The 144,179-nt window shown below is 42.0% G+C and overlaps 1 long non-coding RNA gene, 1 other non-coding gene, 1 pseudogene and 1 gene segment (V, D, J or C); 3 read left to right on the top strand and 1 right to left on the bottom strand.

Moving 5' to 3' along the window:
• Positions 1-47,856: 47,856 nt before the first annotated feature.
• LOC148776158 (immunoglobulin kappa light chain-like) lies at positions 47,857-116,147 on the top strand. The segment is given in 4 exon segments: positions 47,857-47,929; positions 48,330-48,639; positions 111,801-111,838; positions 115,621-116,147. Coding segments are annotated over 4 exon segments (744 nt in total).
• On the top strand, positions 75,424-75,531 carry LOC148776160 (U6 spliceosomal RNA). The gene has a single exon (XR_016038706.1). It is a non-coding gene; the product is annotated as a U6 spliceosomal RNA (small nuclear RNA).
• Positions 100,030-101,256, top strand: LOC148776159 (testis-specific Y-encoded-like protein 5; annotated as a pseudogene).
• A 2,756-nt stretch (positions 116,148-118,903) lies between the features above and the next one.
• On the bottom strand, positions 118,904-135,479 carry LOC148776157 (uncharacterized). Of its 2 annotated transcripts, none has more exons than XR_016038691.1 (3): positions 134,511-135,479; positions 127,582-127,810; positions 118,904-120,327 (listed from the first exon to the last, which is right to left on the bottom strand). It is a non-coding gene; the product is annotated as an uncharacterized LOC148776157 (long non-coding RNA). The 2 variants fall into 2 exon arrangements; XR_016038690.1 differs by lacking the exon at positions 118,904-120,327 and adding an exon at positions 123,647-124,665.
• Positions 135,480-144,179: the final 8,700 nt, after the last annotated feature.

Below are 144,179 nucleotides of genomic sequence, written 5' to 3'. Positions count from 1 at the left end.
CAGATACCATTGGAGAAATTATGTTGACACAGTCTCCAGCCTCCCTGTCTTTGACTCCAGGGGAAATAGCCTCCTCACCTGCAGGGCCACTCAGAGTATTGGCAGCTACTTAGACTGGTACCAGCAGAAGCCTGGGCAGGCCCCCAAACTCTTCATCTATGCTCCCTCCAGCAGGGCCTCTGGCATCCCAGCCCGGTTCAGTGACAGCTGGGTCAGGGACAGACTTTACTCTCACCGTCAGCAGCCTGGAGCCTGAAGATGCTGCAGTTCATTCCTAGTACCAGCATAATATCGGGAATCCAGTGATTCAACATGATACAAAAACCTCTGCGAGCCCTTCCAGTGTTTATTTGACATACCAGCTGCTTCCCTTATAAGCAGCTGCTGTGGTGACTGCTCAGTTTTCACATCTCTACTTCTATTTGGAAATCCTTAAGTTCTGAATAGTTACTTATTGACAAGGTTTGGACTCAGATTCCTTGATTTTTCTTCAGACAAGATGCACAACCTGAGCCAGGTACAACGTCATCAAGAACAGCTATAAGATCAGACCCTCACGAGTGGATGCTTCTCAAATCCCTGGCATGTGCAGAGGGCAGAAACCACAGGTGAGAACAAAGAATGGAAAGGGAGAGGTAAAACCAGCATAACTCACAAGTAAGACTGTGTGAAGAGAAAATTCAAAATAAGCTACAGAGAAACTGTTGCAATTATTAAAAGAATTAGGAAATCAAAAGTATTCAAAGTCTGTGGTAGTGGTTTAGTTGCTAACTTGTGTCCAGTTCTTGTGACCCTATGAACTGTAACCCACCAGGTAGATTCTTTACCACCGAGCTGGAGAAGCCCCATATTCAAAGTCAGTCCACAAAAATAAATTTAATTTCTATATAACTGGTACAAATTCTGAAAAATTATGATAAAACACTTCACTTACAGTGGTGGATATTCACTGAGTATTTAAAGAAATATACTGAAAGTTCCAGAATATTATTCAAAGAAAATATAAGTAAATGGAATACCAGAAAATATTCAAGGATTGAAAGTCACAGTATTTTCAAGATGCCAATTATTTGCAACTTGATATATTTGTTAAATATAATCCAAAACAAAATTCCAACTATTTTTTAAACAGACAGTTTTAAGCTGAGTCTAAATTTTATGTGGAAATATCAAGGGCTCAGAACAACTCTGTAAAGTTAAAGAAGAACTCAATTAAAGACTTTCATTTCTGGATACTGGGGGTATAGTAAAGGTGGGAGTTCATGCCAATTGTCCAGTGGAACAGAAGAGAGTATTTGGAGAGAGACCAGTGCATATGTTGAAAGTTTCTAGTGAGAAAAGTGAACTTGCAAAGTGGAGTAGAATGAGCCTCTTTTCAAGAGGCAGAACCTAGTAAATCATACACAAGTGGCCAAAATGGATACAAAAAGGTGTTGAACATCAGTAATCATCGGAGAACTACAAATGAGAATCACAAACATTACCACCAAATATTCAGTAGGATGACTAAGATTGAAAAGATTAACAACACTAAGTAGAGTGAAGGGAATGAAGCAACTAGAATGCTTGCACATTGTGTTTGGGAATACAGGGTGACAAAAGAATTCGGAGAACTGACTGTGAACATAGACATCCCCTGCGGTTCAACCTTTCCACTTAGAAGCATATACAGGTGTGTCCTGAAAGAAATGCACAATGATACCCATAGCATTATTTGTGATAGTCCAAACTTTGTGTGGATCACAACAAACTGGAAAATTCTTAAAGAGATGGGAATATCAGACCACCTGACCTGCCTCCTGAGAAATCTGTATGTAGGTCAAGAAGCAACAGTTAGAACTGGACCTGGAACAACAGACTGGTTCCAAATTGGGAAAGGAGTACATCAAGGCTGTATATTGTCACCCTGCTTATTTAACTTATATGCAGAGTACATCATGAAAAATGCTGGGCTGGATGAAGAATAAGCTATAATCAAGATTGCTGGGAGAAATATCAATAACCTCAGATATGCAGATGACACCACCCTTATGGCAGAAAGTGAAGAATTAAAGAGCCTCTTAATGAAAATAGAAGAGGACAGTGGAAAAGTTGGCTTAAAACTTAACATTCAGAAAACTAAGATCGTGGCATCTGGTCCCATCATGGGGAAATAATGGAAACAATGAGAGATTTTATTTTCGGGGGGCCTCCAAAATCACTGCAGATGGTGACTGCAGCCCTTACATTAAAAGACGCTTGCTCCTTGGAAGAAAAGCTATGACCCACCTAGACAGCATATTAAAAAGCAGAGACATTACTTTGCCAATAAAAGTCCATCTAGTCAAAGCTATGGCTTTTCAAGTAGCCGAGTATGGATGTGAGAGTTGGACTATAAAGAGAGCTGAGGAGTACTGGAGAACAAGATGGTGGAGGAGTAGGTGGACATGGAGTACATCACTCTTCACGGATACATCAGGAATACACCTTCAGACACAGAAGTGCATGCAGAACACCAGCCAAGAGTGGACAGGAGTACCTGACCAGTGGAAAAGAATATATAGAATCATGCAAAATTTGGTAGGATGAAGGAACTAGGGAAAGAAACAGGAGTGTTGGTAGGACTGGACCTGCCCTCAGTGGGTGGGGGAACTGGAGCAGCGGGGCAATTGTCTGAGTCAGAGAAGAAGCAATGAAGGCCGAGGTGAAACAGCTGATCTGTGGCAGCCTAAATGGGATGAGAATCAGACAGTCCTTGCCACAGCCATACATACCCCGGACAGGAACACTGGTCTCCTGGAAGGCACAGTGGCTGGGAGCTGGAGTTTAGGGATTGTGGAGCAATCCCAGGGCAAGGGCTGCTGTTGACTGCAGAGAGACCGATCGAGGGGATGTGAGGGGGGAGACTGTGGTGGGAAATGCCTGTGGAGGAAAGCCGGGTAGCCAAGGAAGCAAGGCGATAGTGCTGAGTTATGTGTAGCGGGGTGGAGCCATCGCCATATTCTCTCTCCCCAAATGCCAGTGTCTGCAGCTGAACAATAGAGAGACTGGCCCGTCAAACACCTGACGCACTGAACTACAGAGTAGGACCCCACCCAGGGTGCCCCTTTAAGTGCCTGCTGCACTGATCTGAAGAATAGGACCCCAGCCAGGGAAGCCCCTCTATGTGCCTGGAGCACCTAACAACAGAGAAGGACCCCAGGCAAGGGAGCCCTCTAGGTGCCTGAACAGGTGGAGTTACGGAGAAAGAATGGGCAAAGAGGCTTTCTGATCACCAGCTACAAGAGGTTCAAAAAAATATTCTGATAAGGCCATAACTCCTGCGGCAGAGGCATCTATGTTCCTGCACACTTGGCGCCGCCAGGGTCCCCATAAGCCAAGCAGCTGCACCACCTTCAGTCTCTGACTGGGGCAGAGCTGCCACAGGTTAAAATAAAAGGTCTTCCCTCTATGCACAGAGGGTTGCTTCAGTCGTGTCTGACTCTTTTTGACCCTGTAGATTGTGGCCTGCCAGGCTTCTCTGTCAGAGAGGGAGTTCTGCAGGCAAGAATACTGGAGCATATTGGCCATTACTTGTTGTCATACCCTTCTGCTGCTGCTGCTAAGTCACTTCAGTCGTGTCCGACTCTGTGTGACCCCATAGACGGAAGCCCACCAGTCTCCCCCATCCCTGGGATTCTCCAGGCAAGAACACTGGAGTGGGTTGCCATTTCCTTCTCCAATGTGTGAAAGTGAAAAGTGAAAGTGAAGTCGCTCAGTCGTGTCCGACCCTTAACGACCCCACAGACTGCAGCCTACCAGGCTCCTCCATCCATGGGATTTTCTAGGCAAGAGTACTGGAGTGGCTTGCCATTGCCTTCTCCGGTCATACCCTTCTAGAGCACTGTATTTCCTGCTGCCCTAGCCGCCAACACCCCTGAGTACCTAGTGCTGCCAGAACCCCTGTGATCCAAGCATCTGCACCACCTCCACACCTGGCCCTCACAGAGTCAAACCCAAGCCCTTCAGGGCAGCCTCAGGAGCTAAACCCCAGTGGACTGCTCACATGTAGAGGTGGAAATAAAGCCACAACTGAAACTCAGGGGCAGTTTGGCTAAGGAAGAAGACCCAAAATCCTCCCACCAGCTGTAGAAGCTGTAGATTAAATCCACATGATCAACTAAGCAGACTGTGTCTATGGAATATATAAAAGGCCATTGAGAGCTCCCACAAAAGAAAACGCACTAGTTCTGATAGCTGTGGACATTGGAGGCAAGAACACACAGGAACAGGACCAGATTAGAATCTGAGCTGCCCTCACAGCAGGTCCAGAGATCAGCACAGTGTTGGAGGGCATCCTAGGGAGGTAAGGTGGAGTATGACTGCCTGAAAGGGAAAGGACTCTGACAGCAGTGACCCAAAAAAAACATTTATTATTCCTATTTTTTAAATTGTTCTGTAGATTCTTTTGGATTTTTTTTCTTTTTCTTTCCTTTTTTCCCCCCTCTGTTGTACTTGTCGATTTTATTGGCACTAAGAAATCCAATTAAGCTTTTGAGCTTTTTTTTTCTCAGTCACATTTTTTATTGTTGTCATAAACCTCTGCCTCTATGTTGGGCTTTTGCAGTTCTGTGGAGTTTTCCTCTTTTTTTTCTCTCTTTTTCTAATTTTTAATCTTTTAAACCTATTATTTTTTTTCCTTTTATTCCTTTGTTTGCTTTTCCTACTCTTCTTTTCCCCTTGCAGTTAATCTTTCACATATATAAATCTTTATCTACCTCTATTTAACTTTGTATATCCTTTTTTCTTTTCTTTCTCTCCTTTCCTCTCAACATCATTGTTAGTTTTATCTTTATTGCTTTATTCCTCAATTGGCACCTTTCTTTAGTTTTGTTTTCCAGTTTGTGCTTTAGTTTTGCTCTGGTAGACATAATTTTTGGCTTCCTTTGTTCGCCAGGTCAATGTATTGTACTTTGTTTTTGTTGGATTGTTTTGATTTTTGCTTGTGGGTGTACATGTATATGTGAATATTCAGTCACACTTTCTATTGTTTTTATAAACCTCTGCCTCTACGTTGGGCTTTTGCAGTTCTGTAGAGTTTTCCTTTTTTCTTCTTCTGGTTTTTTTTCTCTTTTTTTAATTTTAATTTTTTAAACCTATTATAATTTTCCTACATTTATTCCTTTGTTTGTTTTTCCTACTGTTCTTTTCCCCTTGCAGTTAATCTTTAATGTACATGAATCTTCTTAATCTACCTCTATTTAACTCTGCATATCTATTCTTTCTTTCTTTTCTTTCTTTCCTTTCCTCTCCTCCCAACATATTTGTTAGTTTTGTTTTCATTTCTTTATTCCCCATTTGGCACCTTGCTTTAGTTTTTTGGTTTGTGCTTAAGTTAATTTTGTTCTTAACTGGTAAAAATAATTTTTTATTTCTTTTCTTCACTGGGTCAATCTACTGTACTTTAGTTTTGTTGGACTGTTTTCACTTTGCTCATGAGTGTATATGTATATGTGTATATTCCATTATTTTAATTATTATTTGCCTGATTTTGTAATTGCCATTTGTCTGGGGTTCATCTTTGATTTCTTGTTTTTGAATATTCGTTTTAATCTCACTTAATGCCACAACAAACCACTTGTGGTGTTATCTGCATATCTGAGGTTATTGATATTTCTCCCAGCAATCTTGATTCCAGCTTGTGCTTTATCCAGTCCAACATTTCTCCTGATGTACTCTCAGTTCAGTTCAGTTCAGTTCAGTCGCTCATTCGTGACCGACTCTTTGCGACCCCATGAATCACAGCACACCAGACCTCCCTGTCCATCACCAACTCCCGGAGTTCACTCAAACCCACCTCCATCCCTCCCAGTTATGTTGCTCTCTGAGATTCCAAAACTCACCACAGACCCGCCAGTGAGAAGGTTTCCTGGTGTTTGGAAACTTCTCCTTTTTCATGACTCCCTCCCCTGGACAGGTCTCTGTCCCTAACTCTTTTGTCTTTCTTTTTATCTTTTATCTTTTGTCCTACCTACTTTCGAAGAGAATGGGCTGCCTTTTAGGTGCCTGGTGTCCTCCGCCAGCATTCAGAAGCTGTTTTGTGAAATTTGCTCAACATTCAAATAATATTTCGATGAATTTGTGGGGGAGTAGTCTCCCCATCCTATTCCTCTGCCATCTTAGGACCGCCACCCCCACCCCCCACCTTAAAGATTTTGAGGCTGAGAGGATGGAAATACATATTGTGACTCCTCTCTCCTCCTCTTATTCGCTCTCTAAACATCTCTGCTTTCTTTTATCTCTGCAAGTCTTTAACACAGACATATTTTCCCACATGTTTCTCGTTATCTCTTCATTTTTTTAAATATATATTCTAAGTTTAGTGAACTCCCAACACTAGAATTGTAATCACCAACACCACAAATTTAGCTTGTGCATGCATGCTCAGTCACTCTAATACTGTCAGACTGTTTTTGACACTATGGACTGTAACCCACCAGGCTTCCCTGTTCATGGGATTCTCTAGGCACAAATACTAGAATGGGTTGCCACGCCCTCCTCCAGGGGGTCTTTCCAACCCAGGGATTGAACTTGAGTCTCCTGCATTGCAGGCAGTTTTTTTATCTACTGAGCCACCAGAGAAGCACAGAAATTTAGTTTATATCAAGACAAATGATTGTACGCAATCTTTTTTTTTTTAGAGAGTATTTATTTATTTAGTTTATTTATTTTAATTGGAGGCTAATTACTTTACAATATTGTATTGGTTTTGCCATACATTGACATGAATCTGCCCTGGGGTGTATATAGTAATGGAAATACCTATTTGAACCGGTTTCAACATAAACCAGGCCAGTCTCCACAGCGACTGATCTGTCAGGTTTCCAACCGTGACACTGGGGTCTCAGACAGGTTCACTGGCAGTGGGTCAGGGACAGATTTCACACTGACAATCAGCAGAGTGCAGGCTGAGGATGCTGGAGTCTATTACTGTTTCCAGCATACATATGATCCTCCCACAGTGATACAGCCCTGAACACAAACCTCCTTCCCTGGGTGGCTCAGCTGCTCAAAGTGCAGCTTTTCTGGGGAACTGACAGCAGATGCTCTGAGTCTATGTAAGAGGAAGACGGTGGAGATCCTAGAGGAATAGGTTACAGTGAGGGCTCTGGGTCATGAGTGTCTTGTCTGCATCTCAGACACCACGTGTTTGGCAGGATTAAATGGTGCTCTGAATACATGTCTATTGTTATCTATGACTTTCTTCACAAAGTAAGTTCCTTGATCCAATGTCCTCTCTTGTGGGCAAACCACAGTGTCTGTGACTCTGTAGATGGTAATACTGTCTGAGGCTAGAAGAGCAGGGAAGGGTAAGCTCTACACAGATTACAACTAATCCCAGGAATGATGCATCACAACTCCTCAAGGAGGAAGTGACATGGAGACAAAGTACCACCATGTAGCTGCTGGTATTGATCCCTAAAGCTGAGAACACTGATCGGTGACAGTTTCGGATCTGAACTGATAGGGGTGGCAGACATGATGGACGTGGTGGGGGGTGGAGGTGGTGTACATAGTGGACGTGGGCTCATGTTGTTGGATGTTTGCACAGCCTCTTTCCATGTCACCTGGACCTCTGTATTCATGGACATGGAGAGCAAATACTGTGGTAGTTACGACACATTCTGGGGCCAGTGTCTGAGCTGCCTGAGATGTAAGAACTCATCTGTTCAGAGATGTAAGAACCTTTCAGTGCTTGGTTATTAGGTGTAAGGTCTGTGGTCGCTGCTCTGTAGAACGCTGATTTAACATGAGTTACAATTACATCATGCCCACGTCCTTGGGTTTATCTACATTCCTTTTCTGCTAATCTCTGATCTGCCAATCTTCTCTTTGATTAACCAGCTACCCAGAAATTGCTGTGAACTCTTATCTTGGGCCACTTCTCTGTCCAGTTTAAGATGATATCTATGTGCACTGTTGAAATACCTGCTAGCTTAACATTTTGTTTCACACCTGCCATTAATTGGGCTGTACTGTGGAAATTATTCATCTTTACTCAAACCAACACATGATGTCAACTTAGCCATGGAGAAAGCCTGGAGACTTCTCACTTTGTTTTCCCGTGTGGAATTAGCTGGTTCACCACTCCAATAAAGCCCAAATATAAGGTGATATGAGAACCTGACATACCTGTCCATGGAGATGAAGTACACCTGCTGAATTTGCTTCTACCCAATCCTATAAGAGTCACCTTCAGCCTAAGATAGATTACCACTGAGACCCATCCATACTGAGAATCTGTTGGATCTGAAATTCAAAGGTTATAACAGACAGTCCAATCACATAGCTGTGCATTGTTTTATAGACTAGTGTATAGAGGGACAGTCTGACATTCTGGTAGCTAATTTTTTATCAGTGCTAGTTTTGTTTGTTTGTTTGTTTTTGATCACAGCATGGTTTTTCACTGTAACCCTAGAAATCTCTGATGTGACTTTATATCAGCAATTTTCAGACTGTGCACACAGCATCGTTGCACACAGATGCAGCCTCACCACGTGATGTGGTCCAAGTGGTGGAGACACTCACAGTGTTGCCTGAGCCTTATGCAGAGTCCTCTCCTGCCCTGCACCCACCTGATGAGCAGCACTCACAACAGCAGATGGATGGGATGGAGTGATGTACTCAGTGGGGTCATGTGTTGTCTCAACACTCCACAGAAGCATCGAAAATACTGTACTTCACTGTTAGTGGTCCTAGGAACAAGATACACCTTCTTGATCTCTAAAAGTGAGAGAGTCAATTCCTAGGCAGGTTGATAAGAAGTCTGGGGGTCCCCAAGGAGAGGGGGGTCTGGAATTCTCAAGGAGGAGGAAACGACAAACTTTTTTTCCTCTGCATTCCTTAGGATTATATAACAATAATGTATCCTGCTTGAGGACAGTTTCTGGAAAAAACCTTCTGGCTAATCCTGTAATCTTAAAATGTAAATTACGGGAGTGGGTCTAGTAAGGTCTTTACAACTTCCAGACATTCTTCTCATTCACTGTAATAACTAATTAAAAATATATAACTCCATTGCTAACACTAGTAACAGGGTACCCTTTCTGCCCCCTTCTGATGTCTCTGTCAGAGGCTTTCTCTATCTCTTTTATACTTTAATAAAACTTTATTACACAAAAGCTCTGAGCGATCAAGCCTCCTCTCTGGCCCCAGATTGAATTCTTCTCCTCTGGAGGCCAAGAATCCCGGCATCTTTTGTGGTTTAGCAACAAACTTTCAAAAGGATAAGTCAGCATGCCTTAGACTTGTGGACCCCCAACATAGTAATGTGGCAGGCTCATGAATTTTGGAAAGACTTGCATTCAACCTTATGGAAGACATATTTTTGCAAGTCAACCTGAGTCTTAGCAATTTCTTGCTGGTCAGGTCTACTTAATGTATTGTTCAATAAGGCTTGTAGAGTGGAATTCAGTGTAGAATGTCCAGATCATCAAGGTTTCCTCAGCCTACACTGTGACAGAGACAAAGACAGTTAACACCATGTTGGGCCTGTACTGGAGATGTGATCAATTTCGGGTGCATCATAGGTGAATACAACTATACCAGGGTGTCTTCACTCTGCTGCTTTGCCATGTATGCAACCCAGTAAGCACAAAACTCTTTCAAGGTATTATGTCACAAACTGCCACTAGATGGCAGACAAACACCACAATAAACAGATGTCCTAGGATAGATGTAGGAAATACTGAGAAAGTTAACAGTGATACTGTCCCAGTTTCAACATGAAGCCCTCAAGGCTTGAATGGGTTCAGGTGTGACCTGGGGAAGAGCTGCAGCTATGCTGAGTGGTGCAGAAACCCTCCGTGTGTCCTGTGCACTGTGGCTATAAGGGTGACGTTGGCCCTACCCCGCTGAGATGATTGTGTCCTCAGGGCCCATCTCTACCTTCTTCTAAGCAGGATCAATCTCAGGAGACCATATTTCCAGAGTTGCTGAAGCTGACCTTGTTGGCTAAAGATTTGAAACTGGACTTCATGGACATCCTCAGGTACCGTTTGATCACAACCCACTTGTAAAGGTAACTTTGGAATCTGTCCTTCCTATCTAATTTCAATCCACAGTGAAGCTAAAAATGTAGCAGAAACTCTGGCCACAGCCATAGCAGCCTCCCTCTTCTGCTCAGTCCCCACTTCTGCCCTGCTGTGCATGGAGCCTGCATGTGCTTGGTACATGAGTAAATGTGTGAAACCTTCCTAAATCCTAAGCTCTGGACTTTTCTAATCATTTGAACTTAAAATTTTGAAGTTTTCATTCTTTGAACTTGGATCAATATAAATGGGTAGCAAGTTGAAAATAATATATTTCACCCCAAAGCCATCAAACCACAGGAAATGTTAAGGAATCATCGTTTAAAATAAATCAGGTTTTAAAACTGGATAAACATAACAATTGTAGGCCTCAGATTGTCTAAGTCAGCACAATTACGGCATGAAAGTTCATAATTTCATAAAATTTTCCAAAGGTTTAAATTGAAATCATTAAAACCCCTTAACCTGAAGCATAAATTAAATCTGTAAATAATCTTTATGATGAAACTTTGAATATCATTTTGTTCAGTAATGGGAGCAGAAGAAATAAAGGATGAGAGAACACACATGCACTCAACCCTCACATTGACACACTCAAACACAGTCTCTCAACTATTATCAACAAATAGAAAACTGGTGAATTTGGTAACATAAATGGTCTACATGTTGTATTAACATACATTTCAAAATCCCTTCCATATTCTACATTATAAGATTTTCATCATCTGTAGAGACCAAGTACTGCTTTCATGGAAATTTTAGAGAACAATTCCTAGGGAATAAAAGGTACCAAACTCTATCAAGTAATGCTTTCTGATCTAACAGTGGTCTATGTAACAACTGATCCCCGAGTCCTCAAGGACACAGAAAACACAAAAACCTCTGTGAGCAGACTGGCTTCCCACTGTGTGTTGTAGACACAGCGTCTCTGTCTTTGCAGCCACAACAGGAGGGTTTGGGGACTCCCTGGTCTTGTGACACTGATGGCAGAGGTGGTTTCATCTTCATCCACCATTTCCTCCTGCCTGTCCTCTCTGCAGCTCACAGCACCTCCAGGGGATGTGACCTCGGTCTTCATCCTACTTTGGAGAGCACTGATCTTTCTGGATTTGGGCTGATCCTGGCTTTTGAGTTCGTCCTGGTCAGACTCCAACCCCAGGGACATTCTTTCTAACTGGAGAAAGAATCAGTGACTGTTGGTGAGATAACCAGGACTGGCGTCTCTGGATATATGAATGGCTTCCTCAGCTCCTTCCAACTCAACACCCTGCTCTGGTCCAGCAGTGGCTCCACCCCCAGGATGGACACCCACCACTTTTGCTGCAACATCCCATCCTGGGCTCCTGTCATGCCTGTGTCCATGCCCTGTCCACACTGTGTGGCTCCAGTCTCGGGTGCAAGGCTTCCATCATCACCGTCCTCCGAGGTTGTCTTCCTCCCACTTCTTGAGCCCCATCACCCTGCACCTGCCCTGAGAACTGCCAGCTCTTAGGACACGGGGGTGGGGGAAACATGCAGAGCTGGAAACAAATGGATTCAGAGACATAAAATCAGTCATTGGTAGGGAGAGGACCATAGCTTCTGAAGGGAGTAGCTTGGGTTAAAGCGAAAGAAAGACATGAACAGTCATGGAGGTTAGGACACACAGAGCATGGATATGTATACAGGCGTGCGGAATTAGAACATAACTGAAAACTGTCAAGTGTGGAGGGACTAAGTCCCTGCCTTGGTGGCCTTGGAGGACATGTTGGGACATAGCAGTCAGTATGGAGGTCACAGTGCTTAGCTGGGATGACAGGGAGCAATGGAGATGCTTAGAATCTGGGCACTTACTGACCAATCATGGCCCACGCATTTTACTGTTCTTCTACCGCATTGCCTCTCTGACTGGTGGTGATGACAATTTCTCCCACCAAGAATATCGGGGAATCCAGCAAGAGGAAGCTGCTGTGGCTCCAATAATATCCACTGCCATCAAATAAAAGTAGCCTGTTTAATTCCTTTGAGTGTCATACCTGATCCAGACCCTGTCTTAGAAGGAGAGAGACCAAGAAAGCACATCATGGATCTTGAAGAAATCAAAAGAACCCTATACTCACAGGACAGTGGACTGACTGTGTCCTGTGATCCCCAGGGGGAAGTAGTTCTCTGAGGCAAGTGCGTGCTGCCCTGTGGGACCCAGACCCGGGCACTCCCAGCCCCTGAGCTGTTACCAAGATCAGCCAGCCCGGCAGCCTCGTCCAGCCCTGCCACTTCCTGCTGATTTACATGTTCCCAGAGCACAGCCCACTGCCCTGGACACTTCCTCATAGTCTGATCACAGCCTGGGCAGGAGTCCGCGTCCAGGTCAGGATGCAGAGTGAACATGAGGGCCCCCGGGCAGCTCCTTGGTCTCCTGCTGCTCTGGCTCCCAGGAAAGGAGGGAGAACACTGGGGGTTTGTTCAGTCCAGTGTGGTCAGTACCTCCTGGCCCTTCAGGGAAGTCCTCTTATAACTTGATTAATCCTGTGGAGATATGTTTTTGTGTTTCCAGTCTCAGCTGCCAGGTGTGACCTCCAGATGATTCAGTCTCTATCCTCCCTGTCTGCATCTCTAGGAGACAGAGTTTCCATCACTTGTCAGGCCAGTCAGAGCGTTAGAAATAATTTACAGTGGTATCAAGAGAAACCAGGGAAAGCTCCTAAGTTCCTCATCTATGACACAACTAGTGTGTACACAGGGGTCCCACCCCGGTTCAGTGGCAGTGGATCTGGGACAGATTACACCTTCACCAGCAGCAAGCAGCCTGGAGGCTGATGATTTTGCAGCTTATTACTGTAAACAGGATTACAGTAGACCCCCCACAGTATCACACACCCGAACACAAACCAACCAGGGGAGCAGATGGGTGAGGCTGGGCTGCCCTAGCTCCTCTAGGTACCTTCGTCTGCTCAGAGCATTTCTCAAATGCAGCCACATGTGCAAGTTACTGATTTATGAAAAATAGTCCTATATAATCTATATGCAGATGCATATGTACCTATTTGCTATATTGATGTTTGGCACATATTATATATCATGAATTGAAGTCCAACAGCAGTTCTGTGACTCCCTCAGACACACATACAGGCATTATACGCATTTACAAAAAATAGTCCTGTAACATAAATAAACTGAGAGGAATCTGATTATATGCCATCCTAACATTAGTGTGTAGGACTAAATATAGTACTTGCTCCATCTAAGGGAATTTTCTTTTTATTCCTTGTATCTAAAACTCCCACCAAATTGATATGTTGTCTTTAAAATATTTCTAAGTCTGTAGAAATCCAGAGGGCATGAGTGGAAACAAGTTTTCTAATGTTAAAAGTTAAATATTTGCATCCTGTGAAATTCACATTCTTGGTATGTTGACAACTATCCCTTGAATTCCAAGTAGATTTTTGTTTCATATGAGGCACAATCTTGTTGATAACTTCATCAAACAGGTCATAGAATTTGTGATTTACAGAGATAATGACAAGTAAGAAACCTACCCATAAAGAAACACAATAGAATCAAAGATGTCTCCTCTTTTATTTATACACTGGATCTTAGCTAAAAGGCCAACAGGCGATTCCTCTTTATATTTATAATATAATAAAATATTTGGTGCTATTACCTGGAATAATAGATTTCTAAATATTCTAATAAACAGCTTCAGACTTCACATAAGGCTGTAAGGATTCCAGAATAGACAGCCAGTCTGTGGGGAGAAAGTATTCCTAATTGACTAGGATAAGTATTCCTAGTGAGAGCATTTATTTTTTATTCATGTATTTATTTTTAATATCTGACTCATTCTCTGATTGATCAGGCCTTGCTCTAGAAGGATAAATATGCAAATTTCTGGAAGCACTGAAAGATGGGACAGCTAGTACTTCAAAGTGCATTTGGACTTTGGGGATCCCTGGCTTCTGGCCAAAAGTGACTAAGTAGATGAGAAGTTCACTCCTGTGAGGCCAATGCTTCCTTAAGGCAGAAAATCTCTGCTCTCACTTACTGATTCAGGCTGTGTATTTTTATTGTAAGATGGTCACTAAATATTTCATTCATTCCTTGTGTATTTTCTATTCTGAACTTTCCATTTGTGTTAACCAGAGAGGAAAAGAAGTAGTTGCTGAGAATTTAGTTGGTTCAGATATCAGTATATGTGATTTAATTTGATGTGTTTTTTTTCCAGAGTGTCTTGAATATCTTTTCCAAAATTATAGGAATTTTTTTTTACTTTAAGTGTGAAGTGTTAGTTGCTCAGTCGTGTCTGATTCTGTGCGACCCCATGGACTGAAAGCCCACCAGCTTCCTCTGTTCGTGCAATTCACCAGGCAAGAATACTGGAGTGGGTCCCATTTCCTTCTCCAGCGGAACACGTGGGCTCAGGGATCAAATCCACATCTCCCACATCTCCACACTGGCAAGCGGTTTCTTTACTACTAGTGCCACCTGGGAAGCCTCTTTTCCTTGGTTTATTGATCCTTACTGAAGGAAAATAAAAGTAACTATGCTAAAGCCTGTTATAAGAATTAAATAAATGAATACACACAAAACACTGTATGACTAATTACGTTTATAAGTGAAAGTGAAACATGAGTGAAAGTGCTAGTCGCTCATTTGTGTCTGATTCTTTGCAACCCCTTGGACTGTAACCTGCCCGGCCCCTCCGTCCATGGAATTCTCCAGGCTCTCACTCAGTAAATACTTGTTATCATTGTCAATTTGCTTCATCTTGTAATTATGTAGATACAATCTTTCCCATTATATTTTTATTTCAGATCATTCCATAGATTGTCACTATCTTCTGAAACTCCCACTTTGTCAAGTGTTGAAATAGCTTATTTCCTACAACCTAAAAAGAAGTGTACACATTTGGAAAAAGAAATATACATATATTTGTTGTGAGGTTTAGTTGGTCAGTCGTGTCTGACTCTTTGTGACATCATGAACTAAAGCCTGCCAGTCTCCTCTATCCAAGGGATTTCCCAGATAAGAATACTGGAGTGTGTTGTCATTCCCTTCTCCAGAGGATCTTCCCCTTAGCAGGGATCAAACCCATGCCTCCTACACTGACACTGGCAGGTGGAGTCTTTACATAGACATCAAAGGGGTTTCAGGTAAGAAGGAGTTTGATCCCATTTTTAATATTTGTCCATCAACACCTCTCAGTCGATTCTCCTGTTTTCCATTTTGCCCCATATTGTGCAACGGCCACAGGGAAACTCAAAACTCACAAACCCAGGTCCATACAAGGTCCCTCCTTAGCCCAATAAAAGCCCAAAGTTCTGCCTCTCTCCATCCATCCTGGTCCTGCTTGTGCCCACCTTACTCCACCTGGAATTTCCTTCTGTCAGTGATAATCTTTTTCTCAAAAAATCTAGATGTGGGGACTGTCCGGAAGCTCAAGGTAATTCTTAATAATCAATTATATCTCATTTCCAGGGATTGACAGCATACTAGTAAAGAGAGAATGTACTGAAAAGCTAAGAAATAGTGACGCCTAGGGACCTGAGCCTAATTCAACCCTCTTTAATGTCCCTTAAACACAGTGCTGTCTCAGTAACAGCTGCTCACAAACTGAACACCTCAAAGAAAGGAGAAGGTAGAGGCCTCAAAGTCAAACACAGCTTTCAACAGTGTCTCTGACTTTGATTCCCTGGAGGAAGCAGCTGCTCAGCTGAGCCCACAGGGGAGGGGTGTGTTTAGGAACATACATGTACAGTTCCCATTGAAGGTTCTGTGCACAGAAGTCACGTTCAGGGTCCCCAGTCTCCACACTGGGCACATTTTTCTCAGCGATAAAATTAGTCTCCAAGGACCACAGAAAAGGTTGGATCCTGATTAGCACAAAGCCTTCAGGTGGAATGGGGGAAGGGCCACACCTGGGAGAGACAGTGAATCCGGAGGAGCAAGGGCTCACCAGGCTGAGGGCCAGCCTCAAAGTCATGCCTCCCGGATTGGATGAAAGTGATCAACAACTAGCATTTTGCCAGAATCAAAAGTAAATCATTTCTGAGTGACAAAAATCATTCCAGGGTCTAAAATCATCTCTAACATTTTTAGGGAAATTATGTCTGTTAATCTACATTCACATGAAGTGTATATGCTACAGCCTCACTTTTATTAAAACACTGAGGCATATATTATCAAGGGGAAAAGTACTCAGTTTGAGAGAAGGCAATCAACACAGGTAGAATAAAATGGACATCGAGACAGAGCCAAAGGATCTGTAGCTGTGAGGGAAATTACTTTTGTATATTAAGTGATAAGATGTAGAATATTTTCATGAAGCCGCAAACTTTTAAAAATAACCAAGAAGAATTAGGTACCTACATCAACAAGACACTTGACCAAACTTCTTCCAGTGCTTGGCTGCTTTGGGTCCAGTCAGTGGTAGATACTCTGCAAAATGTTGACATCACACCAGGTTATAATTGTATCATGCCCACATCCTTAGGGTTAGCTACATCCTAATGATATTTCAGTCATTGTTCAGGTTACATATACTTCAAACTATATAAAATTTTTTGTGGAATTACATATAGGTAAAAAAAAAAAGCCTACCTGAATAAGGCACATTCATTTTTTTCCTTCATAACTACTCTTCCATATTTGCATTCACGCTAAGTTCTCTTCTTCCCCAGTTCCTCCTGGGGCTGCTGTGCTGACTCCATCCCCTCCCTCTGGTCTGTGGTCATGGAAGCAGGCATCTCCATCTCCTCCAAGGCCATCTCATCTCATCCATAGTAATGGACACACCTGCCCTCCCTCCTTCCAGAACAAACCACACACTCTCCTCACCCACTGACATAGGAGGTCCCCCAGGCTCCTGGGGTCCCATCCTGGCTCAGTGGCCATGGGTCTGGGACAGATTTCACACTCACACTCACCAGTGTGGAGATTGGGGACCCTGAACGTGACTTCTGTGCACAGAACCTTCAATGGGAACTATACATGTACGTTCCTAAACACACCCCTCCCCTGTGGGCTCAGCTGAGCAGCTGCTTCCCCCAGGGAATCAGGGTCACAGCAGCTGCTCCTCTCAATGCAGGACAAGCTGGGGGAGGAGGAAACGGTGGGAAGCCCTGGAAGGAGGTGGGAACAGCCTCAGGTCCAGAGTCCAGGAGTCTCTATCATGAACTCACCAGGGTCTGGACCCTTGGTTGAGATGATCACAGACAGCTCCATGCTGACTCTCCCTTGGCTCTCAGCATCACTGACCCTGGAGGACTGGCCACCTGCCCTCCAGGCCCCAGGAGCACAAGCCCGTCCCACCATGATTTCAGCACTAGACTCGAAGACATTTGTTCATAGACAGGGCCGGGGCCCCAGAGAGGGACTGGTCTGTGGTTCTGAGTAAACTCTTTCCCTGAGTCTCTCTGGTGGAATTCCGAGTCTGGAGAATCTTAATCATCCTGATGTATACTTTCTTAAAATCTGGAAATTATCCTCATATTAGAAACAAATACCATGATGAAATTTAAATTTCATGTGGGTATCATGTAGTCACAGCTTCTAAGTTTGTTAACTAAATCTGCTTCTGAATTTCCTGGCTTTGAATCATGCTCATGCCTTCTATGTGCTCCACGCATCTCAGCTCCTGCTTCTGTCCAAGACTGCCATGACCTCAGGTTTCCCTGCACGTAGACATCTTCTCCCCTAACTCAGAATGCCCGTGTCCTTGGTTGGAGTAGTCAGTGGTTTTCAAAGTGTAAAAGTGTGGCATCTGTAGACTGTGACATAGTTTATATTTTTATCCAGATAGTGATATACGTCAACCTTCACGTGTTATATACTTAATATATCTGCCCGTTCTTCCTGTATGTTTTTTAATATCACAATTAAATTGAAAAAGAACAAATCCAGAGTTTAAAGCAAATATTTTGAAAAGAACGAAAATCAGCACATATTCAGAGAAACTCAGCATTCTTAAGTAGAAGTGTAATATGATGTACAGATGTGAGAGTTGGATCGTAAAGAAGGCTTAGCGCCAAAGAACTGATGCTTTTGAACTGTGGTTCTGGAGAAGACTCTTGAGAGTCCCTTGGACAGCAAGAAGATGTAACCAGATCAATGCTAAAGGAAATCAACCCTGAATATTCACTGGAAGGATTGATGCTGAAGCTACAATACGTTGGCCACCTGACTGGAAGAGCTGACTCATTGGAAAAGATCTTGATGCTGGGAAAGATTGAGGACAAGAGGAAAAGGCAGCGACAGATGATTGGATGGTATCATTGGCTCAGTGACATGAGTTTGAGCAGACTCTCGGAGATAGTGAAGGACAGGGAATCCCAGCTTGCTGCAGTTCATATGGTTGCAAAGAGTCAGACACCATTTAGCAACTCAACTACAACAACATGAATTCAGAAGTTCTAAGAAACTAGAGAATAGGGAGGGTAAATGCAAAGACACATTTAACTGTGCCATTTACTCTTAAAAATTGTGAACTGCATCCATATTGAGGTTGAAGGTCTTTCTTCCACACAGAGACACTTTTTCTCCCTTTGCTCTCGTGAGTCTCCCATCACTTCTGGGCTCTGTCCATGCTACTGCTCCCACCAGGGGATTTGCATGTGGTTCCCCAGGGAGGACCTTCCCTTGAAAGTTTGAGATAAAAGCTCAGCTCTGGTCTCACTCTGACTTATCAGGACTCCTCCGTTCACACTTCTGAACATGAGGTTCCCTGCTCAGCTCCTGGGGCTCCTCCTGCTCTGGGTCCCAGGTAAGGGACAAGGAGAGGGGATGAGGAAGAGGTTGGGGAGTGAGCTCTGGGGTGGCATTGCTCTCCATGTGTCTTTGCCCACATGTTAGATGCACACCTCACCCTCTAAAGGGCATGTGATATTCAGTAATATGAGAATGGGGATAAATACAGAGGAAACAAGTAGGTGTGGCTGGCAAACACTGTGAGATACAAAGTGTGGGCAAGTGTGCATGACTCCTAGAAATCTCTTTTTCCATTGTGAATCTTGGATTATTTTGAAACTAGAAATTTTGGATATTAATCAGAATTAAAAAGAAATAATAATTTAGCCTGGAGTAAAATGGGAAATTCTGAAAATAACTTCTCAATTTTGCCTGAAATCTTGTACTTTTCTCTAATTCTTTTAGGATCCAACGGGGCTATTGTGCTGACCCAAACTCCACACTCCCTGTCTGTCATCCCTGAAGAGACAGCCTCCATTTCCTGCAGAGCCAGTCAGAGCCTCAAAGATAGTTATGGAGATAATCTTTTGAACTGGTATGTGCAGAAGCCCGGCCAGTCTCCACAGCTCCTAATCTATGGAGCTTCTTACCGGGCCTCTGGAGTCTCAGACAGGTTCACTGGCAGTGGGTCAGGGACAGAGTTCACCCTCAAAATCAGCAGGGTGGAGGCTGAGGATGCTGGAGTCTATTATTGCCAGCAAAGTAAAGAAATTCCTCCCACAGTGATTCAGCCCTGAACATAAACCCCTGTCTCCTGGTGGCCCAGCTGCTCATATGCGTTGACTGTGTGGTGAGCAGGTGGGCAGAGTCTCTGAGTCTGTGTAGGAGGAAGATGCTGGAGAACCAGGGGAACAGAATGTGTCTGAGGGCTCAGGAAGGTGAAGTCTCTCTGCTCAACTTCAGACAACACAGGTTAAGGCCATGTGTGTTCTTCAGTGACAGCACCAGCAGGAGAACGGAGGGTCTAAGTGCCCTCTGAGCCAACAGACCTGGGGAGGGAGAAGTGAGTGAGAGCTCCTCCTACTTTCCCCTCGTGCACAGTGACGTGCAGAATCAATACAGTTAGTATATCAGGGAGACAATGAGGAGATTTGTAGCAGAATAGGTGGTGGGATTTTTAGGAAGATAAAATGTCATAATATTAAAAGATAGTTTTTTTCCACTTTCTGCACTTTCTGAATCTCCTTTTTCCTACATATCTCCCTATTTCTTCATCATGTGTCAGATCACAGTCTCTACAAGCAGTCCCCAGACAGAATTAGTGGGGAAAATTTAGTGAAAATTTCGAGTTATGAATGTTCAATTTTTTTTTGAAATGATAGCAAGTACAACATCCTAATGCTAAAATTCATGGTCTCAATTAATGTTCAGAGAAAAAAAAATATGAGTATTAGAATTCCTTAACCTGGGTTTAAATTTTTTTTTTAAATAACATAAACTGGAAGGGGTAGGGTATAGAATTTACACCAAAGAACACTGGAAGGATACAGAATAATATGTCAAGTTCTTTTCCTCAAAAGTTAAGAATTTTAAGCTGTGGGAATACTGCAGGAATGGAAACGTGAATGGAATCGAGTCGACACACACAACTGAGCATACTGCTCTTTGGCTTCTATTCAGTGGGATTAAAAATGGTGGTGCTTTTGAGGACTGATAAGAAGAACCCAGAGGGAAAACCCAGTATGTTCCTTATGGAATCGCAAGGAGGAAGGGCCATCTGCCTGTTTTCCTGGGTTGTGAATGCTGCTGCTAAGTCGCTTTAGTCATGTCCAACTCTGTTCAACCCTGTGGACTGTAGCCTTCCAGGCTCCTCTGTCCGTGGGATTCTCCAGGCAAGAATACTGGAGTGGTTTCCATGCCCTCCTCCAGGAGATCTTCCCAACCCAGGGATCAAAACCATGACTCTTACGTCTCCTGCATTGGCAGGCAGGTTTGTTACCAGTAGTGCCACCTGGGAAGCCCCTGTTGTGTCTCGGCCACTGCACGTCACAGGAAATGAGTGTGTGGCCAGGGATTGAGATCCTCCATCACCAAGGGCTCAGTGATGTTCCTGTGCAGAGACCCAAGGTCATGTCACCGAGTCACTGTCACCTTAACTCAGCCAAGCAGTCTCCAGACATACTTGCTCCTGAAGGTGGTCCAGCAGAGGGCATGTGATTGGGTTGGGGAGGTGCTACCATCAGTGACAGGGAATGTCCAAAGGGTGCAAAACCTGGCAGATGCCAAGGAGATGGAGACCAACTTCCAGCATTCAGACAAGTATTAAGGATGCACATAGCAGCCATGAGTAAAGAAAAAGAAAAAGTCTGAATAAGTAGGAGGTTTCTATTTTCTGACCCAGCAGCCCTAGCCGGCCTGCTGACTCAGATTTCAGGACTCCTCTCTCATGGAAGTTACCTTATGAGGCCTTAAACCTCAGGTGGATTTATGGTTTCCAGCTGGGTTGGTGCACTTGACCCAAGTCAGAGCTTCTGTCCACATGAAATTTTGGAAAACAATATAAGAGCAAAATGTGGGGTAAACATTGGCTCAACAAGAAAGGAATGTTTTTTACTTTGTTATTTCAAGTCATCTACTTCTTATACTTTCCATTTTCCCCTGATATTATACAAATATGAATTTTCCCCTTTACATTTTCTTTATTGGTAACTTTTTCAGTGGCTAGATTTCCAGCATTCGTGGAGATTTTGGAGAAGGGAATGGCATCCCACTCTAGTACTCTTGCCTGGAAAATCCCATGGATGGAGGAGCCTGGTGGGCTACAGTCCATGGGGTCATGAAGAGTTGGACACAACTGAGTGACTTCACTTTCACTTTTCACTTTCATGCATTGGAAAAGGAAATGGCAACCCACTCCAGTATTCTTGCCTGGAGAATCCCAGGGACAGAGGAGCCTGGTGGGCTGCCGACTATGGGGTCGCACAGAGTCAGACATGACTGAAGCGACTTAGCATCAGCAGCAGCATGGAGATTTACGTCACATTTTTATCAGGATCACTTTATCAGGAGCTTAGAAACTTGGTGGTACATTGTCATAAAAACAAAAAATTCAAACAATAAATAAATACTTTGGGTTCACATGAATGTTCATTTCCTAAAAGTGCATCTAACTCTTGTTTCTAGTGATAGATGTATAGAATGTGAATACTTCAAATAGATCCCATTTTTAGAAATGCTGTAAAAATACTTCTGAGTTTATCACAGGCATGCTAGTCACATTCTTTGACATTGCGTGGATTGCATTAAATAATTTCAAATCCACCTGGACTACATAATACTGTTTCTGGTTAAGGGGATAAAACTTATTAGAGGTCATTCCTTTCCAGATAATGGATTTCATAGCAAGTGCAATTAAAACTGGATTCTTGGTTATAATAGAAATTTTAAAAAACGGTAAACATACAGAGTTTGTAACACATGCAGAGAACTGCTGGACTTCAGGAGGTATTTCTACACATATTCACAGTTCAGTTCAGTTCAGTTCAGTTGCTCAGTCATGTCCGACTCTCCGCGACCCCATGAATCACAGCACGCCAGGCCTCCCTGTCCATCACCAACTCCCGGAGTACACTCAAACTCATGTCCACAGAGCCGGTGATGCCATCCAGCCATCTCATTCTCTGTCGTCCCCGTCTCCTCCTGCCCCCAACCTTTCCCAGCATCAGAGTCTTTTCCAGTGAGTCAACTCGTCGCATGAGGTGGCCAAAGTATTGCAGTTTCAGCTTTAGCATCAGTCCCTCCAATGAACACCCAGGATTGATCTCTTTTAGAATGGACTGGTTGGATCTCCTTGCAGTATAAGGAACTCTCAAGAGTCTTCTCCAACACCACAGTTCAAAAGCATCGATTTTTCGGTGATCAGCTTTCTTCACAGTCCAACTCTCACATCCGTACATGACCACGGGAAAAACCATAGCCTTGACTAGACGGACCTTGGTTGGCAAAGTAATGTCTCTGCTTTTTAATATACTATCAAGGTTGGTCATAACTTTCCTTCCAAGGAGCAAGCGTCTTTTAATTTCATGGCTGCAATCAGCATCTGCAGTGATTTTGGAGCCCAAAAAAATAAAGTCTGACACTATAGGAACAGTTTTATACCAATTCAGTTGACTTCTTGCTACCATGATCAATGAGGAGCCTGGAGATGCTGGACATTTTTCTCTGAGCAGGAAACTCACTGGACCCTGAATGGTGTATAAAGATCCAAACACAAACTTACCGTCGAGACTCAGCTTCTCACGGTGGCAGAAGCAGCTGCAGTGCCCAGAGGATGAGCTGACACCAGGATGGGCTCTAGTGAAAATGGCCTTGGAGCCTCAAGAAAGAGACCATGAGCACCTCGGTCACAGTCCTTTTTTTGTAAACAGAGATCAGGGCATCACGAGGACAGCCTCCCACAGCTTCTTCAAGCAGCTCACACCCCACAGTCCCTCCAGGGAAGGGCTGCCATGTCCCCCCTGGAGCACCCACTAGGTTCCCTGATGTGTTTCCTGTTGCTCAGCAGGCTGATCTCTGAGTATCGGTTATGTCCAGATGGCTGATATCTTTGATCAGGTCTCTGTGTCCACACTGGCCTGGAGGCAGGGCTGCTCTCACCGCAGGCTGAACCTACTGCACAGCCCTCTGAAATCTGGCAGATTCCATGTCACCTGGTCCATGAGCCAGACCAGCCCTCCTACGTGTGGACTATGTAGTGTCCAGAAGTCATAGAGGCTGCCAGATAATTCCTTTAAGAAAAAGACACACATTCAGCACCCTGAAAGTGATGCACATCCCAGTCTTGTTTATGGGACCCTTGATAGCTCTCTTACCATTGGGAGGAAACTTTTTGTGCAATTTGGTATCAAGTGTTCTTGTCCAGAAATATAATCTGGGCAGTACGTCCAGCCAAGGGAGATCATCAACTACACAAAGACCAGAAAATCACCAAGCAGCCCTAAAAGATTCCCAACTCACTGCAGACAACTTTGTTCTGACACAATTTCTGAACTGGTGCTCCAGTTAGGAGGGTTTAAATTGGAATTATCATTGTGTGTATCTACTGTCACCTGGTCCTTGTATCAGAAGCACACCAGGAGGCAGTCAAGTCCATTTTCTGATACACGTTGCATGTTTTGTTCCTAAGTTTCTCTTTATTTGCCTATCACCTTGAATATTTTGATGCTGCGAGGCTGGAAATTCACTTTATGCCTCCTCTCTCTTTCTCTTGTGCTCTCTCTAAATCTGCTTTCTTTTATTTCTGCAATTCTTTAACATAGACATATTTTCTCACCTGCTTCTCATTCTCTCTTTTTTCTATACGTTCTAAGTGTCATGAACTCCCAACACTAGAAGTGTAGCGACCAACACTAGTAGTTTAGCTTGTGCATGAGTGCTCGGTTGCCTCAGTCATGTCCGACTCTTGTGATCCTATGGGCTGTAGCCCACCAGACTCCTCTGTCCATGGGATTCATGTTACCATGCCTTCCTCCACGATCTTCCTGACCCAGGGATCAATCCTGAGTCTCCTGCATTGAAGCTGGTTTCTTTACTGACTGAGCCACCAGGGATGCCCAAAAGTTTAGTTTATACCAAGACAAATGATTTGACTGAATCTTGAAACATTATTGTCTCTTTCAAAGAGGTTTTGTATGTTTAGGTTGATTGTGACCAGCAATTATTTGGTATATTTTTGTAACAGAATAAACAAATTGTCCTCCTTATAAAATAATCAATTATTTTGGTGCAATTACCTGAAATAATAGATTTCTTTTTTTTTTTCCATTTTATTTATTTATTTTTTTTTCCATTTTATTTATTTATTTTTTTCCAATTTTATTTATTTATTTTTTTCAAGTTGAACAGACTAAATTTCTTTAAACAAACTTACTTATACCCCAGAGTCCTTTAAAAACTTAATAGCATTTATACATTGAAGGTATTTTATTTTCTTGTAATTAGCACTTCAAATGCAACAAGCATTTGAAGCAACAAGCATTTGACCCAACAAGTAAAACTTTCTACAGTTCATAACTTTTATAAATAAAATAAATTAAATGTACAGTGAATAAGTTCTCTGAAATATTTCAATATTTCTGCAGGTTTAGTAACATCGTAAAATACATTTCAACTAAAATTCACAAATCTAAAAACCTGTTAGGCATTTTTAGGCGTTTTAAGATGGAAATGAAGACCAATGTTACATCGTAATATGCCAATTACAAATAGTACTTCAAATAGCAAATACTACAGTTTGTCCCAAACTTTAAAAACTATTCATGAACTCAACACTGAACTATTGATGGCTATGAGAATTGTTTCCTAGCCTTTTTGAAAATTTCAACCCATTTACGTTTAAGGTAATTATTGATAAGTACGATCCCGTAGCCATTTTCTTTATTGCTTTGGGTTCAAGTTTATACACTCTTTCTGTGTTTCCTGTCTATAGAAGATCCTTTAGCATTTGTTGGAGAGCTGGTTTGGTGATGCTGAATTCCCTCAGCTTTTGCTTGTCTGTAAAACTTTTGATTTCTCCTTCATATTTGAATGAGATCCTTGCTGGGTATAGTAATCTGGGCTGTAGGGTATTTTCTTTCATCACTTTAAGTATGTCTTGCCACTCCCTTCTGGCCTGAAGAGTTTCTGTTGAAAGATCAGCTGTTATCCTTATGGGAATCCCCTTATGCGTTATTTGCTGCTTTTCCCTTGCTGCTTTTAATATTTGTTCTTTGTGTTTGATCTTTGTTAATTTGATTAATATGTGTCTTGGAGTATTTCGCCTTGGGTTTATCCTTTTGGGGACTCTCTGGGTTTCTTGGACTTGGGTGATTATTTCTTTCCCTATTTTAGGGAAGTTTTCAACTATTATCTCCTCAAGTATTCTCTCATGGTCTTTCTTTTTGTCTTCTTCTTCTGGGACTCCTATGATTCGAATGTTGGAGCGTTTAACATTGTCCCAGAGGTCTCTAATATTGTCCTCATTTCTTTTAATTCGTTTTTCTTTTTTCCTCTCTGTTTCATTTATTTCTACAATTCTATCTTCGAGTTCGCTTATCCTGTCTTCTGCCTCTGTTATTCTACTGTTTGTTCCCTCCAGAGTGTTTCTGATCTCATCTATTGCATTATTCATTGTATATTGACTCTTTTTTATTTCTTCTAAGTCCTTATTAAATCTTTCTTCCATCTTCTCAATCCTTTTCTCCAGGTTATTTATCTGTAACTCCATTTTGCTTTCAAGATTTTGAATCATTTTCACCATCAAAATTTGAAATTCTTTATCAGGTAAATTCCCTATATCTTCTTCTTTTGTTTGTGTTAGTGGGCAATTATCTTGTTCCTTTACTTGCTGGGTATTTCTCTGCCTCTTCATCTTGCTTATATTGCTTTGCTTGGGGTGGCCTTTCCCTCTTCTTGCAGTTTGTGGAGTTCTCTTTATTACGTAGTTTCTTCGCTGTGTGTGGGGTTGGACGGGTGATTTGTCCGGGTTCCCTGGTTAGGGAAGCATGTGTCGGTGTTCTGGTGGGTGGAGCTGGATTTCTTCTCTCTCCTTTAGAAGACAATGGGCTGCTTTTCTGGGAGCCTGATGTCCTCTGCCAGTATTCAGAAGTTGTTTTGTGGACTTTACTGCGCGTTCAAATGTTCTTTTGATGAATTTGTGGGGGAGAAAGTGGTCTTGCCATCTTATCCCTCCGCCATCTTGTTCCTTCCTCCCCAGAACACTGGATTCTTATATTCCACTTGGTCGTGGAGTATCTCTTCCCAGCTGCTCCAGCAAGGCGCAGCCGCTGTACCTTACCTTGGACGAGGGGTATCTCCTCAAGGCCGCGCCTCCTGCTTTGAATGTAGATCAGCTCCTCTCGGCCCTCCGGTGCCCAAGCAGCCACCGCCTCCTGAACGTGGTACAGCTCCTCTCGGCCACCACCCTAACCCTGGGCGCGGGGTAGCTCATCTCAGCCACGATTCTGCACGTGGTCTGTTGCGCCGGAGCCGGGCGTCTCCCGCGTCTGCGCCTGCGCCGCTGGAGCCGGGCGTCTCAATAGATTTCTATATGTTCTAATAACTGGTTTTATAATTCACATAGGCTGTAAGGATGCCAGAACAGAGAGGCAACCTGTGGGATCATGATGTTTCTGATTGACTAGGATAAGGGTATGGAATGTGAATAACATCTGCACGAGGAAGTTTCCAGCAATTTATCGTAGACTATCAGTTCAGTTCAGTTCAGTCGCTCAGTCGTGTCTGACTCTTCACGACCCCATGAATCACAGCACGCCAGGCCTCCCTGTCCATCACCAACTCCTGGAGTTCACTCAAACTCATGTCCATCGAGTTGGCGATGCCATCCATAGTTCTTCCTTAATCTTATACCTTCTTATTTCCTCCAGGGAGTGCAAATGTTATCCTATTTAATATTCAATGTATGCACTTATTTTTAATATCTGATTCTTATTCTCTCCTTGGTCTGGTAACTGTTTTAAAGAAGCCAACATGCAAATTTCTGAAAGCACCAAAAGATGGGGTCAGCTAATGCTTCAGAGAGCGTCTGGACTTCAGTCCTGGTCTTGGTCAAAGTGACTAGGTAGATGTAACTTCACGGCAGAGAAAAACCACTCTCACTTACTCGTGAAGGCAATGTATTTTTATTTTAAGATGAGGAATGGCCACAACATACTTTATTCATCCCTTGTGTCTTTCCTGTTCAGAACCTTTCATTTGAGTTAATGGGAGATGAAAAGAAATGGTTACAGAGAATTCAGTTGATTTTAGATATCAGTTAAAGTGATTTAACTTGATTTTCTTCCCTACAATATCTTGAAAATCCCTTCTATATAAGGATTTGTAAACTCCTGAAATCCTGAATAGGCTAAAAAAAGCATAAATTTGAGAATTCTTAGCTTATCAGTTCAGTTCAGTTCAGTCGCTCAGTCGTGTCCGACTCTTTGCGACCCCATGAATCACAGCACGCCAGGCCTCCCTGTCCATCACCAACTCCTGGAGTTCACTCAAACTCATGTCCATCGAGTCAGTGATGCCATCCAGCCATCTCATTCTCTGTCGTCCCCATCTCCTCCCACCCCCAATCCCTCCCAGCATCAGAGTCTTTTCCAGTGAGTCAACTCGTCGCATGAGGTGGCCAAAGTATTGGAGTTTCAGCTTTAGCATCAGTCCTTCCAAAGAATACCCAGGATTGATCTCCTTTAGAATGGGCTGATTGGATCTCCTTGCAGTCTAAGGGACTCTCAAGAGTCTTCTCCAGCACCACAGTTCAAAAGCATCAATTCTTCGACGATCAACTTTCTTCACAATCCAACTCTCACATCCATACATGACCACGGGAAAAACCATAGCCTTGACTAGATGGACCTTGGTTGGCAAAGTAATGTCTTTGCTTTTTAATATGCTATCTAGGTTGGTCATAACTTTCCTTCCAAGGAGTAAGCGTCTTTTAATTTCCTGGCTGCAATCAGCATCTGCAGTGATTTTGGATCCCAAAAATATAAAGTCTGACACTGTTTCCCCATCTATTTCCCATGAAGTGATGGGACCAAATGCCATGATCTTCGTTTTCTGAATGTTGAGCTTCAAGCCAACCTTTTCACTCTCCTCTTTCACTTTCATCAAGAGGCCTTTGAGTTCCTCTTCACTTTCTGCCATAAGGGTGGTGTCATCTGCATATCTGAGGTTATTGATATTTCTCCCGGCAATCTTAGCGTATAGTTTCCTTTTTTTCAGGTACACCTGCTTATCTGGATGAAAAATTGGAGAAAATTATTTCCTTTGCAATCTTGGTATACCATACAAATTCTCATTCAAAGGCAGCTTCAACTAAAACTTAAGGGACTAGAATCTGTGATTTGTTGCCTAAAATCTTCCAGTGTTCTCCACTCCCCATTTCTCAAGTGAACTAGACATTCTTAGAGGTCAAAGAAGAAAAACACATGTATACAGTGGAAAAATATTAAACATTCAGAGAATCTGTGCCTTTTTAGGAGACTATATTTTGAATTCAACGGTGAGTTTTGAGTGAAGATCCCAGAGGACATGAAGAGCTTATATGGCAGAGAAAGCTTGGGCGGGCAATGTAATGGAATTATTGTCTTACTTTGTCCAGTTCGTCTATGGGTGAGTGGGATACAGCGCATAGTGTAACTTTTACAGATAAAGGCTCCATCTCCAGCACACGATTTCCTCACTCATCCTATTAATCAGTTGTGCAGATCTACAGGATTTTTTACTTATTTTAAGAGAAAGGAAACAAAAATGAGTCAAACATTTAGATACCAATTCTATGACCATGAAAAGTAAGGTCTTAATGATGCAAAACAGATGGGCATGGCATCAAACCTGCTTCACCTGTGTTTTGAGAAAGCTTATACAGTCAGAGGATAAATACATTCACATAGACTTTTCTTTGCTTCCTAGAAACTAAAATGCTTTTCCAAAGACTGTGGGTGACAATTTGCTTTCAAATTTGAAAGGCAACCAGCTCCCTGGACATCACAGATGCCTTGGACACGTGATCTAGCCCAGCCCATCTGCAGCAGGGAGCACCCTCTGCTGGGTGGACTGCTCTGAACTGTTCCTCAATGACAACCTCTCACCTGTTCACATTAAGGGATCTGGGTTTGGATTCAGAAGGTGAATAGGCTGTGTGTCTCTCACCTTGCCCATGGCAGCATGGGTTTGTCTGAGAGGGTGGCCAGGTCTGCAGAAAACCCTGCACAGAGGGTGTCACAATGTTACAGTCTCCATTCCACAGAAAATGACAGCAGGAAAACAAGCTCAAACACCAAAAGGACAGTCTCCAAGGTCATGCATATCACACACTGGCTTCTAGTTTTAAGGGACTGAAACTAATAGAATCTGACAACAGAGACAAAAGAACAATGAACCTGCCTGCCTAAGGCCTTCCTCATCTAGTTGACTACAGTCAAGATTGGAGGCTCACAGAGGTCTGCCCCTCACCTGGAACTCGTGGAGGTTATACATTCTACCCTGAAAAACTCTCCTTATTGCTGGGTGGTGTGATGTGACTAGTGTGGGCTGCTATTTAGTTTTGTTTACAGGCCTCAGCCTCACATACGTTAGGCAGAGTGTTTTTTAGAATGAGAAATCTTACACTTTCTGTCTAAAGTAGGAGAGGAATATTTTAAAGACTTTTTTCCTGACAGAGAATCAATTTTTCAGAGATTTTACATTTCTGTAGATTTTAGGATAGTTGACTATGAGATAAGACAAGCATTAATAGAGACCTTTAAAAGTTTTCTAGTAATTTCACAAAAGAGACAAATTCTCTCTGAAATTCATCCATCTTAAAGAATATTTTGTAAAAGGAGTTTCTGAAAACTTGATTTGTCATAAAAGAAAACTGTAAGGTCGGACCCTGGTGGCCTTCTTGGCTTCCCCTTCCCAGTGGCTATCTTGGCTCCTTCTTCCCCTCTCCATCCCCCACAGGTGGGAAAAAGTCCCGCCAAACCACTGAGGAATTTCTGACGTAATAACACTCTGCGGAGATCTATCCCCCCCTTCCTGACCTCCAGAGTGACCAACCCGGTCTAGCTGACCACTCACAACCTCACATTCCCGAGCTTTACCTTATCTTAGGCCTGTCCAGGTTATATGATACCACTTCCTGCCCCGAAGGCATAAAAATCGCACCCTGCCTTTGTTCGGGGCAGAACTCCTCGTGGCCATTCTTGCGGTCAGTGGGTTCTGCCCGGGAGCGCACTGCCAATAAAGCCTGTTACTTTCCCTTGGTGTCTGGGTTATTTCCTTACAGCTTGAGACGCCCGTTTCCACGACCTTACAAAAACACCACAGAATTCTCACTTTAATTCTTTTTCCCACAATTTATGTTTCAATTCTCAGGACTGGATTTATTTGTTTCTTAAGACTTCTATAAGAAAGTACTAGAGATTGATGGGCTAAAACAGCAGAAGGGTATTCTGTCAGGATTGAAGACCTGAGAAGTGAAACCAGGTGTTGTCCAGGCCAGGTCAGCTACCCTCTGAGGTGAAGGCACTCCTCAACTTTTTTCCCTTTCTGAGCCCCAGGTTTTCCTTAACCATTGGCCCCATGAGTCCAGTCACTGCATCTGTCTTCACATGGTCTCTTCCCTAAATCTCTGTCTTTGTGTCCTTTCTCCTCTCCTTAGAAGGCCACTTATATTAAAGGCCCACCATAGCACAGTATGACCACATCATGATCACCAAATTATATCAACACTGACTGTTTTCTAAATAATGTCACATTCAGAGGTCCTGGAGTCTAAAACGTCACTATAATTTTTAGGGGAACAGAATTCAACCAGTAATAGTACATAAAAGCAATTCTTACTTTAATAGATGTTAAAGGATTCATATAAAACTAGCATTAATATTTCTAATAGCTTCTTCACTTTGTTTCGTATTTGTTTGCTTTTCTTTCAGATGCTTATCTTTTGACTTCGTTCACTGCATCATTAATTAGAGGGCTGGAATTTTCAGAACAGCAGCCTGCCACCTTCTAGAAACCCCTATTTGTCTTGGTAGCTTCAGAAAGCAGGAAGAAAATCCAGGGTAATTTTTTTAAAAAAGACAAGATCAAAGAAAGCAAAAACTTAAAGAAGTATAAATAAATAAAAGGGTGAGTTATACTTTGATGAACTACAGAACATATAAAATTCTTTATCTACCTCTACACCATGGTTTTTTGTTTTGTTTTGTTTTTGATTGAATGAGATTATTACCATAAAGTTCAGAGTTGAAAGGCAAACATCATTTTTGCTCAGTTATCTTTTCAACGTTTTTCAAAATTTTATTCTTGAGTATTTCCCAGAGACTATAAAGACCAAATATTATTATGGAATCTTGCAGGATATTGTATTTGTTCATTTGTCTTGATTAGTTTAGTCTGATTTTGGATTTAAATTGCCCAAAGTCTAAGAAAGCAAAGTCTATTTTTATAATTTCCAAGATTCTGTTCTCGGGACAAAAGGAATTTGACATTGTCATTATTTCTCAGGAACCGTTCAATTCACCATGACCTGCATCAGGCTGACCCATGAGAATAGTCCTGTAGTTTTCCTATTTAATAAATGCTGGTGTGACAGACTGACCCCCTGAGCACAGTTCCATAGGAACTGGACTTAAATAAAAGCCCAGAAAGGTGACTGATAGACACAGGCCACCCTGAAACATTCAAATAAAGAATCCAGTCATTGCTCTTCTCACAAACACCATCTCCTTTTGAAATGCAGGCTAATGACTGTGGCTTCCAACATATAGGCAGTGAAAGCCTTAGCTTTTCACATAGAACTGACAAGAACCAGGAAATCCTGAGAAAACTGGTTCTACTTGATGAGAAAGAATTAACATAGGAAGAGTTCTCTTTAAGCACCACTGGGAAAAAAGAAAACACAGTCATACATTTTTCATGTTGTCCCATCATCTCAAGTGAACTTTTTCCTCAAGAACTTCTTTGACTATATATATACATACACACATAAATATATGTGGCTTCCTGGTCGGGAAGATCCCCTGAAGAAGGAAATGGCATCCCACTCCAGTATTCTTGCATGGAAAATCCCATGGACAGAGGAGCCTGGTGGGTGTGCAGTCCTCAGTGTTACAAAGAGTTTGATACATCTCAGCAACTAAAGAAAAACAGCAACATGTATACATATAGATATATCGAGAGATAGACAGAAAGGCAGAGACAGACAGACAGAAACAGAGACAAAGACAGACTCAGAATCGTGATAGCAGATGCACTAGGTTGAAGCAACCGGGTTTTTGATATTTCATTTATTTCATTTTACATAAAATTCTTACACATTTTTCCTTATCTTGAACTGAACTGTCAACTTTCTGCACAAGCTATATGATTTTTCCCCTGTCAATTTCTTTTTTTTTTTTCTTTTTGGTGTTTTATTTATTTATTTTTTTTTTAATTTTTTTTATTTCTAAAAAAGAATTTTATTAAAAAAGCACAAATGCAAAGAAATGAACAGAGGAAAATTTCCCCTGTCAATTTCTTTTGACTTAAGTGTCTTTGAAATTTAATTCACTAGGTGCCAGGAAGAGACCAGTTCTAACACCTGATATCAACATTCTTAAACAGGTAACCTGAGACCTGCAGTTATTGGACAGATCTTGAACCAGCTCACCTCCACACTGTTGTTTGGAGAAATTTCTGACGGTCAGTACTAGCTGTTCTGTTATCTAGATCATCTGAGAAGAAAAGCAAGATGGTGGTCCCCTTCCAGATATTGACCCTGGACACACTTGTCTACATGTCAGGGTCTTCAGTGCTTTCTCAGAGCCCCAGGCCATGTACACTGTGTCCTCACAGTCAATCTGCACTTTCTCAGTGAGATTCTTCTTCCCACTGTTCCAAGCAGTATAAACTTTAGCTAATGGTACTCATCTAAACACACAAGAGCTTTATTTCACTTTGATTGAGCTTGACCCCTCCCACCCTCCCCCTGGTTCTGTCTACACCGCTGCCCCTACCAGGGGATTTGCATGTTGTTCCCCAGGGAGGAGCTTCCCTTGCAAGTCTGAGATAAAAGCTCAGCTCTGACCTTACTCTGACTTATCAGGACTCCTCAGTTCAAACTTCTGAACATGAGGTTCCCTGCTCAGCTGCTGGGGCTCCTCCTGCTCTGGGTCCCAGGTAAGGACCGAGAGGGATGAGAGGATGGGGGCCTGAGTCCTAGGGGCAGCTCAGCTCTCCATGTGTGTTCTGTCTGCGTGTTCGATGTGTATGGCTTGTCATGCAGATGAACATGGGATGTTTAGATCTGAGAGAGTGAGGAAAGTTCCAGAAGGAAGAGGGACCTGTACTCTGGTCAGGACTGTGACAGAGGAAGTAGAGATGATGTAGGGGATGTTTAGTGGCTACTTTACACTTCATGGATGGCAGGTTCATTATAGCGATTGTACATTTTTGTTGTATGGATGAAAAGTATTGATAATGAAAGTAAAACAAAGTAGTATTTTAGCTAACATAAATAAGAAATTGGAAATGATAATTAGAGCTCATAATATTTGTATGTATCTTGAAAATTTTCTGTCATTTCTTTAGGATCCAGTGGGGATGTTGTGCTGACCCAGACTCCCCTCTCCCTGTCTGTCATCCCTGGAGAGACGGTCTCCATCTCCTGCAAGTCTACTCAGAGTCTGAAATATAGTGATGGAAAAACCTATTTGCGTTGGTTTCAACATAAACCAGGCCAGTCTCCACGGCAATTGATCTATCAGATTTCCAACCGTTACTCTGGGGTCCCAGACAGGTTCACTGGCAGTGGGTCAGAGACAGATTTCACACTGACAATCAGCAGTGTGCAGGCTGAGGATGCTGGAGTCTATTACTGTTATCAAGATTCATATGCTCCTCCCACAGTGATACAGCCCTGAACACAAACCTCCCTGCCTGTGTGGCTCAGCTGCTCAAAGTGCAGTTTCTCTGGGGAACTGACAGCGGATGCTCTGAGTCTGTATAAGAGGTGGCAGTCTCAGGGGAAGAGTTTGCACTGAGGTCTCCAGATCATGAGTGTCTTAGCTATTCTTCAGGTACCACATGTTAAGATCCCATGAGCTGCACAGTCTGGTCCTGCAGAAGCAGCAGGGACTGTAGGGGTCCTGTGTCCTATAGCGGCCAGTTCTGTGAAAGGGGGGCTGAGTGAAAGGTCAGGTATTTCTTCTCACCCAGGTTACCATTGTCTCACTGGGGTGATATGGAGGAAAGCTCAGGGAAAGGAACATAACAACGTTATTTACTCCCATCTGAGACAAAAAGGATGGGACCATGCATTCTTGTTCAGAATTTGACTTGTATTTAATAGTTGTATATATTTGGAGATTTATTTAACCTTTTTCCCTTGGTTTGCACACATGATAAGTCACTTCAGTTGTATCTGACTCTTTGTGACACCATGGACTGTAGACTGCCACGCTCCTCTGTCCATGGGACTTCCCAGGCAAGAATACTGGAGTAGGTTGCCATTTCCCTCTCCAGGGAATCTTCTACCCAGGGATTGAACCCACATCTCTTATATCTCCCTATTGGCAGGAGGGTTCTTTACCACTAACGTCATCAGTAAAGCGCTTTTCCCTTAGTTTATTGATCAGTAATGAAGGAAAATAAAAGATTTTATTTTCTTTAGCAATAAAAATGCTAAAACTTATTATAAGAATTAAATAAATGAATACATACAAAATAGTTATCATATGACTGGTAAAGTTTGTAAGTGAAAATGAAAAGTGAGTGGCAGTATGAGTCGCTCAGTCATGGCTTTGCAATCCTATGGACTGTAGCCTGCCCAGGTCCTCTGTCCATGGAATTCTCCAGGTTTTCACTCAGTAAATACTTATTGCCATTGTCAGTTTGCTTCATCTTGTACTTAGAGAGATACAGTCTTTTGCACAGTATCTTTATTTCAAATCATTCCTTAGATTCTCTTTATCTTTGGTAACTCCAACTTTGTTAAGTGGTAGAGTATCATATTTTCTATAACCTACCAAGAAGTGCGTAAATTGTGGAAAAAAGGAATATATGTATTTGTTGTGTTTAGTTGCTCACTTGTGTGACACCATGGGCTACAACCCACCAGACTCTGTCCGTGGGATTTCCAAGGCAAGAATACTGGAGCAGGTTGCCATTCCCTTCTCAGAGGATCTTCCTGACCAAGGGATTGAACCTGGTCTCCTGCATTGGCAATGGCAAGCGGAGTGTTTATACAGACATCAGAGGGGCTCCAGGTAATAAGGAGTCTGACTCCATTGTTAATATGGGATCAGTGACACCTCTCAGCCTGTTCTCCGCATCCACTTTGCCCTGTATCTGTCCAACAACCACAGGGGCACTCAAAACTTACAAACCCAAGTCCACACAAGGTGACTTTACCAAGTCCCTCCGCAACCCTATTAAAAGCCCAAACTTCCGCCTCCTTCAACCCAGCCCACTAGTGCCGACCTTACTCTACCTGGAATTTGCTTATGTAAGTGATAATCTTTCTCTCAAATTATATAGGTATGGGGACTGTCTGGAGACTCAAGAAAATTCTTAATAATTAATTCTATCTTATGTACAGGGAGTGCAAAGAGAGGATGTACTTGAAAAGTTGAGAAGTAGTTAAGCCTAGGGAAGTGAGCCCTATTCCTCTTTAATGACACTTAAACACATTTGCTATCTCACTAAGGGATCCTCAAAGCTAAAAAATTTTTAAGGAAAAAAAAAAGAAATGGTGGAGGCCTCAAAGCCAAGCACAGCTTTCAGTAATATCCTTGGTTAGAGATAAAAATAAGGCTCCAAGGGCACCAGAGAAGGTTGGATCCTGATTAGAACAAAGCCTTCAGGTAGAATGGGGGAAGGGCCACACCTGGGGGAGGAGATGAACCGGGAGGAGCAAGGAATCACCAGGCTGAGGGCCAACCTCAAAGTCATGTCTCCCTGATTGGATGAAAGTGATCAACAGCTAGCATTTTGCCAGAATTAAAAGTAAATCATTTCTGAGTGACACAAATCATTCCAGGGTCTAAAATCATCCCTAACATTTTTAGGGTAAGTATGTATGTTAATCTACATAAACATTAAGTGTCTACATTACAGTCTCACTTTTATTAAAATACGGAGGCACACATTATCAAGAGGGAAAAATAGTTTCAGGGAAGGCAATGAACACAGGTGGAATATAATGGACATCAAGACAGAGCCAGAGGATTCGTAACTATGAGGGGAATTACTCATTATATGCTTATCATATATGTGACAGGATGTAGAATATTTTCATGAAACCAGAAACTTTTAAAAATGACCAGGAAGAATTAAGTACCTACATTAACAAGAGACTTGATTGAGCTTCTTCCAGTGCTTTGTTGTTTGGGGTCTAGTCATCAGTATACACTCTGCAAAATGTTCAGATCACACCAGGTTATACTTACATCATGCCCATGTCCTTAGGCTTATGTACATCCTAACTGGAAAAGACTCTGATGGTGGGAAAGATTGGGGGTGGGAGGAGACAGGGACGACAGAGAATGAGATGGCTGGATGGCATCACCGACTCTGTGGACATGAGTTTGAGTGTACTCCGGGAGTTGGTGATGGACAGGGAGGCCTGGCGTGCTGTGATTCATGGGGTCGCGGAGAGTCGGACACAACTGAGCAACTGAACTGAACTGAACTGAAGGATATTTTAGTTGTTGCTTAGGTTATAGGTACTTAAAACTAGAGAAAATTTATACACAGAACTACATTCATGTTAAAAAAAAAACACCATTTTTTTTCCTTCATAACTACTCTTCCATGGTTGCACTCACACTAAGTTCCTTTCTTTCCCAGTTTCCCGTGGGGCTGCTGTGCTGACTCCATCTCCTCCCTCTGGCCTGTGGCCATGGAGGGAGCGTCTCCATCTCCTGAAGGCCATCTCATCTCATCCACAGTAATGGACACACCTGCCCGCCATGCTTCCGGCACAAACCACACACTCTCCTCAACCACTGATCATAGGGGTTCCCCAGGCTCCTGGGGTCCCAGCCTGGCTCAGTGGCCATGGGTCTGGGGCAGATTTCACACTCACTCTCAGCAGGGTGGGGCCCCTGCATGTGACTTCCGTGCACAGAGCCCTCACTGGGACCCGCACCTGCCGCGGCCCTGAACATACCGCTCCCTCATGGGCTCAGCCCCTGTGCTCAGCTGAGAAGCTGCTTCCCCCAGGGAATTGGGGTCAGAGCAGCTGCTCCTCTCAGTGGAGAACAAACTGGGGGAGGAGGAAATGGTGGGGAGCCCTGGAGGGAGGTTGGAACATCCTCAGGTCCAGAGCCCAGGAGTCCCTGTCATGAACTCCGCAGGGTCTGGACTGCTGGCTGAGATGCTCACAGACGGCTGCATTCTGACTCTGCCTCAGCTCTCAGCATCACTGACTGTGAAGGACCGACCACCTGCTCTCCAGTCCCGTGGAGCACAGACCTTCCCCACACTGATTCATCTGCCAGACTCAGACACTTGCTCATAGACAGGGTTGGGGCCCCAGGGAGTGACTGGTCAGTGATTCTGAGAAAACTGTCTTTCCCTCAGTTTCTCTGGCAGAAAATCCTAATCTGGAGAATCTTAATCATCCTGATGTATATTCTCTTAAAATCTGGAAATTATCCTCATATTAGAGATAGAATACCGTGATGAAATTTGAACTTCATGTGAGTCTCATGTAGTCACAGCTTCTAAGTTTGTTCAACTAAATCTGGTCTAGAATTTCCTGGCTTTGAATCATACTCATGCCTTTCCTCTGCTTCATGCATCTCAGCTCCTGCTTCTGTCCGAGACTACCATGACCTCAGGTTTCCCTGAAGGTAGACATCTTCTCCCCTAACTCTCAGAATGTCCATGTTCTTGGTTGGAGTAGTTAGTGGTTTTCAAAGTGCAAGAGTCAGGCATCTGTAGGGTATGGTGTATTTTATATTTTTATCCAAATAGTGATATATGTAAACCTTCATGTGTTGTATACTTAACATATTTGCCTGTTCTTCCTGTATGTTTTTTAATATCACAGTTAAAATGAAAAAGAACAAATCCAGAGTCTTTAAACAAATATTTAAATAAGAACAAAAATCAGCACATAGAGAGGGAAACTCAGCATTCTTAAATAGAAGTGCAATATGATGCACGAATATGAGAGTTGGATCATAAAGAAGGCTGAGTGCCAAAGAATTCACACTTTTGAACTGTGGTGCTGGAGAAGACTCTTGAGAGTCCCTCGGACAGCAAGGAGATCAAACCAGTCAATCTTAAGGGAAATCAACCCTGAGTATTCATTGGAAGGATTGGTGCTGACGTTTAAGCTCTAGTACCTCGGCCACCTGATGCAAAGAGTCAGCTCATTGGGAAAGGACCTGATGCTGGGAAAGATTGAGGGCAGGAGGAGAAGGAGTTGACAGATGGTTGGATGGCATCATTGACTCAATGGACGTGAGTCTAAACAAGCTCCAGGAGATTGTGAAGAACAGAGAAGCCCAGCTTGTTGCAGTTCATGGGGCTGCAGATTCAGACACCATTTAGTAACTGAACGACAGCAACATGAATTCAAAAGTTCTAAGAAATCAGAGAACTGGGAGGGAAAATGGAAGGACACATTTAACTGTGTGCTTTTTACCCTTAAAAAGCATGAATTTGATCTGTATTGAAGTTGAAGGCCTTCCTTCCATACAGAAACATTTTCTCTTCCTTTGCTCACATGAGTCTCCCCTCCCCCTGGCTCTGTCCACACTGCTGCCCCCACCAGGGAATTTGTATGTTGTTCCCCAGGGAGGACCTTCCCTTGCAAGTCTGAGATAAAAGCTCAGCTCCGGTCTTGCTCTGACTTACCAGGACTCCTCAGTTCACACTTCTGAACTTGAGGTTCCCTGCTCAGCTCCTGGAGCTCCTCCTGCTCTGGGTCCCAGGTAAGGACAGAGGGGGATGAGAAGGAGGATGCAGAGAGTGGTGAGCTCTGGGGCAGCACTGCTTTTCACGTGTCTTTGTCCCCGTGTTAGATGCACACCTCTCCCTCTGTAAAGGGCATGTGATATTTAGTGATATGAGAATGATAATAAGTACAGAGGAAATAAGTAGGTGTTCTCTGTTAAATACTGTGAGATACAAAGTGTGGGCAAGTCTGCATGACTCCTAGAGACATTTTACACTGTGAATCTGGATTATTTTGAAACTGGAAATTCTGAGTATTAATCAGGATTAAGAAAATAACTTAGCCTGAAATAAGCAAGAGAAAAATTCAGAAAATGCCTCTTCAAATTTGTCTGAAATATTGTGCTTTTCTCTATTTTAGGATTCACTGGGGCTATGCAGATCCAGACTCTATGCTCCCTGTCTGTCATCCCTGGAGAGACGGCCTCCATCTCCTGCAGAGCCAGTCAGAGCGTTCAAAATAGATATGGATACAACTTTTTGCACTGGTATGTGCAGAAGCCCAGCCAGTCTCCACAGCTCCTGATTTATAGGGCTTCTAACTGGGAGTCTGGGGTCCCAGGCAGGTTCAGAAGCGGTGGGTCCAGTTCCGATTTCATCCTCATAATCAGCAGGGTGGAGGCTGAGGATGCTGGAGTTTACTACTGCCAGCAGAGTGTACAAGCACCTCCCACAGTGGTACAACCCCAAACAAACCTCTCTCTCCTGGTGGCCCAGTTGCTCACATGTGTTCATGGAGGGCATGAGACTCTGAGTCTGTGTAGGAGGAAGATGCTGGGGAATAGAATGTGTCTGAAGGCTCAGGAAGGTGATGAAATGTCTCTGCTCAACTTCAGACAACACAGGTTAAGGCCCCAAGGTGTTTTTGAGTGACAGCACCAGCAGGAGAATGGAGAGTCTAAGTGCCCTCTGAGCAAACAGACTTGAGGAAGGGGAGGTGAGTGAGAGCTCATCCTACTTCCCCCCCTTGTGTACAGTGACATGTAGAATCAATACAGTCAGTATATCAGGGGACAAGTGAGGCAAATTTATAGCAAAACAAGTTCAATACCTGTTAGCAGTTCACACTTTTTAATATATTATTCAGTTCAGTTCAGTTGCTCAGTCGTGTCCAACTCTTTGCAACCCCATGGATTGCAGCATGCCAGGCTTCCTGTCCATAACCAACTCCTGGAGTTTGCTCAAACCCATGTACATCAATTTGTTGATGCCATCTAACCATCTCATCCTCTGTCGTCCCCTTCTGTTCCTGCCTTCAATCTTTCCCGGCATCAGGGTGTTTTCCAAGGAGTCAGTTCTTCACATCAGGTGTCCAAAGGATTGAAGTTTCAGCTTCAGCGTCAGTCCTTCCAATGAACACTCAGGATTGATCTCCTTTAGGATGGACTGGTTGGATCTCCTTGCTGCCCAAAGGACTCTCAAGAATCTTCTCCAACACCACAGTTCAAAGGCACCAGTTCTTCGGGGTTCAGCTTTCTTTATAGTCCAACTCTCACATCCATACATGACTGCTGGAAAAACCATAGCTTTGACTAGACAGACCTTTGTTGGCTTATATTATTAGCATATTATATATTAGTATATTATTAAGATAATAAAATTCCTTAAGGATCAGAAATAGATTTTTCCCACTTTCCTCACTTTCTACTCCTCCTTTTTACTCCATGTCTTCCTACTCCTTCACCATGTGCCTGATCACGGTCTATGCAACCTGGCCTCAGGGGCAGTTGGTGGGAAATTAGTAAAAACTTTTGGGTTATGCATGTCCAAATACTTGTAAGTTTATGGCAGATACAACATCCTAATGCTAAAATTCCTTGATGTTTCTCAATTCAGTTCAGTTCAGTCGCTCAGTCGTGTCCGACTCTTTGCGACCCCATGGACTGTAGCACACCAGGCCTCCCTGTCCATCACCAACTCTTGGAGTTTACCTAAACTCAAGTCCATTGAGTCAGTGATGCCATTCAACCATCTTATCCTCTATCATCCCCTTCTCCTCCCACCTTCAATCTTTCCCAGCATCAGGGTCTCTTCAAATGAGTCGGCTCTTCACATCAGGTGGCCAAAGTATTTGAATTTCAGCTTCAACATCAGTCCTTCCAGGGAACACTCAGGATTGATCTCCTTTAGGATGGACTGGTTGGATCTCCTTGCTGTCCAAGGGACTCTCAAGAGTCTTCTCCAGCACCACAGTTAAAAGGCACCAATTCTTCGGCACTCAGCTTTCTTTATAGTCCAGCTCTCACATCCATACATGACTACTGAAAAAACCATAGCCTTGACTAGACAGACCTTTGTTTTTGTTTTTTTCTCAATTACCTATCACAAAAAGGAATAAGGTGTCTTCAAAAGTTGGTACTTAAAAACTAAAAATAAATAAACTGGATTATATAGGTGTAGAATTTATTCTGTAGAACCCTGGAAGAATACAGAATGATATGAGAGGTTTCATTTTGTTTATTTTTTGAAAAGGAAGAATGTTATAGTGTGGGAAGGCTGCAGGAATGGAAACATGAAGGAAACACAGTTGGACACATTCTGCTCTTTGTCTTCTGTTCGGTGGAATTCAAAAATGTGGTGGGGTTGAGAACTGAAAATAGGAACCCAGAAAGAAGATCCAGTGTGTTCCTTATGGAATCACAGAGAGGAAGAAATGTGGGCCTGGGTTTCTTCGTGATGTCTAGGCCACTGTTAGTGTCAGAGGAAATGAGCGTGTGGAGTAGGCTTGAGGTCTGTCATCATCAAGGGCTCAGTGATGTCCCTGTGCAGAAACCTGAGCTTATGCCCAACAGTCACTGTCAAACTGCTTCAGAGGAGGAAAGTCTCTAAAACCTATTTGCTCCTGGAGACAGTTCAGCAGAGGCCGTGTGGTTGGGTTGGGAGATGCTACAGGCACCTGTAGGCCTGAGCAGAAAGACCTGAAGGGTGCAGAACAGCAGATGCAGAGGAGATGGAGACCAATGGGGAGGATTCCTGGTTTTTGGTCCAACATCCCCTCCCCTGACTGCTGACTCAGATCTCAGAATGTCCCCTTTAGGAAACTGCCCTTATGTTAGAAGTAGCCTTTTGGGTCCATAGCCCTCAGATGGATTCTCTCTTTCCAGCTGCATTCCTCTGTTAGAGTCAAATCAGGACCTCTGTCCACACGCCATTTTGGAAAATAATATAGAAGGTTTGCTTGGTAAATATCACCTCAAACCTGAAAGCTTTGATTTTTCATGTCATCTAGTTCTCATATTTTCCACTCTTTTCTGATGTTCTGAAAATATGAATATTCACTCACCCCTTTATTATGTTGTACCTTCTGCAGTGGTTGGCTTACCAGACCATCCAGTGTTCTCCCTAGCAATGGTGATTCACCTTTTGTATTATTTCACATCTCATATTTTTAACCAAAATACAGTTTGGAGATTATAAGCCTGGTATAGTATTATTATGAAAACAAAGGAATTCAAACAGTAAATAAATGCAAAGTTTTCACATGAATCTTCATATCCTGAAAATAAATCTGATTCACGTTTTCTGTGCTGTGTTGTGCTTAGTTGCTCTGTCACGTCCAACTCTTTTCGACTCCATGGACTATATAGCACGCAAAGCTCCTCTGTCCATGGAATTCTCCAGGCAAGAATACTGGAGTGGGTTGCCATGCCCTTCTCCAGGGGATCTTCCCAGCCCAGAGATCGAAACCAGGCTCCTGGATTGCAGGTGAATTCTTTACTGTCTGACCACCAGGGAAGCCCAAGAATACTGGAGTGGGTAGCCTATCCCTTCTCCAGGGGATTTTCCCAACCCAGGAATCAAACCAGGGTCTCCTGCATTTCAGGCAGATTCTTTAACAGCTTAGCTACCAAGGAAGTTCTCACATTTTCTAGCGATTCTTGTATAGAAACTGAATACTTCAAATAGATCCCAGTTTTTAAATGCTCTAAAATATTTCCCAAATAATACTGGACATGCTAGTTACATATTCTGACAGTGCATGATTGACATAAACTAATTCCAAATTCCCCTGAACAATATAATCCTGTTGCTGGTTAAAGGAATAAAACTTATTAAAGATGATTTCCTTTCCAGCTTGAGATTACATAGCAAGTGCTATTAAAATTGTATTTTATCTAGAAATAAGTGTTTTTATATTCATGGATTTGTAACACATACAAAGAAACACAAGTATTCAGGACAACTATTTCACCACATGTTCAAGGAGGGGACGCATTTCTATTCAACAGTCTATTGATTTCTCATTAGAATCAGCAGTGAGGAGCCTGGACACACTGCATGCATGTCTGTGAACAGGACTCTCCCTGGGCTCCGCAGAATGTAAGGATCCAAACATAATCTTCCCAATGAGGCTCAGCCGCAGGGCAACAGGAGTAGCTGCAGTGAGCAGAGGACAGGCGGACACCAGGCTGGGCTGAGGCAGATATGAGTGTAGGGCCTTAGAAGGAGGCCACATGGAGGCCTCAGTCACAGTCACTGGGTCCTCTTCTGTGTAAACAGGGTTCAGGGCTCCCCCAGGACAGCCTCCCAGAACCTCCATCCTCCTCCCCACTAAGGGAGCTCATGCCCCACCGTGCCTCTAGGGAATGGCTGCCATGTTTCCCCTGGAGCATCCACTAGGCTCCCTGTTGTATTTTGATGTCAGGTGGGTTTCAAATCATTTAACTATTGTTCCTCGGTGTTCTAAGTGTCAACAGATCCAGATGATTGATGTCTTCAATCAAGTCTTCTGTGTTTTCCTGAAGAGCTGCTGGCACTGCAGGCTGCAGAGAGCAATTTGCTTTTCTGATCCCACTCAGATCTGGACGGTTCCATGTCACCTGCTCCAGGAGCCAGACCAGCCCTCTTCCATGTGGATTATGCTGTGTCCAGAACCAGAGAAGCTGTGTGTGGCAATTATTTTCATTAAGAGAAAGACAAACATTCAACACCCTGAAAGAGACTGTGCATCTGCCTCCTGCTTAGGGAGCAATCTGAGAATTCTCTAACCACTGCAGGAAATTTTTTCCTGCAATACCAGTAGTGTTGTGCCTGGAAGTGTCATTTGGACAGCACCTCAGCTAAGGGAAATCAGCCACCAGACCACAACCAGAATGCCACCAGGCAGCCCAGAAAGAGTTCCCAAGTCATTTCTCTTGACTTTGTTTTGACACAACTTCTGAACTAGCACTTGAGTGGGAAAATTCTATCTGTATTTGTACCTATTTTCACCTGGTCCTTATGTCAAAACATGCTAGGGACAGTCAAGTCAAAGTCCTAAGACACATACATGTCTATCCTGTTGCAAGTTTGGTCTTACGCTTGTATTTGCCTCACCCCTTGAAGATCTTGATGTGAGGAGGATGGTGGTTCATATTATGCCTCTTCTCTCCGTCTCTCTCTAACCTCACTGTGTTCTCTGTTTTCTCTGCAAATGTTGACAGAGACACATTTTGCAACAGGTTTTTCATCCTGTCTTTTTTTTTCCTAGATGGTCTGAGTGTAGTAAACTCTGGTTATGACCAACACTAGACGTTTCGATTATACAAATACAAATGATTTTACTCACTCTTGAAACATTATTATTCAATTCCAAACAAAATGATGCTGCCTGTTTAGGGGTATAAACAGGGTTGTTGTGACCCCCAGTTTTTTGCTTTATTTTCTGTAATAGAATCAAAGGTTTCTTATCTTTGTATTTATACACTTTATTGTAACCAAAAGGGTGAGACCCAATTCCTCTTTATATTTATAAAGTAATAAACTATTTTGGTGTGATTCCCTTGAATAAAGGATTTTCAACATTCTAACTATCAGCTTCACATTTAACATAAGGCTATTAGAATTCCAGGAGAAGAGCCAATCTGTGGGATTGAAAATGTTCCTAATTGACCAGGATGTGTGTTTGTAATGGGAGCATTTTATTTTCTTTTTCATTCATGTACTTATTTTTCATATCTGACCATTATTCTCTGATTGATCAGGTCACTGCTTTAGAAGAGTCAATATGCAAATTTCTGGAAGCACAGAAATATGGGGGCAGTTTTGATGCTCCAAAGAGTATTTGGACTTTGAGTGAACCGTGGCTTCTGGTCAAAAGTGACTAAGTAATGTGAAATTTACTCCTGTGAGCCCAATGCTTCCTAAAGGCAGAAAATCACCATTCTCACTTACTGATGCAGGCAGTGTATTTTCATTATATGAGGAATGGCCACTAAATACTTTATTCATCCCTGTGTCTTTCCTACTCTAAACTTTCCATTTGTGTTAACAGGAAAGGAAAAGTGGTTACAGAGAATTTAACTGCTTTCAGGTGTCAGTTTACATCATTTGCTTTGATGTTGTTCTTTCCACAGGTTCTTAAATATCCCTTTTTCAAAACTATAAGAATTTCCCTTAACTTCTTTCAGTTCAGTCAGTTCAGTTCAGTCGCTCAGTCGTGTCCGACTCTCCGCGACCCCATGAATCACAGCACGCCAGGCCTCCCTGTCCATCACCAACTCCCGGAGTTCACTCAAACTCATGTTCACAGAGTCGGTGATGCCGTCCAGCCATCTCATTCTCCGTCGTCCCCTTCTCCTCCCGCCCCCAACCTTTCCCAGCATCAGAGTCTTTACCAGTGAGTCAACTCATCGCATGAGGTGGCCAAAGTATTGCAGTTTCAGCTTTAGCATCAGTCCCTCCAATGAACACCCGGGATTGATCTCCTTTAAAAAGGACTGGACTACATGGTTAAATAAAGCTCTGGAATTCTCAGCACAGCAGCGTCCTGTGTTTAGCCAATACTAGAAATCCCCATTGTCTTGGTATCTTCAGAGTCGGATATAAGACCCAGAATCATTCTGAAAAAGACCAAGCTTAAAGAAATGGAATAAAATTAAAGCATAACTAATAGTGTGACTAGTGAAATATGGAGCATATGTCATTCTGCAAATATCACCACGATTTTCTCAACAGATGAGATGAGTCCAGAAAGTTCAGAGTTTAAAGATGAACATCATTTTTGGTCAGTTATTGTTTCAACATTTTCAAAATTTTATTCTTGAATATTTCCAAGAGAGTATGCAGACCAAGCATTATTGTGGAATCTTTATAGTATTGTATTAGTTAATTTGTCTTCAAGGTCAATTAAGCCTGTCTTTGGCTTTAAATTCTCCTGGAGAAGGGCATGGCAACCTATTCCAGTTTTCTTGCCTGGGAAATCCCATGGACAGAGGAACCTGGTGGGCTAGAGTCCATAGCGTTTTCATAGAGTTGGACAAGACTGAAGTAACTTAGCATGCATGCCTTGAGTTTAAATTACCCAATTTTAAAAAGACAGCAAAGTCTCCTTTTACAATTTTCAAGATTCTGTTTCTAGGACAAAAAGAATTTTATATTGGCACTATTTTTCTGGAACTGTTCAATTCAACATGACCTGCGTCAGGCTGACACGGGACAATGGTCTTCTTGTTTGCCTACCTAAGGAAGCTGCTGTGACAGACCGTCCCTCCGAGCACTAGTGGCCCAGAATCCTGTTCCATGGGGACCATTCATAATACAAGCCAAGGAATGTGTCAGTGATAGACACAGGCCACCTGAGACATTCAAATAAAGGATCCAGCCATTGCCGTTCTCACAAATTCTCACAAACAGCATCTCCTTTGGAAATATAGACTCATGGCTGTAGCTTCCAACACACAGGTATTGAGAGTCTTAGGTCCTCACACAGAGCTGAGGGAACCAGGAAATCCTACAGCACCTGATTCTGCCCGAGTCCATAGAGGAAAAGTGTTTCTAAGCACCACTCAGACAAAAAACACAAAGTCATACTTTTTTCATACTGTCCACCATCTCAAGTGAATATTTTTCTCAAAACCTCCTTTGACTAACCTGCTTTATATAAATATATAGAGAGACAGACAGACAGACAGAAACAGAGAGACAAGAGACAAGAGACAGAGTCACAGACACAAAGACAGACAGATAGAATTATGGTAGAACACGCACCAGGTTGAGAAAACCGAGTTTCGGGTATTTCACATCACTGATTTAGGCATAAAAGTCTTATCAAATTTTTATTGTCTTCAACTGAACTATTAACTCTCTGAACAACATATATATTATTTTTTTCCTTGGCAATTTCTTTTGACTTAAGTATTCTTTGAAAGGTAATTCATTTGCTGCCAGGATCAATTCTAACACTTGATTCTAATATTCTTAAACAGGTAGCTTGGGAACTTCAATTATCTGACAGTTCTTGAAGCAGCTCAACTTCATGATATTCTTTGGAGGGAATTCTGAGGGTCAGTACTAGTGGGGAAGGAGTTGTCCTCTTATCTAGATCAGCTGGGAAGAATCAGAGTGAGATGGACATTCCCCCCCAGATACTAACCCTGAACACATGTGTCCACAAGTAGGGTCCCCTTTGCTTTCTTAGAGTCCTGGCCCATGTGCCCTGGGTTCTTGCAAACAATCTGCACTTTCACAGTGAGATTCTTTGTCCCACTGCTCCAAGCAGTATAGACTGTAGCCATCTAAACACAGAAGACCTTTATTTCACTTTGCTTAAAGTTGACCCCTCCCACCCTCTTCCTGGCTCTGTCCACGCCCCAACCAGGGGATTTGCATGTGGTTCCCCAGGGAGGACCTTCCCTTGCAAGTCTGAGATAAAAGCTCAGCTCTGGTCTTGCTCTGACTTATCAGGATGCCTCAGTTCACATTTCTGAACATGAGGTTCCCTGCTCAGCTCCTGGGGCTCCTCCTGCTCTGGGTCCCAGGTAAGGGCGGAGGGGGATGAGAAGGAGGATGGAGGGTGAGCTCTGGGGGCAGCACTGCTCTCCACATGTGCTCTGTTAGATGTGTATGACTTGTCGTGCAGATGGGCATGGGACACTTAGATCTATGAGAGTAAGGAATGTGCCAGAAGGAAGAAGGTCCTGTGCTCTGGTCAGGACTGTGACAGGGGAAGTGGGGATGATGTAGGGGATGTTTAGAGGTCTCTTTACACTTCGCAGATATCAAGTTCATTATTGTGATGTACAATTTTGCTGTATGATCACGGATAATGAGAGTAATACAAAGCAGTATTGATATTTTAGCTGAAATAAATCAGAAAATGGAAACAATAAAAATGGGTGCTAACATTTGTAGCTTCCTAATTCTCTGTCATTCCTTTAGGATCCAGTGGGGACGTTGTGCTGACCCAGACTCCACTCTCCCTGTCTGTCATCCCTGGAGAGACGGCCTCCATCTCCTGCAAGTCTAGTCAGAGCCTGGTAAACAGTGATGGAAAAACCTATTTGAGTTGGATTCAACATAAACCAGACCAATCACCACAGGGTCTGATCTATCAGGTTTCCAACCGTTACTCTGGGGTCCCAGACAGGTTCACTGGCAGTGGGTCAGGGACAGATTTCACACTGACAATCAGCAGTGTGCAGGCTGAAGATGCTGGAGTCTATTACTGTTACCAAGGTACAGAAGAGCCTCCCACAGTGATACAGCCCTGAACACAAACCTCCCTGCCTGGGTGGCTCAGCTGCTCAAAGTGCAGCTTCTCTGGGGAACTGACAGCAGATGCTCTGAGTCTGTGTTAGAGGAAGATGGTGGAGATCTCGGGGGAAGAGTTTGCAGTCAGGGCTCTGGACCATGAGTGTCTTGTCTGCCCCTCAGGTACCATGTCTTAAGGCTCCATCAGTGGCAGAGCCTGGTCCTGGCAGAAGCAGCAGGGACTGTAGGGGGTTCTGTGTCCTGTAACAGCCAGTTCTGTGAAAGGGAGGCTAGTAAAAAGTCAGCCTCCTCCGCCCTGCCTTGTCTACATTTGTCAATTAAATGCATCCAGTCTAATAACCGTAGGCAATTTTGGAAAATAATACAGAATAAAGTTAACTTAATTATTAAGTTAACTAGACGTGGAACAACAGACTGGTTCCAAATAGGAAAAGGAGTACGTCAAGGTTGTATATTGTCACCCTGTTTATTTAACTTATATGCAGAGTACATCGTACATCATGAGAAACGCTGGGCTGGAAGAAGCACAAGCTGGAATCAAGATTGCCGGGAGAAATATCAATAACCTCAAATATGCAGATGACACCACCCTTATGGCAGAAAGTGAAGAGGAACTCAAAAGCCTCTTGATGAAAGTGAAAGAGGAGATTGAAAAGTTTGGCTTGAAGCTCAACATTCAGAAAACGAAGATCATGGCATCTGGTCCCATCACTTCATGGGAAATAGATGGGGAAACAGTGGAAACAGTATCAGACTTTATTTTGGGGGGATCAAAATCACTGAAGATGCTGATTACAGCCATGAAATTAAAAGACGCTTACTCCTTGGAAGGAAAGTTAAGATCCAACCTAGATAGCATATTAAAAAGCAGAGACATTACTTTGCCAACCAAGGTCCGTCTAGTCAAGGCTATGGTTTTTCCCATGGTCATGTATGGATGTGATAGTTGGACTGTGAAGAAAGCTGATCGCCGAAGAATTGATGCTTTTGAACTGTGGTGCTAGAGAAGACTCCTGAGAGTCCCTTGGACTGCAAGGAGGTCCAACCAGTCCATTCTAAAGGAGATCAATCCTGGGTGTTCATTGGAAGGACTTATGCTAAAGCTGAAACTCCAATACTTTGGCCACCTCATGCGATGAGTTGACTCACTGGAAAAGACTCTGATGCTGGGAGGGATTGGGGGTGGGAGGAGACGGGGATGACAGAGAATGAGATGGCTGGATGGCATCACCGACTCGATGGACATGAGTTTGAGTGAACTCCAGGAGTTGGTGATGGACAGGGAGGCCTGGCGTGCTGTGATTCATGGGGTTGCAAAGAGTCGGACACGACTGAGCGAATGAACTGAACTGAACTGAACTGAATTATTAAGTCAGTCATACAGAATAAAGTTAATAATACAGAATAATTTCCAGTTAGACTAACATTAGTCTAACTGGAAAAGGATCTTTAAAGTTTGCAATTTTCTGTCATCTAATGTCTATTTTTTCCACTGTTGTTGTATAGAAAGTGAATAATGTTCTAAAAATATTTCTGAATTAATAATTGGCCAGCTAGTTACATGTCATGACATGCTATGGTCAAAGGAAAATAATTCCAGATTGCTAGGACAATATAATACTTTCTGGTTAAAGAAATAAACATATTAGACATGATTTTCTATTTTAGCACAATGGGTTCCATAGCAATTGCAATTAAAATTGTATACTTAATTAGTGTGTATGCATGCTAAGTTGCTTCAGTCATGTACAACCCTGTTGACTGTAGCCTGCCAGGCTCCTCTGGCCATGGGATTCTCCAGGCAAGAATACTGGAGTGGGTTGCTATGCCCTCCTCCAGAGGTTCTTCCTGACCCAGGGATCGAACTCCCACCTCCTGCATCTCCTGCATTGGCAGGCTGGTTCTTTACCACTAGCACCATCTGAGAAGCCCATACTTAACTAGAAAGTCCCTCAAAATCATCCATATACAAGGCTTCTAACACGTACAAAAACAAATGGCAAATTTCAGTGTGTATTTCTGTACATATTCACCATGGAGACACACATCCATCCCAAATTCTCTTGATGCTCTACTACAATCACCAGTGTGGAAACTGGAGACAACACACATACTTCTGCGAGCAGGCCGCTCATGGGACCCTGCACAGCATAATGGCCCCAAACATAAGCTTTCCAGAGGCTCAACCCTCAGGGTGGCAGGAGCAGCTGTGGTGCCCGGAGGACAATCTGTCACCAGGCTGGGCTCAGGTGGAAATGACTGTGGAGCCTGAGGAAGACACCACAGTCATGGTGGCCTATGCCTGAGCACCTCTTCTGTGTAAACAGGGGTCAAGGCATCACTAGAACAGCCTCCTGAGCTCCATCTTTCTCCCCATAAGGGTGCTCACACTCTATTCCCTCCAAGCAACGGCTGCCATGTCTCCCAGGAGCATCTACTAGGTTCTCTACTGACCTCATGGCTGCACAGAATTTCAGTCATGTCACTGGGAGGACATCCTAGTCTGGTTATGACATCACCACTGCCACTGAATCCCTTCAAGGCAAGCGCTTCATGACTTTACCAGCAGATCATCACTCTCACCAACCAGCTGGAGAGTAAAGAGTTGCCTGCGCTACAGTGGTTTTTGGCCTCTGAACAGCTCAAAGCTCACATATATAAGGAACCATAATAACATTGTCTAAACATCCTCTTTGACTTTCCTCACCACTGAAGTCACTCTGAGTAATTACTCAAAATGCTTATCCACTCTCAAAATTTTCTCTTGTGAAACTAGTAATGTGCACTTTTTGCTGCTTTTTAAATTAATTTTTATTGGAGTATAGTTGATTTACAATGTTGTGTTAGTTTCTGCCATACAGCAAAATGAATAAGTTACACATACATATATCTACTCTTTTTGATTCTTTTCCCATATAGGTCATTACAGAGTAATGAGTAGAGTTCCCTGTGCTATACAGTGGGTTCTTATTATTAATAGTTATCTACTTTATAAATGGGTTCTATCCCTGGGTTGGGAAGATCCCTTGGAGGAAGGTATGGCCACCCACTTCAGTATTCTTGCCTGGAGAATCCCCATGGACAGAGGAGCCTGGCAGGCCTACAGTCCACACGGTTGCAAAGAGTCAGACACAACTGAAGCAGCTGAACTTGCACTTTGTATACATTAGTGTGTATATGTTAACCCCAGTCTCCCAGTTTATCCCTCCTCCCCTTCCCGCCTTGGTACTCATAATATTATTTTCTACATCTGTGACTCTGTTTCTGTTCTGGAGGTTCATTTGTACCATTTTTTAAGATTCTACATGTAAGCAACATCATATGATATTTGTCTTTTGCTGTCTGACTTGCAAAAAGCTTTTACACAGCAAAGGAAACCATAAACAAAATGAAAAGCCAGCCCTCAGAATGGGAGAAAACATTTGCAAATGAAACAATCAACAAGGGATTAATCTGCAAAATGTACAGAGGGCTCATGCAGCTCAATATCAAAAAACAAATAAACAACCCAGACCAAAAAAATGGGCGGGAGATCTGAAGCCAGAAATATGCATTTTCTCACCCTGAGATGATTCTAGTCCTACAAGCTGCACCTGTGTCACTGTACCTGCGTTACAGTCTACATGGCCATGTCCCTCTTCATGAAAGACCCTTGTATTTTACTGTAACTTTTAAAAAATTTTACTAATACTTCAAAAAAAAAAAAATTTTACTAGTACTTCAGAGTGGTAGCTAAGGTGATTGATTGCAATTCATCTTTACTACACAAGTTTATTGCTATGTATTCAGCTTTCTTTCCTCCCACAAGTTTTGATACACAATATTTTTTTCAATTCACAATGAGCTCTACTTTTCTCTTTGGATTCTTCTTTGACTCTAGCTTTTTTTTTAAAGCAGTTTCTTATTTATTTTCCAAATACTTGAAGATTTTTCTGATTGCTTTCTGTTACTGACTTTGAATATTATTTCCTTGGTTTGTAGACTATACTTTATATAATTAGAATTCATTTAATTTTATTGACAGTCTTGTGACCCACATATGACCTATCTCAGCAATTGTTTAGAAAGAAATATATATTTTACTCTTGTTCACCCATGTGTTCTCTGAGTGTCAATTATGTCCTGATGGCTGATGTCTCTGATCAGCTCTCTGTGTCCTCACCGGCCCAGGAGGCAGGGCTGCTTGCACCACAGGCTAAACCTACTGCAGAGCCCTTTGCTTTTCTGGCCCCTCTGAAATCTGGCAGATTCCATGTCCCCTGGTCCATGAGTCAGACCTGTGTTCATAGATGTGGAATGTGTTGTTTTTAGTACTCAATGATGCTGGCAAGCAATTCCTTTGTTTAAAGAAAAACACACACATTAAACTCTGAAGGAAATACTACCCCCACCCTGTTTATGGGGTACACCTGAGAGCTCCCTTATCAGTGGGGGAAAAGACTTCATGTGATTTGATGCCAATGGAGGAGCCTGGTAGGCTGCAGTCCGTGGGGTCGCTAAGGGTCGGACACGACTGAGCGACTTCACTTTCACTTTTCACTTTCACTCATTGGAGAAGGAAATGGCAACCCACTCCAGTGTTCTTGCCTGGAGAATCCCAGGAACGGGGGAGCCTGGTGGGCTTCCGTCTATGGGGTCACACAGAGTCGGACACGACTGAAGTGACTTAGCAGCAGCAGCAGTAGAACAGAGTGCCTCCAAATATAGTCTGGAATGTACTTCCAGAGGAAATCAGCCACCAGACCACCACCAGAATGTCACCAGGCAGCCCAGAAAGAGTTCCCAGATTATTTTCAGATGACTTTGTTTATTTTGAGACAATTTCTGGGCTTGTGTTCTAGTTAGGAGGGTTTGACATTGGAAATTATAATTTCTGTACACATATTAATATTTTACTTATTAATACTTTCACCTGGTCATTATGTCAAAGCACACTCGGGGGCAGTCAAGTCAAAATTTTAATATACATCTTTCTCCTATTGCTGTTGCTGCTGCTGAGTCACTTCAGTCATGTCCGACTCTGTGCGACCCCATAGACGGAAGCCCACCAGGCTCCCCTGTCCGTGGGATTCTCCAGGCAAGAACACTGGAGTGGGTTGCCATTTTCTTCTCCAATGTGAAAGTGAAAAGTGAAAGTGAAGTCACTCAGTCGTGTCCAACCCTTAGCGACCCCACAGACTGCAGCCTACCAGGCTCCTCCTTCCATGGGATTTTTCAGGCAAGAGTACTAGTTCCTGTCCAAAGACTGTTGTATTTGTCTATCACGTTGTAGTGTGTGCTAAGTTGCTTCAGTCCTGTCTGACTCTTTGCAGCACTATGAACTGTAGCCCACCAGGCTCCTCTATCCATGGGATTCTCCAGTAAGAATATTGGGGTGGATAGTCGTGACCTCCTCCAGGGGATCTTTCCCACCCAGTGATTGAAGCCACATCTCCTGCACTGGCAAGTGGGTTCTTTACCACTAGCACCACCTGGGAAGCCCCTATCACATTGTAGATTTAATGCTAAAAGGGTGATTATTCAAATTACACTTCCCCTCCCTCCTGTCTTTCTCTGTCTCTCTCTCTCTGCAAATGTTAACATTGAAACAAATTTTGTTAAAAAGATTTTTCATTATTTCTTTTTTTATTTCTATATGATTTCAGTGTAGACTGAACTATCATTAAGACCAACACTACAAGTTTAGTTGGAAATAAAGGTAAATTACTTTACTGAATCTGGAAACTTCTGCAGTAAGCCACAAACTGCAACTGTTGCTCTTGCCTGTAGGGTAACCAAAATTGTTATTGACTTGCAAATATTTGCTTTAATTTTTTCCACATAATCAATCCATTTCTCCTCTTCATTTTGCTTTAAATAAATCATTTGGGTGCAATTAGGTTTTCTGGGATAAAGATTAATTAGTCCATTCTCACAACTGGTTTCAAACTGTGTCCAGTGCTTTTAGAATTTCAGAATGTGAGAGCATCAATCTCTGGGTTGAAGATGTTGCCAATTAACTAGAAAAAGAATATGAAGTATGAGGAGGGTATGTCTGAGGAAGTTTTTAATAAGTTATCATAGCCTATAGATCTTTGTTAAGGTTTAGTTCTTCCTGTGACTGTTCGAGGGAGTTCAGAATTTACTTTTTTTTTTTTTAAATTTCTAGTTCTTATTCTCTGCATGTCCTAATAGGTTCTTTAGAAGAATGTACATGAAAATCTCTGGAAGCACTGAAAGCTGAGCATTCTTGATACTTCAAAGAGCATTTAACTTTGGGTGATCCATGGTTCCTGGTCAAAGAAACTAAGCAGATATGAAATTCACTCCTGTAAGCCTGCTGCTCCTCTAAGGCAGAAAACCACCACTTTCACTTACTGACACAGAAGATGTATACTTACTTCAAGGAAAGAAATGACCACTAACTATTTCATTCAATCCTTGTTTCTATGGTTCTGAACTTTCAATTTGTGTAACTGGAGATAAAAATCGTTAAAGATCATTATGGCTGATTTAAAAAATCAGCATAAGTGATTTAATAATCTTGTTTTTTCCAGTGGGTCTTAATTGTTTTTCCTAAAAATCTATATTACAATTTTGTAGATTTCTGAAGCTCTGGAAGATAAAATAAAAAGAACTGATCCTAAGATTCTCAGCTTTTGTCCCAGTTTATCTTCAATTGAGTACCTTACATAGGTTTAATAAACAAAAATGAAGACAAATCATTACTAACAAATGTTTCCTATAAGAAATTTAAGAAGAAATACTCATTTTGATGCTGGGCAGAAATGAACACAATATTGTAAAACAATTATTCTTTCATTAAAAATAAATAAATTTAATTATAAAAAAATAAATTTAGGAAGAAATCCTTCATAATCATAGGAAATGACAGTTGATGGCAACTCAAATATACAGGGATAAATAAAGGTGTCAAAAATAGAAAAGAAACAAAAACAAAGTTATAAACAGCAATAATAAACCGTTTACTTCTTCTGTGAAGTCTAAATCCAGGAAAAAAGCAATTGTAATAGATTTCAGGGTAACAGTTACCTGTGCTGAACTACCAGGAACAGTTATTTATTGACTTGGAAGGTGAATAAAGGGATATGTCTTAAGAGTTTGAAATATTCTCTACTATCATGCAGATAGTGAATATTCATAAAAACTGTATTCAGTTGCACGTTTAAGACTACTTTCTTCCACTCTGTGTGTGTTTTATCTCAATTACAACTTTAGAAAACCAAAGCTAGACTCAAACAAATATGAAAAAAAGCTTAAGTTGAGTATATTTATGAAAACTCATTGAAGAGAAGAATAAAAGCTGCCTGGGAAAGAGCTAAAGAAGGAGAAATCTGGTAGAGGAAACAGAAGGAAACGTTTAAACCTGTGCCTTCTCTCCGCTTGGACAGCATATAAATGTTAACTCTATTTAGGTACAAACAGAAAATATTTTGTTACTTCACTGACGTGAGAGGCCAACTCTTTCCCTTGGGCTCTGTCCACACCACTGTCCCAACCTGGAGATTTGCATGTTGCTCCCCAGGGAGGCCCTTCCCTTGCAAGTCTGAGATAAAAGCTCAGCTCTGGTCTCGCTCTGACTTATCAGGACTCCTCAGTTCACACTTCCGAACATGAGGTTCCCTGCTCAGCTCCTGGGGCTCCTCCTACTCTGGGTCCCAGGTAAGGGCAGAGGGGGATGAGAAGGAGGATGTTGGTGTGAGGGAGGGTGAGCTCCGGGGCAGCACTGCTCTTCATGGATCTTTGTCCACATGTTAGATGGAAACCCTCTGCAAAGGTCAGTGATGTTTTTTTTCATGAGAGAATGAGGATGGATATAGAGGGAACAACATGTGCTCTGGTGAAAACTGTGACATAGCAAGTGTGGGCAAATGGGCATGAGCCCTAGAGAGCACTTTTTACATTGTGAAGCTCTGATACATTTTGAAATGGGATATTTTGGGTATTAGCCTAAAGGAAACAACAAACAGAAAATTCTGTGTATGACTGTGAAGTGTGTCTTAAATCTTATCCTTTTCTCTGATTATTTTAGGATCCAGTGGAGACATTGTGCTGGCCCAGACTCCACTCTCCCTGTCTGTCATCCCTGGAGAGACGGCGTCCATCTCCTGCAAGTCACGTCAGAGCCTCCTGCATAGTGATGGAAAAACCTATTTGAACTGGTTTCAACATAAACCAGGCCAGTTTCCACAGCAACTGATCTATCAGGCTTCCAACCGTGATACTGCGGTCCCAGACAGGTTCACTGGCAGTGGGTCAGGGACAGATTTCACACTGACAATCAGCAGTGTGCAGGCTGAAGATGCTGGAGTCTATTACTGTTTTCAAGATTCATATGCTCCTCCCACAGTGATACAGCTCTGAACACAAACCTCCCTGCCTGGGTGGCTCAGCTGCTCAAAGTGCAGCTTCTCTGGGGAACTGACAGCAGATTCTTTGAGTCTGCATAAGAGGAAGATGGTGGAGATCTCAGGGAATAGTTTTCAGTGAGGGCTCTGGACCACAAGAGCCTTGGCTACACTTTAGGTACCACATGTTAAGTCTCCATCTGAGCAACAGTGTTGGCGTGGCAGAAGCAGCAAGAGAGCAGAGTGCGTCCCAAGTTTTTCCTGTAGTTTTCTTAGCTTTGTTGTTCCTTTGTGGATATTCACAGGTCATGACAGTTTTTGTTTAATCTCTGTGATATGCACAGAACGTGAGTTCAGATTTACAGCTTTTAAACTGGTTTCTTTGTTTCTTTTGGACTGTCCCAGTCTTAGGGGAATCATTTGCTTGGTATCCAAGGACTGTGAGCATGCATGTGAAAATCTGAGGGAACATGACCAGAGGGACCACTATGATTATTATAAGCAGAATAATTGACAATATCTATTCCATAGTGTACTTTGAAGTCCTGGCCTCCAAGACCCTAAGCAATAAACATCAAATATTAAAAAAAAAAAAAAAGACCTTGCTGAAAAAGTCAACTTTTTAGATCACTTTACATAACCAAGTTTCAATTTCCCTAGAAGAGTTAAGCTAGTCACAGCAGGTGGTATTGGCCACAGCACAGGCATCTCCTTGCTCAGTTAAAAGAGAATCAGGTTATTGCTCAGTCGCTGGTTGTGTTCAGTTCCTTGAGACCGCATGGACTGCAGCACGCCAGGCTTCTCTGTCCTTCACTATCTCCTGGAGTTTGCTTGAGTTCATCTCCATTGAGTCAGTGTGATGCTATCTAACCATATCTTCTGCCACCCATCGAAACCTGATACTTTCAACTGTGGTGCTGGAGAAGACTCTTGAGAGTCCCTTGGACAGCAAGGAGATCAAATCAGTCAATCTTAAAGAAAATCAACTCTGAATATTCATTGGAAGAACTGATGCTGAAGCTCCAATACTTTGGCTATGGCTACCTGATGTGAAGAGCTGACACGTTGGAAAAGACCCCGATGTTGGGAAGGATTGAAGGCAAAAGGAGAAGAGGGTGGCAAAAGCGAATCGAGGACAATCCTATGATTAAAATCAACTCTAGCCAGAGAGTCTAAGGAATTTTGTTGGCAGCTATTGCCTTAGCAGTAGATTCTGCAATATTCCCAAGAGTTAAGAATAGGTCGTTGGGCTTCCCTGGTAGCTCAGTGGTAAAGAATCTGCCTGTCAACGCAGGAGAAACAGGATCAATTTCTGATCCAGGAAGATCCCACATGCCATGGAGCAGCAATGCCCGTGTGCCACAACTATTGGACCTGTGCTTTAGAGTCCACGAGCCACAATTACTGAAGCCCATGAACCTTAGCATCCATGCTCTGCAACAAGAAAAGCCACTGCAATAAGAAGTCCACACACCACAACTAGAGAGTAGCCCATGCTTGCCATGACTAAAGAAATGCCTGCACAGCAATGAAGACCGAGCACAGTCAAAAAAAAAAAAAAATACATAAATAAATATTTTTAAAAGATAGGTTCCTGATCATAGCCTCTTGTATTTGTTCCTAACCAGGGCAGTAAGAATCTGTCAAAGGAAGCTGTTTTGAGTCAAAAGCACTTCTTGGTAAGTCCTTCTTATATCAACAATGTAAATTCAGGGGTGTTGACCATTGAGAAGTCTCTGTCTGGGTGCAGTTGGGACACAGTTATGTAACCTAAGAATCATTGCCTGGTTGTGATCTAGGTATTCATAAGTTCAAGGAGAATGATAAATGTCAAAGAAAACAATGAATCCTGTTGGGTCACAAACTACTTCCAACAAAGTGGCACTGTTCATGAATTCTAGTTTAGCACCATGGACAGATCAAAGCTTTTAATGATAGATTGAGCAGTCCAAAAACTACCTTTTCAAAGGACTGTAGTATACTGATGTTGTCATTATCTTTCCAGTACAATGCTAGAGCAAAAAAAGAAAAGAAGGATGTGTTTCATGTTTCGATAAAGTAGCAAATCTTGACCTAGTATCTGGGCAGAAGGAGTCTGTATCAATATCAGCTACTTCTCTTCCTCATCAATTTGATTTGAAAGCCTCCATGGACGGAGGAGCCTGGTAGGCTGCAGTCCATGGGGTCACTATGAGTCAGACATGACTGAGCGACTTCACTTTCACTTTTCACTTTCACACATTGGAGAAGGAAATGGCAACCCACTCCAGAGTTCTTGCCTGGAGAATCCCAGGGACAGGGGAGCCTGGTGGGCTGCCGTCTGTGGGGTCGCACACAGTCAGACACGACTGAAGCGACTTAGCAGCAGCAGCAGCAGTATCTGTAATGGAGAAGGCAATGGCACCCCACTCCAGTACTCTTTCCTGGAAAATCCCATGGACAGAGGACCCTGATGGGCTGCAGTTCATGGGGTTGCAACTGAGCGACTTCACTATTACTTTTCACATTCATGCATTAGAGAAGGAGATGGCAACCGACGCCAGTCTTCTTGCCTGGAGAATCCCAGGGACAGCGGAGCCTGTTGGGCTGCTGTCTATGGGGTTGCACAGAGTCAGACATGACTGAAGTGACTTAGCAGCAGCAGCAGTATCTGTAAGGACCAGAGGTCAGGAAGAGCCTTCTTTAGCTGTGAGATGTGCACTCAAGATTCAAGTCCCTGAATTTCAGTGAGGAAAATTTGGTATAGTCTTCCCTGGTGGTACTGTGGTAAAGAATCTGCCTGCCAATGAAGGAGATGCAGGAGACACAAGGGACGTGGGTTCGATTCCTGAGTCTGAAAGATCCCCTGGAGGGTGGCATAGCAAATCTTGCCTGGGAAATCTAATTGACAGAGGAGCCTGTCAGGCTACAGACCATGGGGTGACAAAGAGTCAGACGCAACTAAGCACACAGACACACACCCAAAGGACACTCATAAAGTTTAAACAGTACAGGTTCATCGCCTTTTGTAAAACCAGGAAGCAAAGTGGAAACCAAAGACACGATTCCCAAACTTCAGACACTTTGTTCCATGTGTACTTCAGACAATTTGAATCTTTCAGTAAATGTAGGCTTACACTACCACAAAAATGCAGGATGTGCTTGTTTCAGGAAAGATAAATAAGGGTCCTCATCATGGAAGAGGTACCACCCGGTTCCTGTGACATCACTAACCAGAGTAAAGTTGAGAGCTAGTAAGAACTGAGAATTTAAAGACCGCTTTCCCAGTGCACCATCACCCTGTCCTCCCAGCACCTCCCAAGGAAACTGAGGGATGCCAGTGAAACTTAAGAGAGAAGCTGTGCCCCGTGAATTATGACTGAGACAGGAGAACAAAAGTGCAGGGTAAATGCAGACTAACTGAATCCTGTGCTTCAAACCTGATGACTTGACAGCTACTCCATTGTGAGCAGAGAGGCTTGAACAGCAAATGACTGTGTGGCCTCCACAGCTTTTGGATCCCAGATTTGGTGGGGAAATTGCAGTACTTAGACAATTAACATCTAACTGAAAACTACACATTACAATCTTAAGTGACCACATTCTTGGATAGCACCTGGCAACCGACTGTATTTGTTGCAACCATCTGAGAGAAAACATGTTTGAAAATTGCAAGAAAGAAACACACATTGCCCTAGACACGATGTGTTCAAATAAAAGGAAAGTACCACAGGGTTGTCGCTCCATAAATGGCCACAAGAAGGCGCACATGAACCGCAATGATCACAAGAAGGCTGGGTGTGTATATAATGCTGCTATTTAGTTGCTAAGTTGTGTAGGACTCTATTGCAAACCCATGCGCTGTAGCCTACCAGGCTTCTTGTGTACAATAATCCACACTTACCTTCAGTTTTGATTTCCATGGTTTCAGTTACCTGCAGTCAAGTATGGTTCAAAAATATTGAGTGGAAATTCCAGAAATAATCCATGAGTTCCACATTTCCAAGTAGTTTCTACAGTCTAGGACTGCTCACAAAAACAGACAAGCAAACAAAAACAAATAAGTCATCAGTTTTAAATTGCTTGTCATTCTTAGTAATGTGATGAAATCTCATCCCAACCTGTTCAGTCCCAGAACGGGGGAAGTCATCTCTTTGACCAGCGAATGTACACTGCTTATACCATCGACCCATCAGTCACTTGGCAGCCTTCTCTGCAATCAGATCTATTGTCCTGGTATCACTGTGCTTGCTGTCAAGGATATAGCCTGAGAGTCTAATCAGTACTTTTTCTAGTATCTGGAATCCTTTGTTGAAAGTCGGAATAGCTGGTCTTTGCATGTCATCCTTTACACCATTTGGGCTATATATATCAGAATGTGGGCTTCCCTGGTGGCTCAGAGGTAAAGAATCTGCCTCCAGTGCAGGAGATGAGGCTTCGATCCCTGGATCGGGAAGATCCCCTGGAAAAGGAAATGGCAACTTACTCCAGTATTCTTGCCTACTAAATCCACAGAGGAGCCTGGTGGGCTACAGTCCAAAGGGTTTCAAAGAGCCAGACAGAACTTAGCGACTAAGCAACAATAACAACATGAAAATGGAATGGTAAGGCAACTCCAGCTATTCATGACCGGAAGTACAGACCGGAAGTACATGACCAGAAGTACAGGTTAACAGGACGTTCAGTGTGGCCCCGTTCTGTGGAATCTGCCAGCCACACTGTGGTCTCTTATTGCTGTTCAGCTGTTACTTCGTGTCTCATTCTATGGTCTCTGTTAATGTTGGTCACTCAGTCATGTCTGACTCTTTGTGACCCCATGAGCTGTAACTCGCCAGGCTCCTCTGTCCATGGGATTCTCGAGGCAAGAATACTGGAGTGAGTTGCCTAATCTTCCTGACCCAGGGATCAAACCCACATCTCCCTGCATCTACTGCATTTCAGGTAGATTTTTTACCCACTGAGCCACCTGGGAAGCCTATCTGTAACTAAATCTGTCTATCTATCTACATATATATATATACACAAAATATGTAACTGTTACATACAGTATTTTATTATGTACAGTCAGTTCAACTGCTTTGGCTGTAATAAAATTGAATTTGAAATTTTTTTAAATTTAAATTCACAGTGAAATTTTAAATGCAGCAAAGGTTCTTGACCTTGTCTACAGTAGCCCTCCTGCTTCTCCTTAGGTTTATGGAGCCCCAAATCTGTCCTGCTGTGACAGGTGAAGACGGGTAAGCCTCTCCCCAAGTCAGAGAGGGAATAGAATAAAATGCTATCCATTCAGGCAGGGATAAATAAAAGACAGACAGTATGAGGATGGGTTCCCTAGAGGGTTTTAAACCCTCGTAAAAGAAGGGGAGGTAAAGAGCTTTGCACTGCATTTCTTCCTGAAATACACAGGAAGGCATGATGTTCAGAGCAATTGCAGCCCTCTTGTGTCCATGAGGCATTAAGCCAATAATTGAAAAGTGAATGTGGAAAAGATGGTAAAACATAAATATGCAAAGAACCTGGGTCTTCTCTGCAGTCAGTGAGCCAGTCATCCTCACTACAAGCACCAACCTTCACCCTTTCTGTTGTTCTCTAAGCCACTGCTATAGTGCTTTCCTTTCACTTCCAAAATTATTCTTACTTATATAGAAAAGATGTGTCAAGGGAAGAGCTTGGGGAGGGTGAGCTTAGATCTGCTTTAGTGTTTGTGGGGAGTCAGAGGCATGAAAGACGGGAAACCATAAGAAATCGTGTCCTCCCTGGCATCTCAGTCATGCTGTGCCCATGGATGGAGAAACCAAATCATTTTGAAGAGTTCATGAATTCCACTTTCTCTGTCTCCATTTCTCTTGAAATTTTAAGCATGAAAGAGTCTCTTGTTCGTCTTAATCCCTCTTTCCTCTCAAGGTCATTAAAACAGAATTGCCATCAAGAAACAGACAAGAAAAATGAGAAAAGACCAAATCAGGGATTATGGGGTACTAGCATGTATGTTCACAGATTTTCCTCCATTCTCACTTATCCTTAAAGAGAAGTTGTTGACTCATCCAGCCAGGTTCTTACCAGAGATATATTTTGAGAATTTACAATGAAAACTTCCAGGCAGTCAGTGCTGGATTCTCAGGAAGGGAGGAAGAAAGGTGATCTTGGATTCACAGCTTAGGAGAGGCCAGAGTGAGTCCTGATTGGATTTGTGCATGTGAGAAGAAAGAACTTAGACCTTAGACTTACAGACATAGCCTGAGGAGCTCCATGATGGGGACCACTGATCAAAGAGCCACAAGGACATGGACTGGTTCTCATCAAAAGCCCGTTTCATCATGGACACTCCTGCCTGTCCTTCAGATTGGGATCCATTGGTATCAATGTCCCCACATGTTCCCCAAAGGCAATGACTGCTAGATCCTTAGTGGAGGTTGGATGAAGTAGGCTTCCCACAAGAATGTGTGGGAAGGAGCCTGAAAGTGAGACAGGGGAGTTGCTGTTCAGAAGGCAAATAGGTTGATGATCAGTGGAAAACAACAACTAGTGGGCACTGGGATTATTGAAGGACTTTATATTAATTACCTATAACATCACCAACTCAATGGACATGAGTCTGAGCAGACTCTGGGAGACAGTGAATGACCGGGAAGCCTCACATGCTACAGTCCATGAGGTCACAGAGAGTTGGACATGACTTAGTGACTAAACAACAATAACAATACAAATTACACTGACGTCTCTCTATACCTGAGCGTTCTCCCACTCACTGATAGTCAATCTACTCAGTTGCTTTTGAAGTCTAAAGTCTTAGTGATTCTAGGCTGGCTAAGAAGAGAACTATCACAAAAGTACTGCTTTTCTCCTGTCAAGGGGCATCATTTTCCTGCAGGTCCTTGTCAAGGGATGGCAAATTTTTCTCCTAAGTATTTCAGACGTTTTCACAGGCTTACTACTCCCATCTCAGGTCATAAACTGCCACAGTTCAAAAATTATTTCTCTAGCAGCCTTTGTTTTTGTTTTTGTTTCTGGCCTGCTCTGTGCCACATACTATCTCATCATGTTAACCCAAGTCTGTGCAAAGACCTGATGCCTCATGCACCCCCAGTGCCCTGAGCACTTCCTACCCCCATTTCTGGGGGCTCAGGTGCAGCTCTCTGGTACCTGATTTCCCAGAGAGCGGGTCAGCATAAAAGGACACTCTTCTCTGTTACTCTTCAGCAGTAAGTGGGGACATAATCCTGACCCAGATGCCAGTCTGGCTTACCTGTACCTCTTGGAGGGAGAGTCACCATTTCTGGTCAAGCTAGAGCCAATGTTTATGGAGAAATGTCTTGGATCCAAATATAACTTAGACAAAGATTCGAACCCCCGTATATCTCAGATCTCTGCTTTGGCGTGGAGCATCCCAGCCTGGTTCAGCAGCAGGGAAATGAAATGTACTCTGCCTTCAGCATCACTGCCCTGGAGCCGGACCCCTCAGTTGTATTTCTGCAGGCAGCACTTGGACGAGCCAAACTCTGGCGGTACAACCTGTGCACAAATTTCTCGCTGCTTCCTTGGGCGTGAGTTTCTAAGGAATCTGCTTGCAACCAGGCCGCCAGGATCGTGTCCCAGAGAGACCCAGTGACACTGGGAACTCCGGACTGAAAGCCACATTTTTTTTCTTGGTCAGTGTAGCATTGCTGTCAGTGTCCTGAGTCTTTCCACTTCTCTGTGCTTCTGCTGACTCCCACAGGCTCTCCTGTACCTCCTTGTCCTCTCTGAAGCGGGGGAGGCTTCTACCTCATACCTTCTCTGGTGGGCCAGAGAAACTGGAAGGAGCACCTCCGGGAACAACCCTCAGTCAGTGACTGAAGGAGGCGAATAAATATGTCTCAGCTCTTTCATATCTCAGGTGGAATAACTCAGTGACCTATCCTTCCGTTTCCAGATGGGGTTGAGAACCGGGTGCGCTTATCAGCAACAGGCCTGCTGATGTACCTGGCACTTCCCTCTTCTCTTCCCTGGCTCACGTTCCTTCCCCGCTGCCACTGTTCCCTACATCTCTCTCATACGCTGCCTTGTCACAAGGTGACCGGTGCATGACTATCACTAGAGATGAATGGTGTCCCTCCTTCTTCCAATTTTCAAATCACAGACAAGCCCCTTTTATTAGATGAAAGGTATTCAGCAAGGGATTCTGGGAAGGGATGCAGATTAGAGTCCAGGTGGACACAGAGTGATGCTAAGCTAATAAATAGGCCATCTGGCTCACTTCTGTGAAACTCCAGCATCCAAAACACAAGTTGACCCTTGTTGAAGATTCCAAAAAAAAATACAACACCATTGCGCCTCAGTCTAATGTCATACAATGACCCTTTGTAAAACTCAAGATACATCTTTCTATTTCCCCAAAGGGGATGCTTTTTGATTTTTTAACTCACACACAATCACGTTTACATAATAAAATTTAAAGACAGAATTATAAGGCTAATCACTATAAGTAAACCTTATAAATAAATGTAAGGGAAGAAGGTGCAAATTGAGATAGAGACATAAATACAGATATAGAGCTCTTTTTTCTGAAATTGGGCCCAAGTCAGTCATGAAGAGCACTTATAATTTTATCTTTCCACTACTCACATTCCCCTTGCTCTGTATAGCAACCCTTTTGCTGTATAGTAATTCCAGTCTCTTACTCCTTAACAGATTCAACTATTTGAAATTTGTCATGTATTGTGTTACTGCAGTGCTTCCCCGGTGGCTCAGATGGTAAAGAATTTGCCTGCAATGCAGGATATCCGAGTTCAATTCCTGGAGAGAAAGGAATGGCAACCAACTTCAGTCCTGTTGGCCTTCAGTCCATGGACAAAAGACCTGGTGGGCTACAGTCCATGGGATCACAAAGAGTCGTACACAACTGAGCGACTAACACACAAACACACACGTGCTACTATATTCTTCTATTAACGGTTAAATTTTACCTCTGTACTTGAGAGTACTAAGGGGCACTCCAAGAAATCTCTACATCCCGGATATATTCCTCTCTGCCACTAGTGTGTAAGCTCTCGTTTACCTGCACATGAATTCAGTAGAGGTCAAAGAAGAAGACATTCCAGCCTCAGTGATATCCCCAGGTACCAAATACAGAGATCTTGTAAAATTTCTTTCAGTTTCTTGAAATCTGTCATCCAGGTTAGGACCTGGATGAAAAGGTGGCAAGAAAAGCATGTTTTGAACACTGACAAGAACAGAAGAGGGCTTTCCAGGTGGCGCTAGCGGTAAAGAACCTGACTGCCAATGCAGGGGCCATGAGAGACACAGTTCAGTTCCCTGAGTCAGGAAGATCCCCTGGAGGAGGAAATGGCAACCCACTCCACTGTTACTGCCTGGAAAATCCCATGGACAGAGGAGCCTGGTGGGCTACAGTCCATGGAGTCACAAAGAGTCGAACACAGTGAAGCAACGTCGCACACCCACGCACATAAGAACAAAAGAACATTCTGCTAAAAGAACAGTGAAGTGAAAGTCACTCAGTCGTGTCCTACTCTTTGCGAGTCCATGGACTGTACAGTCCATGGAATTCTCCAAGCCAGAATACTGGAGTGGGTAGACTTTCCCTTCTCCAGGGGATCTTCCCAACCCAGGGATCGAACCCAGGTCTCCCACATTGCAAGCGGATTCTTTACCAGCTGAGCCAATTCTGTGGCCTCCAAGGAAAAACACTCTGAACATAGGTAAATTCCATCTATGGGGTCACACAGAGTCGGACACGACTGAAGTGACTTAGCAGCAGCAGCAGCAGCTCAGACTTGGGCATCTGGCAGACACTGCACCTGTGCTGTGTTATGGAGACTGGCCAGCAGCTATGCCCAACTCTATCCAAGCCTCTGCTAATTTTGTGTTACTGGAGCTCAACCCACTGCCCTAGAGACTTATTAATGCTCTGATCACATCTTGTGCACAAATCAGTCCCAGTCAGGACACAGAGTGAACACGAGGGGCGCCCACTCAGCTCCTTAGTCTCCTGTTGCTCTGGCTCCTCCCAGGTAAGGATGGAGAGCTTTAGGAATTTACTCTGCCTGTGTGGTCAGTTCTTCCTGGTACTACAGGATAGTCTTCCTATACCATTAGTAATAACTTGGGGATGTGTTTTTATGCTTCTAATCTCAGGTGACCTAGTCTCCACCGTTCCTGTCTGCATCTCTAGGAGACAGAGTCTCCATCACTTGCTGGGCCAGTCAGAACATTGGCAGTGAATTAGACTGGTATCAACAGAAATCAGGGAAAGATTCTAAGCTCCTGATCTATTATGCAATCAGATTGCACACAGGGGTCCCATCCTGGTTCAGTGCAGTGGATGTGGAACAGATTTCACCCTCACCATCAGCAACCTGAAGACTGAAGATGCTGCAACTTATTACTGTCAACAGAATTATAGTATGCCTCCCACAGTGTTTACACACCTGAACATAAACTACCCAGGGGAGCAGACATGTGAGGCTGGGCTGCCCCAGCTGCTCTGGGTGCCTCCATATGCTGAGAGCATTTTGGAGATGCACCCATGCTTTGAATGCCTCTGGGAGGTCTGGTAGAAGGGGCAGGGAGCCTCCTCAGCACACTGACTCCTTGCTTCTCCTCAGTGTCAGCAGCACAGACATGACTCTTTCCCACCTGATTTAATAAAGGACAGATGATTATACCTGCAGAGTCTGGTTTATGACACCAGTCAGAGTTCACTCAGCAAAAGAAAAGCCAGTCTACATATTCCAGGCAGGGATTTTTAAAGATACATAGAAATGTTTGTTCCAGTGCTACTCTCAACCATATGTAAAACAGATAGGCAGTGGGAATTTGCTGTGTGATGCAGGGAGTTCTAATCTGGTGCTCTGTGACAACCTATGGGGGTAGGATGGGCTGGGAGGTGGGAGGGAGATTCAAAACAGAGGGTGCATACATATACTTATGCCTGATTCATGTTGATGTATGGCAGAAACCAACACAATATTGTAATTATCCGCCAATAAAAACTAAAAAGGAAAAGTACTTGGAGTGTGAGTCTTAAATACAACCTTTCAAAGTCTGGGGAGTGTGATACTAGGTGCAGTAGTGGAAGAAGTGATTCTCTGGTGCTCCAGGTGCGGGATTGCGCCCCCTGGTGTGGGAATTGTAAGATTCAACATCGTCCATCAAGGGACCCAGAAGGATACTAACCCCACAGACAACCAGATAGTAATAAGCAGATTTATTACCCAGCGTAAGCTGTGGACCTGAAGAGCCAATGAACCTACTCTAACCCCACCCAGCTATAGCCTGCGAACACCTGGAGAGTGTTTACCTAGGTATATATCCATCCATACCCTCACTTTTGACACAGCAATAGCCCTTCTTGGTATTTACCAAAATTAGTTTAAAACTTATATTCACCTACACATGGATGTAATAGCAGCTTTATTCATAGTTGCTTACATTTGGAAGTAATCAAGATGTTCTTCAGTAAGTGAATGGGTAAATAAACTGTTGCACATTCAGACCATGGAATATCGTTGTTGTTTAGTCACTAAGTCATGTCTGACACTTTTGTAACCCCACAGATTTTAGCCCACCAGGCTCCTTCAGTCCATAGGATTTCCCAGGCAAGAATACTGGAATGAGTTACTATTTCCTTCTCCAGGGGATCTTCCCAACCCAGGGGTAGAACCCATGTCTCCTGCATTGGCAGATAGGTTCTTTACCACTGAGCCACCAGGGAAGTGCATGGAATATTACTCAGCTCTGAAAAGAAATAGCTATTGAGCCACAAAAAGGCATAGAGCAAACTTAAATGCATATTACTAAGTAAAAGACGTCTATCTGGAATGGCTACATATTACATGATTCCCACTATATGACATTCTTAATGGCAGGATTATGAATATAATTAATAGGTCAGCGGTTGCCAGAGATCGGGTACAGTAGAGGAGAAGGATAAATAGGCAGAGCACAGAGAGCTTCTGGGGTTATGCAAGTATTCTGTGTAACATTAAAATGATGAACGCGTTTCATTGAACATATGGGTCCCAACCCATAGAATGCACAACACCAACAGTGATCCCTAAGGTAAACTATGGACTTCCAATGATCTTAATGTGTCGATATAGGTCCATCAAATGTAACAGAGGTGCCACTCTGGTGAGTGATGTTGCTAATGGGGGAGGCTGTACTTTGTGGGGCAGGGGGCATAAGAGGAATCCCCTTACCTTCCTGTTAATTATTCGACCAGTACATTTTAAACTGCGTCTATGGTGGTGGTGTGGCAGTCATGTGTTCCTTTTCACTGCAGAATAATTCTCATATATGAATATATCAAAATTAATTTATTCATTCTTTAATTAAAGAGTTGTTTTTAGCTTTTATGAATCAAGTTGTTTTGGGGATATTCTTTTCTTAATATTTATTAACTTATTTATGTGGCTGTGGAAGGCAGGATCTTTTGTTTCAGCAAATGGGTCTTCCTCTAGCTGCAGAACAAGGACTTCATTGCTCTGTGCCTCTGGGATCTTAGCTCCCTGACCAGGGATCGAACCTGCATCCCCTGCATTGGAAAGTGAACTCTTAACCACTGGATCACCAGGGAAGTCCCTGGAATATTCTTACAATGTCTTTTGTGTAATTATACACTCATTTTCCTTGGGTACATTCCTAAATGTGGAAGTGCCACGTCATAGGATTAGGATGGGTTTGGTAAATACTGCAAAATAGTTTTCTAAAATGATGAGTGTATTAAAAACTCCTCCAGCCATGTATACAAGTTCCAGTTGCTGCAATCCTTTCCAATATGTGGTATTGTCAGACTTTTTATAATATCTGTACTGATAAAGATGAAGTGGTATTGTATTGCAAGTTTATATTTCCCTGATGACCAATCATGCTGAAAGACTCTTTATATGTCTGCATGCTTGCTTAGTCACTCAGCCATGTCTGAGTCTACGACCCCATGGACTGTAGCCCACCAAGCTCCTCTGTTCAAGCTATGCTCTAGGCAAGAATACTAGAGTGGGTAGCCATTCCATTCTCCAGGGGATCCTCCTGACCCAGGGATCAAAATTGAGTCTCCTGCATTGCTGACAGATTCTTTACCATCTGAGCCACCTAGGAATCCCTTTATATGTCTACATAGACATTTTTATGCTATTTATGTAGTATAAAATATGTATTCAAAGAACCTGCCTACACTGTGGGAGACCCGGGTCCAATCCTGGGTCAGGAAGATCCCCTAGAGATGGGAATGGCTACCCACTCCAATATTCTTGCCTGGAGAATCCCATGGACAGAGGAGCTGCAGTCCATGGGGTCACAGAGTGGACACAACTGAGCAGCTAACACTTTCACTAGTTAATCTCTGTTGTTTTCTTGTGTTTGCTTCATGAGTTTACATGTGTGTCCTGTTCAATAAATTTTGGCTACTTTTAGGGCCCAAAGATATTTTCCTAAACTTTCTTCTAGAAGCCTCAGCACTTTATGAAAACTATAACTCTAATTTATATTTTTGCCTAGTGCTAGATGAATCAGAATTTTATTTACATTTCTATATCTAATAGCTCCTCACCATTTATTGTAAAACAAGAATAAACAAACAAAAAACTAGGAAATTATACCCCACTTTAGTGCATCTGTTAGAAATTAAGTGATTGTGCATGTGGCTCTTTTTTTCTATTTTTAAGATTTTTTAACTCTTTATTGAATTTGTTATAATATTGCTTGCGTTTTATGTTTTAATTTTTTGGCCAGGACGCATGTGGGATCTTAGCTCCCTAATAAGGGATCAAACCCACACCCCCAGCATTGGAGGGCGAAGTCTTCACCACTGGACCACCTGGGAAGTCCCAGCTCTTCTTCTTGATTCTGTTGTCTCATTTGTCTGCTTGTCTGTCTATCTACCTAGGGTACACACACTGTTGATCATTGTAGTTTTGTAATAATCTAGAAGAATGATATTATAAGTCTACTGACTATTTTTATTCTTTAAGGTTTTCCTGGTTCTTTGAATTTCCACATAAATTATAGGATCACCTTTTCAACGTCAAAAAAATCCTTTGTGGATTTTAGTTGGATTACATCGACTCTACATGTCAAATTTGCAGAAATAAAATCTTAACAATATTGAATTTGCCACTCTATGGACAAGGAAAAATTCAGGGTCCTGACCCAGGCTCTGGACTTCAGAGTCACCATAACCAGGCAGGACAGTTAATTCTCAATAGGTACTTGGCCTAGTGTTAGCAGAACCCAGTGTAGGTTCCTATGATCTTCATCAGGAGTGCATCCGTCTCTAATTCTGGGCTTTATTCTGGTTCAGTAGATTGGTTTAGGACAAGTACCTGGCCCCCAGTTAGAGGCCTGCAGGTTACAGGTCCCAGTCACCCACCTTGGACCACCCTCACATAGTGCTGCAGGTCAGGAATGATCCTCTTATGCTATCTGCTGACCCTTGAGTTCAGACTGCACCGTTGCTTTCTACGCCCCCACAACTATTCTTTGAGTTACTGTGATGGAGTTCAGGAAAGCAGGGTAAAATTTCATGGAATATGATTAAAACTCACTTTATTCTAATTTCAATATTCAGTACATGATAGTAAATGACAAATCAGGAAAGTTGCAAAAAAAATGAATCCAGAGCTCTATAGCATTTTTTATTCATCTGCAAATAGTAAGAAGGAAATATACTTTGATTCCTTCTTGGCGATGGTGTTGCCAAAAGCTGTGGTGGGTCCGGCTGCTTGCCGCTCAAAAGTCAATAAACAGTCAGGTTGGTGGAAAGGAAAGTTTGCTTTATTTCAGATGTTGGCAACTGGTCGGGGGAGGGTGGCAGACATCTGTCCAAAGGCTGACTCCCCCCACCACTGGCAACCAGTGAGGCGAGAGCTTTTGTAGATGAAAGGAAGGGGCTACATGCAGAAGCAGCACGGTCAGCTCTGACAGTCGTCTTCAGATTGGTCGCTGATGGTTGGACCAGCTTGGCTGCTTTAGGTGCAGTTAATCTTCAGCTCCAGAGACCGTGTGTTCTCATTTCTTTGAGGCCAGTTCTCTGACTTGTGCAGCTCGTGTCCTGGGTACAGTCTGATCCTCATGTGGTCACCTTCTCCTCCTAGTGTTCTAGTATCTATCAGACAGCTCACAGGATGTAGCTGACTATGCTTAATGACTACATTGTTATTTGGTCTCCTTTGATTGTTTTCCTTTGTTTTCATATGTTCTCACTTCTCGGATTAAACTTTTTCTTTGGCTAAAGTTTTCCACAGACAAAAGGCAGGCAGAGGACATGGGGGAGCCCAAGGATCATAGGGTATTACTCCATTTCAACAGTGTGACTATGCGACCTGTTTATTCTTTTAGGGTGCCCTGTTTAAATTTAATAGTGTGGAAAGTGCTGTGACATAACATTCTCCTTCAAAAAATGTGACCACTACTCAAGCACTCTTCCCAAACAATGCAGAATTTTCCTGCTCCTCATGGATATAACTCACATAAGTAATGCAAATCTCTACTTCAAAGCCAGGACGATGGTATCCTCCAAAACTCAGTGGGTATAGATAACTTTTTAATGTGAAATACTTTGAATTTTAAAAAAACTATTTAACAAGTATTCATAATTCTTAAGGAAATTCCCTGGGGGTGCAGGGATTAGGACTCTGTGCTTTTACTGCTGAGGGCATAGTTTCAATCCCTGGTCGGGGAACTAAGATCCTGCAAGCCACAAGGTGCAGCCAAAAAATAACAGTAATAATTCCTAAATACAAAATAATCCATTAATTCTTCCAGGATTGAGTCTGATTTATTGTGTCTCCTCTGTCATAGAAATAAATGGCACCTAATTAAACCTATAACCCACTAGTCCCCTATCCCTCTAACCAGTATCTGAGGTTTCAACATTTCTTCCCAATACTTAAGTCCACATCCCAGGTCCATCTAGCATATCACTCAAAGCAACACCATGCCAAGAAAGACATTTAGAATAGAGAGGAGTCAGAGATTCCTTTACCGTCCTCTGTACATCTGGAAAGAAACTGTGAGTCTGAGGAAAAGAACAACTTGTAAATCTTTCAGCTATTTTTTTCTATTTTATTCCATAATTACAATAGCAGCAGCAACCTTCTGCTTCGACTGCTTGATCTTAATAAGTTTCCTCTGCTTTTTTCCTCAAACTAACGGGAATAATACTGAACCTCTTAGTCATAATAAGAAAACTGGAAAAATCCAGTGTGGCACAGGGATTCCTTAAGCCAGCAATGCTAAAATATTTGAATCACCAGTAGACACATATAGACCATATATGTCTAACATAAATGAAAAATAAATCCATGAAGCAGTAATTCTCAGTATATACAACATGCACAGGGATCTTTTTTCTATTTTAGCTCATTTTATTTTATTCTATTATTCTAGTTTATATCATCAGAAAAATTGCTCACTGCCCACTAAATTAATTTCTTGATCCATGATTGAATAAAACACTCCACATTGCCAAATACCGTTCTCAAGCATATGCTTCTTAGTGTGATTTATTGAAAATGAGGTCCAAAACACTTGAAAAAATACCCTAGAGTAGGCCCCAAACTAATCATAGTAGCTTTCCCTATTCTATGTCATGGGCTAAGTTTTGGAGACAAAGTGGAAAGATTTTAAAAACTAAATAAGGATTATATAAGAAAGAGAACAGCAACATGACATTCTAGTCTTTCACAGGACAAAATATAATGGGCAGTGGGAGAAAACACACTGAAAGAGTCTGCAGGGTCCTGACTATAGATCTACGGGCTTTAGAAGTGATTGATAAATTTAGATTTAGAGACTTGTGACCCTGCTGGATAAAAGATGATGCCGAACCCTGGCTGTGGATGAAATATACTTCAAATATACAGAAATATACTGTAAAGTATCTGCTACTGTTTTCATAATTTCACAAGTATGGAAACTGAGGTAAAAGAGTTTAAAATTTTGACTGATATCATACAACCAAGTAAGTTATGGAGCTCCAATCCAACTGAGATGGTTTGACTTCAAGGTTCAGTGTGTTAACCACTGTGACTGTGGATAAAGCTCTAACTCCTGAATGTACAGAGATTGTCTTACAATTTGGAATAACATCAATAAAGCAGTTTTTTGAGAGAGACAAAAGCAGAGAAAGCAAAGGATTTCTACTTGGCAATGGAGTTACTGTGGTGTGGTCCAGACTGGGGTCCTCAGCTGTTCAGCTAGTCTCTGCTTATACCATGCTTTTCTTTTCTCTGCTAGTTTAACCTGCGTGTCAGTTTTCGGTTTCTGTCTCACTGCATCCCTCAGTTCCCCCGGAAGGTATTGTGAGGACAGGGTGATGGCTGCACAGGACAGTTGGTCCTCAAGGTCTCAGTTCTGATTGGATCTAAGCTTCATTCCATTTAGTAATCGCACAGGACATGGTGTCCATTAGATGCTTACAGAAGGAATGGACACTTTTCTGTACTCTCTAAACCAAGTGTATCATGGTTTTATGTCACTATTTATGGGGAGATTTAAATTGCTTCTTTAAACCACATTGAATGCATACAGTCTAAAGGCTGGGAGCAGTGCCTCTGGTCCTCACTCTGCTCTCTGGTTCCACACAAGGCAAAGAAGCCTGTGTCTTTTAGGGTTTTGTGAAGGTGCCTTTATTACACAGCTCTTTCTCCTCTTCCCAGCACTCTCTCCATCCACTCCAGGAAGAAATAGAAAATATGAACAGACCAGTCACAAGCAATGAAATTGAAACTGTGTTAAAAATCTTCCAACAAACCAAAGGCCAGGTCCAGATGACTTCACAGATGAATTCTATCATTTAGAGAAGATATAGCACTTATCCTTCTCAAACTCTTCCAAAAATGGCAGAGAGTGAAATATTCCCAAACTCATTCTAAGAGGCAGCATCATCCTGATATCAAAAGCAGCAAAGATTTCACAAACAAGAAAATTACAGGCCAATATCACTGATGAACACAAAGTGGAAAATCCTCAACAAAATACTAGTAAACTGAATTCAACGGCACATTAAAAGGATCATGCACCACAGTCCAGTGGGATTTATCTCAGGGATGCAAAGATTCTTCAGTATATGCAAATCAATCAATGTGATTCTCCATTCAGTCTCTAGTCCACAAGTTCTCACACTTTTTAGCCTGAAAATGAATGAGTGCTCCTTCTTTGAATCTGACAATCAAGTACTCTATGATTTGTGAAACAGTAATTCTATAATGTTAAATTCTCATTTACTTCTCCAGGAAAGATTTTCTTCTTATTGTTAATAACAGATTTCCACATGACCTGACCATACTTCCACCAGATCCCTGGGGAGAGCAGTAATTTCAAAATGCAACTGACTGGTGGTGACTGAAACTGCTGAAGGTGAAACTCCGGATAAGGAGGGACTACTCTCATTGACTAAATTTTTATCATGACCAGTGGATATTACAAAACAGTGAGTGCTCGCTTCGGCAGCACAAATACTAAAATTGGAATGATACAGAGAAGATTAGCATGGCCCCCTGCGCAAGGATGACATGCAAATTCGTGAAGCGGTCCATATTTTTGGAACTTATGTAAACCCGGGGCGAATTCATGTCAATGTATAGCAAAACCAACCAATATAATATTGTAAAATAATTTGCCTCCAATAAAAAATAAATTACTTTAAAAAAAAAAACAGTGACAGATTTAAAGTGCCAAAAGAAAAAAAAAGGCAACAAGAATTTTATAACAAGAATTATATATCTTTTGAAAACAAATGTAAAAATATCCCCTAATAAACAAAAGTGAAGAGAAGTCATTGCTAGCAGGTATGCCTATAAAAATTACAAAAGAAAACCTTTTAGATCAACTGACTCAAATCCACAGGAAGGAATAACAAAGGTAAAGACGACAGAAACAAAAAATGCTTCCTTCAATTTACATAATGTTCAAGTTCAGGAAAAACCAAACTATTGTGTTAGATGTGACAATAACAGCTGCTGCTGCTGCTGCTGCTGCTGCTAAGTCACTTCAGTCGTGTCCGACTCTGTGTGACCCCATAGACGGAAGCCCACCAGGCTCCCCTGTCCCTGGGATTCTCCAGGCAAGAACACTGGAGTGGGTTGCCATTTCCTTCTCCAATGTGTGAAAGTAAAAAGTGAAAGTGAAGTCGCTCAGTTGTGTCTGACTCGTAGCGACCCCATGGACTGCAGCCTACCAGGCTCCTCCATCCATGGGATTTTCTAGGCAAGAGTACTGGAGTGGTTTGCCATTGCCTTCTCCGGACAATAACAGCTACCTTGTTGCATTAGGAGGAGTCATTATTGACCCAATAGCTCCTTGAGAGAGGTGTTGGAAAAGATCTGGTCAGTGGCCTTATATAAACTTGACTCAGTTGCACAAATAAGATTTCTGCCATTTACCCTGCATTTGTTTTAATCTCAATTTTTAAAAAAGTACAAACTGAGTACAAAAAAGTACAAACATTTATTTCATGTTTTAAATAAACATGAAAAGAGAATAAGCATCACTGAATATTTATGAAACTTAAGCTTTTTAAGAAGGCAAAGGCAACCCACTCCAGTACTCTTGCCTGGAAAATCCCATAGACGGAGGAGCCTGGTAGGCTGCAGTCCATGGGGTCGCTACGAGTCAGACACAACTGAGCGACTTCACTTTCACTTTTCACTTTCATGCATTGGAGAAGGAAATGGCAACCCACTCCAGTGTTCTTACCTGGAGAATCCAAAGGACAGAGGAGCCTAGTAGGCTACATTCCATAGGGTTGAAAAGAGTGGGTCATGACTGAAGCAATTTAGCATGGCATAGCATGGGATTATTAACCCTTTACATATGTAATACTATGGAAAGTGTGTGACATAGCTTTTCCTTAACAAAACTGTGATCAGTGATCAAGCTGCTGCTGCTGCTAAGTCGCTTCAGTCGTGTCCGACTCTTCACGACCCCATAGACAGCAGCCCACCAGGCTCCCCTGTCCCTGGGATTCTCCAGGCAAGAACACTGGAGTGGGTTGCCATTTCCTTCTCCAATGCAGGAAAGTGAAAAGTGAAAGTGAAGTCACTCAGTCGTCTCCGACTCTTTATGACCCCATGGACTGCAGCCTACCAGGCTCCTCCATCCATGGAATTTTCCAGGCAAGAGTACTGGAGTGCGGTGCCATTTGCCACACAAAACCCACTATGTGTGTGTGTGTGTGTGTGTCTGTGTGTGTGTGTGCTCAGTCATGTCTGAGTCTGTAACCCCACAGACTGTAGCTCACCAGGCCCCTCTGTTTATGGGATTTTCCAGGTAAGAATATTGGAGTGGGTTGCCATTTCCTTCTCCAGGGGATCTTCCCACCCCAGGAATCGAACTGGAGTCTCTTGCATCTCCTTATTGGCACATGGATTCTTTACCACTGAACCACCTGGGAAACCCTTAACTTGGGGTTCAGTTCAGTCGCTCAGTCGTGTCCGACTCTCCGCGACCCCATGAATCACAGCACTCCAGGCCTCCCTGTCCATCACCAACTCCCGGAGTTCACTCAAACTCATGTCCACAGAGTCGGTGATGCCATCCAGCCATCTCATTCTCTGTCGTCCCCTTCTCCTCCCGCCCCCAACCTTTCCCAGCATCAGAGTCTTTTCTCTTTTCTAACCCTAACAGAGAATGAGGTGACTTTTTCAGAAGTGCCCTTGGGAAGTATCGTGTGTGCATGCTAAGTCACTTCAGTCATGTCCAACTCATTGTGACCCTATGGATTGTAGCCCACAAAACTCCTCTGTCCATGGGATTCTCCAGGCAAGAATACTGGAATGAATTGTTGTGCCCTTCTCCAGGGGATCTTCCTGAGCAAGGGATTGAACCTGCATCTCTTACGTCTCCTGCATTGGCAGGTAGGTTCGTTACCATTAGCGCCATCTGGGAAGACCCTGGGAAGTATCACTAAGGAGCAAATGAAAGATATATCTGGAAGATAAAGTTCTGATAAACTTCTCATCTATTCTGATTCAATCATGCACGAAGACAGACATCAGGGCACACTGCTGTTAGAAAGAGGAAAACAGAACCACAGGCAATGATTTTGTTTTCAACAGGCTTACATCAAACACCACCTCTCTGAACCTAGGTGAATAATGAAATGTGAGGACACAGGAAGGAAACTCTATGCCCAGAGGAGACAAATGCATCTCTCAGACTAAGTCAGACTAAGGAGTTTCTGACTTGACCACCTAGGGGTGAACTGCTCAAACTGAGAGAAGAGGAGACACGTGGTTTCTACAGCTGGAAGCCCAGTTCCCCCACCCCAGCTGCTTTGCATGTTCCTCCCAGCCCACCCAGCTGCCCAGAGCACATATGTACGCAGCTTGGAGCTCTGGGAAGGTCTGCCTCTGCCAGCACACAGAGTGGACCATGGAGGCCCCAGCTCAGCTTCTCTGTCTCCTGTTTCTCTGGATCCCAGGTGAGAGAAACATGGGATGTTTCCGCATGTCAGTGAAAACTGTGTTCATGCACCTGGGTCTTGCACCTTTCCTCAGCGAGCACAATAATTAAAGCCCAAGGTCCCCAGCCTGGTTGGGAGGACAACAGGTACGATCTAAATTACTGAGTGACTTTTCCTTTCATTTCCGATTTCAGATACCATGGGAGAAATCGTGCTGACACAGTCTCCAGCCTCCCTGGCTTTGACTCCAGGAGAAACAGCCACCCTCACCTGCAGGGCCAGTCAGAGTGTTAGCAGCTACTTAGACTGGTACCAGCAGAAACCTGGGCAGGCCCCCAGGCTCCTCATCTATACTGCAACCAACAGGGCCTCTGGCATCCCAGCCCGGTTCAGTGGCAGTGGGTCAGGGACATCCTTTACTCTCACCATCAGCAGCCTGGAGCCCGAAGACGCTGCAGTTTATTACTGCTATCAGCATAGCAGTGGGTACCACACTGATCCAATGTCAAACAAAAACCTCCATAACCTTTGAGGGCTTTTCATTCTACCAGCTGTTTCCTTTATAAGCAGCTACTGCAGTGGCTACTCAGTTTTAGCTTCTCTGCCTCTATCTGGAAATCTTAAAGTCCTGAAAAGTAACTCCGTGACAAGACTTGGACTCTGATTCCTGGAATTGTTCATGAACCTAAAAGCACAACCAAGTTTAGGCACAGTTTCACTACCAATGTCACTGGATCAGACACATATGAATGGATGCCTTTAAAAATATTACCCGTCCTGGCCAGAGAAACAAGGTAACAATAACAAAACAGAGAACAGAACTTGGAAAGAAGAATTAAAAGTATCATAATTCAAGATGAATGAATTGTGTGCAGAGAAATTTCAAAATAATCTACAGAGAAACTGCTGGAATTAATAAGAGAAATAGCAAAACACTGGATTCAATGTCAATAAGCAAAAAAACCAATTTGATTTCTCTAAAATTAAAACATTATAAAATCAAAAATTATAAAATACACCTTCTATGAAAACATCCATAGCATCAAATATTTAGGAAAAGATAACAAAATACACTGTAGACTCCAAAATACTATTCAAAGAAATCTAGGAAGCCTAGTCAAAATCAAAATCCCAATAGTATTTTTTAAAAATCACACTTGCAGTACCATTCAATAGAGATGAGATGAATAAGATATAGATAAGTAGGTAGTGGGCATTGTTCAAGGTCACCCACCAAGCTGCTGAGCATCACAGAGTGACCCCATTTGATGACAAAGTTCTTTCCCAATAATTTTTTTTAAAAATGATTATTTTTAAATGCTCAAAACACATCTCAGAACAAAAAGCCCCAGGTTTACAAATAGCTCTTTTGGTTTCTACTACTCACACATTCTTGTTATACCTTGCCCTAAGTCTCTTCACTCTTGAAACTCTAGACTTTTTACTAACAGCTTTATGGCATCATGATTCTTATACAATATAGTTCAACAATTTATATTGTACAATACTATGGACTTTAATATACTCACAGAGTCGAGTAATCATCACCAAGGTCAATTATAGAATGTTTTCTAAAAGATATCTTGTACCCATTACCAGTTATCCCCTTCTCCTTCCAGCATCAAATATTCCCAAGTCCTAGATAATCAGTAATCTACTTTTTAGTAGATTACTAAATCAGTAATCTGTGCCTATGGTAGATATGGACAGCATATTGAAAAGCAGAGACATTACTTTGCCAACAAAGGTCCATCTAGTCAGGGCTATCGTTTTTCCAGTGGTCATGTATGGATGTGAGAGTTGGACTATAAAGACGGCTGAGTGCCAGAGAATTGATGCTTTTGAATTGTGGTGTTGGAGAAGATTCTTGAGAGTCCCTTGGACTGCAAGGAGATCCAACAAGTCCATCCTTAAGGAGATCAGTCATGGGTGTTCATTGGAAGGACTGATGCTGAAGCTGAAACTCCAATACTTTGGCCATCTGATGGGAAGAGCTGACTCACTTGAAAAGACCCTGATGCTGGGAAAGATTGAGGGCAGGTGGAGAAGGGGAGGACAGAGGATGAGATGGTTGGATGGCATCACTAACTCGATGGACATGGGTCTGAGTGGACTCCAGGAGTTGGTGATGGACAGGGAGGCCTGGTGTGCTGTGGTTCATGGGGTCGCAAAGAGTCGGACACGACTGAGCGACTGAACTGAACTGATGGTAGATATTTCATATAAATTGATCATACTACATGTGGTTTTTAGTGGCTAATTCACTTAGCATAATATTTGCAAAGTTTATGCATGTTGTAGCATATTATAGTACTTCATTTCTTATTATGATCAAATAACATTTCATTAGATCAATGTGCTACATATTGCTTTTCCATTCAGCAGCTGATGGACATTTGGGTGGATCCCACTATTTGGTCAACTCAATAACACTACTATGAACATTCTTGGAAAAGTTTTTATGTGGTCATCAGATAAGCAGTAAGGAAATTCCTTTCAAACTGGTGGCAGCAATTTTTTGTCTCACTCTTCATCTTTTTTTACCCTACTATTTAGCTATATTTCTCAAGTTTCCACATTCAAATGCTGCATGTAGATTTTATAAATGTAGAAGGATGGTATACAAAGAAATTATTTAGGTTCTATCCAGTAATATTGAATGTACATTAATTCACTTGAGTAAAAAAAATTTGTAATTAGTCTAAAAAATTTCTATGTCAAAAATTATGGTGTAGGATAACTAAATATGTATGTAAATATTGGAAGAGAAGGTTGAGTAATGAGGGAGCCAAGTGTGCAACTGGAAACAGCCTTAGAGATACCTCTCTGGGTTTGAAGAAAAGGGAACCGTACTGTTGGTAGGAATGTGAGATGCTACAGCCACAATGGAAAACAGTATGGGGGTTCCTCAGAAAACTAAAAACTACCATATGATCCACAATCCCTCTCCTCAGCATACAACCAGGTAAACTGTAATTCAAAATATATGTGCACCCCTATGTTTACTAGCAGCACTATTTACTATAGCCAAGACATGGAAACAACCTAAATGTTCATCAACATATGAATAGATAAAGAAGATATGATACATATATACATAAAGGAATAGTTTTCAACCATAGAAAAAAAATAAAATAATGCCATTTGGAATAACATGGCTAGAGTTTATCATACTAAGTGAAATAAGTCAGAAAGACAAATACAATATGATATCAGTCATATATGGAATCTAAAACATGACACAAATGACCTTATCTATGAAACAGAAAAAAAATCAGGGACATAAAAATAGACTGGTGGCTGTCAAGAAGGAGGGAGTGGGAGAGGGCAGGAGTGAAAGTTTGGGATTAACAGATGCAAACTGGTATATATAGCATGAATAAACAACAAGGTGCTACTGTATTGCACAGGGGACTATATCCTGCAATATCCTGTGATAAACCATAATGGAAAATAATATGAAAAAGAATGTATATGTAAATACATATATATGTATAACTGAGTCACTTTACAGTACAATGGTAATTAACACAACATTATAATTCAACTATAACTCAATAAAAAATTATATTTAAAAAACCACAACTCGTGTGTAAAGAAGATACATAATATTAATAGGTGTAAACAGATTGAATTTTTTAAACATCTATTTGACAAGGAATAAATAGTTCTTTTGGTACAAAATAACCTAGTAGTCTTCCAGAAGTAAACTTCACTTGTTATATCCTTCTCCATCATGATAAGCACAGAGTAATGATACAAATGTGCTACTCCACCAGCTCACTGTGCCTCAACCACTATTTGAGGGCTGAACACTCCTACTTGTTATTCCAGTTCTTTCCTCTACATCTCAGCACCTCCTAGTATGTGACTCAAAACCTCATTTTGTAATAAAAACCTTTTGGATGCAGCAAACAAGAGTTCTCTGGAGAAGTCAGATATTCCTGGATGAACATCTGAACATCTTTAGAGGAAGCTGTGAATGTGAGGAAGAACACTCCTGTAAATTTATTATTTACATACATGCATAAAGGATGTATATACTTATGCAGTGTGTTTATTTAACTTATATGCAGAGTACATAATGTGAAATGCCAGGCTGGATGAATCACAAGCTGGAATCAAGATTGTGGGGGGAAATATCAATAACCTCAGATATGCAGATGACACCACCCTTACGGCAGAAAGTGAAAAGGAACTAGAGAGCCTCTTGATGAAGGTGAAAGAGAGTTAAAAAGCTGGCTTAAGACTCAATTTTCAAAAAACTAAGATCATGGCATCTGGTCCCATTACTTCATGCCAAATTGATGGGGAAACAATGGAAACAGTGACAGACTTTATTTCCTTAGGCTCCAAAATCACTGCAGATGGTGACTATAGCCATGACACTAAAAGACACTTGCTTCTTGGAAGAAAAGCTATGACAAACCTAGGCAGCATATTAAAAAGCAGAGATATTGCTTTGCTGACAATGGTTCAGTTCAGTTCAGTTCAGTCGCTCAGTCGTGTCTGACTCTCCGCGACCCCATGAATCACAGCACGCCAGGCCTCCCTGTCCATCACCAACTCCCGGAGTTCACTCAAACTCAAGTCCATTGAGTCGGTGATGCCATCCAGCCATCTCATTCTCCGTCATCCCCTTCTCCTCCCGCCCACAACCTTTCCTAGCATCAGAGTCTTTTCCAGTGAGTCAACTCATCGCATGAGGTGGCCAAAGTATTGGAGTTTCAGCTTTAGCATCAGTCCTTCCAATGAACACCCAGGATTGATCTCCTTTAGAATGGACTGGTTGGATCTCCTTGCAGTACAAGGGACTCTCAAGAGTCTTCTCCAACACCACATTTTAAACGAATCAATTCTTCGGCAATCAGCTTTCTTCACAGTCCAACTCTCACATCCATACATGACCATGGGAAAAACCATAGCCTTGACTAGACGGATCTTTGTTGGCAAAATAATGTCTCTGCTTTTCAATATACTATCAAGGTTGGTCATAACTTTCCTTCCAAGGAGCAAGCGTCTTTTAATTTCATGGCTGCAATCAGCATCTGCAGTGACCTTGGAGCCCCCAAAAATAAAGTCTGACACTGTTTCCACTGGTTTTCCATCTATTTCCCATGAAGTGATGGGACCAGATGCCATGATCTTTGTTTTCTGAATGTTGAGCTTCAAGCCAACCTTTTCACTCTCCTCTTTCACTTTCATCAAGAGGCTTTTGAGTTCCTCTTCAATTTCTGCCATAAGGGTAGTGTCATCTGCATATCTGAAGTTATTGATATTTCTCCCAGCAATCTTGATTCCAGTTTGGGCTTCTTCCAGCCCAGCGTTCCTCATGATGTACTCTGCATATAAGTTAAATAAGCAAGGTGACAATATACAGCCTTGACGTACTCCTTTTCCTATTTGGAACCAATCTGTTGTTCCATGTACAGTTCTGACTGTTGCTTCCTGACCTGCATACAGGTTTCTCAAGAGGCAGGTCAGGTGGTCTGGTATTCCCATCTCTTTCAGAATGTTCCACAGTTTATTGTGATCCACATAGTCAAAAGCTTTGGCATAGTCAATGAAGCAGAAATAGATGTTTTTCTGGAACTCTCTTGCTTTCTCCATGATCCAGCGGATGTTGGCAATTTGATCTCTGGTGCCTTTGCCTTTTCTAAAACCTGCTTGAACATCTGGGAGTTCACGGTTCACATATTGCTGAAGCCTGGCTTGGAGAATTTTGAGCATGACTTTACTAGCGTGTGCTGCTGCTGCTGCTGCTGCTAAGTCACTTCAGTCGTGTCCGACTCTGTGTGACCCCATAGACGGCAGCCCTCCAGGTGTGAGATGAGTGCAATTGTGCGGTAGTTTGAGCATTCTTTGGCATTGCCTTTCTTTGGGATTGGAATGAAAACAGACCTTTTCCAGTCCTGTGGCCACTGCTGAGTTTTCCAAATTTGCTGGCATATTGAGTAAAGCACTTTCACAGCATCATCTTTCAAGATTTGAAATAGCTCAATTGGAATTCCATCACCTCCACTAGCTTTGTTCGTAGTGATGCTTTCTAAGGCCCACTTGACTTCACATTCCAAGATGTCTGGCTCTAGGTCAGTGATCACGTTATCGTGACTATCTTGGTCGGGAAGATCTTTTTTGTACAGTTCTTCTGTGTATTCTTGCCACCTCTTCTTAATATCTTCTGCTTCTGTTAGGTCCATACCATTTCTGTCCTTTATCGAGCCCATTTTTGCATGAAATGTTCCCTTGGTATCTCTAATTTTCTTGAAGAGATCTCTTGTTTTTCCTTCTGTTGTTTTCCTCTATTTCTTTGCATTCATCACTGAGGAAGGCTTTTTTATCTCTCCTTGCTATTCTTTGGAACTCTGCATTCAGATGCTTATATCTTTCCTTTTCTCCTTTGCTTTTCGCTTCTCTTCTTTTCACAGCTATTTGTAAGGCCTCCTCAGACAGCCATTTTGCTTTTTTGCATTTCTTTTCCATGGGGATGGTCTTGGTTCCTGTCTCCTGTACAATGTCACGAACCTCCGTCCAGAGTTCATCAGGCACTCTATCAATCAGATCTAGTCCCTTAAATCTATTTCTCACTTCCACTGTATAATCATAAGGGATTTGATTTAGGTTATATCTGAATGGTCTAGTGGTTTTCCCTACTTTCTTCAATTTAAGTCTGAATTTGGCAATAAGGAGTTCATGATCTGAGCCACAGTCAGCTCCTGGTCTTGTTTTTGCTGACTTTATACAGCTTCTCCATCTTTGGCTGCAAAGAATATAATCAATCTGATTTCGGTGTTGACCATCTGGTGATGTCCATGTGTAGAGTCTTCTCTTGTGTTGTTGGAAGAGGGTGTTTGCTATGACCAGTGCGTTCTCTTGACAAACCTCTATTAGCCTTTGCCCTGCTTCATTCCGTGATCCAAGGCCAAACTTTCCTGTTACTCCAGGTGTTTCCTGACTTCCTACTTTTGCATTCCAGTCCCCTATAATGAAAAGGACATCTTTTTTGGGTGTTCGTTCCAAAACGTCTCGACAATGGTGCATATAGTCAAATCCATACTCTTAAACGTATGGATGTCAGAGATGGGCCATAAAGAAGACTGAGCGCTGAAGAACTGATGTTTTTGAACTGTGATGTTGGAGAAGACCCTTGAGAGTCCCTCAGACTGCAAAGAGATCCAACAAGTCAATCCTAAAGGAAATCAACCCTGAATATTCATTGGAAGGACTGATGCTGAAGCTGAAGCTCCAATACTTTGGCCACCCGATGTGAAGAACTGGCTCATTAGTAAAGCCCCTGATGCTGGGAAAGATAGAAGGCAGGAGAAGAAGGGGAAAACAGTGGATGAGATGGTTGGATGGCATCACCGACTCAATGGACATGTGTTTGAGCAAGCTCCAGGAGATGGTGAAGGACAGGGAAGTCTGGTGTGCTGCAGTCCAAGGGGTCACAATAGAGTTTTTTTGTTTTTATTTTTTCACAATAGAGTTTTAACTACTTAATGTAAAGGGGAAGATCTGTAGGAAATAAGATTCAGAACTAGAGAATGTAAACTAAAAAGCAGCTCAGTCTATACCAGGGAACATACTTGGACCAAGCTCTCTCTACCACATGTGTACAATTCTCACAAGCATGTCCAGAATGGATTCCATTTAGATCAGGAGTGTGAACATAGTTTTCCCAAATTATTAAGGGGAAAATGACCTGAGAGAGGGTTAGATGGATGCTTTGTGCAGAATGGAGTGGTGTAGAGAATAGAGAATTACCCCTCAATAAATTTTGATCCAGTTATGCACCAAGGGATTCATCTAGAAACATTGCTCATAGAAAGAAGAAAATAGAACCACAGGCATCTATTTCATTCCCAACAGGCTTACACAAATACCATTTCTCTGAAACTAGGTGAATAACGAAGTGTGAGGATACAGGAAGAAAATTCTGTGACCAGAGGAGACAAATTCATCTCTCAGACAAAGCCAAAAGCCTTTACTGACATGACCACCTGGGGGTGGACTGCTCAAGTGTAGAGAAGAGGAGGCACGTGGTTTCTGCAGCTGGAAGCCCAGTTCTTCCACCCCAGCTGCTATGCATGTTCCTCCCCGTCCACCCTGCTGGTCAGACCCCATATCTATGCCTGAGTCAGTGCTCTAAGGTCTGCCTCCAAGGTGATCATGGAAGCCTTTGTTCAGCTTCTCTGCCTCCTGTTACTCTGGATTCCAGATGAGAGGAACATGGGGTGGTTCTGTATGTCAGTGAAAACCGTATTTATGCAGTTGGATCCTGTACCTTTGCTCACCAAGCACAATTAAAACTTAATGTATATCAATGATCCTAGCCTGTTGGGAAGACGAAAGTATGATCCAGACTACATGAGGGGCTTTTCTTTATATTTCCAACCTCAGATGCCACTGGAGAAGCCACACTGACACAGTCTCCGGCCTCTTTGGTTTTGACTCCTGGAGAAACATGCACCCTCACCTGCAGGGCCAATCAGAGTATTAGTAACTACTTAAACTGGTACCAGCAGAAACCTGGGCAGGCCCCCAGGCTCCTCACCTATGCCACCTCCAGCAGGGCCTCTGGCATCCCAGCCCAGTTCAGTGGCAGTGGGCCAGGGACATCCTTTACTCTCACCATCAGTACCTGAAGCCTGAAGATGCTGCAGTTTATTACTGCTATCAGCATAGCAGTGGGTACCACACTGATCCAATGTCAAACAAAAACCTCCGTAACCTTTGAGGGCCTTTCATTCTACCAGCTGTTTCCTTTATAAGCAGCTACTGCAGCGGCTGCTCAGTTTTAGCAACTCTGCCCCTATCTAGAAATCTTAAAGTTCTGGAAAGGAACTCCATGACAAGATTTGAACTCTGATTCCTGGAATTTTCCTTAAACCTAAATGCACAGACAAGTTTAGAGATGATTTCATTGCCAGTGTCACTGGATCAGACACGTATGAGTGGATGCTTTTAAAGATATACTTGCCTTGGCCAGTGCAATGAGGCAACAGAAACAAAGAACAGAACTGCAAAAGAAGAATTAAATCTATCATAATTCAAGATGAGTGGATTGTGTGCAGGGGAAATACAAAATAATCTACACAGAAATTCTTGAAATAACAAACCATTGGATTCAAGGTCAATATGTAAAACCAAATTAATATTTCTATATTGATATTTCATCCTTTTGGCAGAAAGTGAAGAGGAACTAAAGAGCCTCTTGATAAAAGTGAAAGAAGAGAGTGAAAAAGCTGGCTTAAAACTCAACATTCAAAAAATTAAGATCATAGTATCTGGTTCTATCACTTCATGATAAATAGAGAAACAATGAAAAAAGTGACAGATTTTATTTCCTTGGGCTTCAAAATCACTGCAGATGATGACTGCCGCCACGAATTTAAAAGACGCTTTCTCCTTGGAAGAAAAGCTATGACAAACCTAGACAGTGTATTAAAAAGCAGAGACATTACTTTGCAAACAAAGGTCCATATAGTCAGAGCTATGGTTTTTCCAGTGGTCATGTATGGATGTGAGAATTGGACCATAAAGCAGGCGGAGAGCTGAAGAATTATGCTTTCAAATTGCGGTGCTGGAGAGTCCCTTGGACAGCAAGGAGATCCAACCAGTCAATCCTAAAGGAAATCAACCCTGAATATTCATTGGAAGGACTAATGCTGAAGCTCAAGCTCCAGTACTTTGGCCACCTGATGCAAAGCGCTGATTCATTGGAAAAGATCTGATGCTGGGAAAGATTAAAGGCAGGAAAAGAAAGGGACAACAGAGGATGAGATGGTTGGATGGCATCACCAACTCAATGGATATGAGTTTGAGCAAGCTCTGGGAGATGGTGAAGCACAGGAAAGCCTGGCGTGCTACAGTCCATGGGGTCGCAAAGAGTTAGACATGACTGAGCAACCGCACAACAACATAGCTGCAACAAGTTATAAAACTGAAAATTACAAAACACACCATTTAAAAGCGCATCCACAGCATCAAGTACTGACGAGGATATAAACTACGCTGTAGACTCCATAATATTATTTTAGAAAATCAAAGAAAACCTAGTCAAATCAAAATCAATCCCAAGAGAATTTTTTAAAAATCACGTTTGTGGTACCATTCAATAAAGATGATTAAGACCCAGATAGGTAGATGGTAGCAGTTGTTCAAAGTCATATACCTAGTTGAAGAGCATCATGGATAATTCTAGTGACTCCATTTTAGGATAAAGTTCTTTCCCAATAATTAAAAAAAAAAAAAAGGAATTATCTTTAAATGTTAAAAGCACATCTCAGAATAAAAAAACCCCAAATAACAAATAGCTCTACTGGTTTCTACTACTCATGTATTGTTATTATTCCTTTCCCAGGGTCTCTTCACTCTTGAAATCTTAAGACTTTTTTTAGACTTTTTATTAATAGTTTTATGGCATTACAATACATTTACAATATAATTCACCAATTTATATTGTGTAATACTATAGACTCTAGTATACTCACAGAGTTGTGCAAACATCACCACAGTCAATTTTAGAATATTTTCAAAAAGTTATCTGTACCCATTACCAGTTATTCCTCATTTCCTCCAGCATCAAATATTCCCAAGTCCTAAATAACCACAAATCTACTTTCTGTTTGCCTATAGTGGAAATTTCATATAAATTGATTGTACTACATGTGGTCTTTAGTGGCTGGCTTACTCACAGTGTTTGAAAGATTTATCCATGTTGTATCATATTATAGTACTTCATTTCTTGCTATGACCAAATAGCATTTCATTATATGAAATGGTTTTCCATTTTGCTCTTTTTCCACTTTCCATTTTATTTCCCCATTCAACAGCTGACAGATTTTTGGTTGCTCCCACTAATTGGTTAACTCAATAACACTACTACGAACATTTTCATACAAGTTTTTGTGTAGATATCAGGTAAGCAGTAAAGCAATTCCTTTCAAATGTGGCAATTTTTTAATCTTACCCTTCATCTTTTTTGCACTACTATTTAGCTATAATTCTCAACTTTCCACTTTCAAATGCTACATGTAGTTTTTCTTAAGTGTAGATGGATGATTTACAAAGAAATTATTTTAGGTTCTACCCAACACCATTGAGTGGACATTAATTCACTTGGGTCAAAAAAAAATTTAATTAACATAAAAAATCTCGGTGTAAGAAGTTATGGTTTCAGTTCAGTTCAGGCGCTCAGTCATGTCTGACTCTTTGCGACCCCATGAATCACAGCATGCCAGGCCTCCCTGTCCATCACCAACTCCCGGAGTTCACTCAAACTCATGTCCATCAAGTTGGTGATGCCATCCAGCCATCTCATTCTCTGTCGTCCTCTTCTCCTCATGCCCCTAATCCCTCCCAGCATCAGAATCTTTTCCAGTGAGTCAACTCTTTGCATGAGGTGGCCAAAGTATTGGAGTTTCAGCTTTAGCATAGGATAACTAATAAATATGTAAATATTGGTAATGTGTGTGTAAATATCAGGAGAGTTGAGTAATCACGGAGCCAAGTGTGCAGTTGGAAACAGCATTAAAGTGATACCCCTGTGTAGGTGGGGAAAAGGAAACCCTCCTAAACTATTGATAGGAATGTTAGATGTTACAGCCATTGTGGAAAACTATATGGAGGTCCCTTAGAAAACTAAAAATAGAACTACCACATGATCCACAATCCTACTCCTAGGCATACACCCAAATGAACTATAATTCAAAAAGATACATGCATCCCTATGTTTATAGAAGCACTATTTACTACAGCCAAGACATGGAAACAACTTAAATGTTCATCAACATATGAATGGATAAAGAATATATGATACATATAAACACAACGGAATAGTTTTCAACTATAAAAAAAAAAGAATAAAATAATGCATTTTGAAACAACACGAATGCAACTAGAGTTTATCATATTAAGTGAACTAAGTCAGAAAGACAAAGACAAATGAAATGTGACATCACTATCTATGAAACAGAAACAAAATCAGGAACACAGAAAATAGATTGATGGCTGCCAAGGAGGAGGTAGGACAGGACTGGATTGGGAGTTTGGGATTAGCAGATGCAAACTGGTATATATGGAATGAATAAACAACAAGGCCCTACTTTAGCACAGGGAACTATATTCAATATCTTGTGAAAAACCATAATAGAAAGGAATACAAAAAGAATGTATATGTATATATAAATATAAGTATGTACAACTACATCACTTTGCTGTACAGCAGTACTTAACACAGCATTATAATTCAACTATCAGTTCAGTTCAGTCCAGTTGCTCAGTCGTGTCTGACTCTTTGTGACCCTAAGGACTGCAGCACACGAGGCCTCCCTGTCCATCACCAATTCCCGGAGCTTACTCAAACTCATGTACATTGAGTTGGTGATGCCATCTAACCATCTCAACCTCTGTTGTTCCCTTCTCCTCCTGCCTTCAATCTTTCCCAGCATCAGAGTCTTTTCCAATGAGTCAGTTCTTCACATCAGATGGCCAAAGTATCGGAGTTTCAGCTTCAGTATGAGTCTTTACATTGACTGATTTCCTTTAGGATGGACTGGTTGGATCTCCTTGCAGTCCAAGGGACTCTCAAGAGTCTTCTCCAACACCACAGTTCAAAAGCATCAATTCTTCAGCGCTCAGCTTTCTTTATAGTCCAACTCTCTCATCCATACATAACTACTGGAAAAACCATAGGTTTGACTAGATGGAACTTTGTTGGCAAAGTAATGTCTCTGCTTTTTAATATACTGTTTGCTGCTGCTGCTGTCACTCAGTCGTGTCTGACTCTGTGTGACCCCACAGACGGCAGCCCACCAGGCTCCCCCGTCCCTGGGATTCTCCAGGCAAGAACACTGGAGTGGACTGCCATTTCCTTCTCCAATCCATGAAAGTGAAAAGTGAAAGTGAAGTCACTCAGTCGTGTCCGACTCTTAGTGACCCCATGGACTGCAGCCTACCAGGCTCCTCTGTCCATGGGATTTTCCAGGCAACAGTACTGGAATGGCCTGCCATTGCCTTCTCCGAATATGCTGTCTAGGTTGGTCATAACTTTTCTTCTAAGGAGTAAGCGTCTTATAATTTCATGGCTGCAGTCACCATCTGCAGTGATTTTGGAGCTCCAAAAAATGAAGTTTGTCACCGTTTCCACAATTTATGCATTTGCCAAGAAGTAATGGGATCAGATGCCATGATCTTAGTTTTCTTAATGTTGAGCTTTAAGCCAACTTTTTCACTCTCCTCTTTCACCTTCAGCATGAGGTTCTTTAGTTCTTCACTTTCTGCCATAAGGGTGTTGTCATCTGCATGTCTGAGGTTATTGATATTTCTCCTGGCAATCTTGATTCCAGCTTCTGCTTCATCCAGCCCAGTGTTTCTCATGATGTACTCTGCATATAAATTAAATAAGCAGGGTGAGAATATACAGCCTTGACATACTCCTTTCCCAACTTGGAACCACTCTGCTGCTCCATGTCCAATTCTAACTGTTGCTTCCTGAACTGTACACACATTTCTCAAGAGACAGGTCAGATGGTCTGGTATTAAGAATTTTCCGAGTTTATGGTGGTTCACACAGGACCTTCAGGACTTCAGAAAGTATGTAAAGATATCACTGGAGGGGGCCAGAGCAAGAGAGGAGAAAACAGTAAATACCACGTGACAGCAGAACAATCTTTGCTCATTTCACTCCAAGTGTGTGCCAGACACCTGTTAGTTACTGAGAGCGCAGTGGTGAGTGCAAGCCCTTATGAGATGCCTGTATAATTCAAGAAATAATGAGGGATGTGAAAAATTGTCTTTTTCGTGGAGTTGGCAATGACACTTTGTGTGTCACTTTGTATATATACACTTGGTGTATATTTTTGTGATCCTGGTTTTCCCCTAGGTTAATGTGTCCTGTGTACATGTCTTACACTTGGGTCGACCCCTCCTGGTGCATGTCATTACCTGTGACAACTACCCCTTGTCTGCAGTACGTCAAACTCCCAGCTGGGCCAGTTACAAGATGGACTAAATATTATTTACTCTTTCTCTTCACTGCACTTTAAAAGGCCATGGAAATTACTGGATTTAGGGTTAAAGGAATAGAGACGAGGCTTTCTAATCTGTAGGAGTCCCAGGTTTCTTTTGAGGATTACTCGAGTCCACTCACAGTATCGTAGTCATGCCAATTCAGAGAATAAATTGAAAAGCATTACATATACTTGTAACTGCTTGACCTAGAATATTATCAGTTTCAAGAAAAAAAAAAGTGTATAAAGAAATTGTTTGAAAACCATCTTGTATTAGGTACTTTTGGAGGGGTTAGTTCTTTGACAAACTCCTAAATTTCTTCTAAAATTGTGTCTACCTCTTCTTGGGCAAATTATTCCATTTATTTTGGGAGATGAGGAATGTGCACATTATGTAGATGTTCAAAAAGCAAACTGGATGAAGGTGGTCAAAAGTCACAAACTTACAGTTATGAGATAAATAAGTCCTAGGGATATAAGGTACAACCTGATAAAGATAATTAACACTGCTGTATGCTGCATATAAAATCTGTAGAAAGTAAATCCTAAGTGTTATCATCATAAGGAAAAGAATGTTTTCAATTTCTAAACTTTGTCTCTATATGAGATGATATCTGTGCATTCAGTTGCTCAGTCGTATCCAACTCTTTTCAACCCCATGGACTGCAGCCCACCAGGCTCCTCAGGCAGGAGGAGAAGGGGACAACGGAGGAGGAAATGGTTAAGGACATGTGCTTGAGCAAACTCTGGGAGTTGGTGATGGACAGGGAAGACAGGCGTGCTACAGTCCGTGAAGTCGCGAAGAGTCAGACACGACCGAGTGACTGAACAACAAATACGGATTAGAAAGAATCTATTTAAACTTGTGCTTCCTAACCAGGGAACCCAGAAATATTCCCAGCTACAGTTGGAAATGTCCCTTGTTACATAAACATACTTGGGAAGGAGGCAACTAATTTTCTGGGGCTCCAAAATCACTGCGGATGCTGATTGCAGCCATGAAATTAAAAGACGCTTATTCCTTGGAAGGAAAGTTATGACCAACCTAGAAAGCATTTTAAAAAGCAGAGACATTACTTTGTCAACCAAGGTCCATCTAGTCAAGGCTATGGTTTTTCCCGTGGTCATGTATGGATGTGAGAGCTGGACTGTGAAGAAAGCTGAGTGCCTAAAAATTGATGCTTTTGAACTGTGGTGCTGGAGAAGACTCTTGAGAGTACCCTTGGACTGCAAGGAGATCCAACCAGTCCATTCTAAAGGAGATCGGTCCTGGGTGTTCATTGGAAGGACTGATGCTAAAGCTGAAACTGCAATACTTTGGCCACCTCATGCAAAGAGTTGACTCACTGGAAAAGAGTCTGATGCTGGGAAAGGTTGGGGGCGGGAGGAGAAGGGGACGACAGAGAATGAGATGGCTGGATGGCATCACCGACTCGATGGACATGAGTTTGAGTGAACTCCGGGAGTTGGTGATGGACAGGGAGGCCTGGGGTGCTGTGATTCATGGGGTCGCAAAGAGTCGGACACGACTGAGCGACTGAACTGAACTGAACTGAATGCCAGCACAACACACTATGGTCTTTCTCCAATTCCACACAGGATAGAATGATGGTGTGGGGGAGAGAGGTTCAAGTTTTTCACTGTGTTGACCCCAACTTCTCTATGTGGAAAGTATATACCTACTTTAGTGTAACTGTCATTTTCTCAAGTTCTTATTGTGTCTCTAACAAAAATATTTTAATATATTTGATGCATTGTGATTCAGTATAAAAGTCCATCACAAGACTTCTTGGTGAATTGTATCTTTTATATATAGCCAAAATATCCTAATTCACCAGCTTTGGGTTCAAAATACACAAAGAACAGACAGCAATGGACATTTCATTTCCTAACTGCATCCCTGCACTTCCTAAAAGTAAACTGACTTCTCCTTTTGAAGAATTACTTCTTTCTGATTAGATAGAGTCAGTTGAGGATGTCATGAGACCCACCCTTTCCTTAGTCAACACAGACACATGCCTATCAAGGCTAGAATAAGATTGCTAAACAAAATGAAAAGCTGATTAATATCCTGAAAGTGAAAGTGTTAGTCACTCAGTCATGTCTGACTCTTTGTGACCCTATGGACTATAGCCCGGCAGGCTCCTTTGTCCATGGAATTTTTCAGGCGAGAATACTGGAATGGGCTGCCAATTCCTTTCTCCAGGAGATCTTCCCAAACCAGGGATCAAGCTCAGTTCAGTTCAGTCGCTCACTTGTGTCCGACTCTTTGCGACCCCATGAACCACAGCATGCCAGGCCTCCCTGTCCATCACCAACTCCCGGAGTTCACTCAAACTCATGTCCATCGAGTCGGTGATGCCAACCAGCCATCTCATTCTCTGTCGTCCCCGTCTCCTCCCGCCCCCAATCCCTCCCAGCATCAGACTCTTTTCCAGTGAGTCAACTCGTCGCATGAGGTGGCCAAAGTATTGCAGTTTCAGCTTTAGCATCAGTCCTTCCAATGAACAACCAGGATTGATCTCCTCTAGAATGGACTGGTTGGATCTCCTTGCAGTCCAAGGGACTCTCAAGAGTCTTCTCCAGCACCACAGTTCAAAAGCATCAATTCTTCGGCAATCAGCTTTCTTCACAGTCCAGCTCTCACATCCATACATGACCATGGGAAAAACCATAGCCTTGACTAGACGGACCTTGGTTGGCAAAGTAATGTCTCTGCTTTTTAATATGCTATCTAGGCTGGTCATAACTTTCCTTCCAAGGAGTAAGCGTCTTTTATGGCTGCAATCAGTATCTGCAGTGATTTCGGAGCCCAAAAAAATAAAGTCTGACACTGTTTCCACTGTTTCCCCATCTATTTCCCAAGAAGTGATGGGACCAGATGCCATGATCTTCGTTTTCTGAATGTTGAGCTTCAAGCCAACCTTTTCACTCTCCTCTTTCACTTTCATCAAGAGGCCTTTGAGTTCCTCTTCACTTTCTGCCATAAGGGTGGTGTCATCTGCATATCTGAGGTTACTGATATTTACCCAGCAATCTTGATTCCAGCTTGTGCTTCTTCCAACCCAGCATTCCTCATGATGTACTCTGCATAGAAGTTAAATAAGCAGGGTGACAATATACAACCTTGACGTACTCCTTTTCCTATTTGGAACCAGCCTGTTGTTCCATGTCCAGTTCTAACTGTTGCTTCCTGACCTGCATACAGGTTTCTCAAGAGGCAGGTCAGGTGGTCTGGGATTCCCATCTCTTTCAGAATGTTCCACAGTTTATTGTGATCCACACAGTTAAAGGCTTTGGCATAGTCAATGAAGCAGAAATAGATGTTTTTCTGGAACTCTCTTGCTTTCTCCATGATCCAGCGGATGTTGGCAATTTGATCTCTGGTGCCTCTGCCTTTTCTAAAACCTGCTTGAACATCTGGAAGTTCACGATTCACATATTGCTGAAGCCTAACTTGGAGAATTTTGAGCATGACTTTACTAGTGTGTGAGATGAGTGCAATTGTGCGGTAGTTTGAGCATTCTTTGGCATTGCCTTTCTTTGGGATTGGAATGAAGACTGACCTTTTCCAGCCCTGTGGCCATTGCTGAGTTTTCCAAATTTGCTGGCATATTGAGTGCAGCACTTTCACAGCACCATCTTTCAGGATTTGAAATAGCTCAATTGGAATTCCATCACCTCCACTAGTTTTGTTCGTAGTGATGCTCTCTAAGGCCCACTTGACTTCACATTCCAAGATGTCTGGTTCCAGGTGAGTGATCACGCCATCGTGATTATCTTTTTTGTACAGTTCTTCTGTGTATTCTTGCCACCTCTTCTTAATATCTTCTGCTTCTGTTAGGTCCATACCATTCCTGTCCTTTATCGAGCCCATCTTTGCATGAAATGTTCCCTTGATATCTCTAATTTTCTTGAAAAGATCTCTTGTTTTTCCTATTCTATTGTTTTCCTCTATTTCTTTGCATTGATCACTGAGGAAGGTTTTCTTATCTCTCCTTGCTATTCTTTGGAACTCTGCATTCAGATGCTTATATCTTTCCTTTCCTCCACCTATGCCCCAACCAGTAATGCTGAAGAAGCCGAAATTGAACAGTTCTATGAAGACCTACAAGACCTTTTAGAACTAACACCCAAAAAAGATGTCCTTTTCATTATAGGGGACTGGAATGCAAAAGTAGGAAGTCAAAAAACACCTGGAGTAACAGGCAAATTTGGCCTTGGAGCACGAAATGAAGCAGGGCAAAGGTTAATAGAGGTTTGCCAAGAGAACGCACTGGTCATAGCAAACACCCTCTTCCAACAACACAAGAGAAGACTCTACACATGGACATCACCAAATGGTCAACACCGAAATCAGATTGATTATATTCTTTGCAGCCAAAGATGGAGAAGCTCTATAAAGTCAGCAAAAACAAGACCAGGAGCTGACTGTGGCTCAGATCATGAACTCCTTATTGCCAAATTCAGACTGAAATTGAAGAAAGTAGGGAAAACCACTAGACCATTCAGATATGACCTAAATCAAATCCCTTATGATTATACAGTGGAAGTAAGAAATAGATTTAAGGGACTAGATCTGATAGAGTGCCTGATGAACTCTGGACGGAGGTTCGTGACATTGTACAGGAGACAGGGACCAAGACCATCCCCATGGAAAAGAAATGCAAAAAAGCAAAATGGCTGTCTGAGGAGGCCTTACAAATAGCTGTGAAAAGAAGAGAAGCAAAAAGCAAAGGAGGAAAGGGATCAAGTTCAAGTCTCCTGTATTACAGGCAGATTCTTTAAGATCTGAGTCACCAGGGAAGCCCAGATACAGCAACAAAACCCTAAGTATTAGAATGGTCTTCCCATACAAAAATCATTTATCATTTTCATGATATCGGTTTTTTCTAGGTCTAACTTTTTGGAATCGAATCTTAATCAGTAATAAATACAAGCCAAACAAACTTTATTTTCCTAGTAAATCAAATGACCTTGGAAAGGACAAATAGTGTTGAAGAAAAATTATGTATGATGACTGTTAAAGAATGGTAAAAAGGCTTGGGAATTTCCTGGTGGTCCAGTGGTTGTGACTCTGTGTTCTCACTGCCAGGGCCTCGGTCCAGTCTCTGGTCAAGGCTCCCACAAGCCACTCAATGTAAACAAGCAAGGAAGATCGTATTCAGAACCATCACCGTAAGTGTAGGGACCACAATGCAACAATGAGGTTATACAAGAAGGGAGGAGACTGGGCTTCAAATACAAGGACTAGTGGAAATTTATAGTCAAGCTGAGAAGACTGGAGTCGGGGTCAGTAGATGGAAAATAACTAAGAGGAAACAGCAGGGGTAATTCTGAGTCTGGCTGAACCCATATGATGGGAGTCTTGCTGAAGGCAGGCCAGAGTCCTCACATACTGTCTGGGAGATGATAGAGTATAAAAAAATGACTTAGATATCAAGGGGTGTGGTTAGGGAGATACAGGATGGGGAATTCTGATTAAACTGACTTTAGCAGGATTCATACTAAAACTGGACAAAGCAGTGACAAACAGAGAAGCCCAAAATTCAGGGCCTGCTTGAGAAGAGAGTTCAGAGTAGCCTAAGTAGAATTTGACCAAGGAGAAAATTTGTGTCAGTCAGTAGCTTTTTTTTTGCCTTATTTTCAAGTTTTGGGATAACTTGATATTTATTGTAGTTTGTTCTATTTGTACTTGGTCCTCCCATCTTATTTTACATTTCTGTTTATCATATTTTTCTCTTGATTTTTTTCTTAATTTCCTTTTCCTGAATTTTGCTACACTGGTTTAGGTTTTTAACTAGTTTTTTTCCTTCTGGTGCCTTGGAAAACTTTTATCTCATTGCTCTTGGATGCCTCTCAGTTGATCCCTTTTTATTGCCATCACTATTCACATGACCTGAAGGCTGAGTGGTACGTAGCCCAGTGTTATTCCACCTTCCAGGGCCCCCCTTCTAACTTCCAGTACCAATGCCTTTTCTACTTTTTGGCTGCACCAGATCTTAGTTGTGCGGGATCTTTACTTGCATCATATGGAATCTAGTTATCTGATAAGGGATCACACCTGGGTCCCCTACATTGGGAGCCCAAAGTCTTAGCCACTGGACCACCAGGGAAATCCACCCAATGCCTTTTAGCTCTGAGGTGCATGTGCTTTTCTGAGGGCTTTGCGGGAAAACTAAAACTGGCTGCTTCAAGGATCCCTGCCTATTTTTTCAAAGGAATGGAAGATTCTAGTTTCTCCATCATTTCAACCACACAATTGCAATCTTTGCAGTTTTCCCTCAATTATTTTTTCTCCTTTGTGATGCTTCATGAAATATATTTATTCTCATTTTTATATTTCTCTGTCCTTGCAAAGGGGAGTTTCAGAGTGGTGGTCAAGTCCATCACATTCAACATAAAAGTCCAATTATTCCTTGCTTCAATCTGTTGCTTTATTTTTTTCTTTTGGTTTGTTGTTTGTTTTCTTGCCACCCTGCCCTCTTCTATTGTGTGCTCTTAGGTTTGGAAGTCTAGTCTCAGCCAAGATAAACAGGGCACTTTGGTGGTTGAGGGGCTTAAGGAAAGCAGTCACATTAAGGGAAGTGAGTGACTGTGCTTCTTTCCCCAACGCCAGACTAATAGCCTTTGAATCGGTATGCTGATTAGTATGGGGGTAAGTATGGGGGATCAATCCTGGGTGTTCATTGGAAGGACTGATGCTAAAGCTGAAACTCCAATACTTTGGCCACCTCATGCGACGAGTTGACTCAATGGAAAAGAGTCTGATGCTGGGAGGGATTGGGGGTGGGAGGAGACGGGGACGACAGAGAATGAGATGGCTGGATGGCATCACCAACTCGATGGACATGAGTTTGAGTGAACTCCAGGAGTTGGTGATGGACAGGGAGGCCTGGCGTGCTGCGATTCATGGGGTCGCAAGGAGTCAGACACGACTGAGCGACTGAACTGAACTGAACTGAAGTATGGGGGCAAAGTAATACTCAAAATTCTCCAAGTTAGGCTTCAACAATATACTAACCGAGAATTTCCAGATGTTCAAGCTGGATTTAGAAAAGGCAGAGGAACCAGAGATCAAATTGCCATCAATTCATTGGATCATAGAGAAAGCAACGGAATTCCAGAAAAACATCTACTTCTGCTTCATTGACTACGCTAAAGCCTTTGACTGTGTGAATCACAACAAACTGTGAAAATTTTTTGAAGAGATTGGAACACCAGACCACCTTACCTGCCTCCTGAGAAACCTGTATGCAGGCCAAGACGCAACAGTTAGAACTGGACATGGAACAACAAACTGGTTCCTTATTGGGAAAGGAGTAGGTCAAGGCTGTATATTGTCACCCTACTTATTTAACTTATATGCAGAGTACATCATGAGGAACGCTGGGCTGGAAGAAGCACAAGCTGGAATCAAGATTGCCGAGAGAAATCTCAATAACCTCAGATATGCAGATGACACGACCCTTATGGCAGAAAGTGAAGAGGAACTAAAGAGCCTCTTAATGAAGGTGAAAGACGAGAGCGCAACAGTTGGCTTAAAACTGAACATTCAAGCACCGCAAGCCGCGCCAGGAGCCCCAGGGTCTCCGCGTGGCTTTAAAATCGAGTGGGCTGCCACCATGAGCGGCCAAAGGAAGGGTAGAAAGTCCTTCCGCGCCAAAAGCTGTGGCAAAAGCCCAGCCAAAGGCCGAGTCCAAGTTGCTCCTGACGACGTCCCACGCGACCCGGATCCTCCAGAGCGCCAGAGGCTTGGGGAGGAGACCAAGGCAGCACAGGTGCAGGCTGGCGCGGGTTGGTGTGTCCTGGAAACCGCTGCGCCCGCGCTGCCCCGCCGGTCCAGGGAAGAGGGTGCCTGCCGGCTCCCCCTAGATTGTGGCCTCGCGCTCCGGGCCCAGGCGGCAGAAATCGCGGACAGGCCGTGACCAGGCCCAGCCCGGAGAAGGCCACATCCCTCCCAGAGCACCTGGTGACCAACACTGTCTTCAGGGGAACCATGGGAAGGCTGAAAAATGGACCCCGCGTTGGGAATCGGCGCGGCCCCGCTGTGAAGAAGGCCCCAGATACCTGGAGTGAAGCGGGGAGGGGATCTCTGGCCTTAGCAGGTGGGAAGCTGAAGAAGGGACCACGGGGGAGTCTGCCTCCGTTCCAGTGGGAGAGAAGATGGAGAATGCAGGGTCAGGACCCATGGCGAGAGAGGGCCGCATGGATATGCTGGAGAACGTCCCGCTGAAGCTGGAGGCCGTGAACACCCGCGACAGGGCCTACTTGAGGCTTTCCCGCAAGTTTGGGCAGCTGCGGCTGCACCACTTAGAACACAGGAACCTCCTTATCCAGAATATTCCAGGATCCCGGGGGCAGGCTTTTCAGAATCACTCCCAGCTCTCAACCTTTCTGAACAACCAAGATAAAGAGGTCCTCAGCTACTTGAATAGCTTGGAGGTGGAAGAGCTTGGCCTCGCGAAATTGGGCTACAAAATAAAGTTGTACTTCCGGTGCAACCCCTATTTCCAAAATAAGGTACTCATCAAAGAATATGGGTGTGGCCCTTCCGGGCAGGTGGTGTCTCCTTCTACTCCAATCCGGTGGCTCCTCTGGAATGATCTCCAGACCCTTAGCCAGGAGAAACCTGACAACAGCCAGAGTGCCTTTGGGTGGTTTTCAAACCACAGCTCCTTTGAGTCTGACAAGATTGTGGAGATAATCAAGGAGGAGTAGGAGGAGTTGTGGCCCAATCCCTTACAATACTGAGTGAAGGGGCCCGTAGGAAGAAAGGAAAGGAGGGCAGGCCAGGTCCACCAAGGCAGCCCAAGGAGACCCCAGAACCTGGGGTAAACAAGTCCAGCTGATCCTGCACAAGTCTCCATCCTACCTCCTGCTGGCCCTGTGCCTGGCTGACCTTATGTGTTTGGCTGTCTGCCTTCCCTTCGTGTTGGCCTCTGTGCACTGTACTCCTGTTGGAGTTCAGTTATAAATATGGCATTTATGATCATGTTCTTTTGCTTCCCCATGACGTTCTTGCTTTTTTTACATTAGTTTCACATGTTATCTGATCTCACCCCTCCTGTTTATAGGATAAATTCACATGATTCGGATGTGTGCTGGATCCTGTTCTTGGCTGTGGCCTTTCCCACCTGTCTTTAACATGGGCACTCATGAGTCATCCAACAAGAGGACCAGTGCATCCTCAAGCTCTGCTACTTCAGGGCCTGTGATTTGCTGGGCTTCAAGTTCATGCCAGCCATGCATGCCATCTGTGGCAAGCTTTTCTGTTGCCACTGTAAAATGAAGCTAGTGCATATGGCATTAGCCATCAACCCAAACTGATTGTCCCTTGACTCTGGGGTCACCAGCCAAGGTACCACCTACAGGATCTCTGGCTTTAGCCAGGGACCCATGCTACCCTCCTGGACACGGATTGAGGTTAAGGGTGAGAAGCAGGTTGCTGTATGTTCTGTGCTGTTCTGCATCTCTTTATGCCTCTGGGCCTTTCTCCTTCCTGGTAAACCTTTGTCAAAGTCTGCACCATGCCTCATCACTGTGAGGCCATTGAGTTTTGTCTAGGTTGCTGTTGGCCCCAATTGGCTTCCTGGTTAACAAGGACCTCAAGAACCACCTGTGGACACAGACCCTCTGCCAGTGCATGAGAACCTCACCTACCCTCTCCAGCCTTCCAGGAACCCTACTGGCTGCCGGACTGATGGGCAGGCTGGTATGTATGGACATGTGCTCACCGTCATCAAGCTGTGGCTCCAGATGTGGCCTTGTATAATGTGGAAGATTAATGCTATATGCTACTTTTTTTGTCTCTGAGTAAATCTTACCATTTTCCCCATTTTTTTGCCTAATGAGAAAATAGAGCTGTACAGTCTGCTTTTTTTCTTAAAACTTTTTCCTCTTTATTATAGACATTTTCAACATGCGCAGAAGAGGAGAGACCCCATGTGCTGTCACCTAGCTACATCATTTATCAATTATGGCCAACCTGATTTCATCTGCATCTCCCTCTCCCTGCCTGAATTGTTCATCAAAAGTCCAAGACACTGTGCCAGTTCAACCAGGACCACTTTGGGAGACTGAGATACTCTGCTGGTGGTGATAGTGTTGGGTGCACTATCACTATCCCATCAGGTCTGCTTTTTGCTTTTCATGTTAACTATTGATGTTCCAGAGATGGGCCTGAGAAATGAAAGTCTTCAGAATTGACAGGAAGTCTCAAAAAGTGCTGAGGCTGCCTTTCCCCTGCATCCACAAGAGGAAAGAGAGACTGCTCTGTTGTAAACTCTTTCAAAGACTTATCTATCAGTCTTTGATAAGGTGCTTACTTGAGACCTTTCACCAGAATAACAGTCTTTTTTCCCCCTGTAAGATGGAGACTTTGTGTGATTGTTACAATTATCAGCATATCCTGGTCTCATAATATAATTCTGAACTTGAAAGTAAATATAATTTGGAAATTGTTGCTGTGTTCTCTGAAAGTAACCTCCCAAAAGTGATCAGTAACTGGTTGTCTTACTTGGTAATTTGGCACTCTGATAATTATGCAATTATTTCTCTATTCTGAAACAGTATAAATAGTTGTAAGCTTACTTGCATGATGGAAAAAAATTAAAGTTTGAATCTCTGAAAAAAGAAAAAGAAAAACTCAACATCCAAAAAGCAAAGATCATGGCATCTGGTTCCATCACTTCATGGCAAATAGATGGGGAAACAATAGAAACAGTGACAGACTTCATTTTCTTGGGTCCTAAAATCACTGCAGATGATGACTAAAGCCATGAAGTTAAAAGATGCTCCTTGGAAGAAAAACTATGACAAACCTAGACAGCACATTATAAAACAGAGACATTACTTTGCTGACAAAGGTCAAAGTTATGGTTTTTCCAGTAGTCAGGTATGGATATAAGATTGGACCATAAAGAAGGCTGAGCACTGAAGAACTGATCCTTCTGAACTGTGGTGTTGAAGAAGACTCTGGAGAGTCCCTTGGACTGCAAGGAGATCCAACCAGTCAGTCCTATGGGAAATCAACCCTGAATATTCATTGGAAAGACTCATGCTGAAGCTGAAGCTCCAATACTTTGGCCACCTGATGTGAAGAACTGACTCATTTGAAAAGACCCTGATGCTGGGAAAGATTGAAGGCAGGGGGAGAAGGGGATGACAGAGGATGAGATGGTTGGATGGCATCACTGATTCAATGGACATGAGTTTGAGCAAGCTCCAGGAGATGGTGAAGGACAGGGAAGCCTGGCATGCAGTGCATGGAGTCACAACGAGTTGGACATGACTGAGCGACTGAACAGCAACATGGGAGTAAGAGCCAAGGACAAGCCTAGTTTAACCCCACTTAGAAACCAAAGGAGCCAATTTAAGAAAAATGTAGTTTAAGAAGAGGGATTAAACTCACACATTCAATCACAATACTCCCCCTTGTTTAATAGCAAAATCATGGAACTTCCCTGGTGGTCCAGGGGCTAAGAATCCACACTCCCAATGCAGGGGACCTGGGTTCCATCCCTGGTCAAGGAACTAGATCCCACATGCCACAACTAAAGATCCCTCATGCTGCAACTAAAGAGCTGGCAGGCTGCAATGAAGAAGATTTTGTGTGCCTTGACTAAGACCTAGAGCAGCCAAATAAATAAATAAATTTTAAATAAATAAATACAATTTTTTAAAAAAAAAAACCTAAATTGCAGAACGATTTTTTAAAGAAATAAACCCAAAGAAAATTCCCTGGCAGTCCAGTGTTAGGACTCCACATTCTTATTGCCAAGGGCCCCAGGGTTAATCCTTGATCAGGGAACTGAAATCCACAAGTTTTGTGGTACAATCAGAAAAAAGAAAGAAACCCACAAGTACAGGAAGAACAGGGCAGAGACAGCAGCAGCAAAATATTAGGTTGTGTGGAAAGCAGCTAACTGATCCCTGGAGCTGAACAGAATGGGGGTGAAGGGCGGTGCGGAATTGGAAAGTAGAGTGAGACTGAAATTCTTTTGAAATGGAATCAGGACACACATATCAAGGGAAGGAGGCAATGCTGGTCAGTGGGCCGAAGAGATCCAGAGCCCAGGTTCTTAGTCAAGAAGCGCAAGACTGGGAAGAGGAGGAAAGGGGGAGTGGTCAGAGGGGTGGGAGGGGCCTCTCACTGAGCGGTCCTGAGTCAGCAGAAAGCAGAATGGAGTATTCATGAAGGACTTGAAGATTTTGACAACAAAGGCAAAAATGTGAGGAACCAAGCCTGAATTCAGGGACTCCATGGCTGCACGCAGAGCTGGCTCAATCACAGTAGTTGTCCGCGATGGGTTTCTGTGCAGTAGGGTGAGGGGAACACAGTGTTGCATGCCAAGTAGACAGATAAGGGGCTGGGGAACTCCAAGGTGGAGCTTGAAAGGTTCATCACTAGTGTAAAACCAACTGGAAACCACAACATTCAATATGTAAATCTCGTTGTCAGAGCTTCTCCAAGGGCTCATAAGCCCTGCTATGTTGCTACTGTTTTCTCTTTCACTCTAGAAAGTAAAACAAACAAACAAACAAAAAACACCTGCAGCCTTCTTGTCTTCGTGGAAACAAGATGTGTTTGTTTGTGTGCATGTTCAGGCACTCAGTGGTGTCTGACTCTTTGCAACTCTATGGGCTGTAGCCTGCCAGGCTCCTCGTCCATTGAATTTCCCAGTCAAGAATACTGAAGTGGGTTGTCATTTCCTCCTTCAGGGGATCTTCCTGCCCCAGGGACTGAACCTGAGTCTCTTGAATCTCCTGCACTGGCAGTCAGATCCTTTACCACTAGCACCACCTGGAAAGCCCCGGAAACAAGATGAGTGTCCACATTTTCCAGAGCGGAACCAGAATTTCAGGTCAGGAGTACAGCTTATATGTTTGCACATGGCTGGGCAAAGGACTTTGCTTCTCTCAGCATGTCTTTCTTCAGAAACGGATGGAAACAGACACAGCCCCAAAGCAGCAAAGAAGCAGTGAGTTCTCAAGTGACCTCCTCTGTCTACCTCCTTCCGGGCAAATGGGGGCCATCCTTGCCCCTCGGGGATTCAAGTCAGATGTCCATTTGTGGCACTCTAGCCCAGAGAACAGCAGTTGATCAGGTTCCAATCACCACTGAATGTGGCTCAAGAATTTCCTCCTCACCTTTTGAAATATCAGCTTAAGTCAAGTACAAAGGACAGATACTATGATCCTAGGGAGGAAGGAATCAAGCTGAAACCAAAAACCACACCTATTTTGGACTTTACTGTGAATGATGAGCTGGAAAAAATTTTGAACCACAGACTTCTGGATGGATTATCAGACGCAAACATTCAGGAGCCAGGTAGGGAAGTCCTCAGTCCTCAAACTTTGCAAAATTGTGTCACTGTGTCTCTGACATGTTGGGTGATTTTCTGTATGGTACTGATGGGAGACAGACCTTTCAAATAGTCTGGTTACTTGTGTCAAATTAAAAAAAAAAAAAAGGTCTTTCTTGAAATGCTAGACCTGAGAACACTGATCAGAAAGCGTCTCAAGTTTTCAGGATGACTTATACACATGTATTTCGTCTTTCTCTCTTTCCTTTTTTCTTTCTCTCCCTAGGACAGAAGAGCCTGGTGGGCTCCAGTCTAACGGGCTGCAAAGAGTCAAGCACGACTGAGCAGCTGAGCACACACGCACACCATGAGCAGTTGAGAATTAATTTTAAGAATCTGACTTTGTTGGCAGCCACATGGAAAGCATCTTTAGTGATGAGTTTTTTGGAGTGCTCCCCTAAATTTTCTGTTTCCATCACTCATGCATAAATCTAAGAACCCCTCAGACTAGTTTATTGACTCTATTTTTCCTTAGTAAATCAATCTTATCAAGGCCCATCCTGGAAACTCTGTAGAATGGTAAATCCTCACAGATGCTTCTAAGACATCCTTTGCCTTAAAATAATAACTACATACACATTAAGGTTCTCAGCCACTTTTCAGTGATCCATGTGATGTTACAGCAAACATCACAACAACCATTCCTATTGATCTTACTGTGTGTGGTCAAAAAAACTAGCTTTTGCACAACAGTTCTTATAATAAACATCTTTTGTTAGTAGCAAATTCTGCTTTTAATAGTCATTTACTTACATACTTCACTTTCAATCTCCTATTTACTCACTTAGAAACATACATTTTCCAGCCCCCACATCACACCCACATGTCCTACATTGGTAAAACAATATCTCCTATACAGAACAGGAAAACTCCTACCTTTTTTTGCACTGTTAATTTAAAGATTATTAAAACCATATTTGAATGACAAAGAAAAATTCAGTTCAGTTCAGTTCAGTCGCTCAGTCGTGTCCGACTCTCCGCGACCCCATGAATCACAGCCTCCCTGTCCATCACCAACTCCCGGAGTTCACTCAAACTCATGTCCATCGAGTCGGTGATGCCATCCAGCCATCTCATTCTCTGTCGTCCCCTTCTCCTCCCGCCCCCAATCCTTCCCAGCATCAGAGTCTTTTCCAGTGAGTCAACTCTTCGCATGAGGTGGCCAAAGTATTGGAGTTTCAGCTTTAGCATCAGTCCTTCCAATGAACATCCAGGATTGATCTCCTTTAGAATGGACTGGTTGGATCTCCTTGCAGTCCAAGGGACTCTCAAGAGTCTTCTCTAGCACCACAGTTCAAAAGCATCAATTCTTCAGTGATCAGCTTTCTTCACAGTCCAACTCTCACATCCATACATGACCACGGGAAAAACCATAGCCTTGACTAGACGGACCTTGGTTGGCAAAGTAATGTCTCTGGTTTTTAATATGCTATCTAGGCTGGTCATAACTTTCCTTCCAAGGAGTAAGCGTCTTTTAATTTCATGGCTGTTATCAGCATCTGCAGTGATTTTGGAGTCCAAAAAAATAGTCTGACACTGTTTCCACTGTTTCCCCATCTATTTCCCATGAGGTGATGGGACCAGATGCCATGATCTTTGTTTTCTGAATGTTGAGCTTCAAGCCAACCTTTTCACTCTCCTCTTTCACTTTCATCAAGAGGCTTTTGAGTTCCTCTTCACTTTCTGCCATAAGGGTGTACATGTATATATCACTTAAAAATTATATTTACAATTGCACATGACTATGGAGAATTCTACTTGACAATATCAAACTATCAAAATTGGTACAGCCTTAGTGTCTCTGAAAATCAAAAAAATGAATGTATTCCCATAATTTTTAAAAATCAAATAGTCTACAGTAGTACAGTAGAAAGAGAAGACATTGCTCCCCTTTTTTCCACAACAACACACCACTGTAATCAATTTTAAGAGACAGTTACTGAGCACTGCTGCTGCTGCTGCTGCTAAGTCGCTTCAGTCGTGTCCGACTCTGTGTGACCCCATAGACGGAAGCCCACCAGGTTCCCCCGTCCCTGGGATTCTCCAGGCAAGAACTGGAGTGGGTTGCCATTTCCTTCTCCAATGCAGGAAAGTGAAAGTGAAGGCACTCAGTCGCACAGTTGATTGTATTTCCTTCTGCAATTAGCCTCTATTCATATCCATACATATTCAGTTAAAATGGGATCATAGTATCATACAATACATACCATTCAGCCTATATCTTTGCAATCACCTTCTACATGACTATGCAGAAACCTACTTTACCCTCTTATTGGCTGTTTTGTGCTCCATTGCAAAGCTCTGTCATAATTAGTTTATGATGAAGATGTCAGTTATTTTCTCTTCTTTTACCTTTTTTTCTAATTGGAGGATAATTGCTTTACAACGTTGTGTTAGTTACTATAAGCTATAAATGAATCAGCTATAAGTATACATATATTCCCTCCCTCTTGGGCCTCCCTTTCCCCCCACCATCCCACCCCTCTAGGTCACCCTAAGCACCAAACTGAGCTCCCTGTGCTATACAACAGTCTCCCACTAGCTCTTAATATTTATTTTATACACAATATATGTCAATGCTCCTTTCTCAATTCATCCCATCCTCTCCTTCCTCTGCTGCATCCACAGGTTCATTCTCTATGTCTGCATCTCTATCCTCCTTGCAAATAGGTTTATCAGTACCATTTTTCTAGATTTCATATATATGCACTAATATATGATATTTTTCTCTTTCTGACTTACTTCACTCTGTATTACATACTCTAGGTTCATCCACATCACTCCAAATAACCCAATTTTGTTCCTTTTTATGGATGAGTAATATTCCACTGTGTATACCAACCACAACTTCTCTTTTTTTACTTTTTATACAACATTTCATGTGCAGTGTTTTATATATTATTGAGCCTACTTCAGAATTACTATTACAATTTCTTTTGTAAAACTTACTATTACCACAGTCAATATTAATCCTTGGTCCTTCATAATTTATCGGCTCTAATCTAGTTTTGACTTTTCAACTATTTATGGTTTGTTTCTGTCTCTTTGTTTTGTTGTTTTCACTCATTCTGCAAATGTTTATTGAGCATTAACCAAGTGAAGATACTAGACTGGACCTTCCAAATATAAGGCAATGAAACATCAAATAGCTTACAATCCAGTAGGGCAGAAAGAATCTAACGGCAGATAAGATCAGCTGGGTGTTACAGGTTCAGTGACCTGCCTCTGTACTCTACAACATTGAGTTGTTTGCTGGGAGATAATCCAACAGAAAGTCTCTCTTAAATTGAGTCTTAAAATACAATTAGTTGTTCATAAGTTAAGGCAGGTGAACAAAAGTGTTTCCAAGAAGAGGGGGAGTTTTTTAGAAGCTGGAGGTCTCAGGAGGACAGTAAGGACTTTAGTATGCTGAAGTGGGAATGGAAAGCTAAAAGGGAAACAGGACTGGAATAAGTAGAGCTGGACTCACAGCAAAATGAGGTCCTCAGGGCCCTTGATGAGGTTACTATGGAAACATCAAGGCATGCCACAATTCTCTAGCAGCTCCAAAGACAGCATACACCTGGTTCAGCTCATTGTGGCATGGTGGGTACCCCTCCAGCTCTACCTGTCCTATGACAACAGACAACTAACCAAGTCAAGTCTACTTTTCTACTCTTTGATCTATGTTTTTGTTTCATGGGCCATCTACAGCTTCACTCCAAAATATATTTCAAAATAAGACATAGGCCTTGGTTTGATATATTAATACATTTAGTCTTTATTTAAAACAACATGGTGGCAAAAGAGAGGTTCAAATAGAAAAAACATTTCAGTATTATTAACTGAGAAAAGCTAAGAAGTTTCATAATGACATTGAATGAGGTTTATCATGTGCAAGCCCCGCCCCCCCCACCCCAGGAGAAGGTATAAAGAAGTACAGTTTTTAAAATGAAATTATTTACAAAACAGAAATAGACAGACACAGAAAATAAATTTATGGTTACCAAAGGGGAAAGACGGTGGAGAGAGAAATTAGGAGTTTGGGATTAACATATACACAATATTAAAGAGATAAACAACAAGGTCCTATTGTACATAGCACAGAGAAATACATTCAATCAGTTCAGTTCAGTTTAGTCACTCAGTCATGTCCAACTCTTTGCGACCCCATGGACTGCAGCACACCAGGCCTCCCTGTCCATCACCAACTCCCGGAGTTCACTCAAACTCATGTCCATCGAGTCAGTGATGCCATTCAGCCATCTCATTCTCTGTCGTCCCCTTCTCCTCCCACCCCCAATCCTTCCCAGCATCAGAGTCTTAGTATATGTGCTGCCGAAGTGAGCACCCAGCATCAGAGTCTTTTCCAGTGAGTCAACTCGTCGCATGAGGTGGCCAAAGTATTGGAGTTTCAGCTTCAACATCAGTCCTTCCAATGAACATTTAGGACTGATCTTTAGGATGGACTGGTTTGATCTCTTTGCAGTCCAAGGAACTCTCAAGAGTCTTCTCCAACACCACAGTTCAAAAGCATCAGTTCTTCGGCGCTCAGCTTTCTTTATAGTCCAACACTCACATCCATACATGACTACTGGAATACCTTGTAATAATGTATAATGAAAAAGAATGTTAAAAAGAATATGTATGTATGTGTGTATAACTGAATCACTTTGATGTATCTAATACAACACTGTAAATCAACTATGCTTCAACTGTCTAAAAGTATAGGATTTTTTTAAATGAGTTTATCTTTCTTTCTAATTTATATTCAACCTGTTTTCCAGTAAATAAGTAAGCAGCAGTCCAGACGTGGGAGATTGCTAACATATGGGACCATTTATTTAGGCCATAGACATAAATCATCTAGGATTTTAGAATTCACCTAAGAATGACAAACATTCTCTATCAGAGAAGCCCCAGGGCCTCCACACCTGCTTGAGATGGGAGTTAAGCTTCAGCAGCTTGACCCGAGGCTCTGTTCCCCTTTAGTGGGAAGGGTTTTTATACAGAGAGATAATGTACAGCTATCATTGTGGTGGACGTTTGGTCAAGGAACCAAGCTGGAAATCAAGCGTGAGTAAACTCCAAACTTTCCTTTCTCAGTCGTCTGTGTCTTATGATCCCTGTGTCTCTGAAATGATCCATACATTGACTCTATGAAACCAGACTCTGCCATCCTCCAGGGCAAAGCTACAGTCCATCCGTAATCAAACAGGAGAACTGATTGCACATTTTCTTTGAAGAACCAGTCAGTCTCTGGGTGAGAATAACTTGCCTGAGTGATAGTTTCAGAAATGTATTGGGGAGCAAAGGGTCTGTTCTGAAACAGAGCTTTGCTCAATGGTCAGGAAGGGAAAGGGTTTTTGTATAGGAACAAGGTTAAGAGGAACCGTTGTGTAAATGGTTTCGGCGGAGGAACCAAGCTCGAGATCAAAAGTAAGTATTGTTTTCAGCTAATCCTTTGCTGTTTCTGCCTAATTGTTTTACTTTTTGTTCCTTTTTGCCTGTTTTCATTAATTCGGTGTCAGGACTAAAACAAATTGCATTCCCAGGTTAGGTACAGAGGAGGGGAAGGGAAATTCTCCCACAGGAGGCTAGCTGATGGTAAATTTAAGATTAATTTTAATGTAATTGGGGAAGGGGGCTTGATGCCCCTTCAGGGTAGGAGGTATTTGTACAAGCGGAAATTAGGGGGAATCACTGTAGTTCACTTTCAGCCCAGGGACCAGAGTAGAAATCAAAACGTGAGTACATTTTTGTTCAGTTGTTTGTGAGACTTTTGTCCTGTTGTATCAGTTGTGCAAACTTGTGACATTTTGGTTACATGAACTATGCCTGGTGACCCAAAAAGTAAAAGACAGAAAATCAGAAGACAGTCAATTTTTAAGCTGAACAGACAGCCAAATCGTTGAATTTGTAAGGAGAGTAGGGTTTGTGGAGAGAAAGTCAGAGAAATGGCCGGATTCTTCTGTGGATTGGGCTTTTTCCTGTGATTGGCTTCAGAAGGAGGTTTTTGTTAAGGGGGATATGTCAGGGACCTCACTGTGGATTACGTTCGGCAGCGGGACCAAGGTGGAAATCAAACGTAAGTGCACTTTTCAACTCCTTTTTCTTATAGAGCTGTGAAATTTGGGGGTTTTAATGCTTGGGATACGAGTTGAAGTCAGTTTTGAAGAGAATGGGATTCTTCTGAAAAATCAGATGAGTCGGGGGCTGGAAATCAGTTTGTCTCAAGGAAGAGCAAAGAGCTAGTTAGTTGACGTGGCACCTAAATGGCCAGATTTTCTCTGTATCTGACCATTGAAAGAGATTAGCAGCAAAAAGCAGTTTTTGTTGAGAGGAAAGTAAGTTAAGTCTGTGGATCATCTTTGGCCAAGGGACACGTCTGGAGATTAGACGTAAATAATTTTTCTCTATTACCTTCTGAAATATGGGTCTAAATGGCAGTATATACTTTTAGAGGTTTAAGTGTGAGTTTTGTAGAGATGGATAAATGAGAGTATTTCAGATTTATTATCAGTTTGAAAAGTTAAACTCAGCTCCAAAACTGGATTTGTAGACAAAAAAAGATTAATCTAAACCAAATGACTCAAAAGGGAAAAAAATAAGTGTTGATGAAAAAGGACACTTTTTCAAAGATGTTTAGTTTTTAAAAATCAGAACAGAGACTTAAATTTTTTACATCTTAAGATTTGTAAAATGTCCCTGGGATAGGATATTAAAATTTTTTCAAATATCTCCTTAAAAAGGAATCTTTACAGCTCTAAAGAGCCAAAGTGAATTAATTTTCATTGAGATTTGCCAAATATTATACTGATTTTTGCTAGATGTACAAAACAGAAAAGTGGAGAAATGTGTTTGTCTTCTCTCTTTGTCTGATAAATTATTTTATACCAATAAAAATTAATGGAATGTGCTAAAAAATCAGTAAGATATTAGAAAAATACACTTATCTATGTTAAAATTTCTGCTTGATTGAGAATCAGCAGCAGTGTTATTTTTAGAGTCTAAAATGAGTGATAAACTGTCAATATTCAGAAATGCTATAGGGGTTTTATACCTTGACAGATTACTCTTTAAAAAAATTTTTTTCTATATTAGACTATACTGGAAATGTATAAATACATCTCCTGTTACAAATGAAGGAAAGAGGGTTGTTCCCAAAATCTCAGCTTTGAAGAAATTTGTTTAAGTGAAGGAAAATAAAATAATTGCACTCTTTAGACGTTAAAAAGAAAGGAAATATTTTAATGAGTATGATTTTTGTTATTACTTGGCCGTGGCCCTGCTAACGTAGTCTGTAGCCCTCGCGGCTGTCTTTAGACTTCGGGCGGTCTTCTTTCGTGATTGAACCACGTTGACGGCCAGGCCCCTGGGCTCTAGTGGCCGCGCACCTGGCCGCTAAAGGCCGCGAAAGGCATGGCCAACCCCGTGATCGCCCATTCAGCTGTGTTATGGCCCGCTTTCCTGACACAGTGATACGAATCATATCGCTAACAGTAGAGAACAGAAATGTGATGGATGCGAGCTAACATGGGGAAAATAGGGAGAAGCTTGATTTTTATCAGCAATTCCAAAAATAAAATTTATATTATTGTATCTGCTTAAGAAAAATTTCCAGTAGAGGACTGTAAAGAACTTAGTTATTTTTTCAGTGATCTATAATTATTTCAATATCTTTTCATCAAATATATTTAAGTAATAAATGTTCAATCAAAATGAAATATATATAAAAGTTAATGTTATATATTTATATATATGTAATTCTCTCTATATACATATAACTGTTTTAGGGCAAAATTCACACCAGCAAAAATCTAACTGAAGACTAGCAATCTGGCCATTCAGGTTTTGATCAGTTAACTTTTACTGAGTTAAAAGTTCAAACTAAATATCATTATAGATATATTGCTGGAAAAAAATAAGATAAATTTGTGATTTTTTTAATTTTTGGAAATGTAATGGCTTCAGTAAGATTATATTTCAGTGTACAAAATATCTAAATGTATATGAATGCCATTGATAAAAACTCAGTGGCATTTTTATAAATTTTTTATAAAAAATAGAAAAGTATTTTCCAACCCCCTCATTCCATGATAGAAAATCTTTAATCTGGGTGTTTTACCCTTTAAAATCGTTTAAAAATTTGTTATTGTCATTGTTGTTTACTCTGGCTAATTTCAAAAACGATACTTGAAAAAGATTATTTTTGGTTTGCAGACAACCTGACAGGACTATTTTAGGGCCATTTTAAAACTCTTTTCAAACTGTTTAAACTATGTAAGTATTTTAAACTGTTCTAAAATAATTTAGGGCCTTTGTAAAATCTTTCAATGAATTTTAAACTCTGTTAAAAAGTTAATACGAGGTCTTACAAGAATTTCCATGTCAAATATGATCATTGTTTAATATTTTAATGCAGGATAGAATGTTTAAAGCCATCAAGGATTAAACCAAATAGGAGTATCTTCATAGGATATTTCATCTCCTTTTTATCTAGAATTCATCTTATTTTACTGCATAGGCTATTTTATAAAATTCTCTGAAAAAAAAATACGAAGAGTAAAAGAAAGGAAAATATGAAAACATTAAAAATTAAGTATCTGATATTGAACTGCTTGGTTAACATGGAGGTTTATAGCTTTATAAAATCTGTTCACTGATCTGTGACTTCTCCCAGGAAAGAATTCTTAATTTGTTATTTAATTTACACTCTCCCATTAGAGAATTTAAAGGCCTACTCTACCAAGGGGATTTCTAGCAGGCCATCTGGCAGCTGCTCACAGTCAGAAGTGAAGCTCATCAGTTTCTCGTGGACAGGTGGCTCAAATTACAGTTGACCCTATGAGTCTGCCTGAGACTTGCCCCATATGGCGACAGTCATAAGGCCAGGGCTGGGGGTCTCCCTTTGAGGCCTTTTGCAAGGAGTGGGAGAGGTTGCTGGCCTGATCACAGAGGGTGAAGGGGTTGACACACACACACTTGGACCCAGACTCAGAATTTGGGGCTCACCCATGCAGGGTGGGTCTGACCCCAACGTGCCCAAAGGAAGCCCAGGAAGTAGAAGACAGCCTGACATCACTGCAGAGGACTAGGAGAGGCAAGGGGGAAGTGATCTTGTTAGATCTGTTCTCACTTCTAAACTCCAGGAGGGTCTGATGAAGTGGTTTTGTTTCTTGGCCTCTTGCACTGGGTTCCCTTGTAGGAGGCAGGGAACACAGATGAAGGAAAGAAAGATAAGGTCAGAAAACTTAAAACTTTTTTCAAACTGCTTAAACTATTTAAGTATTTTAAACTGTTCTAAAATTATTTAGGGCTTTAAAAAATATTTTAATGAAATTTTAAATTCCATTAAAAAGTTGATAGGGCTTCCCTGGTGGCTCAGCCAGTGAAGAATCTGCCTGCAATGTGGGAGACCTGGGTTCGATCCCTGGGTTGGGATGATCCCCTGGAAGATATAAGGACTTAACAAGAATTTCTATATCAAATATGCTAATTATTTAATATTTTAATGCAGGAGAGAATGTTTAAAGCTGTCAAGGATTGACCGAAAGAGGAGTATCTTCATGGGATATTTCACTTCATTTTTTTTCTAAAATTCATATTATTTTGCAGCCTTAGAATGGCTGCAAAGAGTACAAAAAATTCAGAGCTTTCTTAAGGAGTAGGGGCTAAAGAAAAACTCAAAATCATGGCAATTGTGAATTTGCTTCCTGACTTCCCTGGGTGGCCCCTGGATACTACAAAAACAGCGTGCGGCTCTCTGCACATCTGTTTCTTGCATTTTCAAGGTCACCCCCAGACAGTGCACCCCAGTAGAGAACTTCACTGTTACTTAAACACCCTTCTCTGTTCTTCCTTCCTCAGGGTCTGATGCTCAGCCATCCGTCTTCCTCTTCAAACCGTCTGACGAGCAGCTGGAGACCGGAACTGTCTCTGTCGTGTGCTTGGTGAATGATTTCTACCCCAAAGATATCGATGTCCAGTGGAAAGTGGATGGGGTTACTCAGAGAAGCAACTTCCAGAAGAGTTTCACAGACCAGGATAGCAAGAAAAGCACCTACAGCCTCAGCAGCATCCTGACACTGTCCAGCTCAGAGTACCAAAGCCATAACACCTATGCGTGTGAGGTCAGCCACAAGAGCCTGACTACCGCCCTTGTCAAGAGCTTCAATAAGAACAAATGTTAGAGCAAGAGGTCTACAGGCTCCCCAGTCACCTGTGCTGATTCAGTCCCAGCCCCTGACCCTTCCTCAGGCCCTTTTTCCACAGATCAACCCCTATTGCAATCCTCTGACCCATCTCCCCACCTCATCCCCCTCCCCCTCTTTGGCTTTAATCATGCTACTATTGGGGGCACAATGAATAAATAAAGTAAATCTTTGCACCTGTGATTTCTCTCTCCTTCCTGATTTAAGGGTTTTTGTTTTGTTTTTTAACTTTTTTTTTTTTAGTGTCGGGGGGCCGCTGCTGCACTGAGTCTACCCACCACAGTGTACTTGCCTGGAGAATCCCATGGACAGTGGGGACTGGCAGGCAATAGTCCATAGGGTCACAAAGAGTTGGACTCAACTGAAGGGACTTAGCACACATGTATGCAGTGGGTCTTTGTTGCTGCACAGTTTCTCTAGTTGCAGCGAGCAGGGGCTACTCTCTAGTTGCAGTGAAGGGGCTTCTCACTGAGGTGATTTCTCTTGTTGAGGAGCATGGTTTCTAGAGCGTGCGAGCTTCAGTAGTTGCAGCACACGGGTTCAGTAGTTGCCCAGACACAGCATGTGGAATCTTCCCGGACCAAGGATGAAACCCGAGTCCCCTGCATTGGCAGGCAGATTCTCAACCACTGGAGCACCAGGGAAGTTCCTTGATTAAAGGTTTTTAAACACTGTTTTTCTAATGACTCCGTTTATCTTCTAAGGAATTAAATATTGAGTTGATAAAAACCATAGCATCATTTATAAAAATCATCACCTCCATTCTACCCTACCCCACTTTAGCTATAAGACATTCTTTCATGAAACCCATAAGCCATCTATATTCATAACCCTCTCCTGGGCCATGGTATGAGAGGCTTGCTTTTTTTTATTATTATTGAAATATAGTTGATTTACAATGTTGTGTTAGTTTCAGGAGTACAGCAAAGTGATTCAGTTGTCCATATACATATATGCACTCTTTTTTAGATTTTGTTCCCATACAGGTCATCACAGGGTATAAAGTACAGTTTCCTGGGCTATACAATAAGTTCTCCTTAGGCATATATGTCATTGGGATTGAGACTCTTGCCTCTTTGATTTCCCCTTCTCAGCAGGCTTCAGAGCCCTTTTCAGGGAGACAGTTCTTATGATCACATATTCTTTGATCCAGTTGAATCTAATTTACCAACAGAAAATCTTTCAAAAGAAGGGAATGGCTAGAAACAGAGTCATTCATTGTGACAAAACAATGATAATAATGTAGGTGAAGAAGCAATAGGGAGATATTTAAGTCCATTATGGCACTTTGACTTAAGGGAATACGATACCTTCATTACATTTTAAATACAATACCTATTGAAGGCCTCCTATCTGCCAAAGACCACATTAAATGTTTCCACAACCTAATTTAATTCTTACTACACTACACAGTTAAAGTGAAAGAAAGTGAAAGTTGCTCAGTCGTGTCCAATTCTTTGTGACCCCATTACAGTCCCTGGAATTCTCCAGACCAGCATACTGGAGTGGATAGCCGCTCCCTTCTCCAGGAGATCTTCCCAACCCAGGGACAGAATCCAGGCCTCTGCATTGCAGGTGGTTTCTTTATCAGCTGAGCCACCAGGGAAGCCCAAGAATACAGGAGTGGGTAGCCTATCCCTTCTCCAGTGGATCTTCCTGACCCAGGAATCCAATCGGGGTCTCCTGCATTGCAGGTGGATTCTTTACCAGCTGAGCTACCAGAAAACACAGTTAAAACACAAAATGTTTATTAAAGTGTGAGTCAGGTTCTATATAGCTGAGAGATATTCATACCCGGAATACCTAGCAATCCTGCCCTTGAATGAATATGTCTCTGCCCACCAAAAAAACTTATGTAAGAATTTTTCAGAGCATATTCATTCATAAAAGCCCCAAACTAGAAACAACCCAGATGTCCACCAACAGTAGAATGAGTCATTAAATTGTAGCATGTTTGTATATTAAACTATAACCATACCAAACAATATAGATGACTCTCATACGCATGACAATCAGCAAAAGAAACCAAACACAAAAGATATGCCCTATATTTTCATCTATGAAGAGTTCAAAACCAGGAAAAATACAATTAGAAATTGGGATAGGAATTACTTTGGGCTGAGGTTGTGCCTAAGAGAATATAAGATGGGACTTTTGTATTCTTGGTAGTGTGAAGCATGCCATTTTGTGAAAATGTATTGAGCTGTGAAATTATAATCTGTGCACAATTCTGTATATGCATTCTACTTCAAGATAAGCTCACATAAATATCTTATACCCAATTTACAGGTAAGAAAGGCTAAGAGGAATAAGTAATAGGTCAAAGCCACAGAGATGGTAAATGGTGGGCCAAGAATCAAATCCCCACCTGCCCAATTCTGCTCTCTTCACACCTATACAATTCTGCCTTCTGGAGCTTAGGGTGCTGCACAGAACAGGTCAAATGCTACCTTCTCAGGGACTTCTCCATTTGGAAATCGGAGGCATACATACATAAGTAGCAATGGAATGGAACAGATGTTCAACTATGGGCAAAAGAATGTAGTTAACCTAATCCAGGTATTAGGATCCCATGAATGAAAGGTTATGTGTTTGGGAAGCGGGGAAGTCAGGAGGAGGCCACATATAAATCCAACCTTGACTCTCTTCTCCCACTTTTGTGCAGGCATCCTAGCCTCTCCCATCTCATCTACTTATCCATCCAACAAACATTTACTGAGCACCTTTTTCAGCTGATACCCTGAAAGAGGTACACAAGTAACTAAGATGGTGTCCTTTCCCTCAAGAACTTTATAATCCAGTTTTTCTTCCATTTTTTTCCTTTCCTTGTGTCAGTACTGGAGCAAGTGGGAAAGGACTCTCATGGGAAAAGAGGGTAGGGAGACAACAACGACACTGTACATCTTGAGAATATTTATTATTATCAAGTCTCTGAAATTTTGGAGGTCTGAACAGAGTTCAGAAAGACTCAGTAAGGGTCCTTCAAATGACATAAATTTTCTTATCCATCTCTGGAGGCAAAACTCAACAGTCAATGGCATCTCTGATCCTGTGCGAGGGTCTTTTCATAAAGCAAAACTTTGAATACAGACCCGCTGTGACTCAAGGAAGCAGAAACTGGTATTATGGGTGAATTGTATCCTGCAAAACGATATGTTCAAATTCCAGCTACCATTCCCATAAAAATGACCTCATTTGGGAATAGGGTTCTTGCAGATGTAATCAAATTAAAGTGAGATTATACTGAAATGCTGGTAAAGATGCAGTGAAACTGGATTTTTCATCCATTGCTGGTGGAAATGTAGATGATACAGGTAACACTAGAAAATGGTTTGCTGATTTCCTGAAAAACTAAATACACCAGCAATTGTATTCCATAGCATTTATCCCCAAGAAATGAGAAAGTACACACACAAAAACCTGTTTGTAGTTATTCATAACAGTTTTGTATGTAATAACTAAAAACTGAAAACCACCAACATGGCTCCCTATACATGACTCAAAAGGTGCCTGAGCAGATCCCTCCATGCCTCTCAATAATAGGCTGAACAAATTGTGATATATCCATTTCATGGATACCATGTAGCAATAAAAAGAAACAAAATACTGATATATATGCAACAACTAGGATGATCCTGAAGTGTACTATACTGAGTGGAAAAACAAAAAGCCAGTTTCAACAGGTCACACAGTACAAGGTTCTTTTTACATAACATTATTGTTGTTGTTGTTCAGTTGCCCAGTCATGTCTGACTCTTTGTGACCCCATGGACTGCAGCACGCCAGGCTTCCCTGTCCTTCACCACCTCCTGAATCTTGCTCAAACTCACGTCCATCGAGTTGGTGATGCCATTCAACCATCTCATCCTCTGTCGTCCCCTTCTCCTCCTGCCTTCAATCTTTCCCAGCATCAGGGTCTTTTCTAATGAGTCGGCTCTTTGCATCAGGTTGCCGAAGTATTGGAGCTTCAGCATCAGTCCTTCCAATGAATATTCAGGGTTGATTTCCTTTAGGATTGACTGGTTTGATTTCCTTGCAGTCCAAGGGACTCTCAAGCGTCTACTCCAACACTACAGTTCAAAAGCATCAATTCTTCAATTCTCTTGAAATTATAATATTATCGAGATGGAGAACAGATTACTGGTTGCCAGGGGTGAGAGATGGTAGGGGAAAAGAAGACTGAATGTAACTATAAACGGAGAATTTGGTGGGCATCCCTGGTGGTCTAGGGGGTTAAAAATCCACCTGCCAATGCAGGGGACTCAGGTTCAGTCCCTTCTCTGGAGTATTCCACATGCCGTGCAGCAACTAAGCCTGTGCAGCGCAACTACAGAGCCTGAGCTCACTCTGTAGGGCCTGGGCTCTGCAACAAGAGAGGCACCACCATAAGAAGCCTGCATACCGCAGCTAAAGAGTAGCACCACCACAGCTGCAACTAGAGAAAGCCCAAATGCAGCAACCAAGACCCAGTGCATTCAATAGTTAATCAACTAATTAAACATAAAAGAAATATGGGGAGACATTGGTGATAAGGGAATAATCCTATTTCTGGATTGCAGTACTGGCTATATACATCTAGAAATGTGATAGGGCTTCTCTGGTGGCTCAGACAGTAAAGAATCTGCCTGCAATGCAGCAGACATGGGTTGGATTCCTGGGTCGGGAAGATCCCCTGGAAAAGGGAATGACAACCCACTCCAGTATTCTTGCCTGGAGAATCCCATGGACAGAAGAGCCTGGAGGGCTATAGTCCATGGGGTCTCAAAGAGTCAGGCACAACTGAGTGACTAAGAGTTTCACTTTCAGACATATGATTAAATGACATAGCATGATACATACACATTGTAGCAATGTCACATTGCTGAGTTTGATATTGTGCTGTAATTACGTAAGAAGTAACCGCTGGGGGAAATGGGTGAAGAGCACACCAGACATCTATATTCTGTCATTGCAACCTCCTGTTAATCTCTAATTTTTTCAAAATAATTTTTTTAATGAGGTCATTTTGAATTAAGGTGGTCCCTAAATCCAATGACCAGTGTCCTTCTATAAAGAGATTAGAGATGCAGTGACACACAGGGAGAAGGTCAAGTGGTGATGAAAGCAAAGATTGTAATACAGCAACTGCAAGGTAATTCACATCAAGGATCACTGCACGTGCATGTATGCTCAGTCGCTTCAGCTATGCCAGACTCTTTTAAATCCTATGGACTGAAGCCCACCAGGCTCCTCAGTACATAAGATTCTCCAGGCAAGAATACTAGAGTGAGTTGCTGTGCCCTCCTCCAGGGGATCTTCCCAACCCAGGGATCCAACCCATGTCTCCTGCATTGCAGGTGGGTTCTTTATCGCTGAGCCACCAAGAAAGCCCCCCAAGGATCATTGGAGAGCCAAAAAAGCTAGCAAAGGGGCTTGTGGTGGCTTCTGCCTCAGAGCTTCAAGCAGGAACCATTTTAATTTCAGGCTTCTGGCCTCCAGAACTGAATATATTTTTATCATTTCAAGTCACCAAGTTCATGGTGTCAGGTTGGCCAAAAAGTTCATTCTGGTTTGCCCGTACCACCTCATGAAACTATTTAGCCAACCCAGTACTTTGTTGGGCTTCCTTGGTGGCTCAAAGGTAAAGAATCCACCAACCAATGCAGGAGACACGAGTTTGGTCCCTGAGTCGGGAGGATTCCCTGGAGGAGGAAATGGCAACCCACTCCTGCATTCTTGCCTAGGAAACCCCATGGACAGAGGAGTCTGGCGGGTTACAGTCTATGTGGTCGGGCACGACTCAGCAACTGAAGAACAACAACAAGTGCTTTGTCACAGCTGCCCAAGCAAACTAACATAATGGTGATAACAGGGATGAGAGTTCAGTTCTCAACAAACTTCCATCTGTACAGATGAGTGAGTCAGCATCAGAAAATCATTAATGCTCTTACTGTTTAATAGGACAAGGAAGCTGAATCAGCGCCATGAAATGACAGCATCGGAAAGGAAAATGGTTTAGGGAAATTGAAAAAACCAATAGTCTATAGATCTGTGGCACCTTCTATGAGAAGAAGAGTCCTGGCAGTCACCTGGCAGTCCAGTGTCACAAGAAAATACAAAGAGACTTACTAGGTTGGGGGACACAATGAAAGAACTAGGTCTTGGAATTGTCAGTGCTTGGACCAGGTACAGTGTTAAAAAACAAGCAGACAAGCATCTATCATCACTTCCTCTTTCCCCTTCCTCTTTCACTGCTTATCCTCCACTGATCAGCATTTGCTGCTGCTTCCTCCTCCTCTATCTCCCTTTTGGCCCCCCAATTCTTTCTCTCCACCATCCACTTCTTGATTGTTTTTTGGTTACGATTTCTTGACTCATCCTCTTTTCTCTCTTTCCTTTTATCCAAATGATACATTTAATTATCAACTTGCTTAAGAATCTATGGGGATGTGCTAGCACCAAATCTAAGACCCATGGTTAATTCTGGAAAAGTCTTTTCTTATTAAAAAAAAAAGCTAATAGAAAGTTACAGCACAGTTTTGAAGCTACTCGAATGTATATATAGACATTAGAGCTGGAAAAAAAGACTCCAGGATCCACAATCCATAGCTTTGTCTTAATATAATGAAAATGTCTTTCATCATACAAACCCAGAGGAGAAATGATGTATCCAAGAGTACTTGGGGTGGTCCAGTGGGTGGAACTGGTGGCTTAGGAGTGGTGGGTGGAAGTAAGGGGTTAGCCATTGGATATCCCAATCTTATGACACTAAATATTTATTATTATTCTAAACCCACTCCCAACTACCAGGAAGTTTTGGTTCTTTTAACTGTGTCTTAGTGTATATGCAATCCACATGCTGCTTTCAAGATGTCCAATTATTTTTATTTCCAAATAGGTGATGCCCAACTCCATGCCATAGACGTGCACCTCTTTTTTCTCATGAATGATTGACATTTCATGCTTGGTAAGTCTCAAACCCTGTTGAAACGCTGTCTCTGCCCAGGAAACGACTACCAACCCGGCTGAAGGTGGGGGTATGCCAGTGTAGGGCCCTCCAAGTTTTCCTTGAGAGACTTCCTTTTCTCATTTTTTTATTCAGTATTGATTGAATGCCTAAAATATTGCCAGCACTGTTTTAGATGCTAGAGATACAACACAGGTAAAATTCCCTGCCTTTGTGAGGATTATAGTCTAGCTGCAGAGATACATGATAAATAAGATTAATACATAAACAATATCTTAAATAATGATATGTATTAAATAGAAATTTATAGCAGAGAAAGAGGGCAGTGATTGTTAGAGTGAGGTTATAAAGCTCAGATCAGTCATGAGGAATGTTGTCACTAGTAAGGTAACATTTAAAGACCTGAATGAAATGAGGAAGTGAATCATGGTAAGTGGATAAGATCATTTTAGGCAGCAGGAAGACCAATGGATGAAAAGTCCTAAAGGAGGTGTGTAGGCAGAGTGTTGACGGCACAGAGTCACAGCGGGGAAGGGCAGGTCCTACAGGCGCCTGTTGGGTACAGGAAAATCTTTCATACTCCAAGTAAGACAAACGTTGGTGGATTTTGAGCAAAATAATTTCACATGACTTGTATATAACAGGACTTTCCTGAGTGCTCTGATGAGAATACACTATCAGGGGTGGGATAGGACCCCTCGCCAGGAGTTTACTAGAATAACCTAAGGCAAGAAGTCATACTGCTTTGAAAGGAGGACTAACAGGACATGCCGACAGTGTGGGTGCAGAGAAAGACAGAGGAGACTAGGTTGCATCCAGGATTTTCTGCCTGAGGAATTGGGATAGAGTTGCTTTAATGAAATGAGGAAGCTTACAGAAGTTGCAGGTCTCGGAGAAAAGACAGGTGCTCAGTTTGATCCATCTAGAATTAACTTTTGCATAGAGTATGAGGTGTGAGAGTCAACATAAATATTATTTTTCATGCAGATATCCAGTTGCCCCAGCACTATTTATTTTTAAAGATTTTCATTTTCTCTGTTGGATTACTTTGGCACTTTTGTTGAAAAACAGTTAACCATAAAAGTGAAAGAAAAAGTGTTAGTCACTCAGTAGTGTCCGACTCTTTGTGACCCCATGGACTATAGCCCGCCAGGTTCCTTGTCCATGGGGATTCTCCAGACACTCAACATTCTTTATGGTCCAACTCTCACATCCATACATAACTACTGGAAAAACCATAGCTTTAACTATACAGACTTTTGTCAGCAAAGTGATGTCTCTGCTTTTTAATAAGCTGTCTAGGTTTGTCATAGCTTTTTTTCCAAGGAGTGTCTTTTAATTTCATGGCTGCTTCACCATCCGCATTGATTTTGGAGCCCAAGAAAATAAAATCTGTCACTGTTTCCACTTTTTCCCCATCTATTTGCCACAAAGTGATACCAAACATTACTTTTCCATCTTCATATGAACTGCCGTCCTCTCCTTTGAAGTGTCAAATCACTACCTCCAACATCCTCTTTTGTCTTTAGCTGAAGATGATATTTAAGATGACGGTTTCAGCCATTTGGGCACGTTACTCAGTTTTTCTAGATCTCTCCGACTTTTCCATGTGATTAAACTTGTTTTCTCCTGTTAATGTGTCTCAGGTCAATTTAATTGTCAGATCAGCCAGAAGAATCTAAAACAATAGAGGAAAATGTATTCCTTCCTGACAAAGGCTTATGAGAATCTTCTAGCAGAGAAAGAAGATCGGTGCTGTAAGAGAGAGAAGGAAAAATTGCTGAGGCATATCGGGTATGTGAGGCGGGAAAGGTGGAGCACAAGCGGAGATGTTGCCCTTGCCTAGGAACACAGACAGCTCACCCAGTAACAGGAGAGAAGGGGGTGTCCACGGGCACTGATGACATTAACCTTGCCTCGTGGATGCGCAAACTGTTACTAAGAAGGTTATGTAATGTGCTTAAGATGCCAGAGTGCATATGAGGTGGAACTATGACTTAAACCATGATTGCTAAGCCCAAAACATCAGTTCTTCTCATAGTTTTGCACATGGCAGGTTCTGGGTAAGTTTCCAATGTTACTGGTTTGTAACAGTACTAGTTAAGCCTCAATTAACTTCGCTAATACTAACAAAGGGCTTCCCTGGGGGCTCAGATGGTAAAGCATCTGCTTGCAGTGTGGGAGACCAGAGTTCGATCCCTGGGTTGGGAAGATCTCCTGGAGAAGGAAATGGCAACCCACTCCAGTACTCTTGCCTGGAAAAATCCCATGGAGAGAGGAGCCTTGTAGTCTACATTCCATGGGGTCGCAAAGAGTCGACAGGACTGAGTGACTTCACTTTCACTTTTCAATACTAACAAAACAGTTGAACTTTACAGTGAATATGGATCTTTTCTCTCTATGAGTCCTTCTCAAAAAAAAAAAAATGTTTTTTTAAACTTTTTATTTTATCTTGGGCTATAGCTGATTAACAATTTTGTAATAGTTTCAGGTAGACAGCAAAGGGACTCAGCCATACATATATATGTCTGCATTCTCCTCTAAATTTCCCTCCCATCGAGGCTGCCATGTAACATTGAGCAGTGTTTGTTACCCATTTTAAATATAGTGGAATGTACATGTCCATCCCGAATTCCCTGTCTTTTCCTCCCTGGCAGCCATAAGGTCACTCTCTAAGTTGGTAAGTCTTTTTCTGTTTTGTAAGTAAGTTTATTCGGAAAAAAAACAAGTTTTTATTTCATTACAGGCTCAAAGAACAAGTGAAGAACAACCTCCAACCTATGACAAAGTAACAAAATATTGATGGTCAAGGTAGGAAACAAAAATTACATAGAGAAGACCTTCTGCAATACTGTTGGTGGCTCAACACATACCAAGTTGTATCAGATTTGTACACTATGAGTAATGGGTAGTAATGTCTCAACACTGACAGAGATCATGTCACTGAACAACGCAATCCACCAACAACCCATTTGTAGTTTGTATTATAAGCAGACTAAGACTTAGAGTACATATGGCATCCAAGGTCATTTCCTAAGTCAGGAAATACTAAAATCAGTTTTCAAACTCAGGCAGCCTGATTAAGAGCCCAAATTCTAAAATGCAGTCCCTTGATAACTACTATTCATGGTTGCAATTTTCAGGGGCAAAGAATCACCGAACTTTGAGTGAGAGGAGCTAGAAATTAAATCTCTCATTAACAAATTTAGAGACTAAAAAGTATGGCATGACATGGTCACTCGGAGACAGAATCAAGATTTGAAGTCAGTGTTCTTTCTACCTGTTTTGTTTTTACCAGATGCAACAATGAATTAATTAAAGACTTCTCAACGGAGGAATTCATGACCCTCAGCAAAAATGGAGAGTCATCCAAGTCCAAGACAACTAGGAGTGTTGTTCTAGTTTAGAAAGATAACTTATTAACCAAAGGTCCCTGTTTGGATCCCCAATGTTTTGCACCATCACAGTACTCAGGCCCCAACCATGCCCAAACCACCCCAATACTAGACTGGCTATTAATGAGTTTCATGGTGACTGGCCTAAGACCAAAAAAGTAATGAAATCTTAACAAGGGAGAACCCCAAGGACCAAGATAGCAACTGTCATAGCAACGGTCACAGTGCTTTGGTCAAGGAGAAGATCTTTTGGGGAACTGAAAACAGAACCTTGAGCACATCTGCTGGTTTCACTCCCATCCTCCCATCCTCTTTCAACAGCCTGGATGGTTCATACACTCCACACCCTTGCACTAGTTTCCATGGCCCCCTGCACCTGGGACGCCCACAGCACCTGACCAAGTCTGTGTCCAGCACTAGGATGGAAGTAACAGGGACCCTAACCTTGTTTAATGCCATACTACCTAACCCCACTGCCCCATCTCCAGTCCTAGAGGCTGGAAAACCTCAGCCCAGAAAGGTCAGCATTCTCCAAGTGGCTTGATATGGTAACAGAACACATATGCACTGCGTGTGAGAAGGAAGCTGTGAGCAATCGGGTTCCTCATAAGGCCCACAAAGAAACAAGAAACAATTCAGTGGAATCTAAAAAGAAATGATACAAACAAACTTACTTACAAAACAGAAAGAGACTCAACAGACTTAGAGAATGAATTTATGGTTGCCGGGGGTGAAGGGATATTTAGGAGTTTGGGATGGTCATGTACACACTGCTATATTTAAAATGGATAACCAACAAGGTCCTACAGTATACCACAAGGAACTCTGCTCAATGTTATGTGGCAGCCTGGATGGGAAGGAGTTTAGGAGAGAATGGAGACACATGTATATGTATGGCTGAGCCCCTTTGCTGTCCACCTGAAACTATCACAGCATTGTTAACTGGCTATACAATACAACATAAAAAGGTTAAATAAAACAATTTTTTTTCATGAAACCATTCATGTTGAATAGTTTGAGCATCTCAGGGATAGGAGGCTTGGAACGTAGGGATGAGTCATAGAAACATTTCAGATCACATTTCAGTAAATTTCCCAGCTCCCAGTACAGAAGCATTCTCCTCTACTTTTTCCCCCTTCCATCTATGCATGTAGCCATGTACACATCCATTCAGCCATGTGTTGGTCCTCACTCAAGTCACAGGGTTAATTGTTTGCACTTCTACACGAAGCAACCCTAACTAATATAGGTAATATCCATTTGTATGGATGCCCACCTTCATTCAGTCCACAAATTTTCTTATTAGCATCTTCACCATGTTTCTGCAGAACATAGCACAGAGCCTGGCAGGCTCCTCTGTACATGGGATTTCCCCAGGCAAGAATAGGAGTGGGTTGCCATTCTCTTCTCCAGGGTAATCTTCCTGACCCAGGGATCAAACCCAGGTCTCCTGCATCACAGGCAGATTCTTTACCATCTGAGCCACCAGGGAAGCCCAAAGAGAGCTGGAAGAAAGCCAAAAGATAATAGAAATGTGAATAAAAAAGAGAAAGACAAAAAGAAACAGAGAAACCGGGTAGCTCTCAAGAGAGTTCTCATTAGGTCTTTTCCCTGAGATCCCAGACCACAGGCTTCTGAGAACTTTGTCGAGGTGGTGATCAGCTTGTCTGCCGTGCACTGTATCATCTAGGGTTCCACTGCTAGATGATAACCTAGCAATTAAATACTCTAGTAATGGTGATCTAGCAAAGAGTCTCCACTGACTTTATTGACCAGAGCAGCCACCCTAAGATAGAAAGATTTCCTCAGATTTCAGCAGTTGTGAAGAGAGCCTCAAGCCCAAGGGCTGGTTGGGTCTGAGGTCCCCTGCTCTTCTGTGAGCTTGTCTTCTCCTCCCCTCCCCCTTCCCACTCTTTGAGGATTGAAAAAGCTTGAAGACATGTAACAAGGAAAAATGAACACCACATAACATTTTAAGAAAATAGATAAGTAACCTGGGGACTCAGAATATATTCAACTCATTCTGTTACAACTTCTGACCCAACACCTATTCTTGGATTCTTCTCCCAAATTGACTGCAAAAATCCAAAGTTCCTGAAACAGGAGACACTAATCAGACAGATGAAAATGACATAGTGCAACCCTCCTGGCTTCTACCCAACACACACTCAGACCCACAGACTCGTGTCTGACAAGAGCATCTCCACCCTCAACCTCAACATAGTTTTCAGTTGTGCATTCTGCTCAGAAATACAGTAACACCTGATTTTTATGTAAGAAAAAGGAAAGCATGTCTTCCAGTTACTGTATTCTGTAGTCAGAGTTAACAAGTGAAATCAAACAAGTTGTGTTTTCATAGGACTATCTGATATGACAATTGCAAATACACTTTTAACCTGTGTTGTCAGATTCATGACACACTCCAAAATGAGGCACAAGTGATTTGTGCAATGGCACAATACCAAACTTGTTCACTTCATAATTTATTAGCTATTTATCTGCAGGTATGTCTGAAAATCAATGAAAACTTGGTTCTGTTTTCAGCTGACCTCCAGAGATCTCATCTCCTCTAAAAGATCATCTCTGAAAAATGAGAAACTCTGTTGATTTCACCCAGTCTACTCTCTGGATTCCCGGCATCACTGTCTTCAGTACATACCATCCATCATTTATGTATTTGATTTATGTGAGACCCAAAGATTTCTGCCTTTATTTCCCATCAAAATACAAGCCCCTAAAAGACAGGGAATTCCGTCCATTATAAAGAAACTGATAGTGTTTTGCTTGAAAACTATGTACGAAAACAATATGTGAAGATCACAACAGTAGCTTGAGAACCAACTGAAAGTCGTTCTTCATTCTCATACTTCGGTTGATGATCCGTCTACCATGTATTAAGACCCTGAACTAGAATTGTTGCACCTTCATCTTTATGCAGTTGTATGCTTGTTTCAGTGCCTCGTATGAGGCACAGTGCCTTGGCTGAAAAGCATTTGTTAAATAAATAAGTGAGTAAATGAATATGAATTATTTATGGTTGACTTATGTTTGTGTAACTATTATAGGGGTTGTTTTTCTGTGTGTGTGATTGTGCTTACTTGTTATTTAGATAGACAAACTCATAGAGTGTGACATTATTACCCCAGTTTACAGATCAAGAAATAGAACCGGAGAGACTGAGAGACTTGCCCAAGTGGAAAAGCCATCTCTCAGATACCTGCCCTCTGATTTCAAACCTCCTTTTGTTCAGCACAACCACCTGCTTGAAACAGCATTGGATCTGACCATCCAGGTCTTCCTGAAGAGTCCCATTGCACTTGGAATCCACTTTCCAAAAGTGACCTTCAGGGACTCGTCTTCTTGCTTTGCTGTCCATGTATAGTGTACCTGCTATATGCAGCCTTCAGTCGCAATGAATGTAAGTTCTGATTTAATGTAAGGATAGGAGATCGCACCTTCTGGAGCCAGCCACCTAGAGATTAAGCATCGTTTCTCACAATCCCAAATATTCTAGTTCAAGTCCACCAAAACCACCCCCCACCACCACCACGCCACCGTCTCCACCTCTGTGCACACAGGGTGGGCATTTCCTCTCTGAGTGGAAAGGAAGGATACTTTTGGGTAGAATGGTTTGACCAAAGGTAAGGAGTCATTGAGTAGACAGGAAAGAACTTATTTGCACTAAATGACTAAGAATCACTCCTCTTTCACAACTGGAAAGGATTGCTTATGTTTCTCACCAGACAGATTTACCAAACAACCTCAGTTATAAGAAGAAATCTTCAAAAAAATTGTGTGTATAAAGTTATTTCCAACACTTACTCTAAAAAGAAATATCAGAGTTATAAAAATTCCAGGGTTTACTTAAAATTTTGATAACATTCTATTCTTGAGTTAAGAATGTTTTATAGACATGAGAAAAACTCTAACATAAAGGATAGACTCACCAGGAAGAATGTCATTTGACAATGGCCCTAAGAAGTCAAGTCACTGTGAAGAGATATAAGGACATGGAAGTCACAAGTTCCTCCCTCAAGAAGTCTGTGTAAAAAATAAAACATAACTCTCATCCCCTAAAATGGGTATAAACAAGGAAAATTAGAACAGTGCCAAATTGAACATTATCACCCCAAGAAGAACCAGCTAAAAGTATCAGAGTGATCCCAGTGCACCAGTCCCGAGCATCCCGTATCATGCATCGAACCTGGACTGGTGATTCATTTCATGTATGGAGGTGGGAGGGGGTTTCAAGATGGGGAACACCTGTACACCTGGGGTAGATTCATGTCAATTTATGGCAAAACCAATACAATATTGTAAAGTAATTAGCCTCCAATTATAATAAATAAATTTTAAAAAAGAAACAAAAAAATGAAAGAATAGCATTGAAACATGTATATTACCGCATGTGAAATAGATCGCCAGTCCAGGTTCAATGCATGAGACAGGGTGCTCAGGGCTGGTGCACTGTGATGACCCTGAGGGATGGGATGGGGAGGGAATTGGAAAGGGTTTTCAGGTTGGGGAACACATGTAAACCCATGGCTGATTCATGTCAATGTATGGCAAAGACCACTACAATACTGTAAAGTAATTAGCTTCCAATTAAAATTAATTAATTAATTTTTAAAAAATAAAATAAAATTGAAAAAATAAATAAATAAAAGTATCAGAGTGATTGGGATTTAGTTTGAGTTAATGAAGTTTGGATAAGAGAGTTAAAGGTGAATTAATAGAACATTAGGACTGAAGAGAAGTGGCCAGAAAAATAAGTCAGATTAAAAAAGAAGAGAGAGACTAAGCCCTCAAAAGGTTGACTGAATTACTTTGTAGTTGACTAAGTAGTTAACTAGTTAACTACTTCAGTTCAGTTCAGTCGCTCAGTCATGTCCGACTCTTTGCAACCCCATGAATCACAGCACGCCAGGACTCCCTGTCCATCACCAACTCCCAGAGTTCACTCAAACTCATGTCCATCGAGTCAGTGATGCCATCCATCCATCTCATTCTCTATTGTCCCCTTCTCCTCCCGCCCCCAACCTTTCCCAGCATCAGAGTCTTTTCCAGTGAGTCAACTGGTCGCATGAGGTGGCCAAAGTATTGCAGTTTCAGCTTTAGCATAAGTCCTTCCAATGAACACCCAGGACTGATCTCCTTTAGAATGGACTGGTTGGATCTCCTTGCAGTCCAAGGGACTCTCAAGAGTCTTCTCCAGCACCACAGTTCAAAAGCATCAATTCTTCGGCGATCAGCTTTCTTCACAGTCCAACTCTCACATCCATACATGACCACGGGAAAAACCATAGCCTTGACTAGATGGACCTTGGTTGGCAAAGTAATGTCTCTGCTTTTCAATATGCTATCTAGATAGCATATTGGTTGTAACTTTCTTTCCAAGGAGTAAGCGTCTTTTAATTTCATGGCTGCAATCAGCATCCACAGTGATTTTGGAGCCCCCAAAAATAAAGTCTGACACTGTTTCCAATGTTTCCCCATCTATTTCCCATGAAGTGATGGGACCAGAGTCAACTGCAAAATGTTGAACGCGCCAAAGGATTGATGCTTTCAAATTGTGGTGCTGGAGAAGGCTCTTGAGAGACCCATGGACTGCAAGGAGATCAAATCAGTAAATCCTAAAGGAAATCAACCCTGAGTATTCATCGGAAGGACGATGCTGAAGCTGAAGCTCCAACACTTTGACCACCTGTTTTAAAAAGCCAACTCACTGGAAAAGACTGATGCTGGGAAAGATTGAGGGCAAGAGGAGAAGGAGAAAGCAGAGGGTGAGAAGGTTAGACAGCATCACCAATTCAATGGACATGAATTTGAGCAAACTCTGAGGGATAATGGAGGACAAAAGAGCCTGGAGCGCTTCAGTCAATGGGGTAACAAAAAGTCAGACACGTGTACACCTATGGCTGAGTCATATTGTCGTTTGACAGAAAAACAACAAAATTCTGTAAAGCAATTATCCTTCAATTAAAAAAAATTAATTTTTAAAAAGTCAGACACTTAGTGACTGAACAACAGTAGCAAAGTTTAACTTCCAATGATTTAGTAGTTGAAGTTGAGCCAACACTAGAAGTCAGTTTTGAGGCTCTCTGTCCATGTCTCCTTCCTCTGCATTCTCAAGCAGACTTAGGCAAGGAGGGTTTGAAAAGCTGGCACATAGCGTGAGTGGAAAAGGACCCCAGGCTTCCCTGAGGTGGCAGGAAAGACTAGAGGGCAACTGGGCCAGGCTGCTTTGTTAACTTCTGATCCAAAGGAAATGACTGACCCTCAGAGACACTGGCTTAAATACCCACGTGTTTTCTTGATTGGTTAGATGAGACTAGCTTTCATTAGATGGGCTTGAATTGAGTCAAATCAGTTTGACTGAGGGTCCCAGTTGTGCTGCATTTTCTCAGAATCTTTCCCGTAATAAGAACCCACCTAATCAAACTCTGGAAAGAACCAGTCCTAAGTATTCATGACTTGATCTATAGGGCAAATCATTGCATGGAATCAATGTGTCCCTGAAAGGTTAATATATTCTTAAGGGACATTTATGGGGAATTCTTTTGAAAATGATGGGTCCACTTACCAAAATAAAATATAAATTTGCCAAGTTGACTATGGGTATATTTTTTTAATCTTAAAGGGATATGAGCCTCTATTGGGATTGACTGATTCTTAGTGGAACCAGACATTTTCTATAGAAGTAGCAAAACAAATTCATAAAGCTTAAAATCAGAGCTTTTAGGGCTTCTTCCTTCCTTTGGATTCAATAACAGGTTGCAGAAGGAAGAGCCACAGAAATGGAAATGGAAGAGGCACCTCAACCTACTGGGTTTGTATTTTTTTCTCTTTAAAAAAAAAAAATTGAGTCAGTCAAGACAGATCACAGTGAATTGAATATCAGAGAGGAAGTCTTAGCCCAGAGAAGACTGGACCCTTCACTCATCGACTGGTATGATACCCAATCCAAGCCATTATCCAGTATGAAATTATCCAAAATATTTGGTCTATGTCCATTTTTATAAGTGAAACCCTACTAAAGAGAATGTTTTTGAAATTTTATCCATTTCCATAACCCTAATACATCTATTATTTTCATTTCTCATGTCATATTACTTTCTAATATTTAATCTATGTATTTCATTCATAGTGACAGGAGTAATTCACACTATTACCATAATTTTGTGTACAACTTCTTTCATTTACTTTTATTTCCCAGGACTTCTATTTTTTTCTCCTTTTTTATCTTTTAAATTATAAAAGCATGATAACACACTTACAGAAGACTTGGGAAATACAGAAAAGGGTTATATATAGTTCTACTATATACTAGTTATTTTTAAGGAGATAAATTAAGATTTTAGTTGGAGTTTCAAGATCAAGCTCTCAAAAATTAATAGAATGAATATACAGAAGAGTAGAAGGATATAGTAGACCTGAGAAGCACCGTGAACCAATTCAACATAATTAAGATTTGTACAATTTTCACACAACAATAAGATACAAATTCTATTCAAGTTCCCATAGACTATAAACTAGGAGACACTGGAACATATCCAGGGACATAAAACAAGGTACAAAAATTTCATGATCTATATGTATTGAAATCAATACAGAGTCAGTTCTCTTATCACCGTGGAATTACGTTAGAAATCATTATCAAGAGATATTTGAAAGTAACCCGTATATTTTCAAGCCAGCACTTCTGTTTTTGACTTAGATATTATCTTGATCATTTTGACAGATACACATCATTCTCTCTTATTGATAGTGTGTAATTTTACTTAGTCTTTTCTTTATTGTTGGAACCCACAACCTGTGGCCTTGACTCTTAGGGTGGTCAGCTATGCTGGTGCACTGCTCTCCTTGAAAATCTGACTCAGAGACCATTACTGTGAGAATCTGTCTGCTCTGGTTGGGGTATTTTGCCTCCAGGAAAACAACCGGTCATGTCCTGACTTCAGCTGTTCTCTAATTGTTTCATATATGTTTATTTTGTTTCATTAAAATATTGCTAGCTTAAAAATTTTTTGCTAGCTTCTCAAGATCATGGGGCCAATTTTTCAGCCTCAAGGTCAATCAATAGCTAGCACTCATGAGGAGAAAAAATATAAGTTATTATTTGACCCTAAGTGAATATTTTCTGAATGCCTAAAATGTGTCAAACTCTTGCTAAGCAGGGCTACATCCTTTTTCTCATGTATTTACCACAACAATCCCATAAAGGAGGTATTCCGTTCCGTTCCATTCCATTCCATTCCGTCGCTCAGTCGTGTCCGACTCTTTGCGACCCCGTGGACTGTAGCCTACCAGGCTTCTCCGTCCATGGGATTTTCCAGGCAAGAATACTGGAGTGGGTACTACTATTCCTAAATTACAAAAAATAAAAATAAAAGGAGAGTAAGACTCAAAGATTGATTTGACTTAGTTGCTCAGTCATTTCCAACTCTTTGTGATCCCGTGGACTGCAGCCCACTAGGCTCCTATGTCCATGAGGATTCTCCAGGCAAGAATACTGCAGTGGGTTGCCATTTCCTTCTCCAAAGGATCTTCCCAAGCCAGGGACTGAACCCAAGTCTCCCTCATTGCAGACAGGTTCTTTACCGACTGGGCCACCAGGGAACCCCCCACCACAGCAAAAAAAGGAGAATAAGATTCAACAATTGATTTGACCATCAGAAAAAATGCCATAACCATTTTATAAATATCCATTTCTTTTTTATAAACTTTTTATTTTGTATTGGGGTATAGCCTATTAACAATGTTTTCAGAGTTTCAGGTGGACACAGAGGGACTCAGCCATCCATATATTAAGACATGTATCCATCCTCCCCCATATTCCCCTCCCATCCAGGCTGCCACATGATATTGAGCAGAGTTCCACGTGTTCTATGGTAGGTTCTTGTTGGTTTTCCATTTTAAATATAAGAGTATGTACATGTCTAACCCAAAATCTCTAACTATCCTTTCCCCTCAACTTTCCCTGGGATAATCAGTCCATTTCTGTTTTGTAAGTATGTTCATTTGTATCATTTCTTTCTAGATTTCACATATAAGGGATGTCATATGATATGTAAATATCAATTTCTTAAAGTCTAATTTCTTAAGATTTACAACTTTTGAGAGAATCTTTAACTCTTAAGTCAGAAAGGAAGAACCACTATCATAGAAATAACCCTCCCTGATGTTAAATTAAATCATCTATTGTTTTCTGTGATCCCACGCATACACATGGAGATTTCCTCAGGGTTTTAAATAATGCTTGACCCTTGGTTTCCAGAGGGTTGCTGATACAGAGCAAATGGGAAGTCAAGATAATGAGATAACCTACTCTAACCACCAAGACTCATTTGCAGGCCCAGCTACTCCTGCTAGAATAATATTGCTGAGAAACTGAAACAAAATAAAGATGGTGAATTCTAAGATCTGAGCCCTCATCAGAAACAGGGGCACAGAATATCAAAGCTTGAAAGGGATTCTCAAGGTTACAATGTATAAGCCCACTGTATTGAACAAGTGAAGATAGTAGAAATGTCCACTGATAAATGAAAGGTCTCAGAGAAGCTGAAAACGGCACAATGGAAAACAGATCATTATCATTTCATTAATCTGAACAACAGGTGAAGCAGCAAGGGGGTTTCCATAGCACCACGTCAACATGGAACAAAGACTTTTATTTTAAGAGCCCAGCCCTGCACCTGTGCTATCCAGCTGGGCTTGGTAAAAGAAGAAATGAAAACAGGCTCTTTTCACTATTGAACTGGAGTGAGGGTCCACTCACAGGTTGCTTAAGCCACGATGGAGGAGCAAAATGTTGCTGACGTGTACCCCATGAGTAGGACCTTTCCTCCTAAGATTCCCAATTTCAGTTACTACAAAGTTTTTCTTCTTAGTACCAAGGAAAATGTAAGAAAAAGAGAAGTGAAGTGTTAGTTGCTCAGTCATGTCTGACTTTGTGATCCCATGGACTGTAGCCCACCAGGCTCCTCTGTCCACCAGAGTTCTCCAGGAAAGAATGCTGGAGTGGGTTGCCAGCTGATCTTCCTGATCCAAGGATCAAACCTAGGTCTCCCACATTGCAGGCAGTTTCTTTACCATCTGAGCCACAGAGAAGCCAACGAAAAGTCAGAGAAAGGGATTGTTTAATATCCTGGCTCATGCAGAGTCCCCCTCTCCCACCCCCGTCTGTGGATTAAGCAGGAGGAATAGGAAACAACAGAAGGTCTGGTCCAGCCCAGCCATAGGTCAGAGGCAGAGAAATTAAAAACCCACTCATGTCCAGAAAAAGGAAATCATTCGATCTTGGAAAAAATTGTCAAGAAAAGCAAAAAACAAAAACAAAAATACTTTAATCATAGTTTAAAAGATGATGGACTTCAGAGCAGGCAGACCTGACTTTGAATCCAACTCTGCTATAACTTGGGTGACTGACTTTGAGCAAGTGAGTGACACTTTCAAAAGGTCAGTTTCTTCGTCTGTAATTTTAAGATATTAACAGACCACCTCTTTAAGGTTACTGCAAGAACAGTGACACCGTGAAAGAGCCGAGTCCAGGGCCTAGGTTAAAGGAAAGTACCCTTGTTCTTTTCATCAACCTACATACACACAAGCATTGCTTTACTATTTGCAAGTTTAGACAAAATACTTCCTGGAGTTTCTTCACTTTGGAACAGAAGCAATCAATCCCATCCTCAGAGCTCCACTAACGATACAGCAGGATACACTCTACCATTCTCCTCCTCCTCCTCCCAAGAACCCGACACTCAAACTCAAAGGATTCTGTGAATCTCAGTTTAAATCCTGTCATTAGACCTCCTGGTTCTATCAAAATCTGATGACTTAATATCCGTTGTGTGCCGTTATCAAAATCCACAAACCCCATTTCTTTCACAGAAGTCGAAATTAAAACATCCAATGGGGGGCTAAGGATATTGCCAAAATTTGTTAAGAAACCTCAGAAAATTCCCTTTCTGCTGCCTTACCTAACGGATGTGTCATTCTAGTTAAAATAAATTAAATAGATTTTAAAAGATCACAACTGAAATTAAATAAAACCATGAAGGAAAGGAAATCAGTAGATCTGGTTTCCTTTCTCTAGTAATCTTATTTCTGTAATAAAGCAAATGTCACTTCAGAATCTCACTAAAGATTACTGTAGTACTATAAAGGGGCAAAATGTTGGCCAATTAAGAAACTATTTCATAAAATAGCAAATAAATTTGATTTTATGTATTCATACTTCTGAGTGTACAAGAGTTTTATAAACTATAAAAGGCTTCACCATTGTAAGGGGTTCCTGTGATTTCTGAACTAGGACATTTTTCTTTCTGTCTGCTCTCCTTCTGTGATTCTGATGATTAGCTAAGATTAATATCAACCTAGTATAGTGGGTTAGTCACTCAGTCATGACTGACCCTTTGTGACCCCAAGGACTCCAGCCCTCCAGGCTCCTCTATCCATGGAATTCTCCAGACAAGAATACTGGAGTGGGTAGCCATTCCCTTCTCCAGGGGATTTTCCCGACCCAGGGATCAAATTCCGGTCTCCTGCATTGGCAGGCAGATTCTTTACCATCGGAGCCACCAGAGAAGCCCAATCAATTGTACAATTTGTTCTATGTAAAAATGCATGTGCCTACAAGCAAGGCTGGAAAAGAAAACATGGACAAAACATTAAGCTGTTCTATTAAAGTGAAAATCTATGAACTTTCTTCCTTTAAAGTTTTTGTTATCAGAGTATCAGTTTCCAATAAGTAATATTTAGGACAGGGAAAACATTGCTAAGATTGCACAGTGGAAGTCAGAAATAAACTATTGTTTTATTTTCCAATTTGGATAGATCAAAGGGTTTACCAGGTGGCTCAGTGGTAAAGAATCCACCTGCCAATGTCGGAGACACAGAAGATATGGGTTCGATCCCTGGGTCTGGAAGATCCCCTGAAGAAGGAAAGGGTAACCCACTTCAGTATTCTGGCCTGGAGACACACACACACACACAATCCCTCTTGAGCACAGCTCTGTGCGAGGCCCTGGGCAGATCATTCTCCAGCCATGGAGACCCTGCCTAGAGTAAATAAAGCACCACTATTTAACCTGACAAACATGGGAGCTTATTGCTTCCTAACAATTTGAACTAAGTGATCTGAAAGGTTAAATTCTACCAGTTACAGAAATACTTTTCAGAATCTAAAATTATCTTTTATTATCAAGTGACACATGAACAATAAAAATAAGTTCAGCCATTCTGGATTGAAAACTGAAAATACTTTACATTTAGACAATTGTCTAAAATAAATTGCCATTGCATGTCTAGGGACAGATACATGCTTTAATCAGTTAAGTCACTTCTCTCTAACTTCTCCCATTCATTTGCCTAGTTCCACTCTGGAAATACTTAAAAAGGCAAAAATACGTTAATGAAACACATTGAAAGGCATTGAATATTTTACTGAAAATGTTTCCATTTAATTGTTGGAAAAGTAATCCATGAACTTGGTAAAATGTTCATTCAGTACAGAAGAAAAATCATGGAAGTAAATCTCTCTTCACCACTCCATGTCCCCCAGATTAAGAAATTTTTAACAAAGTGTTTTAGCTCTAAAGTACATTTTTAAATAAAAGTGGACTGAAACCAAAACCTGAAGTGTTAGAAAAGTCATAACAAGAAGCGAGACTTAAGAGTTACACACTGTATAAGCTCTCCATATAGAGCAAAGTAATACTTCTACTTCCAAAACCAAAACTTTTGAAATTCTTTTAGAATTGTCCTTAATATAAAAATCCAAGTTATCAAAGTGTTAATTATTTAATTACAGAAAAGTATTCCAAAAATAAGTTCTAGAATTCAGTCTCTTATTTGGATAAATATTTGGGGTCATTTATTCATTACTGTCCAGATGGCTGGACATCATCACCGATGCAATAAACATATACTTGGGCAAACTCCAGGAGATGGTGAGGGACAGGGAGGCCTGGCGTGTTGTAGTCCATGAGGTTGCAAAGGGTCAGACACGACTGGGTAACTAAACAATAGCAATTCATTGCCGTTATTTATATCTGATATACATGAATGAGATGATCCACTGAGGTTCCTATAGAAAGGGGAATGCAGAAAATAATTTTATCCCATTAAATGAATTTATAATTAATGAGAGGGGAGGAATAAATCAGGAATTTGGGATTAACAAATACTATACATTACTATATATAAAACAAGCAAGGACCAACTGTATAACACAAGGAACTAGATTCAATATTTTGTAACACCTTCTAATGGAAAAAATCTGAAAAAGAATGTATACATATGTATACGTGTATAACTGAACTAGTGTGCTGTTCACCTGAAACATTGTGAATCAACTACACTTGAAATTTTAAAAAGAAAAAATATAGAAACAAAGAAAAAATTATAATTAACAAGTACTTGCCATAATTGAAAACAAAAGTCAATGAGATTACTTAGAGAAAGAAGGAGTCCTCTTTTCTCCTCAAAACTTTTAAACTTAAATGTAAAGCTACTTATGGCCACATCTCACATAATAACCATCAATTTTAGGAAGATGAATTCATTGTGGTGAATTTTACTGTATGTGAATTATATCTCAATAAAAAGTAAGAATACATTAAATAAAACCCAAGAAATTGTACTTGAGGGAAAGAAACTGATTTAAGCTATCAGCCCAAAGGACCCAGTTCTCAGCTCTGCAAAGTACCTCCAGAATTTCCCATATCAAGGGGTATTTGGGGGAGAATGGACACATGTATATGGATGGCTGAGTCCCCTCACTGCTCACGTGAAACTATCACAACATTGTTAATTGACTATACCGCGATACAAAATAAAAAATTAAAACAACAAAAAAAAAGAATTTCCAGATCCACATTTACAAGTGTTAGCAGCCTTGGTTCATGCTTATTCAGAGACTTAACTTTTCATCTTTAAAATAGTCTAATTTGATGAAACTATGCTTATTTTCTCCAATTAGAATTACATCTACCTATAAGGGAAAAGAATTTGAAAAATAATATATATATACACACTTGCTGTACATCACTGTAAATCAACATAAAACTTAATTTTAGTTGAAAATTTAGTTTTCTATTAAAATAAAACTAAAAAAAAAATTTGCATCTACCACCTCAACCCCTCCCAATTGTATTTTGCTTACACAATCTCTTTATTTCCACTTCACCAAAGCAACCTTTTCTTTACTCGTTTCCCAAATCAGAAAAGCATGAAGTTGTAAGGCATTCTATACTCAATGAGGGAAAGAAAACCACACAAATGAAAGCACACTCTCTCAGCTGAGGAGTAAGGTGGAAAAGTAAGTAAACTGGAAAAGACCTGGAATGATATGAAATTATGTTTCCACCTCCCTGGGCTTCCTCTGGATTCTCCGAACCCACCCACCCACCCCCACCACCCACTCCTCCACACACACACACACACACAGCCTGGGTGAGACCCAGGGCCCAGCTCTTACCCCAGAGTTTCTGCACGGGCAGCAAATTGGCAGAACTCACTGTGGGAGCCCTAGTGGCAGCCCAGGGTGGCTCCTGCATGGGGCTGCAGGTGCCTTCTGTATCAGAGATTTGCTGCATTTTACAGTGTCCACTATTCAGAGTTTGACTCTTTCTCCCCAAGTCAAGCTTCCCCACTCCCTAGAGTAATCTCCTGTGACCCCTGGGGACTTGTATGTAGCTATACAGGGAAGATGGTCTGCCTGAAGAGGTCATGGAGGAGTTTTGGCGAGAAAGGAATTCCAGCCCAGACCAGCCCAGCCTGCACTTCCAGCCATGGGAAAGCTCTGTGCATCCAGGGGAACAGATGGAGGTAAGGGTTAGATGAACAGAGGTACCTTTCTTGTCTTGACGACAAAAAAAAAATCCCCTGCCACTTACTAATGCAGCTCAAACTACTTCTGACCCTTGGCTGGTTAGTTGGCCCAAGCTGGTCTACTAGCATCAGTCACTTTGGGTGAGATGGTTTGAAGAACCAGCAGAAACTGCACAATACAGAGATTTGTACACAGCAATTTGAGATAAGGATTCAAGGAAAGGCTGAGATAGATTCAAACAGCGTTTACTATTAACATCTAGGACTGAGAACTCTAACCAGTGACCACTGGCACATCCAGGAAAGTCTCTCTGGCCAGGCATTATCAGCACAGTGGGGGCTCAAGCTTCAGTGGACACACGTGTCAAACACCCCAAAGGAAAAATCAAAGACCCTCCAGTTCCAGTGATGCGTGCCTTGTCTTTCTCATGAATCCTGGCAATAACTTGTCTAAAATAGAAGGGAGGGGCAGATCTGAGATGGAAAACGCCAGAGACAAACCTTTTGAGGCCAGGGATAGTCAACAGGGCAAGCTCTCCCCTAGGGTCCCACTCAGCAAGGGCCACCTTGAATCTCTGTCGGCCAGCCAGCAGGCAGAGCAAGCCTGGTGTGCTGGGCTGGAGAGCCCCCTGCTGGCTATCGTGAAGAGACAACACCCAGCTCTTGGTGACCCCATGGACTGTAGCCTCCTCTGTCCTGGGGATTTTCCAGGCAAGAATACTGAAGTGGGTTGACATTTCATCTTCCAGGGGATCTACCCCACCCAGGGATTGAACCCACATGTCCTGCACTGGCAGGCAGATTCTTTACCACTGAGCCACCTGGGAAGCCCCAGGGCTTGGAGGATCACTCCCTCAAGCCTGGAGACGAATGAAAGAGATTCTGTATCTAAAACTCCATTGTCTGACTGCGTCGCATCCATCCTTACATATGTATTACCTTTGTAAAAATATTTGACATCTCCCCTGCACATACCATTTTTTTAGTTTAGTAATATTGTTTGGATTCTTTGGAAAATACAGAAAAACACTGGAATTCCCTGGTGGTCCAGTGATTAGGAACACTGCCAAGGGCTTGGGGTTCAATCTCTGGTTGGGGCAATCCTGCAAGCCACACAGCATGGCCATAAAAAAAAGAATACAGAAAAACATATGAAAATAAAAGTCACATATGATCCCATCAGCAAAATAACTATTACTTTCAACACTATTTAATATGCATAATTTTCAATTGGTCGAGATCATGCTCCACCTAATCACAGATGCATTTCTGCCCTTGGCGCCATTGGTTAGTCGGCTGATGGGCAGCTCTGGCAAAAGGTTAGGGTGGGAAGAAGGCTTAAACCAAAGCGTTAGTTCCCCTCTGCTTTGAGGTGGAATTTTCCAGCAGTGGCTGCATCTCCTTTGTGGTCCTAGCTTCCACCAAGTGCCCAGTTTCTGGGTTCTGATGGCGTCACCTTTTCCTGCCCTGGGAGTGCAGTGGCTTGTGGCTGTCACTCATCCCTGGGTCGATTCAACACAAGGATTGCTTCTCTGCCCTTCCATTTCCTGTGAATCATTTCCCATGATAAATTCCCTTTGTTTGAAATACCTAGAGTGGCAGGAAAATGCCCTTTACTTTCCTGACTAGGACTGACGTGTGTCACTCACACCTATACTTTTCGGTTAATTTATCACTCATTATTCTATAAAGGGTTTTCAGTATCTTTTGCTCTTTAAAAATCTTTCTTAATGGCTGCATAATGTCTCATGACATCACACCTTAATGGATTTGGTTGTTCAAATTTGTAATGTTTGCTGGATTGTAACATTGGTATGAACATCATTGTAAATAAATTTTTATCTACATTTCTTTTTTTCTCTAAACATTCAGAATTGGGTTTTTTTGCGGGGCGGGGGGGATTGGTTTTTGGTTGCATCAGGTGACCTCTAAGTTGTGGAATGCAGGATCTTTGTTACATCACATGGGGACCTTTTGTTGTGGTATGAGGATTCTCTAGTTATGGCAAGTGGGCTCAGTAGTCGTGGCATGCAAGTCTCGTTGCCCCTCAGCATGGGGGGGTCTTAGTTCCCTGACCAGGGATCAAACTAGAGTCCCCTACATTCCAAGGTGGACTCTTAACCACTGGACCACTGGAGAGGTGCCCCCTATCTACATTTCTAAGTACTTGATCCGACTAGATTCCTGGATGTAACTGAAAAAGATTGATTCAATTGAAGATTCTTGGTAAGTATTGCCTCCAAATCCCCAGAAAGATTAGACTGACTTACAATCCTACCAGTGGTCTAAATAGAGCTTTTCTCACCTTGCCCTCTACAACACTGATTACATTATTTGCTAATTTTATAGACCAAAGAAAAGGCATCTGTTAGCTATTGTTTTAATTTAGACGTGTTTTGTTTTCATTGTTAGTGAAGTAGAACTTTTTCTGGTGTTCATTAGCCACGTGCATTTTCTCTTTTGTAAATTATCTACTTTACCATTTTACTATACAGTTTGTAATGATTTCTTATTGACTGAGGTATCAGTCAAGGTTCTTAGATGCAAACAACAGAAATTGGTTCTGGCTAAATTAGGCAGAAATGGGATTTATTTAAAGGATACAATACATCTCCAAAATGGTCTCGAGGCTGGAAAATTAGGTTTAAAAATAATACTTCGCTGGTGGTCCAGTGGTTAAGACTTCACCTTCTATCACTGGGGGTGCAGGTTTGATCTCTGGTCAGGGAGTGAAGATCCCACATTTCTCATGGCCAAAATACCAAAACATGTAACAGGAGAAATATTGTAACAAAATTTAACAAAGACTTTAAAAAATGTCCATATTGAAACTAGAACCAAGGATACCTGCTAATGGTGGAAACATGGCCAAGATCTAATCCTAAACTGAGCTAAATAAGGTGCTGTATTGTGGTTGCTACCCTGAATGTCATTCCTGGCCTTGCCGCCACCCACCACTGAAAGCTGAATGCTACCACCAGCATGAACATGGTATGTATTTCTCCACCTCTGTGAATCTGGTCTGGCATTTTCATTTGCTTT

This window comes from Moschus berezovskii, chromosome 11 (genome assembly GCF_049115385.1).
Source record: "Moschus berezovskii isolate FMDL1 chromosome 11, NW_MosBer_1.0, whole genome shotgun sequence".
Taxonomy (NCBI): Eukaryota; Metazoa; Chordata; class Mammalia; order Artiodactyla; family Moschidae; genus Moschus; species Moschus berezovskii.
The sequence above is the reverse complement of the archived record's forward strand: the minus strand, read 5'-3'. Positions and strand labels throughout refer to the sequence as shown.